This window comes from Henckelia pumila, chromosome 1 (genome assembly GCF_033568475.1).
Source record: "Henckelia pumila isolate YLH828 chromosome 1, ASM3356847v2, whole genome shotgun sequence".
NCBI classification, from domain to species: Eukaryota; Viridiplantae; Streptophyta; class Magnoliopsida; order Lamiales; family Gesneriaceae; genus Henckelia; species Henckelia pumila.
The window spans coordinates 78,931,783-79,075,961 of record NC_133120.1 but is presented as its reverse complement, the minus strand read 5'-3'; the positions used below and the strand labels follow the sequence as shown (position 1 = coordinate 79,075,961).

Sequence of the window (144,179 nt, the reverse complement as noted above, 5' to 3'; positions counted from 1 at the left end):
GTAAGGATAGAACGTGTTGAGCCTCTAGGCTCACTATTGTGAAAATTCTCGCAAGCGTACGAGTGTCAAGTTTTAATATAGTGATTTAAATCAGATATCGATCCCACAGGGAGTAAAATAAAAATATTTAGTGCTTGTAATTAAAATAGTTTAAACTTTATCTAAAAAATCAAACTTTCAGAAATTTTGCAGAAAAATAAAATAGCAATGAAGTTTTGATAAGCACGCACACAACTTTCAGAAAAATCAATCAGAGAAAGATGTTCTAGAGGTATAGATTTCACCTGGTTTCAACAACAGTCAATCCTAATTAATTTAGTTTCATGAATTTCAATCAATTAATAGTCAAGAACACTTAAGTTTATTATTTCCCTCTCTCGAGCAACAAATAATTTTTATCAACTACAATTCAATTCCAATATCCCTATTAAGAATTTATCGCAGTGATCTATCACCAAACAATGTTCTCTTCAAAAGCTCTGTTAAAATTATACACTCTCTCGAGCTGTATAAATAATTAATAGTGTATTTTCTAATGTCCTATTCAAAATCCCCTCTCCCGAGCAATGATTTCAAATAAATATAACAAATCAATTATTGATCAGATAATTGAAAAGAGAATCAATTCTAGAAAAAACAATTAATCTAGAAAAAATTTAATTCAATAAAATCAAAAATTCATGAAAGCGTCTACACCAGGTTCCATCCGACCTCTAGACTCTAAAAATTAGTTCATAATAAAATTATGAATAAAACAATAATTCATAAATCCAAACATATTCAGAATAAAATAAAATATAGAAAACAAATCCGTCGTCGACGCCGTGTCCGGTCTATCGATCTCCGTCTTCGTTCTTCAATTAAGCTCCAGAAATCTTCACGATCAAAATCACAAATCTCTGATATGTACGTGAGTGTGATTGTGGCGGCTCCTCTCTTCTGATGGAATTAAATTCCCTTTTATATCGTGTGAAAAAGCCCATCCAAAAAGTCCATAAAATACTTGTCCGAAATAATTAAAATATTCCAATCCAGCAACGGGGCGGGCGCGCTAGGAACGACGCGGGCGCGCCTTCAATTCGTTTTCAATCTTCAGAAAAGTAGCGCGATAACTCTTCTCTCAACGCTAAAGTTTAGCGCTAACAAAGGCCCATTTACAAAAGCCCATTAACTCTCTTCTTTTCTTCTTTTCTGATCGTTTCTTTTCCCTTTAATTTTCTCTTCTATTCTCTTATTCTTTTCTTTTCTCCACAATAATTTTTCTTTTCCACAAATTTTCCAAAATTCCCTACAATCACAAAAACAACAAAACACCCACATAAATCTGCTCGAAACAAACAATTAACAATTAAAATTATATATAAATTAAGTGTATAAATTACACTTATCAAATACCCCCAAACTTAGAATTTTGCTAGTCCCGAGCAAAACTATTAAAAACTAAATTCTAAAACTCATTCTCATCAACAACTCACAAGAATAGTCAAGAAATATTATGGAGCAATAGCCTCAGCAATGATTTCAAAGAATTTTCAAATCCAATCATATCACACCCAACTAACACTTGAAAATTTCAGCCAATAACAAAATAACCGCATAAACTCACAATCTCCGCAACTCACGTTCAAAACACCCTTATCCAAGTTCAATTCACACATTCATAGATCATGAGGACTTTTCAAGATAGCATATGATCAAATTATAGGATATTGAATCAAAAACACTCACAATAAGGTAAATGCCAAGAAATAAGAGTGTGTGCGTGTTTCGATCAAAATTCATAATCATTAAAAGTATCAATCAACAATCCATAGGCTAAATTCTCGCAACTCTTCTCCACTAGTATATTGGGCAACTGAGACTTGGTCAATAGGACTTAATCAGCTTATAATGTAAGGCCTGGCTTATGGCTACAAATGAAGGATAAGAATTCAAATTAAGGAGTAAATCATATTTATGCTTAAACTCTAATTTCAACTCCTTTCATTCACAATTTCACACTTATTTCTCAATTCACTTCATTGATTTTTTTTCAACTTTTCACACTTTCTTTCACAACTTTTTCAACCACATTTTTTTTTTCATCTTTTCTACTACCTTTTTCTTTTCAATTCATCTACTACACCATTCCATTTTCACAAATAAAACTAGGAGCATATAACATTTTAGCATTCAAATTACTCCCTTAAAGGTAGGAATTAGTGTTTAGGCTAATTAGGTAGTCAATGTAGGATCTTGAAAAAATGACGAATAGGGGTTTAATCACACGTTTACACGCATGCCATTCGATTTTTAATAAGGCTCAAGCAAGGTACTAGGGATAACATAGATTAATAAGTAGCTTGAAAGGCTCAAACGAATTCAGAAAAATCGCCTAAATCATTCCTAATCACAGTTTTGCCCGTATTTCGCCTCGAAGAGTGTTCGAACTAGTTCTAGACAAGTATCAATCCACAATTAAATCATACAAATCTCAATCAGTGCAGAAAAGAATACTCATCAGCAGTTAACGATGATTTTCAACAAATTTCAGATTTTCTCGTACCTCATTGTACTAATAAACATGTAGGCTCAAATATGCAACTAAAGATAAATTTTCAATAAAAATCAGGCCCAAAAAATCCAAACAATACCTCAATCATATCTATGTCTGTATGTTTTAAAACTCAGATTCAAGTATTAATCACAGAGTATATAGGAAATTTTTCATCTAATTTGTTCCATTTTTTTCAAAAATAATTTTCAAATAGGTAGACAATCATGGATTTCAGTTATAGAACAAAATTTATTTCATCATTGGCCATGCATTCCATTTCTTTCTTGACTTCTTTTCAACTCAACTAACAACAACATTTTAATCTATGAGGCACACAGTAATCAACTAAACAACTTTCAACCTTATCAACAAAATCACAAACTAATTCACCCCCCAAACTTAATGTAATCATTGTCCCTAATGATTAAAAACAATAAAAAGAACAAGGGACACGGGACGCGTACCTTCGACACCGAGCATCAGTACTCGGCGTAACCATCATGGTGATGAAAAATAATTTCCAGCCGCAACCGCAACGTAGAAGAGGTGGATAAGCGCAACATGAACATCCAATTTAACCTTCGAAGAAAACATGCACATGATTAAAACACAAAAATTGAAACCCAAAGCAATCGATCAAGGCCATATTGTGAGAAGCAACACGAATGCAAGGACGAGTTGTGCCCGTAGGAGCTTGATAATTCATGGAAGTGAGCAAGTCATATGCACGTGAGCGCATAGAATTGAGTTGATGTGATGACCGTTAATGCATGGAATTTCTGCTGAACAAGATAGTTCGTGCATGGTGTATGAGATTGTTGGTTGCTGATGCAATCACGCATGGATGAGTGCAGATGGTATGCTTAATGGCGCAAGGAATAGGGCTGTAGATTTGCGCATCTGTGCATAGTTGATGCTCTGGTGGTATTTTTTCGCATGGAGAGGAAACAGCTGGTAGCTCGAGTATGTTGTGTTCAGTAGGGCGATTGCACATGGAGAGGAAACAACTAGGAGCGCGATAGCGCTTAGAGACGCGCAGATTAGGAATCCTCGGTGCCTGGGTGATGCGCGATTGCGTTGAGAGTAGCGCGATTAGGGAGCGCCTTTGCTCTTGGTGATGCGCGCTTGGAGAGTGCGATAGCGCATGAGGCCGCGCTAATGGAAAGAAATTGGTAGCGCGATAGCGCTTAGGTAGCAGCTCTTGGGCTTGCGCGGATATGATGCGCGATAGCGCTTGTTGTTGCGCTGTTCGTAAATCAGTGAAACGAAGGGTAAGCACGGGCGCTCGAATGGAGTGGCGCAGGGGCGCCTATTGCTCGCAAATTTCTTCAGGGTATGGTGCGGGCGCTCCGATAAATGGGGCGGGCGCGCCCTCTCCTCGACTTGAGATTTCTGGAGCCTGAAAATTTTTGAAAATTAAGAAAAAAATAAGCTCGAAAATTTAAAATAAAAATACTTGAAATAAGCTCCGATAAATGGGGCGGGCGCGCCCTCTCCTCTCCTCCCAAGTAGCGCTTGGTTTAGAGTCGTCAGCCCGACTTTCACTGGTGTTAGATTTTCCCTTTCTCTTTAACTCGCCAAATCAATTCCAAGAACCGCCTTTTAAATTTTGCTTTCTTCTTCTTCGCGATTTTTTTCGTCGATAAATTTGGCGCTTTACTCTTTGATTCAACCTCAACATTATCTCTTGGACAGCTCTCCAACTTCACAACCGGTTCAATTAAGCACAATTCTTCAATGGGTGGAGTGGGTGCTTTCGTGAATAAGTTGAAAACTACTCGTTTGTACTCCACGCCCATCGATAATTCACCCTTCTTGACATCTATTTTGGCATCAGCAGTAGCCAAAAACGGGCATCCAAAAATCAGCGGAGCACCATGATCCGCTTCAATATCCAAGATCAAGAAATCCGCTAGAAATATAAATTTATCCACCTTGACTAGAACATCTTCAACAATTCCTAGTGGATATGTAATGCTCCGATCCACCAATTGCAATGAAATCTTAGTCGATTTCATGTCTCCCAACTCCAAGGCCCTGTAAATAGATAATGGCATTAAGTTAATACTGACCCCTAAATCACAAAGTGCATTATTAAAATGAGAACCACCAAAAGAACAAGGAATAGTAAAACTCCCTGGATCCTTAAGCTTTTGTGGCATCTTCTTTTGAAGCACCGCACTGCACTCTTCATTCAAATTCACCACCTCGTTCTCTAGCAGTCTCCTTTTTTTGGACATCATCTCCTTGATGAATTTTGCATAATTTGGCATTTGCTCCAAAGCATCAGCAAAGGGGATGTTGATGTGAATTTTCTTGAAAATCTCCAAAAATTTGGAGAACTGCTCATCCAATGCTTTTTTCTTGAACCTCTGCGGGTAGGGAAGTGGAGGCTTGTACATCGGTTTTGGATCATGTGGGGCCTCGGGTTGCTAATCTCAAATCTTAAGGGGCAATTAATGAATAAGCATCATTAATCTAGTAAGGAAAGAATAAAGATCAAGATTTTTTTTTTTCAAAAGGGGGGTGGGCTCGGGCGGTCAAAAACTACCGCCCGGGCGCCCCTGATTTTTTCTAAAACAGAAGGCTCGCGCTCGGGCTGCTAAAAACTGCAGCTCTGGCGCTTCCTGGGCAGAATTTCACCCTGTTTTTCAGCAGCCATTCTTGATCCTTTTCATCCATTCCAAGCTATCAAATTCAAGTCTAAAACATGTATATAAGGTCCAAATCATGCATATAAACATAAACAAGGTCTCAAACATCTATACATGTATTTGTTACATCGAACAAGTCGCTAAATAACGATAAACGACATAAACTATCTCAAGTTTCATACATGCATTCCAAAACCAACAAGTTCTAAGGTTTGATGCTTTTAGATCTCAAGACTTCATCTACAACCCGAGTCCTCACGTTCTAGACTCTCTCCCAGCTGTCAATAACGTCGATGACCACCTTCTGCCCCATCTGTTGTCGTGCACACATACAAAACAAGACAACAGCCGGATAAACTCCGGTGAGAAATCAATCTCAATATAACCAACATATAGAAAGCGTTAAATAAATCATATCGACTCTATTTAAACTCGACTCAACAAATAGAGTAAATTAACGCTTCGCATAAGAACTGATTCATATAACTTCGAGGCCATCAAGATTCATAAATGATCTTGACATGGATATCCATCTAACGAGTTCGTAAACGACTCGCAAATAAGGCTAACAGCAACCTTGGCATAGAATCAATTCAATATATCATCATATCAACTCAAATTTAAATATCCACTACCTGAGATGGATCGACAACATCACAATCAAGTCAAAAACATAAACAAGTATGTGGTTTTTGCGGGCCAACTCAAGATTAGTCGTTCTTGAGTTTCAAAGTCCCTACTTCGCGATGTCGTCATTATACCTTCGTTTATCTCGATTCTGAACTCTTCAAATCTGAAAGATACAATCATAACACATATATCAAACTTCATTTCAATCTATTGTATCAAAAACAAGTCGAAAACATCATAAGATCGTCAATCAATCGCATTTCAAACCTCAATCGACTTTCTTCGGTTCAAAGTCGTTGTCTCGAGTTGTTGGCCTTACAAACTCAACTGAAACTGAAGAATAAAATTCTATAATATTCACATCATGAAGATAAGTGTTTCAGCTTAGCTATCGAATATCAAAACAGTCCAAAAACTCGATTAAACGGCGTAGCGATTGAAAATCGATAACCGACGTAATCCCGACTTCGAAACTTGTAACTCAAATTCATATATCAGCATATATCTTATAAAACTCAGTAACATAACATCATATCAGCAGCTAAACTCATCTATATACATGCTAGAAGTTATAACCAATCCATTCCATAATCCAACGTTGATCCGGTTTCGAAAATGGAAGCGATACAAATGCAAGAACATAATCAATAACTCAAAATCTGATATCTGCTCCATACTGATTTCGAAAGCCAAATAATACAACATAAAACTTACACGAAATCGAATCCCTCGTTGTAAGGATTTCAGAACAATTTACGGAATCGAAATCGGACAACCGGTTCAAAAGTTACGGCAAATTGAATCTCAACGTTTCAAAGGAAAATGAAGAAGAACGGCTCTCTGCTTCAAAACTTCTGAAATGTCTAAGGCATGTACACGTATCATGCTGATAATAGAATTAACATCAGATAACTGTCAATCAAAATTGCACTTTAGTCCCTCAATTCTTTAATATTTGCAATTTGGTCCTCGGCCCTTATTTTAATTCAATTTCAATCCTAAATAATTTAAGAATATTAGAATTTAAATCGAAACTCTAAATATTCTCAAATTAAATATACTCGGATTAAAATTAAATAAATTCGGATTGATATTAATTAATCCCGGGCCTTACATTTCTCCCCCACTAAGACATGAGTTCGTCCTCGAATTCATAAACAGTATAGATATGCAATCTGCATGCTCATAAGAATAAAGAATAACTGAAAACTGAATAAGAACTCATATCAGTGAAATAGATAAGGAAATCGTTGCTTCATATCTTCTTCGACTTCCCACGTTGCTTCTTCAACTCCGTGTCTACTCCATTGAATCTTCACCAATGGAATTGTCTTCGTTCGGAGTTGCTTTGTCTTCCTATCAAGAATCTGAATAGGTTGCTCGAAATAGCTAAGAGTATCATCCAACTCAGCTTCATCGGAGCGAATCACATGAGATGCATCAGATATGTACTTTCTCAACATCGATACATGAAAGACGTCATGTATTCCAGATAAATACATAGGAAGAGCGAGTCGATAAACAAGATTGCCTATCTTCTTGAGAATCTCATACGGCCCAATATACCTCGGAGATAATTTTCCTCGTTTGCCAAATCGAACGGTGCCTCTGAACGATGAAATCTTCAGAAACACTCTATCTCCCTGATCAAAAGATAACGGCCGTCGTCGTACATTTGCATATCTGGTCTGTCTGTGCTGTTCTCATTCTTTGATGTATAAGTTTCACCTTCTCAGTCATCTGTCTGATCATATCTGGCCCTAACTCAGGTACCTCAGAAACATCATCCCAATATAAAGGTGATCGACACTTCTTCCCATATAATGCTTCGAATGGTGCCATCTCTATACTCGTCTGATAACTGTTGTTATAAGAAAATTCCACAAGTGGTATAGAATTTTTCCATATAACACCAAAATCAAGTACTACAGCTCTAAGCATATCCTCAAGCATCTGAATAGTTTGTTCAGATTGACCGTCAGTTTGAGGATGATAAGCGGTACTCAAATGTAAACGCGTACCTAGAGCTTCCTGTAGACTATGCCAAAAGTGCGAAGTAAACCTCGGATCTCAGTCAGATACTATCGACTTTGGCACACCGTGTAGTCTTACCACTTCTCGAATATAGAGATCCGCCATTTGATCATGACGATAAGTCATTCGATAAGGAATAAAGCACGCAGATTTCGTCAATCTGTCGATGATCACCCAAACAGCATCGCATCCTCGAGATGATCGTGGCAACTTCGTTACAAAGTCCATGGAAATGTGGTCCCATTTCCATTCAGGAATCGATAAACTCTGTAATAAGCCACCTGGTTTCTTTCTTTCAGCTTTCACCTATTGGCAATTCAAACATTTAGATACAAATTCAGTCACATCAGACTTTATTTGTTTCCACCAGTACTGACTCTTCAAGTCGTTGTACATCTTTCTGCCTTCAGGGTGAACACTATAGCGACTGCAATGGGCTTCTTTCAAAATATTCTGTCTCAAGTCTGCAATATTGGGAACAACTATTCGGTCATTCACATACAAGATATCATTGTCACTAACCTTGTACTCAGACTGATGTCCTGATCGGATCATTTCAATCGATTTCTGTACATTCTGATCAGCTTTCTGTGCTCCTTTGATACGAATTAGCAATTCTGGCTCAGCACTGATTGCATATACTCTCATCGGCCTTCTATCTGTCTCAAATACATACCCAGAACTACAACAATCTTCAATCAAATTAGATACACCTACCGTAGACAAGGATAAAGCACATACCTTTCTACTCAGGGCATCCGCTGCTGCATTAGATTTTTCCGGATAGTATTTGATTTCACAATCAAAATCCTTCAACAAATCAAGCCATCGTCGTTGTCTCATATTCAATTCAGATTGTGAGAACAAATACTTTAGACTTTTGTGATCAGAAAAGATTTCAAACTTCTCGCCGTATAAGTAATGTCTCCAGATCTTTAATGCAAAGACGATTGCAGCCAATTCAAGATCATGAATCGGATACCTGACTTCATGTGGTTTTAGTTGTAGAGAAGCATAAGCGACAACATGTTCTTTCTGCATTAAAATACATCCCAAACCCTGGTGAGAAGCATCACAATAAACAACAAAATCACCAGTACCTGTAGGGATTTTCAAAACCGGCGCTGTAGTCAATCTCTTCTTTAGTTCGATAAAACTCCTTTCACACGCTTCAGACCAAATAAATGATGCATTCTTCTGTGTAAGCTGTGTAATAGGCTTCGCTATCGATGAAAAATCTCGAATGAATCGACGGTAATAACCAGCTAAGCCCATAAAACTTCAAATTTCTGGCACAGATGTCGGTCTCTGCCAACTGATCACAGCTTCAGCCTTACTCGAATCCACTGAAATGCCATCTCCTGAAATTACATGACCAAGAAAAACAACTCGCTGCAACCAAAACTCACATTTGGATAACTTGGCATACAATTTCTCTTCTCTTAATATTCTCAATACAGTGTGGAGATGATCAGCATGTTCACACAGATTCTTAGAGTATATCAAAATATCATCGATAAAGATAAACACAAAATCATCTAAATATCTTTGAAATACTCTATTCATCAATCCCATAAAAACTGACGGTGCATTCGTTAGACCAAAAGGCATGACTATGAATTCATAATGGCCATACCTGGTTCTAAATGCAGTATTAGGAATGTCTTCGTCTCTAACCCTCAGTTGATGATAACCAGATCGTAGATCAATCTTCGAATATACCGACGATCCCTATAATTGATCAAATAAATCATCGATACGAGGTAAAGTATAGCGATTCTTTACCGTTGCTTTGTTCAATTGCCGGTAGTCAATACATAGCCTCATCGATCCGTCCTTCTTTCTAACAAATAATACCGGAGCACCCCATGGGGATACACTCGGTCTGATATATCCTTTGGCCAACAAATCTTCAAGTTGGTCCTTCAATTCTTTCAGTTCGATCGGTGCCATACGATAAGGTGCTTTCGATATCGGTTGTGTACCTGAAATTAATTCAATACCGAAATCTACCTCTCTGTACGGTGGCAATCCTGGAATCTCATCAGGGAATACATCTGCAAACTCATTCACCACCGGTATATCCGTCAATGTCGGACTAGTCTTTAGTATATCAACTGCATAAATAAGGAATCCTTCCGCCCCTTTCTGTAACAAGTCAGTCATAGAAAGAACATATATCAAAGGAATTTCGGCTCGTGATCCCTTACCATAGAATTTCCATTCATCAGTCATATCAGGTTTGAACTTCACAATCTTCTGAAAATAGTCCACTGTTGCTCTGTACTTGGTTAGCATATCGATACCGATTATGCAATTAAAATCAGATAAATCAAGAACGATACAGTCAAGCTCAACTTCATTACCTTCATACTGTAGTACACAATTTCGTACAGACTTCACTGATACTATACCTTTTCCCAACGGTGAAGATATAGACACTACAGTAGCTAATGACTCAACAGGCAATGAATACAACGTAACAAATTGTTCAGATATGAAGGTATACGACGCACCAGTATCAAATAAGACATAAGCAGGATAACCATAAAGAGAACAGTTACCTGCAATCACATCGTCCGGTGCTGCTTGTGCTTGCTCTTCTGTTAATGCAAACACTCGTGCTTGTTGTCTGGGAGGTTGATTCACTGTCTGACCTCCTCCTCTACTCGGTGCTGCAGGCTGTGGTTGAAAAGAGTGAACAAAAGATGTAGATTGACCTACCGATCTCGATGATCCCGCACCCTGTGCACCTTCAGAACCTCGTTGTGGACACACTCGTGCAAAATGTCCCATCTTGTTGCAAATGTGGCAGCTTCCAAATACACCTCGGCATTGTTCATTGGTATGGCGTCCACCATACTTGGTGCAATACACATCAGACTTCTGTCCAGCCCTAGAATGTCGGGAACTACCTGAACTCGAAGAGTTACTACCACCAGATCTCTTGAACTGTTTACTCTTGCCCTTGAAGGAGTTCTTCTTTCCACTACTGCTACCTCCAGCTTCAAATCGAGGTGGCGGTGGAATCTGTGACTGTTCTTGGGACTGTCTCACTAACTGTGGCACAAACTATGCTCCTCGTTGTTTCAATATCCCTGCTTCCGCACCCTTTGCTCGATTCAGAGCATCAGCAAAGGTATTCGGTCTTCCCGAATTCACAAGTGTAAATACATCAGGATTCAAGCCATTGATGAATTGATCGGCTTGAGCTTCATCACTAACAGCAATATGTGGAGCAAACTTCAATAAGCTAGTGAACTTTGCAACATATTCCTCGATATTTAACTGTCCATGTTTTAGACTTGCAAACTCTGCTCCTTTGTCCTTGCGATAAGACACAGGAAAGAAACGCTGATAGAAAGCGGTTTGAAATACAGACCAGGTAATAACAGTACCTTGGTTTTCCAATGCTCTCTTCGTTGCTATCCACCAACTCTTGGCAAGACCATGTAGTTGATGAATCACAAGTCTGACACGACGATCATCTATATAGTCGAGGGACTCGAATAACTGCTCAATATCTTCCAACAAATTTTCACATTCCATAGCATTCTCAGTTCCTTGCAACTTCGGTGGTTTGAATGATTGAAATCGTTTCAGAAGTTTCTCCATCGGATTAGCATCACTGAACTCATCAGTAGAAGTACTACCCTGTCCATGTTCAGACACTATCACTGGGACCTATGCAGCATTTGTCTGTTCAGGCTGATTTGTAGCCAACGTCTGTCTAACTCTCGGTGCTGGTCGGGGAGGCATATCTGATAATCAAACAGATTAGTGTACAATTCAATCTCAATTACAACAAGTCTGTTGCAGTCCACATTGCCTTCATAAAAGATCAAGTTTTGATTCATCCTCATAATACATGCTAGTACTTCAATCAAATAACCAGATAGCATGTAATTCAAACCATTGTATAGCATATTCTTCGCAAATTATCACAGCATCATGTGAAAATTTAATATCTATAATCAATCAATCATATACCATACAATTATGAAAGCAATAAATAAATCAGAATAGAAGACTCGATCTACCCCGCTCATCTAATCTCAGTCCAAGAAACTTATGCTCTGATACCACCTGTTGTGGGGCCTCGGGTTGCTAATCTCAAATTTTAAGGGGCAATTAATGAATAAGCATCATTAATCTAGTAAGGAAAGAATAAAGATCAAGAAATTTTTTTTTTTTTTCAAAAGGGGGGTGGGCTCGGGCGGTCAAAAACTACCGCCCGGGCGCCCCTGATTTTTCCTAAAACAGAAGGCTCGCGCTCGGGCTGCTAAAAACTGCAGCTCTGGCGCTTCCTGGGCAGAATTTCACCCTGTTTTTCAGCAGCCATTCTTGATCCTTTCCATCCATTCCAAGCTATCAAATTCAAGTTTAAAACATGTATATAAGGTCCAAATCATGCATATAAACATAAACAAGGTCTCAAACATCTATACATGTATTTGTTACATCGAACAAGTCACTAAATAACGATAAACGACATAAACTATCTCAAGTTTCATACATGCATTCCAAAACCAACAAGTTCTAAGGTTTGATGCTTTTAGATCTCAAAACTTCATCTACAACCCGAGTCCTCACGTGCTAGACTCTCTCCCAGCTGTCAATAACGTCGATGACCAGCTTTTACCCCATCTGTTGTCGTGCACACATACAAAACAAGATAACAGCCGGATAAACTCCGGTGAGAAATCAATCTCAGTATAACCAACATATAGAAAGCGTTAAATAAATCATATCGACTCTATTTAAACTCGACTCAACAAATAGAGTAAATTAACGCTTCGCATAAGAACTGATTCATATAACTTCGAGGCCATCAAGATTCATAAATGATCTTGACATGGATATCCGTCTAACGAGTTCGTAAACGACTCGCAAATAAGGTTAACAGCAACCTTGGCATAGAATCAATTCAATATATCATCATATCAACTCAAATTTAAAGATCCACTACCTGAGATGGATCGACAACATCACAATCAAGTCAAAAACATAAACAAGTATGTGGTTTTTGCGGGCCAACTCAAGATTAGTCGTTCTTGAGTTTCAAAGTCCCTACTTCGCGATGTCGTCATTATACCTTTCATTTATCTCGATTCTGAACTCTTCAAATCTGAAAGATACAATCATAACACATATATCAAACTTCATTTCAATCTATTGTATCAAAAACAAGTCGAAAACATCATAAGATCGTCAATCAATCGCATTTCAAACCTCAATCAACTTTCTTCGGTTCAAATTCGTTGTCTCGAGTCGTTGGCCTTCCAAACTAAACTGAAACTGAAGAATAAAATTCTATAATATTCACATCATGAAGATAAGTGTTTCAGCTTAGCTATCGAATATCAAAACAGTCCAAAAACTCGATTAAACGGCGTAACGATTGAAAATCGGTAACCGACGTAATCCCGACTTCGAAACTTGTAACTCAAATTCATATATCAGCATATATCTTATAAAACTCAGTAACATAACATCATATCAGCAGCTAAACTCATCGATATACATGCTAGAAGTTATAACCAATCCATTCCATAATCCAACGTTGATCCGGTTTTGAAAATGGAAGCGATACAAATGAAAGAACATAATCAATAACTCAAAATCTGATATCTGCTCCATACTGATTTCGAAATCCAAATAATACAACATAAAACTTACACGAAATTGAAGCCCTCGTTGTAAGGATTCCAAAACAATTTACGGAATCGAAATCGGACAACCGGTTCAAAAGTTACGGCAAATTGAATCTCAACGTTTCAAAGGAAAATGAAGAAGAACGGCTCTCTGCTTCAAAACTTCTGAAATGTCTAAGGCATGTACACGTATCATGCTGATAATAGAATTAACATCAGATAACTTTCAATCAAAATTGCACTTTAGTCTCTCAATTCTTCAATATTTGCAATTTGGTCCTCGGCCCTTATTTTAATTCAATTTCAATCCTAAATAATTTAAGAATATTAGAATTTAAATCGAAACTCTAAATATTCTCAAATTAAATATACTCGGATTAAAATTAAATAAATTCGGATTGATATTAATTAATCCCAGGCCTTACAGCTCAGTTTTAAGCTCCTTCTCTTCGACTTTCTTCTCAAATTTCTCCTCTTCAATAGCAGGTTCTTGGACTCCAACTTCTTTTCCACTCCTCAACTCTATGACATTGCACTGCTCCTTGGGATTTACCTCAGTGTTGCTTGGAAACTGGCCTCTGTTATTATCCTTTAGTGCGTTTGCCAATTGCCCTATGCCAGTTTCCATAGATTGAAGTACAACACCCATGTTGGCCATGTGCATCTCCAAACTGTCAAGACGAGTCTCAGTCCTCGCCATCCTCTTACCAGATTCCTGCACAAAGGTACTAACCACATCCTTCAAAGACGGCTTACCCTCATCCTTGTTTGTATTGAACCCCGAAGGATTCAACACATTTTTGTTGTTAGCATAAGAAAAATTTTCATGATTTCGCAAGCTAGGTGTATTAGGGACAGAGTTACCTCTGTAAGCTCCATAACCTCGGTAGCCATTAGGAGTGATATAATTAACTTCCTCTAGGGCGTGTGATCCTTCAACTCCAGTTGAATCTGCAACATTAATCTTATTCAAAGAAGCTACCTGTGTAGTCAGTGCAGATAATTGAGCGGTGATGGATGTGAGAGGATCCACTGCATACACTCCAGCTGGCTTCTTGACTCCCATACGCTCAGATGGCCATTGAAAACTGTTGATCGTCATCTGTTCCAGCATATCATAGGCCTGTACATGATCCTTTGCAAATATAGTACCTCCAGCCGCAGAATCCACATTCATCCTCATAGGCGCATTCAGTCCGTTGTAAAACCACTCGATCTGTTCCCAATCTGCCAAATTGTGGTTAGGACAACGTCTAAGTAATTCTTTGTACCTTTCCCACGCCTCGTATAGCTGTTCAGTGTCCATCTGCCGGAAGGTGCTGATCTCTATCTTCAACTGGGTGGACTTGGCAGGTGGAAAATATTTAGCAAGAAATTTTTCTGTCATCCCCTCCCAAATAGTGATGCTTTCAAACGACAGTGATTGCAACCAAGTCCTTGCTTGATTCCTGAGAGAAAAAGGAAACAAGCGTAAACGAATAATATCCTCAGATACACCATAAATTTTTACCGTATCGGTTATCTCCAAAAAAGTGCGTAGGTGTAGGTGAGGATCAGCAGTGGTGCTCCCATTAAATTGGTTCTGTTGAACCATATTGATCAAGGCCGACTTCAGCTCAAAATTGTTTGCGTTGATAGTTCCACGAGCTATTCCAGAATAGTGAGCCTGGATTACTGGCCTGAAGTGATCTCTAATTGGCACCAGGGGAGCTTGTTATGATTTTTGTTCAGCCATTCTCTCAATTTCTTCTCTTCTAGCTCTTCTTAAAGCACGTGCAGTGCCCTTGATCTCCGGATCAAACAGTAGAGAATTAGCACTTTGAGATCGTCGCATAGACTGCAATTAAAAATAAGAAGAAATCAATTAGTAACTTAAAATAAAATAAAAAAAAACTCTAAATTAAAATCTAGACTAATTGGTAACAAGACTAAAAAATAATCAAAAAAATACTCCCCGGCAACGGCGCCAAAAACTTGTTGTGAAAATTCTCGCAAGCGTACGAGTGTCAAGTTTTAATATAGTGATTTAAATCAGATATCGATCCCACAGGGAGTAAAATGAAAATATTTAGTGCTTGTAATTAAAATAGTCTAAACTTTATCTAGAAAATCAAACTTTCAGAAATTTTGCAGAAAAATAAAATAGCAATGAAGTTTTGATAAGCACGCACACAACTTTTAGAAAAATCAATCAGAGAAAGATTTTCTAGAGGTATAGATTTCACCTGGTTTCAACAACAGTCAATCCTAATTAATTTAGTTTCATGAATTCCAATCAATTAATAGCCAAGAACACTTAAGTTTTTATTTCCATCTCCCGAGCAACAAATAATTTTTATCAACTACAATTCAATTCCAATATCCCTATTAAGAATTTATCGCAGTGATCTATCACCAAACAATGTTCTCTTTAAAAGCTCTGTTAAAATTATACACTCTCCCAAGCTATATAAATAATTAACATTGTATTTTCTAATGTCCTATTCAAAATCCCCTCTCCCGAGCAATTATTTCAAATAAATATAACAAATCAATTATTGATCAGATAATTGAAAAGACAATCAATTCTAGAAAAAAACAATTAATCTAGAAGAAATTCAATTCAATAAAATCAAAAATTCATGAAAGCGTCTACACCAGGTTCCATCCGACCTCTAGACTCTAAAAATTAGTTCATAATAAAATTCTGAATAAAACAATAATTCATAAATCCAAACATATTCAGAATAAAATAAAAGATAGAAAACAAATCTGTCGTCGACGCCGTGTCCGGTTTATCGATCTCCGTCTTCGTTCTTCAATTAAGCTCCAGAAACCTTCACGATCAAAATCACAAATATCTGATATGTACGTGAGTGTGATTGTGGCGGCTCCTCTCTTCTGATGGAATTAAATTCTCTTTTATATCGTGTGAAAAAGCCCATCCAAAAAGCCCATAAAATACTTGCCCGAAATAATTAAAACATTCCAATCCAGCAACGGGGCGGGCGCGCTTTCAATTCGTTTTCAATCTTCAGAAAAGTATCGCGATAGCTCTTCTCTCAACGCTAAAGTTTAGCGCTAACAAAGGTCCATTTACAAAAGCCCATTAACTCTCTTCTCTTCTTCTTTTCTGATCGTTTCTTTTCCCTTTAATTTTCTCTTCTATTCTCTTATTCTTTTCTTTTTTCCACAATAATTTTTCTTTTTCACAAATTTTCCAAAATTCCCTACAATCACAAAAATAACAAAACACCCACATAAATCTGCTCGAAACAAACAATTAACAATTAAAATCATATATAAATTAAGTGTATAATTTACACTTATCACTCACTAGATTTAAATGATGCAGATGAGCAAAATGTCAATAAGGATAATGTGTTCCCGACTGGCGATGAGGGCGTATGAGTATCCAGACGGCTAGAACCCCTGACCATTGCTCTAAGATGAATTTTATGTTGAGACTAGAATATTTATTTCCGCATATATTTTATTATTATAGATTTTCAGTATATGCATGGATTTTAGATTTAAGTATTTATTTTCTAAGTTTTCATGAATTTTTGTGAAAGAAATATTATTTAGGAATTTTATTATGGCATTCTTATAAATTATTATTTAGTAATTAATTTTAAGTATTTAATTGCATGCGTGTACTTTTATTGTATTTTTTGTGTATTTGTATTTTAAATTAAGTAAAATTATTTTTAAGTATGATATATATATGTATGGGCATATATATATTTATATTCATTATTTTATTATCAGAGAGTTTTTTTTTAAAAAAAATTCCAGTAGAAGTTTTAGGATGTTTCAGTAAACATCTCCGCCAGCCGCCGCTTCCTTCTCTTATTGTTAGAGTACAATCGCTCCACGTTGCGATCACCATCATCCCTCACATCCGTACCACTGCTCCGAACACCACTGCATCACCTTCAAATCGCCGCTGCTACATCATCATCCTCATAGGAAATCATCATCAGCGCTTGTCATCTCCACGCCGGACACCGTCTGTTTTTCAACCAGCTGTCCGAACAATCACCAGGCACCGTGTTCTTCTCCTTCACGACAGCGCATGCTCCGCATCATCATCACCGAACAACAGGGACGCTGCTGCTGTTCTTATCTTTCACGGCCGCGACTCCTCAAGATCATCGTCGTCTGTGCGTCTCTCCACCACCATTCACTTTGCATCACTCCGCCTCAATCCGACGGTTTTCACCATCACAGACCGCCGACGCCATCTCCCGCCACCATTTACTGATTTCACTTGGAGTCTGGTGATATCTCTCTAATCTTAGATCATTATTGATTGATTGTTATTTTTGGTTTGGGTGTGAAATATGTGATCATTAGTTCGCCAAGCTCTTATTTCGTGCTAGTTGCTACTGTGATTTTGGTGGGTGATTGTTGAAATATTTTGTGTGGTGTTGTTTGATTTAAATGATATTTACTAACACACAGGGTTTGAGCATACTGTCCTTACGCTTTTATTGTTTTATTTGACCATATATTTATGTCATTTAGGACAATGCCAGATTTAGGTGTGGGAGGGTTTAAGTTGTTTGTGTTATTTTTATAGGTGGATAATTATTGATGTTGTTTTTCATTCTTTTAATTCCATTTTTTGAGTTTCTGTCCATGAGATATTTAGTTCATGTTAATTGTTTCTCTCTTCTGAGTCCTGGATACTTCCGACACTGGTCCCTTCAAAAAAAAAATTTCTTTTTGTATTCTCTTGGCTGCATTGTGGGTAGTTGCTCTTGATAATTGGCTGAAAGGACAAATGTATGGGTCTAACACACATAGCCATTTTTTTTGGTGAGATTTGAGCCAATGAGCAGTCACTATATCATGCTCTGTTTTTTTGATTGTGTGTTTGTCATGTACTGTTGATTTTTTTAGAACTTGCATTGTTATACATGTTCTCATTAACCCCTTTGGTGGATTGAATGCATTTGATGCCCCTAAAAAATATACGAGTCTAATCCGATCCAAGCCCAATAATCCATATTTTTGGAAATATGCTTTGAGGCTCATCTAGTCTTATTTTATGAGAAGCTCAGTCTGGGATGGCCCTATTAGGGAGTGGACTCATGATTATAAATTCATGGGCTTAGGCCCTAACTGGTATGGTTGGAGCCCGACCCGAGCCCAGCACGGGCCCGATATCTAAAACCTTCAATTATTCTCGGATATATGAAGATCTGTAAGAGATAAGGATAATATTCAACGAATCCAAGATTTTTTATGATCTATGAGTTGATGTTAGAATCCTACTTGGTTAAGGCTTCTACCTAAGTAGAGTCCTACTCTAACACATGTTCTACCTTGACAAGGTAACCTACCCCTCCAAGCCCCTATAAATACAGGTATGGTTCATGGTTTATTGATTCATCTCTTCTATTCGCCTCTTGTTCATACACTCACACACGCATATTCTCTTGTTCTTACTTTTAGTCAAGCTCTTTTACTTTTGAGCATTGACTTAGGCATCGGAGGGGTCACGCCGAAACACCTTCGGCGCCCCCTAATTTAGCTTCTATCTGTGCAGAGCTCCGTCGTGCCCGACCCGACCCGGTTTATTGAAGATTTGGACATCCGATCTACCAGACCGAACCCGGAGGAAAAAATCAACATCATCAATTGGCGCCGTCTGTGGAAAACGATTTATAATCCCATGAATCTACTTGGTTAAGTTTAAGACCCATGGAAGCATGAATATACGTACGGTCTCAAAAGTCTTGATCGTATTTCATCTTCTCATCAAAAAGTTTGGAATTTCAAAGCCTTAAACATCCTTGTTCCCAAAATATTTACACGGACCCATCAATTTGAAAAATTTACCGTGGATCCAACTCCAACATTGTAGCCCAAAACAGTAGGTAAACCTCCACCCAAGACTTAGTGATCACCTGCCATGGTGATCATTTTGGTCGCAACCCCAAGGGTTCCACCGTCTGCCAACCGACACCAAGATCAAACACACCGCCCGTGTCGAACTCGCTCAGTTGTAAGTTCCCTGTCTCACCGAAAGCCGCAGGTCACTGTTCTTTAGGCCATCCTCCATTGATTGTGTTCCTCACCAAGGGCTACTCCATGGAGGACACCACCATCTCCGCACATAGAAATCGGTTCGTATAAAAGCCGAGAGACTAAGGTAGTAACGACCTTCACAATTGCGGAACAAAGATAAGTCTAGACGCTTTATTACAATTTATCATACTATTATTCATTATTCAACTTCTCTACTAATTATACATCGTCACATCTCTTTATCTTGGGAATTTTCTGTAATCCTTTTCTTGTTCAATCATGCTTGGGGCGGGATCCTTATATTATATGTGCGAATTTTTGGTTCCTATTTAGTTGTCAACTTGGTTTGTATGTCTTGATCAGGCATCGTTTCCTTGCTCTGTACATCTTCGTTTACAGTCCTGCTGCACTTTAAGTGTTTGATGAATTGCTTGAGTTAGTTTCAGTCATTAGAAAGGGGAAGAAATAAACTAAATCCCAGCCTCTCAACACTCCTATCCTCCTCACATGCTACTCGACCGAGCACCTATCTTGCTCCACCCATACTTCAAATTGGATAGAACTATATTTGCTTTGTGCTTCTATAATAAATTAATGGGAGCCATAGAACATTCAATGGGCCATGCGTAATTTAAATCTAGATAAATGTGTCTTTGTTTATTCGTTTCATGTTTTGTGTAAAATAGCATCTTTGTGGTGCATGCTTGAAGCGATCGACCGAGTTGGCATTAGATAATGTGTTTATGGAAATTACTACTTATAGTTAATTGAAATTTGCAGGGGGGATTTATTTATATCATGATGCCATCGAGGTTTCTTGATCTTTAAGCAAAATAGAGTTTTATTAACTCAACTGTCTGGTTTATATTTGGGTAGTGAAAAAGTTATTCACAAATTCATTAAGCATGTATCATTTTCTTGTTCTTTTCAGTTTGTTTCCATCTCGTGCTTTGTAATTTTAATCAATAATTTTTTGAGTAAAATATATATATTTATTTATTTATTTATTTGGAGACTACAATTTTATTTATATAAGTTTTTATAAACTTCGAAACGATAAAAGTGTTTTGTCTAAAATAAGGGACTAATACCTTATCAAGGAACATTTTCCTCATACTGTTTCTATGAAAGTTTTAGCTTTGATATCTTGATATAAAATTTGCTATAATTTATTTAACTGAACAAATGACGTTTTGTTGGTTTTTCTCATCGAATCTTTTCATCTAAATCTCCAAACTCTAGATATTTTACTTGTTATATCTCATATCGACTATGGTAAGGTTCTATGTGCTCAAAATCTCAAGTGTTGTATCTCGCTTTCATATAAAAATTTCATGCACACGAGATTTTATCATTAGCTCAAAGAGGATTTTTAATTATTCTTATACATAGTTTATTAAAAAAATTATACATTATTATTTTAGATTTCTTATGCCATGGTTTCGTGTTTTGGTGCAGCACGCAAAACATATTATATTTGGCTACATGAACATTTCTTGGACTTGGCCCATGCCACTTTTACTATCAAGCATCTTAGCTTTGCACCTTGTGACAACCTAATCAAGCCTATTTGGCGACTCGAGAAATAAAGAGATATTCGGGCATGCTATCTCGCTATAAGGCTCAATTATATCACATCGGGCATGCTATTTCGCTATAAGGCCCAATTATATCACATCGGGCATGCGATCTAGCACTAAGGCCTACTCTACGACTTGACACTTTATAAGCCCAACACAACTTGGCAAACTACAAAAGCCCGATCAGTTCGGCACTCACCACGCCATTCGTGGTCAAATCAAAGCCCGATCCGTTCGGCACTCACCACGCCATTCGTGGTCAAATTAAAGCCCGACCAACTCGGCACACACCACGCCATTCGTGGTCAGAATTCAAGCCCGACCAGCTCGGCACACACCACGCCATTCGTGGTCAGAATCCAAGCCCGATCAATTCGGCACACACCACGCCATTCGTGGTCAGAATCCAAGCCCGATCAATTCGGCACACACCACGCCATTCGTGGTCAGAATCCAAGCCCGATCAATTCGGCACACACCACGCCATTCGTGGTCAGAATCCAAGCCCGATCAATTCGGCACACACCATGCCATTCGTGGTGAGAATCCAAGCTTGATCAATTCGGCACACACCACGCCATTCGTGGTCAGAATCCAAGCCCGATCAATTCGGCACACACCACGCCATTCGTGGTCAGAATCCAAGCTCGATCAATTCGGCACACACCACGTCATTCGTGGTCAGAATCCAAGCCCGATCAATTTGGCACACACCACGCCATTCGTGGTCAGAATCCAAGCCCGACCAGCTCAGCACGCACCACGCCACTCGTGGTTATCTCAAAAGCCCGACTAGCTCGGCAATATGTAAACCAACGCCACTCGTGGTTATCTCAAAAGCCCGACTAGCTCGGCAATATGTAAACCAACGCCACTCGTGGTTATCTCAAAAGCCCGACTAGCTCGGCAATATGTAAACCAATGCCACTTGTGGTTATCTCAAAAGCCCGACCAATTCGGCAATATGTAAACCCACGCCACTCGTGGTTATCTGAAAAGCCCGACCAATTCGGCAATATGTAAACCCACGCCACTCGTGGTTATCTCAAAAGCCCGACCAGCTCGGCACCTACCACGCCACTCGTGGCCTTCATCAAAAGCCCATCCTATTGGGAAATGTTACTTGTACTTGGTTAATATAAGAGTTCTTACATGGGCTCGGGATCCGATCAGACCACATGGTCTAAAATTCATACTTCTTTTAGACCATTAGGGGGAGGTACTATTGATGCCCCTAAAAAATATACGAGTCTAATCCGACCCGAGCCCAATAATCCATATTTTTGGAAATATGCTTTGAGGCTCATCTAGTCTTATTTTATGAGAAGCTCAGTCTGGGATGGCCCTATTAGGGAGTGGACTCATGATTATAAATTCATGGGCTTAGGCCCTAACTGGTATGGTTGGAGCCCGACCCGAGCCCAGCACGGGCCCGGTATCTAAAACCTTCAATTATTCTCGGATATATGAAGATCTGTAAGAGATAAGGATAATATTCAACGAATCCAAGATTTGTTATGATCTATGAGTTGATGTTAGAATCCTACTTGGTTAAGGCTTCTACCTAAGTAGAGTCCTACTCTAACACATGTTCTACCTTGACAAGGTAACCTACCCCTCCAAGCCCCTATAAATACAGGTATGGTTCATGGTTTATTGATTCATCTCTTCTATTCACCTCTTGTTCATACACTCACACACGCATATTCTCTTGTTCTTACTTTTAGTCAAGCTCTTTTACTTTTGAGCACTGACTTAGGCATCGGAGGGGTCACGCTGAAACACCTTCGGCGCCCCCTAATTTAGCTTCTGTCTGTGTAGAGCTCCGTCGTGCCCGACCCGACCCGGTTTATTGAAGATTTGGAGATCCGATCTACCAGACCGAACCCGGAGGAAAAAATCGACATCATCAGCATTGTTCAAAAATTAAGGGCCCTAGGTTAAAACCAATTTTTTTTCATATGCCCCTGATTTGAGCCTACCGTTTTTATGCATATACCCTTAGTGGGCCAATTTTAAGCATGATCCTTTTCTTTGAAAAATACCCACACTACAAGCCATGAAAATCCTTTCTTTATTGATTATCCCATTTTTGAACCTTGAATTGAAAAATCATGTAAATTTTTCACATAGGACACTATTTGAAGCAAAAGCTGTGAAAAAGTGTGGAGACTTAGTTACTCATGCTCTGAGTCTTATAATTTTCTTTTCTACATTTCAAATTCCCGAAAAAAGAAAAAAAAAAGTGAAAATATGGGAAAGGAAAAAAAAAGAGTCAAAAGGAAAAGAGAAGAGAATGAAAAAAAAATGAAGAGTCATGAATGATTTTATTGGATGTTAAGATTTTAATGGACTGCAGATGAATAATTGTGTGGATTGGTGTTTGTGGAAGGTTTTATATGATTATTTCAATTCTATTAGCCATTTTATCCTTTTATCCTACCTTTCCCCTAGCCCCGTTACAACCATCTTTAAGCCCTTTGATCGTGCATTTTAATTCATTCATTTGGTGGGAAAGACGTGATATATTTGCAAGCTTATGGTTAAAATCTTCTATGTTCTGAAATGAGCGTTTTCTTTGATATATATATATACACCAAAAATTTTTTTGTTGAGTGCAATGAGTGAATCCCGTGAGGAGTTGTAGGACCTTATGAATTTTAATTTCAATACAATTGATTGAGTTGATTTTCTCTGATGTTGGTGTGAGAATTTCTTCTTTTGGCTTGTTGTGATTCATGAGATGCATGAATATTTGTTTGGGATTGGTTGAGGAAGAGAAAGGAGGATGATGAGTTGGGATGATAGATTGAAATATTATATGCTTGAGGACAAGCATGGTTTAGGTGTGAGAGATTTTGATAAGTTCATAATATTTATATTTTTAATATCATATCTCTCGTGTTTTTTTATCTTTTGCATATGTTAATTGGCGCATTTTTGTCGTGTTTTGTAGTTGGCGATATTTTGATGATCTTGGACAAAATTTGGGCTAAAAGGTTGAATTCTATTACATTTGGAGTTTTCAAGAGAAATTTTTGAGAAATTGAGCAAACTAGAAGAGGTCGTGAAGCAAGGCGTGGGAGCGCTGTGTTACTACGCTTTTACTGTCTGGTGGAAATTGAAGATTTCAGAATTTGAGAAGAAAATACCATATTTTAGGAATTCTAAATATGGTATTTAATTTATGGAATAATTTTGAAGAGAAGATTTTTTTTTTGGATAAATATTGTTGGAGATTTGTTTTTATTTAAACAATCATCAAGATTATCTTCTAGATAATCTTATCTTCTTTCTAGATTTTATTTATTTTCCTTTTCTCTTAGGTTTTTTAGACGTTTAGTTTGAGATTTTTGGAGAGACAAATTTCTGCATCTTATTCTGAACGTTTCAGACGGCCAGAGAGAAACTTTTTCTCTCTTTTCTTCTTCATAATTTTTAGGTTTGATCTTTTAGATTTTTAGGGAATTATGAAGCCAACCATGCTTGGCTAAGTTTTTAATTCTGATTCAAGGATATTTTCCGGTATTTCGATTATCACTGTGAGGTTATGTGTTTAAATTGATGTTCTTGTCTGTTTCTAGTATTTGTTAATTTATGATTTATTTCATGAAAGTTGTGGGTCGATTAATCTGACAAATTAATTTGATTTATGATTTTCTATTGCTAACCATGATTTCAGTGATCCGTAATTATCGTGAATGATTTGTACTTGAGTAGCGATAGATTAGGTGTATTGTGCTATCATAGCATGTTTGATCTAAATAAATCAACGAAACTAGATTTAACAATTGCATCTTTCTCGATTGTTAGATTTTAGGATTAACTGTTTTCACAAATCGAAAGGCTATTTTTAATCAATATGGAACGCTATCGTGCCCAGTTGGTTATTGATAAGTTTTGACTGGATGCTGGGTTTGGTCAATTAAAATAGGAGAACACAAAAATCTTAGTGGCTATCCCTATGATTTTAAGGTTAATTGCTAGAAACTGCATGAATAAATTATTTGTTAGCCGATAACCAGTGATATAATTGAAATACGGAAATTCCTTGAATCAGAGTTTGGTAAATATTTGAATTTTCTCTTTTAATTATTTGTTCATCTCATTTAGTTAATTCTTGCATTAGTCTTATTTTTTTATTTTATTTCTGAAAACCAAAAACCCCCCTTTTAGTTACATTTACTTGAAAGAAATAAATATATGTTCCCTGTGGATTCGACCCTGCTCACTACTACACTCATTTTTGTTAAGGAGTATGTATTTTAAGTTTGTTGGCTGACGACAAGCCTACCAGTTACCATGATATCCTGGCGAAATATTTCGGGATATCACCAAACCCGAGTGGTTTTTGAGAGCCCAGGTGTGGAGTGGTTCTTGGGTTGATGGACAAGAAAAGATCAGGGAAAAGAAGTAGGGCCCGGGCGGAAATGAGGAAGGGAACCTTGGTGATTGGGTCCCGGGCCTGAGCAGCCTCCCCGTCTAGAGCACCCTTCCCGGGCCTGAGCACCCTTCCTGTCTAGAGGACCCTTCCCGTGCTTGAGCACCCTTCCCGTCTAGAGGACCCTTCCCGTGCTTGAGCACCCTTCCCATCTAGAGGACCCACCCTTCCCGAGCCTGAGCACCTTTTCCCGTCCTGAGGACCCTTCCCAGGCCAAATCGGAACATGGGCCCCACAACATGTGCATCATCTGGGAGTGACAAAATAATAATGAATAGGTATGGACACTGCCCAGAAATTGCGGTAAACATTTTGTCACATTGAATACTGTCAGAAATCACATGTCATGCAATCATTAGGGTCTCTCCAGAATTTATATAAATATCAGGCTCCCGGGCCTGGCCAAGGTACGTTTTTACATCTTCATATTCACGCTCATATTTATACACACTCAATTTCTCTGATTCTTAAACCCACTCTATACATCTTAATCTTACTTTATTAAGCATCGAAGTACGACGCCGGAGGACCCTTCGGCTCCTCACTGACGAGTTTTCTTGTTTCTTGGTGTATAGGATATGATAGCAGAAGCAAGAAGACAACGTTTTAATTTCCCGGGCGATTACCCACACGCCTTCACGAGAACCCATTTTTATGATAATCGCATCACCATAAATTAATTTAATATTCATTTGATACTCGTTAATTACGAAAATATTATATTTTTTGGTGAATATTTATATATAAAAATGTTATTTTTGTATTTTTTTTATTTCATCATTTATTTTTTTATTTTTTTTAAAAAAAATGAACTATATAAACACGCAACGCGTGCATCTGAGTACTAGTATATATAATTCTTACCCAAATTTTAAAATTTTTACCTACTATGATTACATGCTTAACTGTCTGGATCCAAAAAACAATATTTTTTTTTATTTCAATAGCTTTTATATTCAAATTTTAGGCTCAAATTTTTACAAGCTTCTATGCGGTGTTTTCCTCACAAATCACATACATTGTACACTTTGATTAAAAATCCTTTCAATTCCTATTCCTTACAGTTTCATCTTTCATTTTTTTAAAAAGGGTTGACTCCGAAGGGAATCCCATCCCAAATGAGTCAAAGGTCGTCTAATGCGGGAGTTAAATCGAGGGATGTGCACGAGCGGTAGGGACCTGAGGGAGGGATCAACAACATGGTCAACCCCCAGAGCATACCCCCATAATATTTCAGCATGGAATATGCTCCATACGAGGATCGAACCCGCAATACTGGGGAATTTCTTTCCACGTCACCTTAGGTCTTACCAACTCGCCTATGCCCATGTGGGCCAGTTTCATCTTTCATATTGTCAATAAATCCAAATTTTTACCAAAATTTAGTTTTGTTTTTTTGTTTTTCATTCTCAGTCAATCATTGAATTGTTTTAAAATTTGTGTCCTTTTTTCAATTAGAAATGAATTCATGCATATTTTTCGAATGTAGATTTTATATTTTTTGTATCAAAATTTTTTTATTGCGAATTATGTACGTCGATGTTCTTCGTCATCTTTTTGGTATTTTAACATCAATTAACATGTGTTACTGGTTATGTGTAGATAGCGTTCGAACATTAAGAAATATTATTTTCGAATATCGATTAATCGGTGCTTTTTTTGTTTTATTTTATTAATTATAGTATATTATTTTCTACACTGAATAAAAATCTTAGCTCCGTCCCTGCTGACGTGATGCCATATTGGCGCGAGCATAGTCTCGTATGAAGTGGCTAGTGCCACATGAGCAACACTGGCATGAAAAAATGACTAAGTTTGCAAAAAATTGAAAGATATAAGATTAAAACTGAAATTGATATAGATAATCAAAATCACAAAGAGACAAAATACAGTGCTAACATTTTCATTTTCCCTGTATTAATTATTATGCATAAGTGAATAATGCATGCCTTCTGGTATTGATCATAAAAAAAAATTAATATATGTATAGTTATGATGTTTTTTGTTTATGAATATGGAAGTTGTGTGTCACGAACATTTTCATTTGTATGCTTTAAATGTGTAAAAAAACACTTGGAGTATTGTTGAAATGTCAAATGCTTTGCATAAAAGAAGAAGGCACACCACCAAATTTCCCGGATGATTTCACTGTTTCATGGGTATCTATGGCGTGGGAGTGTCCAATTTTTACAGGGCACAATTTTCTGATCCTCACTTTATTGGAAGTATCACTATTGCCCTTTTTTCCCTCTTTTTTTTTTAATTGTCTTAGATTTATAAAATTTATTTATTTATAAATTAAAACTCCTTATTTTCATGGAAGAAACAAAAAAAAAGTTCAATTTTCTTTTATTACTGGCAAAAGGAAGATACGAGTCAAAAGTGGTCATCTTTCTTTTCCTGCAATATATTTTAAATTTTTTTGCATATAGAAAATTAAAGAAATGTATAACATTTCTATCCTCTATGTTTATCGTTTCACTTCCGAGTGACAAGGTTTTTCCTTAACATGTATTTTGGAGATAAAAGGTTCTATCTTTAAGACTTTAATTAACGTGTGTTTGGATGTCGTCTCTCTTGTAGGAAAATAATTGTCACTGAGAAGTAGCTAGCCATCTATTAAGATTATATATGGAGTTGAGTTTAACTCCTTCCAAACAATTAGCTCAAGAGGAGGATTTTCAAGGAGTATTAATATATCTACATATAGAATTTCCAAAAACTTAATTCAGCCGACGTGAAACATCTAATACATCAGCCGAACCCAACCTTCAGGAATGAAAAACTGGAGCGTGACATGACTTTGGTGCGTGACTCATAGTGCAGCCCAACACAAAATGGTGGGCCTAAGCTCTGATCTCATATTAAAATCAATGACTTTGGCCTTGACAGAAGTCAGAAGTACAATTTTCTCTACCAACACCTTTTTGGAATAGCCTGTTACACAAGCTCACTTGCCTAGTGTGGTTTATCTGACTAGTTTGCAGGTTATTTGCATTAGTCCGAAGGTTTACCCAGTGCGCATCGAAATATAGAGGCTGCTGCGGATTCTCACGTCATAAAAAAAATAAATAAATAAAAAAGGAAAGATTGTCCAAGTCTACGATGTGAGACATCTAACACAAATTGGGTACTTGGGCAATGATGATGAATGCATGTATATGACATTTTAACCAAAAATTTCGTATTTATGATGGAATTAAAGTCTTATAATTCATTATATGCCGTGGAAATCTACGTTAAGGGCTTGGCCACGGAACTTGATAAAGTTCTTTTGGTCGGACTAAACTTTGCAATAAGACTGTATCTCTCATTATATACATATCTCCACTGCATGCGTGAACTTTAAGGAATCGAAAAGCCTAGCTATATGCATTTCGATATTGATTCTTATATTTTGATTGAAAACTTTTTATCTTCCAGAAATTTTTAATCTTGAAACTAAGGCAGAGATATGTGGGACTACGTAACTAGATAAATCAATATATAAGTACATCATACATTAATAATTTATAAGAAAAAAAGTCTAAATAATTGAAAAATCAGCAAGGTACGTAAGTTCGTAACACAAATAATTTCATTAGTTTCTACATGTAATTATGATTTCATTATCTTATCACCAAAGGAACTTGAGGCAGTACGAACAGATTTATTAGTATAAATGAGCCAGCATAATGGATTCTCCTAGCAATTTTAATTTATCAATTTCTCCAAAGTCACAAATTAATTAAACATATATATCAGTTGTCATTGATGTTCACTGTACTCAGTCGCATGTACGGACCAATAATGCTATGTTAACATAATGTATTTGTTTCAATTCAAATAATTTCTGGCTCGAAATAATTACTGATACATGAATCAGCTCGACTCATCTAGCATCACACCCTAGCTAATCCATGCATAGAGTAGCAAGTGAGGCAATATTTATAGAAACGAATGGTCACAATTAGGCAAAGAAGGATGACCCTAGTGTAGGGATTTCATGGCCTTATAGATGGGGAAAGCATATATTCGCCCACTTCAATGCCTTGTCTTCTTCTCAAACACCTTTAAGTCCTGCAAACTTTAGACCAACTTTTTAGGGTTTTTGCCAAATTTTATGCCACTTTATACTTTAATTTATAATTCAATCATGCCTTCAAATAGTACGATATAGGAGTATTAAATTAGTTGAGGAGTCCAAAGCAAATGTGAAACATCAATCTTTTAGTGGAGGATTAATCCCCCTTAATTTGCGTGAGAGAAAACATATATATAAAATTAAATGCCCTTTGAATGCTATCCAAGAAGCCCTTTTATTTTTGGCAAAAACTCCTATGAGATAGTCTCAAGGGTCATTTTTATGAGACGGATATCTTATATGGGTTATTCATTAAAAAGTATTATATTTTATATCAAAAGTATTACTTATTATTATAAATATGGGTAGGGTTGACCCGTCTCACGAATGAAACCGTCTCACATGAGTGTTACTCTTTATTTTTACCTGAAAAAAGATTTGTTTTTCACCAAAACGGAAATCATGAAATTGTCTTTACTTATTCAAGTTGCAACATAAAAATCATGCATACAAGTAATTATGCAAGTTGTTTTCAATCGAAAGAAGTCCAATTCACTAGCTTGAAACAAGGTATCAAACTGATCGAATGCCGTGAATATAGGCGGAGAGCGACCCCTTAATGCATCCGATTTATTTTGATTAGAGATTATCAATCAACCTCCCGATTTTGATTAAAAATCATGAGACCGATTAATATTATACGTCGAAAATATATATTATTTTAGGAATATCTCATGAAATCTAGCTTGCGGATCGATCGAAACTAAAGGTACTTTAAAATAATTAAAATAAATTGAACTTTTATCAATATTTTATATTCATTGGAATAATACGCGAGGGAGATAAGGAATTAAAGAGTGTGCGAAAAAGAGAGAGCGAGGTTTAAACAAAGTGCAACACACCTCCGTGGAGTTTTCAATTTTGACTTCGTAGTTGACTGATTATGACTTGTGAAGACAGAAACTGATTTCCGTCGATCAATATTATTTCCTTAAAATCATAATTACGATTTGCTTTTGAGAGTTATTATCTTTTTCCCTTAATAAGATAACATGCTTTTTTGTGACATATTTCTGTTTGTCCTATTTATTCATTTTATGCATAATTTAATAGTAAATATTCCTAAGTTTATTTGTTTTAGACTAAGTTACGTTGTAACTTGTACGTGCACAATGTTCTTCTTAATTTATCATATTGGTGACATGGTACCTTATGGCTTATGCTGGTGGCATAACAACGAATATAATATCAGCACTCTGATGAAATAAGAGTTAAAAAGCAACAAAATAATTGTTCTAAGAAGGCCAATTTTGACAAAGTACATAAAAAAAAATTGAATTAATTATTTTTTAGAAAATTTTCATTCCCTGATATTTTCTTCTGTTTTCTCGGATAGTTCGACAAATTTTTGAATAGCTAGATAAAGAAAACTCAAAATAAGATAATTAGATGACTCCATTATGCCAACCAATTATTTTTTAAAAAAAAATGTCAATTCCAAATAATTTCTAATGTTTTCTTGGATAGTTCAACAACTTTTGCAAACTCTTAAAACTTAATTGAATTAATATTTAGAACTATGGCTATGTAGATTAATCCTGAAACTTATCAACATATATAAATTATTTGAACGAATTTATCATTACGAAATAGAACAACTGAACTGCGAAATTTTTTTAAGTTAATTGTTGTTTTTATCTTATTTTATTTTATTTTATTTTATCAACATTAATAGTTTTGAACTCACGCATCTATAAAATAAAAAAAAATCTTGAAAGTGAATATAAGTTATATAACATGAGCACGTCCTTCCATCAAAGCTTTAGGGGGGTGTATTTGCAGATATTTTTATTCATTAAAAAATAGCATTTAGATCATCAATCATGGAAGATTTTCAGACAAAATCATTATATATATAAAAATCAAACTGACATTTTTATAATTATAAATAATGAAAAGCTCCGTTCGGGAACCAAAAAACTAAGGAAATTAACGTTTCTGGTCCACCAATTTTCATATCTTTGTTTTGGTGCACTGAGTTTTTAAATTTTGCTTCTGTAAACTGACTTAATTGTCTTTTTTTGGTTATCACTTATCAGTTATAACTTTTCGAAATATTGATATGACACGGTTGACACCGTAAATGCTAATATAATATTGAAAAATACTGACGTAACATTGAAAATTACACAATGTCTGATGTTACATCATCAATTAAGTCAAAATATTTGAAAATTAAAGTTAGTTTACTAATAAAACCAAAATTTGAACATTAATAGACCATAACCCAAAATTAGACTGGTTAATGAATAAAAAAATTATTTTCCCAAAATATATTTTATTTTCTTGATTAAATTAACAAATGTTAGCGTCTAGAACACACGAGATGGATCTGCACTATTTTGAGATATTCCTTTGTGTGAATTGTGATTTGAACTTTGGATCGTGACAATGAACGTACCACCATTTTTTGAATGAATTAAATAAGACTAAAACATAGAGTTTCATATGCGACACTTTATAAATATAATACTAATGTGTCCATCTCACAAAATTGAGTAACCTAAATTATTATGAAAATCTATAGTGTAAACATAAATTTTTTTTTTTTTGAAGTAATATAATATTTATTAAATAGAATGATTTGAGATATATAAACTTAAAATATTGCACTAAAAATATTAAATAATCCCGCCAATCACCATATAAAATGGTTGAAAATTCTTCTAATACCACGGAATTGGAGTCGATAGAAATATATAACAAATTGTTGGTATTATGAAGCACGCAGGTGCGAGGGTGAGAACTGAAAAGGGGCCAAAAAGCAAAGACAAAGCTTGCCCATACTCTGAAGCTCACATTATCCCATACCTTTTTCGTTTGATTTTGAAATTGTGGGGGCGGCTAATCAAATTAAATCAAATTATTAAGTTTTTTTAATCAAACGACAGCTTAATTCATAACAAATTGTATGCTTTAATAAAATCATATTAGAAAATTTTATATATAAGGCGCGCGCCTTCACTAAATTTTATGTCAAATTACTATAATATTATTGATTGTCGATACGCGTTGATTTAATTTAGTGTCGCATGAATTCGTCACTTCGACTTTGTTTTAAGATAACCATCACATGCTAGATATTTGTTTGCTTCATGAGATGAGATAATAAAAAAAATGTATATATATATAATGATCATGATAATAATATGATCGATATTAACATATACATATATATAATTATTTTTAACTCCAGGTGATAAAACATGGACTTGGTTTATTATCCTTGGCATCCAAATGATGATGAGAATCTATTATATATAATCAAGAAAGGTGACAGGTACTTATCACAGAAATAGCTCAAAGATTATTTTCAAGGAGGCTGGGTTTAAATAATTTCCTGTTTGATTTTCTTCTTATAAAAGACTCAAATTTCCGACATAACCACATGCAATATTGCCCTACCAACGAACTAAATTCTGCTTTTTCATTAAGGGGTTCATATAATATATATTTCACCTCATTATTATTTCTCATTGTCTTTCTTTGAATTGTATTTGAAAATATGTTTACAAGTCCTCGTTTTACCCTAATAATTGTATCGAAATAGTGATAAATATATGCACGCATCACGTGCAAAAGACGTTAATATATGTGTATATGTATATTTATAATTTGCTTCTTACAAACGCTATAGCTATCACTACATTAATTGCTTTCAATACTAATACAATTTTATGGACTATTATAATACCAATTTCATGGAGCAGTAAATTAATTTATACACGAGCATAATTAAGTTTTGTTCAAGAATATATTCTTGGAAGGGTCTAACTGAAAGAAGCCAAAAAATAAATCCACGAGTAGTATCTAGGAAACGAAAATAAAAATGATGAAGATGATGATGTCATGGAAATGTCAATTTGACATCATTGTGATTACCATCCCATTAGGGTGTCGTTACATGGCATGGCAAGCTCGCTTGTCGTTTCGAAAATTTTCAAAGATCTAATTTATGTCTCCACTGTGAAATTATATATATACATATATTTATGGTCTCTTAGATTTTTCATCATTTATTTTTTGTAAATTTATTCTATTTTTTTGCATTCATAGCAATTTCTAGCTCTAACGTTGTTTTCATAGGTTTCATCAATGTCAGAATGAATTTAGAACTATCTCGTCACGCTTTGAAAATGACAGGGAGAATATATATATACTTTAAATATATAATTTCAAAAAATATTTGAAACATATGCATGGAAAAATAACTTATTAATTTGCTGTGGCACATCAAACAAGTCTTATCTAGATAGTACATAGCTTTTTTCTGATTTACTCTATGTCGCACCGAGATGTTCACTCCATGTGTAATCATCATTCTTGGATCGTATGACCTTAAGATACAACATAGAATAAAATATATATGTACATTGTTTGAGTCTATGATAAATTTGGAATCTCATGCATCACTCAGGCATATATATTCAATTAAACATGTTGTATTGAAATATAATAGAAAGTTATATATTTCGAGTGTAGCATAGATCGATCCATGTATATCATTGTTAATGTACACGATATATATATATATATATGACGAGACGAGTTTCTTTTACATATTAATGTGTATGACAATTCCTTACACGTACATAATTAGTTAAAATGTCAATTTGTGTATATGGAATCGGTCTATTCTAGTTACACTTACGTAACATACATGACATGCATCTGGATCTGAGACAATTGTACAATGAATGACATCCACTACGTACCATGGGGTTTTGAATAGGGGACGACACATTCACTAGTAATTTGAAATGTGACACTCGAATCCACAAGTATCTTGATTTTAAACATATATATAGCTCATATTTATTCGGAAGATGGTTTTGATGTATGCTTTTTTCATGTCCCGGAACAATTAGTACATAGGGTTCTCCAATATCACATGCAACTATCAAACCTCAAGCTCAAAGAGCAAATGGAAGGACCACTTTGTACCTTTGTAACTAATTCATATACATTATCATTTTACGAAAATTTGTGAATTTGGTTCTATATATTTGTCTTTTCTTTTCTTTTTTTTTGTGGTTTTTTTTATTTTATACTTAAATTTCAGTCTTGGACATTTATCTTTGTTTTTGTTGCAATTTTGGTTCCGGACTTGACATCCACATGTGTGTAGTACACATGATCAACACTCCCAGTAAATATCTAGTATCTTCCAAAATTTGTTTCTGACTTTTCGAGAGCATTGACAATGGTTGATTAGCTTCAGGTTCAGGGCATGGCAAATTGTGATTGTGTATATATATATATATATATATATATATATATATATATATTAAAATCAATTAACTTTTCACAATTTGATTTCCATCCTTTTTTTTCTTATGACGTGGAACCCGCAACCGCTATTTTTCGTTGCGCACCGGATAAATCATCAGACTAACCAATAGCCTACAAACCACGCTAGTCAGTTAAATCGTACTGGACAAGCTCTGTGCGATAGGTTATTCTGGTAGGGGGAATCAAACATTTTACCACTATCCAAGTGCTTACCTAGCTACTCCACCAATTCGGACATCTCTTGAGGTCAATTTTCATCTATTCTTATATATATGGTGCGGGGGTTCATGATCTTACACACATATATATCATGTAGAGAAGCTTAATGAGTTCATTTATAAAAATGATCAAAATCCACCAGTAAAAAAATTGGTATATTCACTTGAGACTGAAAAAGTTTTATCCAGCATGCAATTTTACTTATTATGCAATAATGTATAGCATTGAAATTAAAGTAAGATACACTATATATATATATATATATATATATATATATAAGTATAGAATAGGACCACAATAATTCATTGAGTAGAAGAATATATACACTGTACAGAAGAGCTATACAGATAGACCACACCATTCTTTGGCTTCTCTTCCCACTTGATATTATATTCCAATTTCATGATTATAAAATATATGTAAAGTCTGCAAACATGTGGGTATTTCGCAGAGCGAGCTATCATTTCTTTGCTCAGGCTTTAAATTGTTGAAAGCCTTGGGATTGAAGGCTTCGATATATATATATATATATAATATATATAATCATGATCGGAATCTCATAGTATATACAGTATTCCCATGATTTGTTTAAGATATATGTTAGAAAGTTTTGCCAGCAAATTAAGAAGATCGAATTTAAAGGGTTCAATTCATTATGTATACTGATTCGTTTGATGCTGTATTTAATTTCTTTCCTTTGTTTTAAAGTTTGCTTTATGATTAGACGTTGAAAGAGTAAAGGGAGGGGACTATGAAAAAAGGTGGTAAAAGCAAAGGAAAGGGTGTGCGTGTCGCCTGAATCACTGTATCTTCGAGTGGGGAGAGGGAGAGGGAGAGGGAGAGGGAGAGGGAGATTCCTGCTCAAGATTTTAGCTTTCATCTGTTGTATTACAATTATATATAAACTTTTTTTTTATTTTAATCTTGGGATTTTCAAGATTCTTAAAAAAAAAATTATAACCTCATTATGGAGTCTGCAAATATCCATCATCATCAGCTACATGAAGATCACCTTCTTGGCTCTTCTTCTTCTTCTTCATCTTCTCCTTCTTCTTCTTCTGTAGCTAGTCTCCCTTCTTCTTATGGATTCGGAAACAATACTCATCTTGCTTGGATACATCCTGCTTCTCACATGTAAGTCTCTGAAAACGCGAGTTTATACTTTATACATATAACTTCAAAAAAAAAAAAAATCATATGTCGGTTACATGAAATCTTACAACATATATGATTATGGTTTAATTTGTTTGTGTGTGTTTTTCACCTTGATCTCATTTTGAACTAGGGTTTGGAAATTGAAACCCTTCATTTTCTTGTATTTGTTTATCAGAAAAATATATGATCTTATAATAATATTTCATTATATTTGATCTTACAGGAGCACAAATGGTTTCAATTCAGACCCTTTGAATCCAAGAGAATCAAGGCAGCAAGAAAACACTACAGTATTCTCTCCACAATATAGTTCCATGTCTCCAGATTTTGGATTCCATTGGGCTAATGTTACGGATTCTTCGCAAGATTTAAATCTTTCAAGAATTAAAGATGAAATCTCTGGCAATTATTATCTTAAGTACACTGATTTATTAAGCAGCCTCCCTCCATCAAGCAATGATTATTCAACCTTCAAGATTGAGCCAAGAAACCAGCAGGATTCAAACGATATCGGAAAGCGACTCTTGCTCAAATCTTTGCCGACCCATGGAGACTTTTACTCCGATTCTCAGAGTAATTATGGAGCTGTAAATTGTGGGAGGGGGTTCAGTCAAATTTTTCCTAGCACAAACGTTTCGAATCCGAATTTAACGGGGTTGACGAATCCGGGATCTTTGGACATGAACCTGCAGGCATTGGATCTCCTCAACTCTTCTAGATTTAGTGGGAATTTTAACCTATCTTTTCCGAATCAAATCGGGTTGTTGAGAGATGGTTTTTGTTATGGGATAGATTATTTGCAGCAATCACATCAAGCGCCAATATTGTATAACTCCAACAAGGTTGGTATATACACACACTTATCCTTAGTTTCACTGTTAATTTCTTACATAATATTCGAAAAGTCGAGATTCCAACATGGAACTCTTCTATATTTTCTCATAAATCTATAGACGAATAGTTTTTCTTGAACTTCTTTTCGACATGACATTAAGTCGAGGCCTATCTAATTTGATGAAGTAACATTATTTCTTTTGTTGCATGTTTACTTTTTTAGCTCTCTCTTTTGTGTTTATGTATTCCAGCTGGTAATATATTATTATCTGATCCCGTTTTGATGTATTGGATTATCTGTGTTTAATGAATGATTATATCTATATACCGAACAACTAACTAATGATCATCATATATAACATACAAAGTGATGCATTATAAATTCGATACAATTTTTATATTTTTATCAGAAAATATATATATTTGAAAAAAGTTTGAGGGAAAGCTAAAAATTCTCTTTTAGAATACGTTGCCACCTTTCTCCATTTAAAGGGCAGCTTCAGCTTTATGCATTATACGTGCACCTTTACATTTTTTGAGAAATTCAATCTTTTGTTGATGGATTTTGACTGGAGGGGCCATTCCTTGTTATTATTATTATTATTATTATTATTATTCTGCTGAAGTTTTAAAATAATTATTGACTTTTTAAAACTTTTTTAAAGAACATATCGGGTTCAATTAGCAACGGAGCAGCCGCAGAAACAAAGCGTAACGGCAATAAAATGGAGGCAAAAGCAGTTCAAAATGCACCCAAAAAATTACGAAGCGAAGCTCGCGCTTCGTGCCCGCCCTTTAAGGTACATTCATGTCATCTCTAGATTTATGAAGATGAAATTTTATTAGTGATTTTTATTAAATGATCAGGTGAGAAAAGAGAAACTGGGAGATAGAATTTCTGCACTGCAACAACTAGTTGCACCTTTTGGAAAGGTAGTCTCATTCTACTTCAAAATGTGATTGGCATCATCATTTATATATATTGAAACTATAAAAAAAAAAAATAGATCTACTAAATTTATTAACATATCCATTTTGCATGCTTGGGATTTTTATTTTATTTAAGAATGAAAGACTGACTACATTCTGCTGATGAGTAAATTAATAAGCATTTCATATAATATATTGCATGCATGTGTGGATGGAGAATATTGCAGACAGACACAGCGTCCGTACTAATGGAGGCCATAGGTTACATCAAATTCCTTCAAAGCCAGGTCGAGGTAATTAATGAATATTGTATATTTAAACTAGCTAAACGATATTCTTCTTAATTTGTGTGTCTAATCTTATTCTAAAGACATAAAATACAACATTTTCCTATCACAATTTTGTCTGTGTGTGTTATGTTTAATTAATTAAAGAGGGCAGCATTAGGATATGGGCGAGGATACGCATGCATAATGCATTAATATATCGAACTACTCCACAAGGAATCTAGCTAGGGTTTTATTATATATTTTATTTAATTATTTAGCTAATTGGTTTCTTGTCAAAATTACATTTTGGTTATACTTTACATGTTTTTTTTATTTTTCATTATGTGGTCGGTCAATAATACCGCGGTTTAGTCCACTAATTTTTACTTCTTTTCAAATTTTAATTTTTTTTATCGGATTGACGTAACATCAAAAATAATAATGTATCACTGGAAAATGCTGACATGACAATGGACGTTGTTGACGTGTCTCATACTACATCAGCACTAAGGTGGAAAGGGGCTAAAATTTAAAGAAAAAAAAAAGTGTAATAAGTTAGTATCTTAAGACCGTTGATTGATAGCATGACTAAAACTGAAAAACGTGCAAGTTATATGACCAAAAATATAATTATTTTCTCATATATAGTACCATCTGCAATTTGTTAATTAATCTTCCATTTTATTCGATTTAATTGATCATTGACTGCGTAGAATATGATGTTAACAAAAAAAAAAAGGAATTATTTTATTAAAAAAAATTGTAACTTTGATCATGTGCTTTTGCAAATTGTCACTTTGTGATTTTGATCTCATATGTTAAAATTCGATCAAATTTCAGTTTAATTAGTTAGTATATTTCAATTTTTGGTAATTTTAATTTTATTTCTTAATAAGTGTCGATGTGGTACTGTATGAGTCAACTCCAGGTAGTCGTGATGTCCTTGTGCAGTTTGTTTCACATTAATAAAGATGACTAAAATTGCAAAAAATAACAAAGATAGTGGACTAAGATAAAATTTGATATTGTAGATATGCAAATATATATAACCAAACGTGCAGTTTCCTGTTGCTTTACTAATATTAAACATATTTAATTATCATCAAAATCAAATTAATTGAAAGATTAACAAATTGATGATGGTGTGTTTATATATATATAGTATACGTTTAGAAAATGCACCTTAAATATTACATGTACGATTACTTTTGAAATTACAAAACTATATCTCAAATGCACTGTTTTAGATTTTTTTTCAATTAAAGTGCATTTAGGTTATAAGTTTGTAATTTTAAATGTAATATATAACTAGAACTATGTGTGTAACATTCATTGTGCATACATATTATATATAGGCTATAGCACAACTAGTATTTTATTTTTGAATACAAAATATAACATATAATATATTTTTATGCCTGATATATATTACAGACTCTAAGCGTCCCTTACATGAAGTGTGCATCCCGGAACAAGAAAAGCAAAGTACTGAAAGGGGTACGACTCTCAATTACTCCATAAAAATCTTCCTTGACTTTTACGTTACATTCCTATCTATGATTCACCACTTAATTAATATAAAAGTATTAAGATATATCAAAGGTAATTAATTAAATTCTGATTAATAATCTTCGATTGCTTTTTTTTTAACTTCATAATTGCATTGTTATTCTGTCATCTTAAGTGTTATCCGGAGTTGACAAATTAAATTAAATAACCCCTCAAATACGTAGGCTGCGGCATTATTTAAAACTAGCAAATTTCATGCACGCAATCCAAGCATGCACTAAATTAAATTTTTGTGTGAGGCATATTGTGGCTAAAATAATATTTTAGTTAATATTTGAGGTTTTATTTTGTTGAATTGTATTCTGTTTCATTCAAATAAATAATACAATTGTGGGAAATTAGTATTTAATTTGGGGGGAAAAAATTTGGTGTGCCATGGGAGACGAACTAAGATATGCTCATACCTTTACTGCATGTACTATAGATATATTAGATTAGCAATGCACAATTTTAGATTTTGTTTCTTGCTAGAAGTAATTAGAAAATATCAGTGGAAAACTCCAGAATCTTTAGCAAAGGAGGGAAAAGAAGAAAGAAAAGGAATAGGAAAAGTACGAGCAAAAGAAAAGTGAGAAAGTGAATGCGAATTAATTGGTAGAGAAAAAGACAATTTTGGATCTATATATTATTTCTTTTGCTTTTGTCATGTAAATTGTCCAAGTTTATTAATTTTTCTCGTGAAACAGTGAAATGATATTTGGAATTGCTAATATAATGTCAGATATTGCTAATGAGTTAGACACTATCTCACGATATGTCCGAAAAGATACTAAATTTTTTTTTTAAAAAAAAGATAAATTCATCGGATCAAGACTAACTAAACAGCTTACAAACTAAAAATGAACATTAATAACCAAATTACATGACTTAGAATTGTAATTTTCTCTAATATGTACGAATGAATATATGTGTGATGCTTGCTAAATAGGTGAAAATATTGCAGGGAGCTGTAGGGAACGAAAATGAAGAGTCGAAGAGAGACCTTAAAACCCGAGGGCTATGTTTGGTGCCTCTATCCTTGTTGTCCTACATAACCGGCAACGGCGGGGCACCGGTTTGGCCGCCACCTCACTTTGGCGGCGCCACCGGATAACTAAGAACCCTAGAAATCTTTCGTTTCTGTTATCTTAATGACCCTTGTGATTTTTATTTAATTTGATGGAGCAAACTTGGTCACCCCAATAAGATGATTATATATGATTATGGAGTGGACCAAGTTTGATCCATTATCGATTAGTGGGTCAGTTATGATTTCCTAGCTAATTTATTGCTTAGCGCTTAGTTCCATTTGTTTGTGTAAACTAACGAAATTGTATCGCTGTATGATTAATCAATTCTTGTCATGAATCCTTAAATAGAGTTTTGCGGTAGTTAATGCAACTTGATTTTGATACATTGTGAAGGAAAAATAGCTTTTTTCTATAAGTTCATTTGTCCTGCATGTTTTTGGTTTTGATGCATTAATTTATCAAAGTTTGGTTTGATACACTAATTTTTAGTTTTCGTCTAATTTGGTCCAAGTGCAGGTATGACATCGGAAAATAATGACGTGATAACAAAAATACTTACATGTCAAACTGTCATGTCAACAATTGGATTCAAATAACATAAAATCAAAATTTAGTGTACCAAAATAAAAATGTGAAAAGTTAATGGACGAAAATAAAAAAAATGGATAATTTAATGGGGAAAAAAATCATTTTCCCAATAGTGAAAGTTCTATTAATGATCTCTAGAATTTAGTGTCTTGATGGGAATATATATATATATATATATATATATATATATATTTCTTTAATTCATTAGCTTGTCCTATTTGGATTTTGATCCACTTTTACTCAAATTTTGGTTTTTTGTGATTTTTCTTGTTTTTATTCCTATTTAGTTGGAGTGTTGTCGTTGCCATGACAAAAAAAATAATAATAATGGGACTTAGGAAAATAATAGTGTCAGGTCAGAAATTGATAACTTATCCGGTGTCAAGTTGACAATTAGTAAGAAATTAAAATTTAGTATACCAAGAATAAATTATTTTAACAAATTAATGGACTAAAACAAAAATATAACAAGTTACTTGAAAAAAAAAATTGCACTTCATTGTTCATCTCTGAAAATTTCGAAGTTAAATTTTCAGAAATATCGAATGTGCGAACTCAAAATGATCAAAAACCAATCTGCCTACGACTCTTCTAATCCACACTAATGGCACCTGTTGAAAGGGTTTTGTGCATGCTGCCCATGGGATAGTACCTCATGGGCAACATAACCCTTCATGATTGGCCCAAATTAGTGGGCTCCACATAAAATATGTGGAGCCCACTGATTTGGGCCAATCAAATCCCTCCACGCTACCCATGGTTAGCATCGAAGCTTTCTGTTGGAAGATGCCTGCAGAATAACGACATTGTCTTGTTTTGGAGTCGAAAATGATAAAGGCTTAAATTAGCTTAAATAGCATTTATCCCCCCTGCGAAAACCCAAAAGCACATAACCCCGATATAAAGTATTATTTGATAGAGTTTATAGGAAGCATTTCTCGGTTTTTTCTTAACCAAATTTTAATACAAACACATGGTTTGAAAATAATTTTAATTTTAAATATGGGGTTTTATGCTTTTTCGATATTTTAGAATAGTGATAATAAATGTAATTTTCCTGCTTAAATTTAGAAATATTCAAGGATATTTTTTTAAAAAAATTAAAGAAACTTAAAGAAAGTGAAACATTAAACTAAAATGTAATGTGTTGTTCCGATTTTTTTTTTAATTTTTTTAAATAGAAATTTCATTTAAAATCTGATGATTGGTAAGAAATTTGGGCTTTAAAAAAGTCCATTTGACTTGCAATTTCGTAATTTTAAATTTTTAATGGCATTTTAACTACGGCCCCATGGTACAATAAATTATGGATAAAGGACTTGAAAATTATGGGCTTATCTAAAGCTAATTAAGTCCAATGTTGGCTAAAGAAAATTATAACAATTTAAAGCCCAAAATGTATTGCTAAAATATAAACCGGGTTCGCTTCACACGATACTGCCGACGCTTACACGAACCGAACAGTTAGCGCACACAGGTGAAAGATGGCAGAAGTGCAAAGAAGACCTGGACGGCCTGGCCCTCCGCCGGGTAGGGGCCCTCCGCCGCCTCCTTTTGTCAAGCCCTCCGCCCCTCGATCTGAACCTGTAGATCGCGAGAAGGTCTCTTTCTGCCCCTCTTATGTATTTTTTATGATATATTTATTTAGGGTTTTAGAGGTACTGTGGGTGTTTCCCTCTTAATTCTAGCATTTATCTGAGGGATTTCTGGTTAGGAGCTTATTGCTAACCCGGGACAGTCACGTAGCTAGAGAATCAGGTTGCGTTCTAGTTTGTGTGTCCTTACATTTTTGTGCGATTTTTTTGGAAGCTCTGTTTAAGCTAGCAATGATAGAATGAAGGGTTGAGGAAAATATCAATGGTAATCGCAGAGTTCTGAACGTACTTCTAATTTTTTTCTACCGGAATCAGTTAACTGATAAATGTATATTTTGTTTATTATGAGTTTAGCAAGAAAATGTATGACTTGAAAATTGTGGGATACTTTTTGTTGAGAAATAATCAGTGTTATTTAGTTAGAGGGGTCATTAAAATTTACTTTTTCATGGGATTATAGCTTTTATTTATTTGACTTTTTTTTTTGTCTTAATACTTTTACAGACTTGTCCGTTGTTGCTTCGTGTTTTCACAAAGGTATGCTTGTCATTCGTGAACAGCAGCTTTCAATTTATGAAACAGAATTTCCTATACCTTTGGGTTTTTCTTTGTTTTGTTTAAACAAATGGCAGGTTGGAGGCCATCATGCTGATGGAGATTTTGCTGTGAGAGGCAAGGAACCAAAAGATGAGGTTCAGATTTATACATGGATGGATGCAACTTTGCGGGAATTAACTGATCTGGTTAGAGATCTGAGAATTTTTCGCAAAGATTCACCTTCAGTGTTCAAAGTTTTATCTGTGTTCAGTAACGGGGCTTTTGTTTTTTGTGCATGTTAGTGTTTTTGCGTTTGTTTTCTTTGCTTGCCATGTGTGGTGTAGATTATAAATATCGTTCTCCTCTAGTTGCTGCGATGCGCATTCTTGATTTTAGTGGCATAATTCTTGTCAGTCTCAGAGGTTTTAAGTGGTTGTGAGTTGTGACAACTGACAAATTGTGTTGGAGTGCATTTATTTATTTTTATTTTGTGCCATACATCAGTTGGATCTGCATGCAAAAGCAAGAGTAGTGTTTTCCTTAAATAGGGGGAAAAAAAGAGCAAGTAGCTTAGCTCCTCACGTTTTCTTTGTTTTGATATTTGTATCCCGTTTTTGGAAGAAAAACTCGTATTTATTTCAGTTTGTGGTTAACCATTTTGTTTGCTTTTCAGGTAAAAGAAGTAGCTCCCGAAGCAAGAAGAAGAGATGCTATTCTGTCTTTTGCTTTTGTCTATCCTGATAAACGTGGTCGGTTTGTGGTTAGAGAGGTAAATACTCCATGTGTTTGTTTGGTGACTTTTATTATTTTCCCACGATATTGATTTCAATTTTGCATATAGGCATAAATACTTCATGTGCTTGTTTGCTGACTTTATCATTTTCCCATATATTGATTTCATTTTTGCACATGGGCATCCTAACTGCCAATTCTGTTCTCATGTTAGCCATCGTAGATTGTTCTTCTCCTTATATTGATCATTGATAATGGTGGAAGGATGGTTAGACAGGAATATGTAATAAACCCATTGAAAAATCGATTCGCCGAGTCTTTTTATTTTATAAATTTTGCAATATTTGTAACGAGAAGCATAAAACTCGATCAATCTCGGTTTCTTTTTCATATTCAAGGTTGGGAGAACATTTTCTTACACTAATGGAAGACGGCCTGACAGTGGAAGCAAAGCCTTGGGGGAACTCAGCTTCCAGGTAAACATTCGATCCCACGTGCAGCAACATAACAGGGGTTTTCACTAATTGTTTTTGACTCGTTGAATACTAATGCAGATAGGTGATTACTTGGATGTCGCGATCCTGACCCAGTAATCCATGCCGGTTTCCTTTGCCCCGACGTTCATGTGTCTTCTGCAGCCCACATTTGACGAGGCTTTCTCACTCCAAAAAGATAGATCTGTAGGTGTGAAGTAATTGCGAACCAATGCGTAATGCACGTCTTTTCAATCAATGTTTGGTACTTAGATGAGGAAAAAGATTTACTGCTCGTTTATGCTATTGAGAATTAAGAACATATTTTTTTGGTATGGGTTCGCCTATGTCTAAACTTTCATCTGACTCGTGACTCCTAAATTAAACAATTATGTCATATAAGTAGGTATTTGGGGACGTGGCTTTTAGCCAACATAAATCTTCTATTTTCTGTGTGGAGGCCTCAAAAAATAATATTAGTGAAAAAAAATCGATTCAATCCATGTTGAAGTAAAAATTAATATTTGAAGTAAAAAAATAATATTTTTTCATGATGTGGTGTGGTCGGAGATATCTCTTATAAATCTGATCGGTTATATTGTCTCATATGAATTTTTGTGATTTTTTCTATGTTTCTTGTGATATTGTTTCACTTATTTATCTTGGAAAGACGGATCGATTTGATATGACCCAAAAAAAAATCACTTTTGACTTAAAACAATTAATTTAACTTGGAGTCTCTGAATCTATATTTGCGAACTTGAGAAAGTAATTTAAAGTTTGCTCTCATTTCCATCTCCCTGGAGTAGCCATTTCCTTTAAAAATAATAATTTTTCTTTATTCTGGTATAGTACTAGTAGGATATCAACTCAAAAATTGAATCGGGAAAGTGTCGTAAGTGTTTTTTGTTTTTGATACACAGGATCACAATTTACAAAATAAATCATTCTACCTTTTTCTGTTTTGTGTTACTGCTACTTTTGTTCTAGGCAATTCGTTATTTTATTTTTAAAAAAAATTCTATTGCCCAATTACCAAAAAAATCATCAATTTTAAATTATGTATTTAATATTTAATTATAAGAATATTAAAGATTCAACCAGTCGATGGGGACCCAACGAATATTTGGATCAGTTAGTGATAAGATGGAATAGAAAACAGATGCATGGTTGAATCTAAAAATGAATAATTCAAGAAAAAAAAAAAGAAAAGAAAAAAATAAAGCGATTTTCCAGAAATAACCTTCAATTTCATTATATTTACAATGCAAGGACTTGTTTCTTATCCACAATGTCTCGGTGAGATAGATGCACACGTGTCGTCCAACAGATATTTCTTCATGTCAATTCCTATATGACGTCATCTACCGAGCTCAGTGTGTGAAAAGTCATAAATACCCCCTCAGATAATACATTTAATGAGCATCATCTAGAACGCGTGGACCCAATCATTAAAAATATCTAATTTTGACTGGACTAACTTTACTTATCTCTTTTTTTATATATATATAATATAACTAAATATGTTTGGTTGTTGAGATAAATAATATATAGATAAGTAATGTATTGTAATAAAAAAAAAATAAGAAATGATAGTGGATAAAATATTTGATTTAATTGATAGATTATAGTTGATTTGATTTGATTGATTAAATTTTATATAAAAATTATAAATTATTATTTTATCCTTTTAAAAAATAAATAAAATATAAATAATAATATTTATAGGGGGTAATATAGTAATTTAAATTAATGATTTGATTGATGTATGATAAATAATTAATGATTTAATTGATGTAAAATTATAATTAATAGATGGATAAATAATATGATGAGAAGAATGTAGGATTAGAAAGGATAAATTTGTACAAGGATTATTAATAATGCTACCAAACATAGCTTTACATTTTATATTATTTTCTTAATCAAATAAAGTATTAATTTAAAAGGCAGATATCTTATTAGAGAATTTCGTCAATTTTATTCATGAGATAAGTCAATTCTATTTATATTTATAATAAAAATTAATATTTATATAATAAAAAATAATATTTTTTCATGTATAAATTTAATAAAATATCCGTATCACAAAATTAACGGTGCGACCCTAGAGTTTTTGCCTAATTTAAAACTGTTAAATTAAATATTTTAAAATCTTAAAAAAAATTATAAAACCTACCAATGTATTGTTTTTTGACACAAAACTTAAAAGTTTTTTTCATGAATTGAAACGAATCGAGAATATGTCTTACAAAATTGTTTATTATTATATTGGAGTAAAGTTCAAATGTGAATAATAATGGAGAAAAATTATTAACAATAAAAAATATATATATAAAAAGTTTTAGTTATCCAAAAAAAATGGAAGAAATGAAGAAGAAAATGGTACACAGCTACCAAAAATAATACAATTTATGCTTTCACCAATCCATGTCTTGAAGAAGAATCTATCATCCTGTTCTCTCTCTCTCTCTCTCTCTCTCTCTCACGCCATTGTTTCCCTTCCTTTATCCACTCTTCACTTGTCGGTCGTTAATTATCCATCCACAGACTCTCTCCACTCCTGATCTCATTTTTCTTTCTTCTGTTTTCTCCGTGTGCGTGCGCGCGTACCAGGTCAGTTATCCTCTTGTTTTCCAGAAATTTTGGTGATTCTTCATCTTTTTCCTCAAGTTAATCTTCAGCTTTTTGTGGGTTTTGATCTGGAGTAAGATCAGGTTTCTTATAGAGGTGAGCGTGATGTTAACATCCATGAACAGGGATTTCGTTTTGTTTTGTCAAACTTGCGTCTTGAAAAATAGAAGTGGGGTTAAAATTTGAGATTTTTGGGGAGACGGTGAGTTTTCTTGGGAATTTTTTTGGCTTGGATGAGGTTAGCTTGTAGAATCGGATAAGTATTCGGTTTGATTGACTTTTGACGTTTCTTTGAGATTATTATTTGTGTACTGAATATGTTAAATTTAAAGATTTGAACTTTGTTTAGTCTCTGTGCAGCGTATCGTGTGATGGGTTAATCATACTTTTCTTGGGGGGGAAACAAACTAAATTCTGAGTTTGACGATTATGATGATTTGTTCTGAGGTAGAAGACAAAATAATTTGATTTTTTAAAAAAATAAATAAATAAAAAATCTTCGTGCTATAATACACTGTCGGGGTGGAGTTTTCGCTTTGGAATTTTCAAGAAAACAAATTTCTAAATGGCCACAGCTGAAAATGATTATCAAGGTGTATATAATATTTAAAAATAATAATCTGCCGGCTAACTTTAATTTATGACTATAAAATACATTGATTTTATGATACTCGTGAGTCTTTTTCGTTGGCGACATTTCTTTGCTTGTGAGATGTTGTGATGTTTACTGATTATATACGTTTAATGCAGCTGAAAAGATTTCAGGATGGCTTCTCTGCAAGGCCCTGTTGTTTGCCCTGTGATCAGATCAAAACAAACGGGAGTCTACTCTGTGCCTTTTGGTTCTCTCTTTCTGAAAGATAAATTAATTAGAAACGGCTTTTTGGGGCTCAAAGGGCCGAAAAATGGCAGCACTAATACAGTTCTTCTGCAAAATTTAAAGAAATGCAACATGATTAGGTGTAGTTTCAGTTCATCATCGAATGGTAATGGAAGAATGGCTGAAAATTCCAACGAAAATGATGCTGATTATGTTGATTCTAGCGTGATAGAAGCTGGTACGTGGAGGAGTTGCACTAGTTTTCCCAGAATTTAATTTTGCTGTGATTCATCTTATCGAACCTATATTTTCGGGATAATAATCTTTGTGGTGTTTGGAATTTGATTAAATATATATATATATATATAATAGTTATTCAAATGTGTGAAGACTACGATTGATATTTGATGGTGTCGATTGATTGTTTTTAATAGTTGAGGTGAAAAGTGGCTCGGATGGTTTCATGATCAAGATGCGAGATGGTAAGCATTTGAGATGTATCCATAACAATCCTCAGGGAAGTCATTTCGCGGATTATGCACCGCATCCTGCAATTGTGTTGAAGATGGAAGACGGAACTGGACTTCTCCTCCCAATTATAGTTTGTAAGTGCACAATGCTACAGTTATTCGAAACATATATTGAAATCTGTTTTTTAAAAAAATATTATTATATCTGGAGTCTCTTCTGGTTTATGTTACAGTGGAAATGCCAAGCGTGCTACTCATGGCAGCTGTGCGCAATGTTCAAATTGTACGGATGGTTCTGTTTCAGTTATCAAACTCAAAACCAAATAATCTTGGTTCTAAACTTTGTAGCTCTTGTAGATTTAATTTTTCGACAAAACTTTCAGGCTAGGCCTACGATGTATCAAGTAGTGAAGGACATGATTGAGAAGATGGGCTATACGGTTGGTTTTTAATTTGTTCTACTTCATTATATTTCGTTGTGCAGGAATTCCTGCACAGACTTATCTTAGGTAGTGCCTTTGATATGTTTGTTGGCCTCTGTTTTCAGGTTAAACTTGTGCGTGTCACCAAAAGGGTACACGAGGCATACTTTGCTGAGCTGCATCTTGTAAAGGTAAGTTAATCTACATTGTTTTCGTTAGTGGTTGATGAAAATATGTAGTCCCGTGTGATCAAGTCAGGCTTAATTTATAGTTAGTGGTGTTCTTGATCTAGTAACAATTTTTTTTTATCCTTCTTGAAGTTGGATAATGAAGCCGAGAGTGTCAGATTTGATCTGCGGCCCTCAGATGCAATTAACATTGCAGTGAGATGCAAGGTAAAAGAATTTTGCTTTAACTTCATTTACCCTTTATCTTTTTCTGATAAATTCGATAACAAAAAAAACTGTTCCTGAAGAAAAGATTTGGACCGTGTTGATTCAGCATGTACCGAAGAATTAAATTAAATTATGTGATTCATTTAAGAATGTAAGAAATCAAACGGATCAACTCATAGTAATGATTTCATAAACACCATCTTGAATTTACAATGCGATCTGTATAGGTGCCGATACAAGTGAACAAGTTCTTGGCGTATAATGATGGAATGAGGGTCGTTGAATCTGCAAAGGTGTCTGTGCAGAGCTCTTTGTTGGATGGCCAATTTTTCACCGAGCTAGACAGGTAAATTTATTGTCCTAAAGGACCTAATTTCGGTAGGCGTTTACAGTTTCTGAAAGATAAGGTGAAGGGAAGATATTTTACTCTCAGTTGTCATTGCAGGCCTACTGGGCAACCATGTATCGATACAAAGGAGTTTGATCTAGTACGTAACATGCTAATTGCTGTGGTCGAGGAACGTTACAGAGATGCAGGTATATGATCCAAATTGGCTCACGTAGAGGCAGTTCCGGTAGAAGACGATTACCCAAACCCCAACCCCAAACAAACAAACTAATTTTTTTTAAAATTTAACCTATGTTTATTCCACCGAATTCCGTTTATACGCTTGCATCTGTGTCACCTGTATCCATATGAATTATTTGGTTCATCACCGGTGATGTTCACGCATTTCTTAATTCTTGCCGTCTGCTGCAGCTTCATGGAGGGATAAATTGACTCAGCTCCGCTCGAAGAAGAACTGGGTGTAGCGTATCAGATCCTGTCGATGGACTGTGGGATGTATGATGATGCCTTGTGTACATATTAATCATTGGTCCTGTGTGTACATGTATAGATTAAACTATGAACAGGCCTCTGCCAAAGTCCTGGACAATTCTATTCTCCAGTGATATACAACCAGGCAAAATTGTTGGTATTCTTGCACTTTCATTACAGAAAAGAGTCTTTGAAGAATTAAACTAATCTTTAATGGGAAAAAGTGATCAAGGGAAAGTGTTTATAAAAAATTATACTGCAGAATCTTTAATTAAGTGAATTCGGATGTGATTTTTCGTTGAAAAAATGATATTTCCCGTTGGCACTATTACAAGTTTCTCGTTCTTGCAAACATTCTCCTGATCTTGCTGAGCTTTCTCGACTGTTCTACAATAACACCATCTGTAGAAGGGCTTTCGTAGAATACGACCTCGTATCCATCCCGAAGATTATCCAAACCTTTGGTTAGAAGTTGCCAGAACAAGCCGGCGGCGGCGGCTCCACCACCTGAGGCAGACGAATAAATAGCAGAGTAAACTACAGTCAACAGTTCATCTCTCTTATTCGTGACGTATCCTCGGTCTCTCGAAGACTTGCCAAACTCCGCTAATATTAGGGGCTTCCGCAGAATATTCTGCGCATCTTGAATGTGGTTTTCGAGCCAATTTCTCAAGAACGAGAGCTGTGCCTCGTCACTTTCGTTGGCAAACCTGTTTATGTAGAAGGATGATGATCATCAGAACATGGGGCGAGCAAAATTTCGGTTAAACTGAAGTAACTGGTTGAAGCTGTGATGTATTACCATTGGTCTGGATACGCGTGGACCGTCGCGAAATCGACGTGGGGAATCTGGTTGTTTGATATGAAATCTGTTCCAACTTGAAAATATGGGATGTTGTGCTGCTTGCGTGCGTCTGATGGCCCGTAGAAGCCTTCGAGCCCGGCTTCCAGGAGATGCTTAGTGTCTATAGATTTCAAGTAGGAAGCCATTTCTGAAATCCATGCCTGTGGAGTACAATTTGTTTTGATCCAGGGAATCAAACTCTTGTGTCACTGTTCCGCAAATCAAGAAAAAGATTCAAAGGCAAATGAAACCTGCATGGTCCTCCCAGACTTATCAGTGGCGCATCTTGGCTCATTCATAAGCTCCCAAGCCATGATTGTGGGGTCATCCCTGTAAGCAACTCCCGTGATGCTGTTTCGTCTTGTGAGAACAACCTAGTATATATCACCATCACATGACCAAATACAATTCATGACAAAATTCACAGGCATTTGATTGTTTGTAGTAACCATGCACCCTTACTTTAATATGGTTTCTGTAGTAACTTTTTACGAGTGGATTTGTGAAGAAAACGTCTTCTGATGATATCTTTTGTCCCTTCTTTCTTGCCCACTCTACATACTGTTTCTTCCCTCCAAAATCAGCATAGTTGTTCACCAAGCTTAGAATCAGCTTCATTCCGTGTCTTCCAGCTTCAGCGATCGCAAAATCCAGTCCCTGTATTTGCCATTTCTTTGTTATGTCTCTTCATGACTAAGATCTTCACCCGAATATAAAATCTACGGTGCATTTTAACCGTCGAACGATTCTTTAAAATATACTGATGTGTATTTCCAAGTAATGAAAATGTGACAAAAAATGAGAATGAAAACTGGCCTGAAACATCTGCTCATTGTACGAGCCTGGAGAATACTGGAGAGGGGAATAGCCTCCGTCCGCGAAGGCCCATGTTCTTGCGATGGTGAGGCCATGTTTTGCAGCTTCTTCAAATGCAGAAGAGACTTTGTATCTCTGAGATTTATCGGAGGCCACAAGCATTAGCCAGTAAGCATTGAATCCATTAGCATAAAAAGGGGTTCCATGAAGCATGAAATGGACACCTTCTGTGGAGACAAATCCAGCTTCTGCTGCCGAGGCTTTGAAGTGAATTTTACGTTCATATATCAAGAAAATTACCAAGAAAATGTAACTCCACAACAACTTCATTTTCCTCTTGGTGTGTTTGTGTGTGTGAAGCAGGGTGGAAAATATGGAGATGAAAAGGTATTAGTAGTGATGAAAAGTTCCAAGTTATTATAGGTTGATTTCAGTTTTTAATGCTATTTATTAGTGTAATCTGCCCAATATTAACTCTCTTTAATTAACTATTTCCAAAATTATTCTATATTAATCTCAATTATATTGGCCAGTTTTTTGCTTCAAATATATTGATTTGTACTATATTTAGCACGATTTTTTCTAATTTTTTTCCTAATATTATGTCTCAAAAAACGTGTAACCGTTTTTAAATAAATTAGATAGGAATAAAATATTTCAATCATATATATTTATTAATCCATAGAAAAAACAAGCTTATATGATCGTGATGGAATGAGTATTTAAAAATAAACCAACAATTTTTTTAAAATATAAGATTATTTCAACTTCTTCTTGATACCATAAAAAAATTATTTAAATAACCAGTATAACAATTCTACTTTTCATATCGTTTTTTTCTCTATCCCGCTCATTTGATTTTTTTTTTTTCACTCTCAATGTTTTCCTTGATAGCATAGTTTTTGGACTATATATATATATTTAAAAATAATGATAATGTAATTAATTTGGTTCCATAATATTTTTGAGTTGGATATCATATCATGACACTAGAGTTGTTACCGTTAATTTGTAGGTAGGGGGATCGGACGAGTAGGTGAAAACAAGGTGGCATTACATGCATATCATATGTTGAAATTAGTGCAATAATTAATGTAAATGAACTAAACTCCTTTTGCTTTTTTTTAACAAACTTATGTTTTTAGCTTAAAAAAAACAAAATTATGTTTTGAATATATTTTGAAAATGCTCATTTTTTCAAAATTAAACTCCAAGACAAAGTTGAATCATACCCTTAAACTTTTGAAGTTTTTAATATGTGATTAGATTGTTCTTTGTCAAAATTTGTACAGCTTCTTTTGACATCATTTTCAAATAACTCTAAGAAGATGCTATTAAGAGGTTAAAAATACTAAGTGTCATAATCTCGATCGAGTTTAAGCTAATATAAATATGGTATCATAATGTTAAATTATGCTAATATAATAGTCCAAAATTGATTTTAAAATGTGAATTCGATAAAATATATATATATATATATATATCTACCCAGCCTATATTACTCAAATTATATTTGAATCAATAGATGTAATATGAAGATATTATCTTTATATTAACATTTAATTAACTCATAATCAGATAATTGAGATTCACTCAACAAAATAAGGGATAGTCATTTAATGTGACACGACTCACGAGTAGGTAAAGTGTTGGATTTATCAATATATAAGTGGGAAATTTCATCATATCTTAAGGGTAAGGATGTCGAGGTGAATATTTATTTAATAATAAATGCATGTGAAGTCTAGGAAAAAAATTTAATGAATTTCACATGAATTGGTAAATTTTCTTATAACTTCAACATCTCAAAAAATTCAGCTTATTGGAAATTTTAAATAAGCCTCATTATACACATAACATTTTTCTTTGAACTAAGATTGGCGCATTAATTTCATTTTACAGAAAAACAAATTCTCAATTATAGTCAATTATATATTCATCAATTTTTTTTCAATTATCTCAAATATATTGTCTAGCATGGACGGATCCAACTAAGGCTCAGTGTGGACTGCTGTCCACACTGAGTCGGAAAAATATATATGTATATATATACACGCACACATTAGCAAATTTTAATACAATTTGTGCAAAAATAAAATTTTTGCGTGAAATTTATTGAGGTTTAAGTATCTTTGAAGTTAATATAATTTGATTTTTTGGTATTCCACTAACATGACTTTACTTAGTATATAGTATGTGTGTATGTTTATATTATGTATAATTTGTAGATTCAATTTTTTAATTTTTCATATGCAATTATTTACATGTTTAGTTGTTCACACTAAATCCAAAAATACCACGAGTCATGAGTCGTGCATTTTGAATTTTGATTAACAACCATTTCAAATTTATATTACTTGTTTCATATTTCAAATTATTTACAAGACCCACAAATATTTCCCCAAATTTTAGATCTATTTTTTTCCTTCAATGTTCGTCAATGATTAAATTATTTTTAGATTTTGTGCCTTTTTTCAACCAGGAGTGAATATAATTCATGTTTAATTTTTAAATCTAGAGTTTACATTTTCAACCAAATTTACTTTTGATTACGGATTCTGTACACAATGTTCTTTGTCATTTTTTTAGCGTTTTACATCAAGTAAATGTGCTTTAATTTGACCGTGTGTAGTTTGTGTTTGAATCTAAGACACATTATTTCTAGTTCTCGATTAACATGTGATTTTTTTTTTGCGTTATAATTATAATATATTGTTGTCTACACTCAATCAAAATTCTAGCTCTGCCCCTGAAAATTGCTACATTTATAGCATTTTTTTCTTTTTAACTAATATATCTCTATTGGCTAAGGCCCCGTTTGGTTTCAAAAGCTAGGCCAAAAAAGCACTTTTTTAAGTGCTTTTCAGTTAACAAGGTGTTTGGTTGACCAAAAAAGTGCTTAAATAAACACTTTTTTAAGTCAAAATTAGAGCTTTTTTAAAAGCCAAAAATTGTAGTTTTTAAAAGCACTTATTTTAAAAAATCTCTACAAAATCCAAACGGGCTCTAAATCTTGAAAAATGTGTAATCATATTTTGAATGAATTAAATAAAAACAATGGAATAATTTTTTTCGAAAGAAAACAATGGAAGAATTTTGTTTGTAACTTTTATTTTTTCAATAATTTTTGTGTGGGAAAAAAATGAATATATTTAAAATGTAGCCTTTGCTCCTTTCAAAAAAATGTGGGCTTTAACACTAAACCATTAGTTTTGGAAGCAAGGCGGATTATCATGGGCTTAGGCCCACAATATGAGGGCCCAAGATGCCGAAACTCATAGCTTGAGGAAAAAGAAAGGCAAATCGAAGAAAACCCGGTCGATCGATCTTCACTCCTCCGCTCTGCTGCAAAGTCGCCAGTGAGAGGGAAAGAGATACATACAGTTCGCTGCCTGCAACTGCCCGACGACGCCGTATCGAAGATGTTCAGAAACCAGTACGACACTGACGTCACCACATGGGCGCCGGCGGGGAGGCTTTTCCAAGTTGAGTATGCCATGGAGGCTGTCAAGCAAGGGTCGGCGGCGATAGGGCTGAGATCCAAGACCCACGTCGTGTTGGCTTGCGTCAACAAGGCCAGCTCCGAGCTGTCCTCTCACCAGAAGAAGATTTTCAAGGCCGACGATCACATCGGTGTCGCCATTGCCGGCCTTACCGCCGACGGCCGTGTTCTCTGTAGGTACATGCGCAACGAGTGCATTAATTATTCCTATACCTATGAATCGCAGCTCCCCGTCGGCCGTCTCGTTGTTCAGCTGGCAGACAAGGCTCAGGTTTTTAATGTTCATTATCGTTATGTTTTACCTTTTCGGTTTCCCCTTTGATTTTGATGTTCATTTCTCGCGAGATTTGATGATTTATGGCGCAAATGGTGCTAAGATAGTGTAGTTTAGAGTTTGAATTACATTTGGGAATCATTTGGCTGGGCAGTTTGCTAATTTATTTCTAGGAAATGAAAAACTTTGAGCAAATTTTGTTCCTTTTCGTGTTATACGAACTATGAAGGTTGGTGCATATTTCTATTCATATATTGTTGACTTCTTCGTGTCATTTTTAATACAGTACCCACTAGTATCTGAATAGAAAGCGTGGACTGATTTTTTGTTGCATATTGTAATTATGGAAATAATGTGGTTCAAACAGAGTTTTTTCTGGTTCTGCTGATAATTGAATGCCTTTTTTTCTGAGTTTACCTATGTATGTTGATTCCCAACTTTTCTGGTTGGGGTGGGAGTTCTTCTGAATGAAGTTTGACATGTTAGTTAGCTTTTGCCTAGTTGGTTTGGAAAATATGCAATTCATTTAGGTCGCGCTTGCATAGAAGGATTTTGATCCATTGATTTCAACTAAAATGAAACAATAAATTAAATCTTAAATCCATATGTTACTTGTTTTACAAGTTAGTTATATAAAATAGAATGAATTTCAAATAACGTCATTTTTTGCTGGACCTGAAATTCATCCTATTTATAATTAAATACTATATAAACATGAAATAAGTGAATTTGAAGTTTACGATGTTATTTCTCTAAACAACAAAAATACATTTAAATATGTTTGAAATCCATGGATTTGAAGCACAACCTTGGTATATTTCCATATCTGAAGCTTGTCCAACACAGAATGTGCATTTCAAATATGATGATTTCTTCTGATTGTGAAGTATTTCTATTCATGAAAGAAGCAATTTCTTCAAGTTCGCATCTGTATAATCCTGAATCTGCAGAAGTATTGAGAAACTAACGATGTCTGTATTTTCTATCTGGTCATTGGTGTAGCGTAGAAGTAGCACATATGGGGGCTTCTCCGTAGGGGGAATCAGATTGCATATCCATTCTCAATGGAAAAGATAAACTATTATATAGTTGTTTCTCTCTTTCTTGATGAATTGATGCTTTATCTTGTATGTTGCATGTCCCTGCTCATGAGTTTCCCAATAAATGTTCATACTCATTTTTTAGCTGCAGTTGCATTTCACATACTGGATGACGTCCATTTCAAGCTCTTTATTTCTCCTTGCCTTCATTTCAGTCCATAATTGCAGAACCATTCGTTTTTGCTTTTAAGGTTTCTTTCACTGCATTTTCATTGTCTTAATTCTTAACATAGGTCTGTACACAACGGTCGTGGAAGCGGCCCTATGGTGTTGGTCTGCTGGTTGGTGGTCTGGATGAATCTGGAGCTCACCTATATTACAACTGTCCCAGCGGCAACTACTTCGAATACCAAGCATTTGCCATCGGATCTCGGTCACAGGCTGCAAAAACGTACTTAGAGAGGAAGTTTGAGAGTTTCATGGAATCTTCACGGGATGATCTGGTCAAGGATGCACTTTTTGCATTGAGAGAGACCTTACAAGGAGAGAAACTGACGAGCTCAATATGCACAATATCCGTTCTAGGAGTAGGGGAGGCATTTCATATATTGGAACAAGAAACCGTTCAAGCACTGATCAATGAATTTGAGATTGTGGGCGAAGAGCGCCCTGCTGACCCTGCTGAGGATACTGCTGCTCCAGATGCATCAAGTGGTGCTGGTGCTGGTGATCAGGGAACCCCTGCTGACCAAGGTGTTGCTCCTATGGATATCTGATGATCTCGTTTCATGTGGCTGCCAATTGTGGTGTGACGAATTATTTTCTTGCCCCCAAACGCCCCTTTCCCCTAAAAAACTGTTTGTGGATACGAATATTTTATCTTGTTGAGCAGCATTTGCCCCGTGCTTTTGAGCCATCCTCGTGTGCCTTGCCTCATATTCAAATTAGATGTTGAATAAAATATAATACAGAACTGTTTTCGTTTCTCAGACATTCTAAAGATATACACATTCTGAAGTTGACACAGAAATTTAAATGGTAAGTTATTAGAATTAATAAATTTTAAAAATTAGTTGAGTAGTTACAGCGCATCATAGAAAGTTTCAAATAAAAGTTTTGGTTATGGAAATGACGATATACCAACGATCTCAGTTAGTTTTTCAAGAAGTCAACCGTGGGGCGTTAGTCATGCTATTTAGATGTTGTTTGGGATTGCTTTTAAAAAAACATTTTTAAGTGCTTTTCATAAACAATCTCAACTATTTTTAGTATCGTTCAGAGACTCAAATGCTGAATCAGAAGACTCAGATTTCCATATAATAACTAAAATTATTGAATCAGTTAACAAATTGTCTGCAGCAGTTAAAAGACATCAATTGCAGGCATGAATAAAACCAGCGCCCTAAACTGCAACTCCTAATAATCATGGAGAATAACAATCATAAAGACAACAGCAATCTCGACTTCATATGACAAAATTGTTTGGCTCAGGGACTGGTAGTCCTGTCGTCTGCATTTGTTTGTACATCCATTGCCAGTTCTCTTGAGTTACCTCACCACCAAGAGAACGTATGACAGAACCCCCGCTGCAAGAGCCAATCCGACAGCATTCTTCCAACGACAACCCCTTCACTAATCCATACAAAAAACCGCTCGCAAAAAGATCACCAGCACCAGTGGCATCAATAGCCTTTGCCTCTCCAATTGCAGGAACACGGACAACCTTAAATGAAATCCACTTTGTGTCATCAAATGAAGCGTAAGAATCACAAAATAATGTAAAATACCGAACCTGGAGGCATTGTTTCAGAAAATGATGCCCCAGGACTAAACACGGATGTACTATTTGTCTACTAGTATAACCTGTTGAAAATCAAAATATTTTTAACCCACAGTTAACTAGAGCCAACAAGACATGGACATGGATTCAATTAAAAGCGAGACTCGGTCATCGCATCCAGACACCATTCAAGGCTCGACCTTCAACATACAGTGTATCGTGACCTTGAAGCTCGCGTCTTGATGCACCTTAAAGTCTCAAGGAACCCATTAATGATGCCTCAAGAGTAGGAATTATGAACTTGAAACGAAATATAGAGTAAGAATGATTGATTTTTTTCTGATAAACTAATATTTGATTTATTTTTATTTAATAATAAAATATCCATTAGATAATAAGTGACAATTTTCTTCCATTTTCTTTTTTATAAATTCTAGGACATTAGGACTTAATGTGCCTTGTTTCAATAAGATGTGTGCCTTTCCTCGCACTTGCACTTATGATACATACGAGCCTTAGTCTGCCCTGAGCCATGAAGGTAGTGTTTAGGATCACAAAACAACAAATCAAGGATGTACCAAACTACACAAACCTCTTTTCCGTGTCTTGCTATGCAGCCCTTAGAGCCTAATGTCACCACAGAGTATTGGCAGTGTTTGGCCAAAAATTCAAGTGCCAACTCAGGATCCACATTGTTTTCACTCCTGGAAATTGTTTAGAGTAAAGATAACAGAAGATTCTCTCTTTAAAACACTGGCAGACATAAGAAGCAACAGCCCATCACCTTAGAAGTTCAGCTGCTTCATCCTCATTGGCAAAGCAAAGGTCTATGCTCCCCGACTCCAGTAACTGTAGAAGTGGCAACTTAAACTTCCGCACCATCTGCCATAGTAAGGCAACCACATGTCAGACAACTGCATTCCTAGTACACTAGGGGTGAAAGCTACCAAGTGTCATGTCTTGTTCTCAACAAGTATTCTATTACCGCTCCATCGAAAACATTTTACGGTTGACAAGCTGTTACCTCAAAACTTGCCAGGTCAAGTGAAACGGAGACACCCTCTTGCTTGGCAATCTTGATGGCTGCCTGAATAACTTCTATATTGAATATTGCATATCTCAGCAAGAGCCACTGCATAAATATATAAGGAATAGATGTGTGAACAAATCAATAAAAACAAGTAAATAACTTGATGCGACCAAGCATTTAGAGGTATAATTTCTGATAATTTGTAAAGCAAGGAATCAAGTGAAAATCATGATATGCATCAAATAGAGCTATCTTTGAACTGTAAAGAACAATACAACCTCTTTCTAAGACCTGGCAAAAAATTTAAAGAGATGAAAGGGATGGTCAAAAGAGAAAATATCATGTTGTGATTTTGTCAGTGATTCCTCACCTTGGAACCTTTCAAATCTGCTGTGGTCAATTCATCTGCCTGGTAAAGGAAAAGATATGAGATGTATAAGCAAATATTGACCAACAAGCCCAAGATATTCTTGAAAATCATAAACTCAAATATCAGACTAGATTCGAGTCTTAACATGTACCTTCACTTTTACCGCCGTAGAGAGACATGGACGCATTGTTCGATTGCCTAACTCGTCAACCAAGCAAACACACTGAATCATGAATTTCAAAAGTCAAGTCTCAGTACCGATCAGCAACTATTCTAAGATTCTTACGTTTAAGGAATCTGATTTGCAGAGGCAAAAGCTAACCTGTCCAGTAGGTCCATTTTTCAGCCTCAATCTTGAGAGATCAACCTTGGAAGAGGTCATATTGTTAATGAACAAGCTTCCTTGATCATCATCCCCACAAGCCCCAATTATACCACAAGTGACCCCAAACCCACAAGCCAGGCCTCTGATAGTGTTGGCGACACTTCCTCCTGCGATGGTTATCAAGGGAGATGTAGTTTCAGGAGCAGCCGTAATCTGAGTATTAACCTCACTCAACACGAACTTCAACTCTTCAGCTGCAACCTAGGACAGTAAAAAATGTAACTTAAAAAAGTTAAAGAGTGTTGTGACACATCGAAAACCCACTTAATTCTTGGTGAAAAACCAAGAAAGGCCAGTCTAGGCAAATCTTCACTTTATTGACGTATTCTTGTTGGCAAGATCATGTAATTTGATGACCAGGTATATGACAATGGTCAAAACATATAAACCTCTTCTTATATTAATAACACTAATCAATAGACAAATAAAGAAATATACCTAGAGCAAAAAATCTCGATAAAATTAGATTCAAACATGTTAAAAATTCTTAAATTTTCACAATCTGAAGCACAAGAAACGCAAAAAATATGAGGATCAAAATTAGAGTTTAGCCATAACAATTTGCTCCAGATTTGAGTACGTTCAACAGTATTCGCTTCCAAATTGAAATGGGCATCCATAAAACTCTGAAACAATGAAAAAGATTCCAAATTTATCATAACAGGAAGCACAATGAACAAAGAAATCAATCAATCATCAACAATCTACACATTGATTTGAGTTCAGCAAACAACATTCACTTCCAAATTCCAGATGGGGCGTCCATGAACATCATATAGAAACCCAAAGATTCAGCAAAAATTAAAAAATAAAAAAAAGAACCAACCACCACCAAAAGAACAAACAGAGGAACAGATTACGTACAGGAAACGAGCCACCGCGCTCGCCGGGAATTCGGGAGAGGAGGGACCAATCAACCCTGGCCACGTGGTCCACCAGGGCGGAGGGCTGGAGTCCCAGTATCAGAGGTGCAGGTGCAGCAGCAGCAACATCATCATCATGATTATAATCATTTTCATTCCTGATTTTTTGTTGAATTTCAACACCCATTACTTCAGAGGAATTTCCGTAATTTGGGGGGAGGAAACTAGGGTTTCGAAACAGGAATCTCCCTTGTTAATTTCCCTGGGTTTTCTGCTCTGCTGCCCTCACCATGTCCTCCCCTCTCTGTTTGCTCTTTTGCTTTGTATTTATAGAGCCTCTACCCATGCCCTCAATATTTTTTGTTCCATTTTCATTTTCTTTTTGGGCCACATATGCAAAATTATAAGAAAAGAGCCACATATGCAAAATTATAAGGGCAAATATATATATATATATATATATATATATATAAATTTTTAGCTGGCCAACCATGTTTTCTCATTTGGTTCGCGATGAGTTTTAGTGATGCAAAAAAAACAAAAGCAAAAACCACTAAAACCCACTACGTGGACCAAGTGGGGAAACATAGTTGGCAGCTGAGCATTCCTATATATATATATATATATATATATATATAATGGCATTATATTTTTTAACTGAAAACATTTTAGTAAATTTCCCAAGGCACCATTTATTTTTGTTCAGTTTAATAATCATGGCTGGAGCAGCATTATAATGTACTAGTGTTTTGGATCACTTTGAATGAGAATAAAGGAGATGGAATGTTATTGAATCGAAGGATTTGTGGATTATTAAATGTGTGAACAAATTAAGGATATTTTCGGAGTATTACAAAAGGTTTGCCAAAAAATGTTTCGATTGAATATTATCATTCGATATATGATATAGATATGTAGAAAATTGTTGGCTCGCATTCGCGTCACGGTGGTTGACGACGGCGAAAGAGAGCTCTGCCGTGAAGTAGAGACCGACGGGCTCGACCAAGGTCGAAATATTTCTATACAAAATTATTACTAAAACATATATAATGACGAGAGTTTCGAAACCCATGGTTGTTTTTGAATTTGCAATGCATGGCAGTGAATCGAACGGTCAAAGTGGTGGCAATGGTTTTGACGCGATCACGAATATTCACATTAGATGTACAATATAATAATTTTCCGGCGGATGTATATATGTAAGGATCGGGGGCACATATTATGAATGTTGTTTAAGGTTTCAAATGTTTACCATGAGCTCGTTTTCCAACAAAATTAAACTAATACCAACACATGTTTGGTAGGGTGATTGATAAGAAGCTCAAGAATACATGAGTAGGGAATAAAGTTTGAATTTTACAAGCTTAAATGTAGGTGTGAATAGAGTTTTCTTGACGCATGTGAATAATCCCAAAAATATCGAGAAGTTGTACTCTCCGAATTAAATGCAGTAATTGTTTAAGTAAATTTAAATGGCAATATATATACATTAACGCATTGATGTTTTAATTAACGTGTGAGTTACTATTTTGTGAAGTAAATTAGTTTTTCAGATTAAAAAAATAGGTAATATTTTGATTTTTTTTAATGTGAAGTTCAAAGTTATGAGTTGAAGATATATAAGTTCTATAATTGGTGCAAAAATTGAACTATTTTAAAATTACTTTTACTTAAAAAAATAAAGCAATTGAGTCCGAGATGAGACTAAGAACATCCCCAAAAGCTCTCATTTTAGGGATGTGGCAAAATGAAAGAGCTTCTAACATAAGTGAGAGGAGCTATTTTCATGGGATCAATTCGGTAAGTATTCGAATAGGGATTCAGTGGCTTTTTTTTTTTTTTTTGCGCACCGCATGCGAAAAAAGGGAGCCGTCAAATCTAGCATATATGCACTGTCCATGAGTTAGCATAAATAGAACCACTTTCACAATAAAAAGGTGTAGTGTGTGTGTGTGTTTTTTTTTAATGTTGGCTCCCGGGAGGCCTACATTTTTTAAAAATAAAAATAAAAGCACACACTTAGACCCCAATCTACTAATGCCCCCTCTTTCCTTTCGCTCCTTTTTTTTTCTTTTTTTTTTAAAAAATAATTTAATCTCACATCATTTCTCTTTTTTTAAAAAACAATATTTTATTTTTTAAAAATAATTATTTTAGTTTTTAAAAATAATTTTATTTTAGTTATCCAATATTAACTATAGTTCTGTATGTCTTATTATAAATAAATCATTGTATAATCGAATTTTTAATTATTAATGTTATTCATGTTCAATGATAAAATTAAACCTTTTAAGCTAACAGTTTGAATGTTATAACCATTTGAAACAAGTTGTTTTAACTATCTCATATTTTTTGAACAATATTTTTTTAAAAAATATATATATAATTTTCGATTAATAGAAATTGTATGTATTATTTTTATTAGAAATAAGTAATGTATGCAAAACATATATTATATATAAATTAATTAAGTATATATATGTAAATATATGAAATTTATATATTGATAATGAAATTTAGACCGTGGGACTCGTTAAATTGTGGTGGAAAATTTTGAATTGCGTGTAAGATTCGTGAAAAAATCGTTTGAGATTTTATTTTATACTTGAAAGTTAAGTACTCAAGTTGAACGATGTTATTGTTATTGTTATTGTTATTGTTATTATTATTATTATTATTATTATTATTATTAGACAAATGGGTTTTTACCATATATATAAATTTGTACGTCCACCTTTGATCATCGTGTAATCCAGTCAGCAACTGAAAAGAGTTCGTGGAATATGTTTATATAAATCCAAAATCCATAATCTCATTATCATAGCTTGCGCAGTAACAGCACATTGATAGGTCCCTGTTCGAACCAAAAGTTACAATACCGCTCCACGCATGCCAATCGATCGTCTTTATTTAACCTATAAATTGATTTGGTCCATTAATTTATCATTTAATCTTAAAAAATTTAACGATGTTTTTTGGTTAATTAAAGTTCGAAAAAGTTTCAAAAACTGTAAAAAAAAAAAATAAATAAAAATTGATCAACAATCTAGATAATCAAAATTCAGAAATTAGCTCGGGAAAGAAAATGGGAAGAGAGATAAGAGGAACAAGTAAAATATATTTCATGTTAGTGGGGTTGTTAGTAGGGCTGTTACTGCTGTAGTTAATAGGTTAGTACGTGTTGAAGAATTTCGTAAATTTAGAAAGGATTTAATGATGAACTCCAAGGCATGTTTTAAACGCTATCTTTTAAGAGATGTTTTTAAGATATCTCTCAGGATACAATGGAGATAATAATCTAATTCAAGACATTTGAATCTGATGATGCACCTTTATTTATAGAGAATGAAAAGACGTATCTGAACGAGTGTAACTCTTAGTCAAACAATGTATCCGTTCATGAACCAAAGCATCCACTCGCGAACAGTCGTGATGTTTTCGAAGAGCTTTCGGGGGCGTTGCCCCCGAGCCCCCGCGATCCCCGTAATTTTCGCAGCGAAAATCTTTATTCGTTATCGGCAACAAAATTTCTGAAAATATTCTGAAAAAATATTCTAACAGTACGTAGGTTCTGACTCGGGGAACCAAAGTTTAAAAGGACACAAACAATGCAGAATCATGATCTCTAACAATTATCAACAACACATCATCAACAAAACAGAGCAAATATTTGCAACCTATGTTTGTGATGTAGCCAAAAATAACTTGTATATGACACGTTGTTTCCGCAAAGTCCGGAGTATCAACGGATCCTTGTATGTTCCCGGCGGAGATCTTCAGTGGGTTGTTTCTACGTCACAAAACAAAGTCAAAAGAGCCGGGAGGGTTCCCGGCGAAGGCACTCCGACGCTCAAGTTAGCGATTACTCAAGGAATAATAATCAAGAGTAGAGCGTTATAGTGCTAAAGAAAGTGTGTACCTTAATAATGAGGTGACTTGAGCTATTTATAGATATTCAGAGAGTTTCATGGGTTTGAGCCTTTTATGGGCTTGTGTAGAATTCAGGGCCTACTTGAATTAAATATATATAATATTTAAATAAGCTTGGGCCTCAAAACTATTTGGAGTTGACCTTCATGATCGGGCTCAGACCCAGTTGAACTTTTAGATGTAACCTATCAGTTTGAATCTTCAAATTTATAGTTCAATCATTTTAGTTCAGCATTTAATCTAGTTTCTCCAACTTTCAGATTTCATAGTTCGACTTTTCTTCATTGTGTTACTTTCAATTCTTAGTGCGTGTGTTCATATCATATTCATATCATTTGAAAATTTTATTTTCCATGTTCTTTAATTATATTAGTTAAATTTCGATTAGTTGCATTCAAATCCGAGGAGGTTATAATGGACGGTCAAATTAATCAAACTCACAATGACCGATTAGAAGTTATATTTTTAATTTTCATAACATTTTAGCACGATTTGTGTCTGACACATTCACATGCAAAAATTCAAGACAAACAATCTCATATGTTCAGACTTATATGTATTTTTATATCGATTAAAAAGTTATTAAAAGAAACTCTCGATATACATAATCTGACTTTTTTTTCTTAAGTTTGGAGAAAGATATTATTTCAATTAGGTATTCAACCCAAGATATGGTTCCAAATTTAAAATTTTTCGTATTGGATAACCTACAAACTATCACAAATCAATATTACTTTTGTACTAATTCAGTTGCATATTGGGACAAAGAAGATAGATTCAGCAGCAAAAGAAGAATCCAAGAAAATATAGGAAATGAATAGGTACTAATCATTTGGATAGCGGCATGATTGGGGGGAATGCTCTTTTTTTTTTCTTTTTTTTTTTGTCTTTTTTTAAATCAACGGAGATAGCAGATTTCAAGGGAAAGTGGAGCTCTTCGGCTTTTCAAATTCCAACCAGCCGATCATGCTTTGTTTTTTTTGAAGATTCCCCTAACAATAATTCATGAAAACTATATTATACTTTATATAGCCTACAAACAATATAATATTCAATTTATTTTTTATAGTTTGTCTTTTTTTTTTGAAAATAAAAGTTTTTGATGACCTCAATAATTTATGCACATGGAGCAGGTGTGCCGGGAACAAGTTGCAGAAATATCTTGCAATTTTAAAATTGGTAGGGAGGAAACTGGGTTTCAAACTCGACATCTCATCCTTAAATTCATAAATAAACAGACCATGGTTCATTAGAATGGCCTCAAGTGAAATATGTCGTTGCAAATTCATATATGTATTACAAATACAAAGAATTATTATGCATATAGCTGCGAGCATGGTTCCAAACATCAACCATTCATCGAAGAGATCGTCCCAAAACATGTCCTAATTTATTCATAAGAACACGAATGGACTTGGTTACACAGGTCTGCAAAGGTGGCTTCACCAAGAAACGTTGCAAGTGCATAACACTCGAGACAAACTAAATGAGTTTGCAAAAAGTATTATACGACTGCCTTTTGGGATTTATCTGGTAAGATGTTATCGGGAAGAACAAGTTCTGGTGGTGTTTCACGGACGACACCGAGCATTGAATCATACTCTTCATCGCGACGTGCGTATTTTTTGCGCAGCATTTTTTCAAACTCGATTTCGTCGAAGGGCTTGGCGTTTTCAGCTGCATGGACCTTTGCAAGATTCGTGTAATTTGTGGCAGATTGGGAGATGAAAGTGATCTCCTCAGGCGTGAGCTTTCTCAGGAATCTGGCAGGATTCCCACCCCACACCTGTGGTGACAAAACAACCAGAACAATACAAGTTATGGATACAGAGTTCTCTTAGTTTCAAAATGATAGAATACAGTATCCGTTAGGAAACAAAAATAAAGCAGGTAAAAAATTCTTTAAAAAAATTGAAATCCAAAAAAAATAAAAATTATACACTGCTACATTCTAACATAAAACCGCCTCTACTTTTCTTGAAAAAACATCTAGCTGAACACGTCTGCATCCAAACTAGCATTGTGACGGAAGAAGCGAATAATGTCAATGTACACAAGCATTGGAATGTCTTTGCAATTTAAAGTAAGGAAATTCATATTCATTCACTTGTTTTTTTGGTCTGGGAGGCGATTCAAAACATACCTCTCCATAAGGGACCCTAGTATTCTGTCTCACAAGAGCTCCTGCAGCAACCATGGCATGCTTTTCCACGACCACGCCGTCAAGCAATGTAGCTCCCATACCAACAAATGCCTCGTCCTCAATCGTGCAGCCATGTACAACAGCACTGTGACCTACGAATCCACCAAATCTCAAGTTACTGTCACTGGGAATTTGGATGAAGCTCAAATGCAGTCCTTATGTGACGATCATTATGTTGAATTTTTTTTTGTTTTTCGAAAAAAATAATTGCAATAAACCCCAGACATGGACACTTTTAGAACTAACAAGGGGGAGGAAGTAAAGCAAGAGATGGCTCACCAATTGTGACATTATCTCCAATGATAGTTGGCAAAACCTTCCCGCTTAGGTTAGACTTTGCAACGTGCACAAGGGAGTTGTCTTGTATATTGGTCCCAGACCCAACAGTGATGTTATTCACATCACCTGCATTCAGGAAAAAAGTCAAAGTGATCAAATCATGCAACAACTTAAAAACACAATGATCAAATTTCTCTTAACAGGTGAGAAAGTAAAAGTAACTCCCAATTTTCATTTTTGGAAGTCCTAATAAGATTTCTGATATTTTTAGTGCCGTCGGGAAAAGTAAAACTGAAACAGGAGCAACAGAAGGTAGAAATTGGAAACCCGTTTGCTGGCCAATCTCAGGATGATTAATACTAGTCATACCAATAGAAATGAGGAAAGTGGCATTCATCTCGCAAATAGTGGAAGCAGGATGAGGGACATCTGACTCTCAAAGGTAAGCGGTTATTTTGCTTGTGACATGGAGTAAGGCAGTTTGGCATAACTTAACTACTCAAAACATCAAATTTGTGCAATTAATTTCTCATATCAGTACACAGAAACCATTATTGTTCGAAGCAGATCCTGAAATTTTCTGGCCTATGCAGGATTGCTGATCTCATTAAATCTTCTATTTTTTCCTCATGTCCCTGATAGATGATGAGATTGAATAGTGAATGATAAATCTCAATGCACACCTGATATGGTTAATCTTCAAGCCATTTCAAGGCTATCAGCTACGATTGTGGAAAATAGGAATCAAAAGATAACCTAGAATGACGACTGTTTTGTCATCCTACGCATGTCTTATTGGGACAAAAGTATTACCCAAAACTTTCAGTCATTCGGTACACAAACATAATGAGGCACTAAATTTTTAATACAAGTTTCTCATACAATTTCTTCAGATGGCTCTAGCATGGGTAACATAGTATTTATTTCACCATCCCTCTCAACAATCCCATAATTAGGTGTATAAATTTGGCGATTGTTTCAAAAGCAAGCGAAATTAGAGTGCACTACTAGCCAACTCAGTAAGTCAATTTGCATTCTTTTCTACAAATGAAAATTAAGAAATTACGTAACTTCAAATGAAGAACCTTGGCTAAGTTAAATATCAATATGGTAGACAATATTCAACAACATAAAATCAAGACTGAATATTTTATTAAGGGCTTACCTCGAAGTACGCATCCATACCATATGGAGGATCCTTGACCCACCCGAACATCCCCAATGACCGAGGCACTCGGAGCAACAAAAGCATCCTTATCAACCACAGGAAATTTATCAAAGACGTTCATCAGAGTCCGGTGCCTAGACACTGAAAACAAAAACCTATGAGATAGAAATGGAATGTTTAAGGTGTTCAAAAGAAAATCATTTGAACGACTTCACATAAATGAACACGAGTGCAGGAAAAGAAATGTACATCTGCAATGTTGTCATTATTTCGGAAAACCGATCGTTGGTGTGTTTGGGATAAAAAAATTTAAAAATGAACTATATTATGAATTTGAAGCAATCCTAAATAAAAGAAAACAGAGAAAAAGGAAGGTAAAGGTAAAACAGGGTATTATATGCCTCAGAATATTTCGGACCACCAGATTCTACACAACACTGTTCTACTAATTCTATCCGGTTCTCTTCCGAGAAATTATACATTTGCACTCTCAAACAGTCCAATTGTGTACATTGATTTGCACTCTGAGTCTCTAATATATTTGCCTAGACACTGAAAACAAAAACCTATGAGATAGAAATGGAATGTTTAAGGTGTTAAAAAAAAAAATCATTTGAACGACTGCACATAAATGAACACGAGTGCAGGAAAAGAAATGTACATACTTCTGCAATGTTGTCATTATTTCGGAAAACCGATCGTTGGTGTGTTTGGGATAACAAAATTTAAAAATGAACTATATTATGAATTTGAAGCAATCCTAAATAGAAGAGAAAACAGAGAAAAAGGAAGGTAAAGGTAAAACAGGGCATTATATGCCCCAGAATATTTCGGACCACCAGATTCTACACAACACTGTTCTACTAATTCTATCCGGTTCTCTTCCGAGAAATTATACATTTGCAGTCTCAAACAGTCCAATTGTGTACATTGATTTGCACTCTGAGTCTCTAATATATTTTACTTAAATCAATTCTACGAGAATATTTCTTTCAGCCTAATGTTTTACAAGAAGAAAATAATACAGGATCTTCTACAAGCTCTTTTACAAGACTATTAGCTTGGTATATAGCAATTAAAATATCATGGACAACAAACACCTAGTCACTACAGCAAAGAACTCCAGAAACACAGCCAATTTATCACTGTCGTTAGACAAGCCTCAATAGTCAATTCTAAACTATTTGAAAATTGAGATTAGCTATCGCCTATCAATCACTCTTCTTCATCTAGCTCTATTTAATATTAAGTGACCCAAGTCATTTAAGTCATATTTTTATTAATTTTGTATCAAGTTAATTTTGGCACTCCCCTCTTTCATAACCTGCTACTCATATCCCCTCTCACTTTATCAAAGATGCTTCCATCTGTCGTATATAAAATATCCAAACCATTTTATACATCCAATTCTGATCATATATTTTCAATTACCTTCAATTCTAATTTGATGCACTTCTGTTGAAATGCTCATTCACCTTTGCATTAGAATATATAAATGATATGACCATTAAATACTGTCAGTACCCATGTTATGTTAGTATAGACAATATTTCCTATTTACTTTCAGTTCAAGTGAATTGATATGAATAAGCTGTGATATCATGATCCCTTTACTCACAAGAGTCACAACCCAAATCTGAGTGCAATATATATGATCCGCCCACTCGCAACCCAAATCTTCAAAATGATGTCCTAAGATTTCGTTTTTATATTCATGGAAACCATTTTAACCACATGATCTTATTATAAGACGATACCCAAAGGCATACGAATGCCAAATTATGTATGCTCTTGATTTACCATTTCTTGTTTGACCCCCAAAATTCAAGAAAAAAGGTAAGACGCCTCATCTAATTCTTTCAATCCATAAAGTCTCCCTCTTTCCACAAAACTTCCATGTATAATTTAGCTAATTCCAAAATCTAAAAACATGAAAATCAGACAATTTCATAAAGAACCAAAGGAAATACGGCCTGCACATCCCAAACAGCATATAAAATCAAAACAAATTATTTTTTTAAACAAAAAAAACCGCGACAGAAACTTAAAGAAATAAAAAAGTGGGTAGCATTGTATCCAAAAATAAAAGCTTGAAATAGAAAAGAACATACGTTGTTCTTGGAAATAGTAATTTCCTTGGAGGCGGCAGCCCAGGCGATCCATGGCTTGACCAGTTTCTCTGATCCAGTTTCCCAGCGAATACACCACCCTTCCCAAGGTCCCCATACCCTTCTGCCTGTAGATTGCTCCGTCGATCGTCGAATGTGGGGAAATTCTTGATTTTGTCCGACTGGTGAAGAGTTCACGCGACTTCTTTTCGGGTGTTCGAGGGCTACAGTGAAATTGGGGCAGTGCCACGCCAAGCCTTGGCTTCGATTTACAGGGGTAAATTTGGGATTTCATTTCTATTTGTAGGCCTTGTTAGTCTAAAATACAGATACCATGTCGGCACCTGCTATTCGAAACTCAATTCCATAAAAGCGCATTTGAGTTTATATAATAAGATTCGTTAAAAAAAATGAATCAAGTTCAATTTTTACAATATTTCGCTCGTTAGTTTGTGAACAAATATATTAGTAGATTCGTGAGTCAGCTCTTAGATATATTTGATTTATAGATTTTTATCCTTTTATTTATGAAAGATATATAAAATTTATTAAATTTTTTATGAGAATAAAATTACAAATTTTAGTAAAAATATTTGGTCTCTAAATATAACATTTATTTTTGTAATGAATTTAATAGATATTTAAATTTATAATTTATATTTTTTAACGCATTTAGGCTCGATAAAAACTCGAATAAATTCTTGAGTCTTGAATATATTCCTTAAATAAAGCTCGAGCTCGACTCAACTATAAACGAATTGAATTAAAACATTCAAAAATTCAGCTCGACTCGATCACCTCCCTAGCCACGCACACTGACATAATTCACTGACATATGAATTTAGGTAGTGACAATGAATGCGGGTAGAATAGATATCCGATTCGACACAATTTGTGTGATTGTTCATGGATATGGTTCGAGTAATGAGTTTTAACTTTTTATTTGTGCTACAATTATAAGCCAGTTTTATTTATTTAATTTTTTTGGAAAAAAGCTAGTTTTACGATAAAACAAAATGTTCATAATATTTGATTGCGACCCAACCATGCATCATTAGTAGGATATGCTGGAATACATTAATGAGAATATAATAAAGTGATTATTTATTATTTTTCTTAAAAAAAATACTAAAATTCCTTTTTTTTTTTTTTCTGTTTAGCTATGTGAGTGATTTATTACAATTGAGTTTTAAAGCGAATTTATTTAACTAAATAACCTCCGTTTGACCATGATTTAGAAATATAATCTTCTCAATTTTTTCCTTTGTTTTTTTTTTTTTTACATTTTCTTTGTATTTGAAGGTTATTTTGCAAAGTTTTTTTGAAAGAAGATCATAAATTAAAAAATTTGGTTGACTAAGATCATTTTTCAAACTCTACCATTTTAAAGCTCTCAGCATCCAAACTAGAGATTAGGGGTTAGCATTCATTATCTGCCGAACCGAATTAACAAAACCGAAGTAACTAAATTATTTTAACCGAATTTCTTATTATTAAAACCGAATTAAGAGTAGCAATGCATTTCATGTAAATGAAAACACATGATCTCAAACAAACTGATCGAGGTACTCATCCACGGTGGTATATCTAACGTCCGGATAGAGCTCCGACGCCTCAACTCCGAACGACGGTTCGATCTCAAAGTAAGTTTGATCTCCCTTCACAAATATCGAGTGGTTTAAGGACAATATGAGTTTGGCGTCCATAGGAGAATCTGAAACATCGAAAAAACACAACAATCAAAACACAACATCTCATACGTATCAGCTAATCAATTATTTCACATGTGATGATATCCAATGGCACAAGTGAATGTTACCTTGGATCTGTTTCAAGATCTGTTCCTCTGCCACATACTCCTTCTCCAACGTCTTCCCAATCTTCTTCTCCCACAAAGCAACAAGTTCATTGAACGAATATACATTGTTAGGTGGACTGATGAAGAGAATCTTGTTCAGTGTTCTCGGATCATCCACCGCCTTGATCGTATATATGCCTATATCTCGTTCATCGTTGAATACAGCTGCAGACGTGGGGTAGCCGAAGATCATTGCATGCATGAAACTAGCTATTTTAGTGAACAAATTAATGGATTGTTTAAACCTTTTAACAATTAACAGAGAAATCGATGAAACACCATGATTGAGAAAGAAACTGATCTTTTGATATTATTGAAGAATATTCTAGAGAGCCAAATACAATATAGGTGTGGTCCTATTTATACAAGAAATATGTTTGACTAGACTATTGACTACACGTAAGCAATACAAACTATTTTTGATTTTCTAATACTCCCCCGCAAGATGAGAAATGGATATTATGCATTCCCATCTTGGACAAAAGCAAATTGAAACGTGATGGTAACAAAGGTTTAGTGAACAAATCTGCTAGCTGAAATTCAGAAGAAACATGCATCAACTTGACAATCTCGGCCTAGACCTTCTCTCGGACAAGGTGGCAATCAATGTCGATGATATCGTCATAGCTACAAACAATGAGAGTGAAGCATCTGAATTGAAAGAATTTCTTAATAATCGATTCAAGCTAAAGGATTTAGGACATTTGAAGTATTTTCTGGGTATCGAGGTGGCTCGATCTTCGACTGGTATTTCCATTTGCCAAAGAAATTATGCACTGAAATTGCTATCTGAAGCAGGATTATTGGGATGTAAACCACGAAGCACTCCCATGGATGTTAATCTTAAACTTACACAGGAAGATGGAGAATTGGTTTTTGATCCATCTTCATATAGACGAATGATTGGCAGATTGCAATATCTTACTATCACTCGCCCTGATTTAGCCTTTGCTGTCAATAAACTCAGTCAATATGTTTCAGCGCCTCGAGTTTCTCATATGGAAGTAGCTCTTAATGTACTTAAGTATGTGAAGAGCACAGTTGGTAAAGAGCTGTTGTACAAATCAGATTCTGATTTGCAACTCAAATTTTTCTCAGATGCAGATTGGGGTGCTTGCATAGATACTCGTCTGTCTATTACTGGTTTCTATGTATTTTTGGGCGAGGTTATGATATCTTGGCATGCAAAGAAACAACAGACAGTGTCCAGATCCTCTGAACCAACAAAGCCAAAAAAACAGTGCCACGAACTCTTAAAAACAGAGAGTTATCAGCATGAGATTGAATAAAACCAACACTTAATAAGGTTGAAGAGAATTTTGCAAACCATTGTCAAGACGCTTGTTTGAGACCATAAAGCGACTTATGAAGTTTGCAAACAGCATTTACAGGTAATGACTCCCCCTTGCTACAATAACCAGGTGGTAGTGACATATAAACTTCCTTCACCAAATCACCATGCAAGAAAGCATTGTTGACATCAAGTTGGACGAGAGACCAACCACAAGAAGCAGCAAGAGCAAGTAAAACCTTAACAATAACTAACTTGGCTACTGGAGAAAAAGTTTCAAGATAGCCAAGGCCTTCTTGTTGAGTGTAGCCCTTAGCTACCAAGCGAGCCTTATGTCTTTGCAAAGTGCCATCAGAACCAAATTTTGCTTTATACACCCCCATCGACAACCAACTGCAGTCTTCCCGGAGGTAGGGAAACAATAGACCAAGTCCTATTGATTTCTAATATCTTAAGCTCGTCAGCCATGGCTTGTTTCCATTCAGGAAGTGCATCGGCTTGAGAATAGGTTTCAGGTTCAAGAACAGAAGATATATTATTGATGAATGCTTTGTAGGATAAGGAAAGTTTAGAAGAATCAACAACAGAACATAGAGGATGAGCTGTTGAAGATTCAAAAGGAGATTTGTCCATATAGCAGTAGTAATCTTTTAGATGAGAAGGTTTATGTAAATTAAAGTACGTTTAGAATGAATGCTTTGAGATGGATCAGACATGAGTGGGGAAGAAGATTCAGGAGAAGAAGATGAAGGCATGTGATTAGGTAAAACATTATCTGGGAAAAGCTCAAAAGGAATGAAAGAAGAATTTTCCTTGAACGGAAAAACATCTTCCTGAAAAGAAACATCACGAGATATAAAAACATCATTTGTGTCCAGATTTAGCAGTTTATATCCTTTATAACCCGGAGGATAACCAAGAAAGACACATTTAATAGCTCGGGGTAACAATTTTTGTCGTGTAGACAGTAAAGTAGAAGCATAGCAAAGACATCCAAATACCCTTAAATGAGAATACAGAGGACGTTTGTTGTACAACAATTCAAAATGAGTTTTATTATCAAGAAGTGGAGAAGGTGTGCGATTGATCAAGTAGACAGATGTAAGAATGCAGTCACCCCAATAAACTAAAGGAAGGTTGGACTGAAACAAAAGTGCCCTTGCTACATTTAGAATATGTTGGTGTTTCCTCTCAACAACAGAATTTTGTTGAGGTCTCTACACACAAGAATAATAATGAATGATTTCTTCTTTATTAAAGAAATCAACAAAACCAAGTTCGGGGGCATTGTCACTCCTCACTGATTTGACACAAGTGCTAAACCGAGTTTTAACCATTGTACAGAAAACTGGAAAAATATGTGAAGCATCCGATTTGTTCTTCAACATATATACCCATGTGAATCTAGTGTGATCATCAACAATGGTAAGGAAATATCGATAGCCTTCAACAGAAATTGGAGTGAAAGGACCCCATATATCAATATGTACGAGTTCAAAAAAAATTGCATTGATTTTATTATGTGATACAAAAGACAAACGCTTTTGTTTTGACAAGTGACAAACAGAACAATGTTTAGTATCTGAAGAATCATGGCTGTATTGCAAAATTTCACCTATGACAGCAATTCTAGTGAAAGATGAATGTCCCATACGACAATGCCACAACTGATTTTGAAAAACAGAAACATTACAGATCTTGGAAGAGGACATATATGATTTTGTAAGCACATATAAGTTCCCAACTCTTTTACCCGTCCCAATCACCTTAGTCTCTTTGAGATCCTGAATATGACAGAAATCAGATACAAAAGAGACAGAACATGTGAGGACTTGAGTAAGAGAGCTGATTGATAATAGATTGAATTGAAAATTAGGAACATAAAGCACATCATTAAGGATGAGATCCTTGGATAGTCGAACAGATCCTAAAAGAGTTACTGGGATTGTTAAGCTATTTGGTAATGTTATTGTGGATTTGACTGGCATATAATAATGGAACTGAGATATGGAACAACATATATGGTGAGTCGCCCCTGTATCCATTACCCAATCCATTCTTGAGATGGAAGAGAGTGAAGAACATATACCAGTGAGACAAGATATAGCAGGCTCTTGCTTTTGCACTTCCATGTTGAAACCATCCCTAGCTTGAAGCTTAGTGCTCAGAAAATCAATAAGCTGCCTACACTGGTTTTGAGTCAAATTATCCATCGAAGCATTTGAAGAAGCATTACTAGATACTTGATGAGCTTGACCTTGGTGAGCTTGACCTTTATGTCGATATTGCGACTGATTGTACCTAGGATGTCCAGGTGGATATCCATGCAATTTGAAACATTTGTCAATTGTATGGTTCGTGAAATGACAATAAGAACACATCATTTTATCCACCATTCCTCCCTTTGGTTTCTGAAAATGCTTCGTAGATGCAACAATAGCAGTAACTGGAGAATTCACATTAGCAGCATTAATACTGATTGATTGATCGACATTCAACTTCGAAACCCCCAAATTAATGGACCGTTGTCTTTCTTCTTGTATTACTAGTGAGAAAACCTTCGTAATAGCAGGAAAATGTTCGATCATCAAAATTTGTGCACGAACGTGCACATATGACTCATTTAACCCCATCAGAAATTGCATCACACATTCCTGACTTTGATAGCTCAGCCATTCCTTTGTTGTTCCACAATTACAGACTGGAGTAGGTTGATAATCTCGCAGCTCGTCCCATAGTGTTCGCAATTTTGTATAATACGAGCTAACATCCAGAGATCCTTGTTGTAATTCATTGAGTAACTTCTTAATTTTATATATTCTCGGAGCATTACTTTCATGAAATCTGTCTCATAGATCCGCCCAGATTTCACTAGCAACTGACAGATACATGAGACTATCTGCAATTTCTCGGGTCATAGAATTCAAAAGCCAAGAGATCACCATGCTATTACACCTCACCCACGATCCATAGAGCAAATCATCAGAGCGTGGACGTTGAATTGAAGAATCCACAAATGCAAGTTCATTTTTCGTTGTTAATGCTACAATCATAGCACGACTCCAAGAGTTGTAGTTCGATCCTACAAGAGGATGAGATACAAGATTCATACCAGGATGATCTCCATTTTGAAGAAAATACGGACTTCCTGAATCTTCCGGAATTGAACGAAGCAGCGGATTCAGATTTTGATTGGGTTCACATTCTGATTTTCTCCTCCTCCTCTTGCCATTTTTGAACAAAACGATGATTTAGATCAATTTTGAAAGAAATCAGAGATCCCCCGCTTTGATACCATAACAGAGAAATCGATGAACACCATGATTGAGAAAGAAACTGATCTTTTGATATTATTGAAGAATATTCTAGAGAGCCAAATACAATATAGGTGTGGTCCTATTTATACAAGAAATATGTTTGACTAGACTCTTGACTACACATAAGAAATACAAACTATTTTTGATTTTCTAATAACAATGATAAATGTAACACACATGATATCTATGTACCTTTGGCATTTCCATCACCTAAGATGATCACTTTATCTTTGGGAGGCGCGGAGGAGCCCGGTTGCACCAGTGTGGGAAGGGAGAAGCCCGCAAAATAGTTGGAGCAGACATGGGTGTAGGGAATGCCTTGTGCCTCAATAGCTCTCCGGATTCGGGCCTTGCTTTCGTGCACAGATTTCGCGGGTTCTACGGCACGAGCACGATCTGCGTCGTATCCGAAATCTGATGGGAAGAATCTCTGCACATAGGAAACTAATGAGTGTAAGAAAGATTTGAACTTTGACAAATCATATTATGACACATATCAAAACAAAAGGAGAGATAATCGAGTCGACAACGGTGATGACCGATATTATGACATTTTGGATGGAAAATGCATGTGTTGTTTCTATTTTAGACTTTTGAGAAAATGTATGTGTTGTCTCTACTTTAAACTTTTGAGAAAATGCATGTGTTGTCTCTACTTAGACTTTTGAGACGCGCATGCACCATTCTTTTTTAAGTACTCTCGTGCTCCCGAACAACTATAGTATAAGGAACATCTATAAATAGCTAGGTCTGAGGTCCCTAAGCATACATCTCATAAAGAACACAAATACACCATCTGCTAAAGGGTTGAAGTGCTTAGAAGACTTCAAACCAGGAGGAAAACAGAATACTTACAATTCATTTAATGGCCGGAGTGTTCATTAATGTATAGAAACATGATTTATTTAGAAAAACTCTAACATTTGATATCAGAAACTTGGTACTTCTGCCTTAAACATACATGTTCTTCACTTTTCTGAAATCTTGGGATCGTGAAATCTTCGGAAATGTGATTCTCCAATTTTGATGTAAAATGATAGAATTTTGAAAGCTTGAAATAATGTCTTTGACTGGGTGGAAGAACTTTGTTAAAGATGAGTTCACGGTTGATATATTGAGTCTGATGAGCAGAATACATTATGTCATTTAATACCATTAATGCTTATGCCATCACGTTGGCATCTGAATTTTTTTTGAAACAAATGGCCAAATGTTTTATATTATTTTATTATAAAAATGGTTGAAGACATACGTGAAGTCTCCAAAATATAGTCAACTTGCAACTAATAATAATGACCAAAACCTTCATGAAATGACGACCATAATTGATTTTGCTTTGAAGAAGTCCATTAAAAATTGCGTATTTTGGTACTGGACGATAGTTTGGGATTAAATTATTTCGATTTAATTTGAAAAATAATTTTCGAATTATTAATTTTTATTAGAGGAAATAGGCTCTCAAATTTCAGGTTTGATATTTTCCAATACATGTTTAACAGTTAATTTGGCATGTTATATATTATGTCAAATATTATGTATGTTTATTTATTTGATTGACGTGCAAATTTAATTTATGTTTGGCATTTATATTCTTGAAGTTTTAAAATGCAATTAATATATTGGAGAATATTTGATCATTTTAATATTTAAAATATGTTCATATTAAATTATTATTATGTTATTTATAATTTATATAAACAATTTATGTTAAGATGTGAATAACAAAAGTATATTTCATGAAAAGTTTTGACTTATAAAGATTCACATTGAGAATAATGGAGTTGAATAATAATTATGAAGACATTATAAAAACATGATCTAAGAGAGTTTTTCACATACCGATTTAAACTATCTAGACTTGCGACTCGTCTCCCTGGGAAACGTTGCTCTGTCTAGGAGATAGGTTTTTAAAGAAGTTTTTGCCCTACCTACCTTTCCTGGAAGCACTCTTGGAAAGTGTTATTGTATTAGTAAGTGATTATTATAAAACATTAAGTAAAGACAAAATTTTTGTCGGGCCAGTTAACCGTATAATTTTAAGTAATTAAGTTTGAGCCTCAGCGCCCTTAATTATGCAAAATTATGCATTGAGTTACTTTGGATCATATAATGGACATCAATTGTAATTAATTGCATGAACATAATAAATTTCAACCCACATGGATATTTATTATATTTATATGATTAATTAAAATAAAATATCAAAATTGTATGTTTCTTGATTTACCTACAGGAGTTAAATAAAATTATTTTTTGATAGTTTTTTTAAAAAGTTGCAGAAAAATTTTATTGAATTAAAATTTTAGCCCACAGGCAAGTTTTATGTCACCATATTTTTATGACATGCTTTTAAAACATGATATTTTCCTCAAAATTTTTAAAGTTATAAGCATATATATTTTTTATGCAATTATGAAACCTGCAAGTTTTTCTGATATGAAATGTGACATTTCCGAACTTAAGGGTCATAACTATAAAATATGGAAGGAGAGAATTCTTCTTCAATTGGAGTGGATGTATATTGATTATGCCATTTGGAAAGACAAACCACCTGCTATTACTGAAAACAGCGTTACGAACGATGTTAATCTTTATGAAAAGTAGGAGCGATCTAATCGACTCTGCGTAATAATATAAAGACCAAGATCTTTGCTGGTATGCATGGTTCGGTCGATCAGTATAATAATGTCAAAAAATCACTGAAAGCTACTGATGAACAATTCCAGTCTTCAGATAAGGCACTTACTAGCACCCTAATTATGGAATTCACTTCATTACGGCTCACTAATGTGAGAGGTGTGCGAGAGCACATCATGAAAATGCGGGATATAATGGCTCAACTCAAGACACTTGAGGTAGATATGTCTGAAACTTTCCTGGTGCATTATATTTTGAATATCCTTCCTCAACAATACAATCTTTTCAAAATATCTTATAACACACATAAAGATAAATGGTCAATTAATGAACTTATGACCATGTGTGTTCAAGAAGAATGAAGGTTGTTAATGGAATCGAGTGAGACTGCACTATTGAAGATAAAAAAAAAAAAAAGAATCAGAATCAGGCCAATAGAAAGGGAAAGGTAAAATACCGCCCCAATGAGAAATCAAGAAGGAATCCAAGTGTTTTTTCTGTAAACAGAAAGGGCACATGAGGACGGATTGCTCTAAATTCTAAAAATGGCTTGAAACAAAATATATTATAATATCATTTGTCTGTTATGAATCTAATATGATTTATATAATTTATAACACATAGTGGATTAATTCTGGTTCTACAATCCATGTTACAAATATCTTACAGGGTATACAAAACCTAAGGAAGCCTTTGGGAAATGAGCTGAACATCTATTTAGGAAACAAAATGTCTTATCTTATAGAGGCTATTAGGACTTGCTGCCTAGTTTTGGATATTGGTTATATCTTAAAATCAGAAAAAACATTTTATGTTCCTGATTTTTCTAGGAATTTAATTTCAATTTCAAGACTTGTAATATTTGGTTATTCCTTCCAGTTTTTGGATAAATCAATAAATTTATTTTATAAATCCAATTTTGTTGGAATTGCATAATTATTGATAGTCTTTTTTTTTTTCTTTACAAAATAATTTCAATACAACTATGCATGTTCAAGTAGGTATTAAAACATGTGTTATAAATGAAGATTTCTCTATATTGTGGCAACGGAGATTGGGACATATCTCCATAGAGAGAATAAAAATATTAGTAAAAGATGGAGTACTTAGTACTTTAGATTTTGCTGATTTTGAATCTTGTGTGGACTGCATTAGAGAAAAGCAGACCAACAAGTTTAAAAAGGTGCCAAGGAAGTACAGAAATATTAGAAATCATACATTTAGATATATGCTGTCCAGACATGGACATGCAAAATCCGAAATATTTCATCTCTTTCATTGATGATTATTCATGATATATGTATATCTACTTGCTTCATAACAAAAACGAAGCACTTGGTGCCTTTAAGGTTTTCAATGTTGAACTGGAGAAGCAACATGTGCAAAACAAATTAATATTGTGAGGACTGATAGAGATGGAGAATATTATGGTAGATACACCGAGAATGGACAGGCACCTGGTCCGTTTGCGAAGTTTCTACAAGAACATGTGATTGTTGCCCAATATACTATGTCTTGTAGTGACCTTTACCGAGATCACCTACTAATTAAAAACTTAGGCATGCAATTAACTTAATTAAACAGTAAACCATAAATAAACTGCGGAAGCAATAAATATTATACAATCCCAAGAAAAAGAATCTGTAAATACCCAAATAGTTATTCAACCAAATAGAAATATTGTATCAACCCAATACAATAAAATCCTAGGCGAAGCTCCAGCTGGCCATCCATTGCCTAACCCCTCTTGGATCCACCCGCCTCATCCAATCGCAAACCTGCCCCATGAAATAGGGTGTCCAGATACACAAAGTACGAAACGTGAGCATAAAACGCTTAACACGAGAGTAAGTGTACCTCCTACTGACTAGAGGCCAAGAATCAGATAACAAAGACAGACTGGGCCCTGGTATGTAGCACGATGTGCCGTCGCTTCAGGAGGTGGCTCACATACCGAAAATCAGTGGATACTCCGGACCCAAATCGATGAAAGTCCATCCACTAACAGGATAGGGTAAAACCCTACGAACAGACATCTCAAAAGAGATAGCTCAATATGCAAATGTATGCAGCATATAATCATGTCATATAAATCATGCAGTCACATAATACATGCACACTTAGTCAGGATATCTCGAACAGTACTTTCGTACCTCAATTACTAGGCAAGCTCTACCAGCTCTAGATTCACGCCTATAATCCTCACTACACTGCCAAATGATACTAATATCATTATAGTGCTCTAAAAGCCTTAACTAAGCTATTGCATACTCCTAAATATTTTAAGGAAGCAAAAGCTATACCTGCGTCCGTCGTCAGCCCGTTGTTGTCGCTTGCCTCAAAACTAAACCACAGCTCCGCTACAACGCCTGGGTCGCTACGCCACTTCCGGATTCCCAATGGGACGCCTAGAATTCCCTAGATCTAAGCTAGAAAAGTAAGGAATCGAGAGAAGATAGGTGATTGGTGCGTCTGAAAATGAATCTCGGCACCTCTATTTATAGACATCGAACGAAACGTTCGTTCCTCCATCGTTGCGTCCGTTCGCCATCGTTGTGTCCGTACGACGAACGTTGCGTCCGTTGGTCACTTTATGTGCATAAGCAGTGACGCATTCTTGCTGGCATGAACGTTGCGTCCGATCCTAGGACGTTGCGTCGGTTCCACTTGACCCTCCGGACCATTTCTGATCATTTTGGATCTATTTCCGAACTCCGTTAATCCATTAAGAGTTCCTTTAATCACGTTTAACTTAAACTAACATGATTTATTGGATTGATTAACACTTAATCACCAATTTCGGGTACGGGCTACTACATTTTCCCCCGCTTAAGGTATTTCGTCATCAAAATCAGATCTTAAGTACTGAATGTAAAACAACATGCATAAACATTCTTTATTCAAATTAAACGTTTACAACCGAATACAATAGGGAAATAAAGTCAAAATAACTCAGGATGTTACGAATGCATCCTGCTCTCGAGTTCTCAAGTGGCTTCTTTACTGCCTCGGCGCTGCCACTGAACTAAAACCACAGGAACGACTTTATTCAGCAAGACCTTATCTTTACGATCCAGGATATGAATAGGTCTCTCTACATAAGTCAAATCCGTATCCACCTGAACTTCAGACGGCTGCAGAATAGGAGACTGATCCGCCACATACCGTCGCAACAGAGATACGTAGAACACGTCGTGAATACTGGACAAATATGGTGGCAAGGCTAGACGATAAGCTAGATCGCCAATGCTCTCCAAGATCTCAAACGGACCGATAAATCTGAGAGACAACTTGCCCTTGAGGCCAAATTTGAGAATCCTGCGGAAAGGTGAAACTCTCAAAAACACTTTCTCCCCAACATCAAACTGCAAAGGCCTACGCTTAGTATTAGCATAGCTGGCCTGAAGATCTTGTGCAGTCTTAATCCGTTTCTTGATCTGATCAACAATATCTGCTGCCCGCTGGACTAACTCTGGTCCCTCAGCCTGTATCTCCCCCACTTCTTCCCAGAAGAGTTACGACAACGTCGCCAGTACAATGCCTCAAAAGGTGTTATCCCAATGCTACTATGATAGCTGTTGTTGTACGCGAACTCAATCAATGGCAAATGATCCTGCCAGGCTGAACCAAAATCCATAGTGCACGCTCTAAGCATATCCTCCAAAGTACGGATAGTGAGCTCTGTCTGACTCCAGATGATAGGTAGTACTCAAACTGAGAGTAGTGCCCATCGCACGCTGAACACTCCCCCAAAACCTAAAAGTAAACCTGGGGTCTCGATCGCTGGCAATACTCACAGGCACTCCATGAAGTCAAACGATCTCCTGAATGTACAACCTAGCCATACGATCTACACAGTACTCTCGGCTATAGGCAATGAAATGCGCTGACTTGGTGAGTCGGTCCACAACCCAGATAGCGTCACAATTCATCGAAGATACCGGCAAATGGGTCACAAAGTCCATTGTGATAAACTCTCATTTCCACTCCAGAATAGGCAGACTGTGAAGCAATCCTCCAGGTCGTCAGTACTCTGCCTTGACCTGCTGACAAACCAAGCATTTCGAAACATACTGATACAAACTGCGTTTCATCCCCTTCCACCAAAACCGAGTACGTAGATCCTTGTACATCTTGTTACTCTCCGGATGAATACTCAACTTAGTGCGATGTGCCTGAGACAAGATCTCTTCTCGCAACACTTCGTCCTCCAGAATCACAAGCCTACCAGAAAAACAAAAAAATCCATCTGACTGATAGTGAAATCCAGATGTACTGCCCTCGTTCGCTAGACGAGCCAAACGCTGGGTCTTCGAATCAGACATCTGAGCATCCCGAATCTGCAAAGCTGGCTCAGATAATATCGTAAACATCTGGATACTCTGCATACATTTCTTGTGCTTGAAGGTAAACCTTGAAGAACAACACTCCCCGATCGCACTAGACATCAAACAAGTCTGAAGTGCGGATAGTCGCACCTTGTGACTCAATGCATCAGCGGTGATATTAGCAGCTCCCGGATGATATTTAATCTCGCAATCATAGCCCTTAAGCAAGTTCATCCAACGTCTCTGCCTCATGTTCAACTCCGCCTGAGTGAACAAATAATTGAGACTCTTGTGGTCAGTGAAAATCTCAAATTTCTCGCCATACAGATAATGACGCCAGATCTTCAAAGCGAACACAATAGCTGTCAACTCCAAATCATGAACTGGATAATTGTCTTCGTGCAACTTCAACTGTCTAGAAGTGTATGCGATCACATGCCCATTCTGAGTCAGAACACAACCTAACCCCTGAAGAGAAGCATCCGTGTAAACCACATACCCTCCAGATCCTGACGGTAATGCCAACACTGGCGCAGAAGTCAACCGCCGTCGAAGCTCACAAAAATTTTCCCCACACTCTGAGGACCACTCGAAATAAACACCCTTGCGAGTAAGCTGCGTCAATGGTCGAGCTAACTCTGAGAAGTTCAGAATGCAGCGACGATAATATCCTGCTAGACCAGAAAACTACGGATTTCAGCAAACCGTCGTCGGATACGACCAATTAAGCACTGCCTCGATCTTGCTCGGATCAACAGAAATCCCCTCCCTGGATATGATGTAGCCAAGAAAGACCACTCGATCCATCCAGAACTCACACTTACTCAATTTGGCGTACAACTGCTCATCCCAAAGAGTCTGCAGTACCAACAGCAAGTGAGAAACATGCTCGCCTGCATCACGCGAATATACCAGAATGTCGTCAATGAAAACCACGACAAACTTATCCAAGAATTCCATGAAGACACGGTTCATCAGATCCATAAATATAGCGGGCGCATTAGTCAAACCGAAAGACATCACTAAAAACTCGTAATGCCCATAGCGAGTATGGAATGCAGTCTTGGCTATGTCCTGATCTCGGACTTTCGTCTAATGATACCCAGATCTCAAGTCAATCTTGGAGTAAACCGAAGTACCCTGCAGCTGATCTAAAAAGTCATCAATACGAGGCAAAGGATACTTGTTCTTCACAGTAACTCGGTTCAGCTGTCGATAGTCAATGCATAGCCGCATCGACCCATCCTTCTTTTTCACAAAAAGAACAGGAGCTCCCCAAGGAGATACACTAGGACGAATGTACCCCTTGTCCAAAAGATTATTTAACTGATTCTTCAACTCTCGCATCTCTGACGGTGCCAGACAATACGGTGCTCGAGAAATAGACGAAGTACCCGACATCAACTCTATGTCAAACTCGACTTTCCTAGCAGGAGGAAAACATGAAATCTCATCTGGAAATACATCTGTGAATTCATTCACAATCGGAATACTCTCTATCTCAATGCTCTCAGCGGACAAATCAAGTGCATAGATGAGGTAACCTTCCCGCCAGACTCTAGAGCTCGACAGGCTCTCAAAGCTGATACTAATGGCATCGGGGGTCTCGCTCCCTCACCATAAAAAAACTAGCTATCACTCCCATCCGGATGAAAGTGTACTAATCTCTAATAACAGTCCACTGAAGCTCGATAGGTAGTCAACATGTCTATCCCCAGAATACAATCGAAGTCATTCATCGCAAGAACCATGAGATTCGCTATCAGAATGTTCCCTTCGAACTCTAAAGGGCAACTCATCACTAGACGCTTAGCCAAAGAAGATTGGCCCGTCGGAGTAGAAACAGAAACCACTACGTCTAGTGCAATGCATGGTAACTTATGCCTCTTAACAAAACGTGCAGAAATGAAGGAATAAGATGCACCAGTGACAATGAGTACAAGAGCAGGTATACCATATAACAGAAATGTACCTGCGATAACATTCTCATTCTCATTCTCCTCCACTGCCTAATCGTGCCTCAAGGCAAACACCTGGTCATAAGTCTGCGGCTTCAAATGAGAACTCCCAGCAGACTGTCCCTACGACCTCTGCTGAACGGTAGCCTGAGAACCCGATCCTGAACCAGAACCTGAACCACCTCCCCAAGCTAATGGACAATCCCTCCGGAGATGACCAACCTCTCCACATCGAAAACATGCCCCCAGAGGCTTTACAGCATTTTTGTGTCAGATGGTTCTTCCCGCAATGGTCGTACCCTCCTTCTTCCCAAAACGAACACCACCACCGGAATCAGAGGAAGAAGAAGTAGATCCGGACTTCTTAAAAGACTGAGAACGGGGACCCAAAGAACTCGCAGACCTAGACTGAGAGAAATACCTGTTACGCCGAATGTTATCCTCCGCCTAGTGACAACGGCTCACCAAGCCCTCATAAGTCATATCGTCACCAACCGCCACTCGGTCATGAATCTCTGGGTTAAGACCCTGAAGAAACAAATTGTACTTCATCTCAGAGCTGTCAGCAATCTCAGGGCAATAGGATAACAGATCGAAGAACTTCTGCTGATACTCGTCAATCGTCATAGATCCCTGACGCAAACTCAGTAACTCACCCACCTTCGCCTGACGGAGTGCAGGAGGAAAGTACAGCTTTTGAAAAGTAGTGCGGAACTCGACCCAAGTAGCAACTCCTCTCGCCGCAACGAATGGTGCAGAAGTGAATCTCCACCACTTACGGGCTCGCCCATCCAGAAGATAACCAAGAGTCACCATCTTCTGCTCCTCAGTACAGTGAAATGTTTGAAAACAAGTCTCATGCGATCTAGCCAGTTCTCCGCATCCTCCGGAATCTCGCCTCCAACGAAGGGCTTAGGACCCATCTGTAAGAATCGGCGCACACTGAAACGGTTCCCATCATGACGACGATGATGGCGTTCTTGATGACGCTCCCGATTGTCATCGCCCCAACGTCCACCTATACTGCCATGGCTACTCTGATCATCGTGATCCGCCATCTACAAAATTACCTCACAGTTATCTTAAGCAGAATCTAAATCCCAAGAATACTATGCATGCTCTGATACCATAAATGTAGTGACCCTTACCGAGATCACCTACTAATCAGAAACTTAGACATGCAATTAACTAACAGTAAACCAGAAATAAACTGCGGAAGCAATAAATATTATACAATCCCAAGAAAAGGAATCTGTAAATACTCAAATAGTTATTCAACCAAATCGAAATACTGTATCAACCCAATACAATAAAATCCTAGGCGAAGCTCCAGCTAGCCATCCACTGCCTAGCCAATCGCAAACCTGCCCCATGGAATAGGGTGTTCAGATACACAAAGTACGAGACGTGAGCATAAAATGCTCAGCACGAGAGTATGAGTATACATGCATGCAAGTTTACCTCCTACTGACTAGAGGCCAAGAATCAGATAACAAAGACAGATCGGGCCCTGGTATGTAGCACGTTGTGCCGTCGCTTCAGGAGGTGGCTCACATACCCAAAACCAGTGGATACTCCGGACCCAAATCGATGGAAGTCCATCCACTAACAGGATAGAACCCTACTACCAGACATCTCTAAAGAGATAGCTCAATATGCAAATGTATGCAACATATAGGCGTGGATCTAGAGCTGGTAGAGCTTGCCTAGTAATTGAGGTACGAAAGTATTGTTCGATATATCCTGACTGAGTATGCATGTATTATGTGACTGCATGATTTATATGACATAGCTCTGGTTCAGGTTCTAGTTCAGGATCGGGTTCTCAGGCTACCATTCAGCAGAGGTCGCATGGACAGTCTGCTGGGAGTTCTCATTTGAAGCCGCGGACTTCTGGCCAGGTGTTTGCCTTGAGGCACGATCAGGCAGTGGAGGAGAATGAGAAGGTCATCGTAGGTACATTTCTGTTATATGGTATACATGCTCTTGTACTTATTGACACTGGTGCATCTCATTCCTTCATTTCTGCACGTTTTTTTAAGAGGCATAAGTTATCATGCATTGCACTAGACGTAGTAGTTTCTATTTCTACTCCGACGGGCCAATATGCTTTGGCTAAGCGTCTAGTGATGGATTGCCCTTTAGAGTTCGAAGAAAACATTCTAATAGCGAATCTCATGGTTCGTGCGATGATGAATTCAATTGTATTATGGAGATAGACATGTTGACTACCTATCGAGCATCAGTGGACTGCTATCAGAGATTAGTACGCTTTCATCCGGATGAGAGTGATAGCTGATTTTTCTATGGTGAGGGAGCGTGACCCATGATGTCGTTGGTATCAGCTTTGAGAGCCCGTCGAGCTCTAGAGTCTGGCGGGGAAGGCTACCTCATCTATGCAGTTGATTTGTTCGCTGAGAGCGTTAGGATAGAGAATATTCCAGTTGTAAATGAATTCCCAGATGTATTTCCTGATGAGATTCCGGGTTTTCCGTCAACTAGATAAGTCAAGTTTGGCATAGAGTTGATGTCGGTTACATTGCCTATTTCTCGAGCACCGTATCGTCTGGCTCCGTCAGAGATGCGATATTTGAAGAATCAGTTACATGATCTTTTGGACAAGGGGTACATTCGTCCTAGTGTATCTTCTTGGGGAGCTTCTGTTCTCTTTGTGAAGAAGAAAGATGGGTCTATGCGGCTATGCATTGACTATCGGTAGCTGAATCGGGTTACTGTGAAAAACAAGTATCCTTTGCCTCGTATTGATGACTTGTTTGATCAGTTGCAGGATACTTCAGTTTACTCCAAGATTGACTTGAGATCTGAGTATCATCAGATGAGAGTCCGAGATCAGGACATAGCCAAGACTGTATTCCGTACTCGCTATTGGCATTACGAGTTTCTAGTGATGTCTTTCGGTTTGACTAATGTGCCGGCTATATTTATGGATCTGATGAACCGCGTCTTAAGGGAGTTTTTAGATAAGTTTGTCGTGGTTTTCATTGACGACATTCTGGTATATTCGCGTGATGCAGATGAGCATGTTTCTCACTTGGGGTTGGTATTGCAGACTCTTCAGGATGAGCAGTTGTACGACAAATTGAGTAAGTGTGAGTTTTGGATGGATCGAGTGATCTTTCTTGGCCATATCATATCCAGGGAGGGGATTTTTGTTGATCCGAGCAAGATCAAGGCGATGCTTAATTGGTCGCGTCCGACGACGGTTGCTGAGATCCGTAGTTTTCTGGGTCTAGAAGGATATTATCGTCGCTTCATTCTGAACTTCTCACAGCTAGCTCGACCATTGACGCAGCTTACTCGCAAGGGTGTTGATTTCGAGTGGTCCTCGGAGTGTGAGGAGAATTTTTGTGAGCTTCGATGGCGGTAGACTTATGCGCCGATATTGGCATTACCGTCGGGATCTGGAGGGTATGTGGTGTACACAGATGCTTTTCTTCAAGGGTTAGGTTGTGTTCTGACTCAAAATGGGCATGTGATCGCATACGCTTCTAGACAGTTGAAGTTACACGAAGACAATTATCCAGTTCATGATTTGGAGTTGGCACCTATTGTGTTCGCTTTGAAGATCTGGCGTCATTATTTGTATGACGAAAAATTTGAGATCTTCACCGACCACAAGAGTCTCAAGTATTTGTTCACTCAGGCGAAGTTGAACATGAGGCAGAGACGTTGGATGGAATTACTTAAGGACTATGATTGCGAGATTAAGTACCATCCGGGAGCTGCTAATCTCACTGCTGATGCCTTGAGTCGCAAGGTGCGAGTATCCGCACTTCAGATTTGTTCGATCTCTCGTGCGATCGAGGACAGTTGTTCTTCAGGATATACCTTCAAGCACAAGAAGGGTATGCATTGCGATATTATCTAAGCCAGCTTTGTATTCGCGGATTCGGGATGCTCAGATGTCTGATTCGAAGACCCAGCGTTTTGCTCGTCTAGCCAACGAGGGTAGCACGTCTGGATTTCACTATCAGTCAGATGGGTTTCTGTGTTTGTCTGGTAGGCTTGTGATTCTGGAGGATGAAGAGTTGCGAGAAGAGATCTTGTCTCAGGCACATCGCACCAAGTTGAGTATTCATCCGGGGAGCAACAAGATGTATAAGGATCTGCGTACTCGGTTTTGGTGGAAAGGGATGAAACGCAGCGTGTATCAGTATGTTTCGAAATGCTTGGTCTGTCAGCAGGTCAAGGAAGAGCACCGACGACCTGGAGGTTTGATTCACAGTATGCCTATTTCTGAGTGGAAATGAGAGTTTATCACGATAGATTTTTTGACCCATTTGCCGGTATCCTCGAGGAATTGTGATACTATCTGGGTTGTGGTGGACCGACTCACCAAGTCAGCGAATTTCATTGCCTATAACCGATAGTACTCTGTAGATCGTATGGCTCGGTTTTACATTCAGGAGATCGTTCGACTTCATGGAGTGCCTGTGAGCATTGTCAGTGATCGAGACACCAAGTTTACTTCTAGATTCTGGGGGAGTGTTCAGCGTGCAATGGACACTACTCTCAGTTTGAGTACTTCCTATCACCCAGAGACTGATGGGCAGTCAGAGCGTACAATCCGTACTTTGGAGGATATGCTTCGAGCGTGCGCTATAGATTTTGGTTCAGCCTGGCAGGATCATTTGCCATTGATTGAGTTCGCGTACAACAACAGCTATCATAGTAGCATTGGGATGGCATCTTTTTGAGGCTTTGTATGGGCGACGTTGTCGTACTCCACTTTTCTGGGAAGAAGTGGGGGAGAGACAGTCTGAGGGACCGGAGTTAATCCAGTAGGCAGCCGATATTGTTGGTCAGATCAAGAAACAGATTATGACTGCACAGGATCGTCAGGCCAGCTATGCTAATACCAAGCGTAGACCTCTGCAGTTTGATGTTGGGGAGAAAGTGTTTTTGAGAGTTTCACCTTTCCGCTGGATTCTCAGATTTGGCCTCAAGGGCAAGTTGTCTCCCAGATTTATCGGTCCGTTTGAGATCTTGGAGAGCATCGGCGATCTGGCATATCGTATGGCCTTGCCACCGTATCTGTCCAGTATTCCAGTATTCACGACGTGTTCCACGTATCTCTGTTGCGATGGTATGTGGCAGATCAGTCTCATATTCTGCAGCCGTATGAAGTTCAGGTGGATACGGATTTGAATTATGTAGAGAGACCTATTCGTATCCTGGATCGTAAGGATAAGGTCTTGCGGAATAAAGTTATTCCTCTGGTTTTAGTTCAGTGGAAGCACTGAGGCACTGAAGAAGCCACTTGGGAGCTTGAGAGTAGGATGCGTTCAGAACATCCTGAGTTATTTTGATTTTATTATCGTGTTGTATTCAGTTGTGAACTCTGAAAATATTTCATTTGAATAAAAAGATGTTTCTTCATGTTTTTTCACTTTCAGTACTTAAGATCTGATTTCGAGGATGAAATATCTTAAGTGGGGGAGAATGTAGTAGCCCGTAACCAAATGAGGTAATTAAGAGAAATAATCGCAATTAAGAATCCAAAGCTCGGACGATCCAAATTCAGGATCGGAGGCTCCGAACGTGTTCGGACGCACCGTCGGCAGGTTCGGACGGTCCGATCGAGATCAGACATTACGTCATTGATTACGTAAGCAAAGTGACGTCATGACTGAAGTTCGGATGGGACGATGCTCCGATCATGTTCGGACGCTCTGAAGGCGGTTCGGACGACCCGAACTCCATCTATAAATAGGGGTGACGAGTCTCACTTTTGCGTGCACCAATCACCTCTCTTCTCTCGATTCTTTAGTCTTACAGCTTAGATCTAGGTTGTTCTAGGCGTTCCATTGGGAATCCGGAAGTGGCGTAGCGATCCAGGCGTCGTAGTGGAGCTGTGGCCTAGTTTTGAGGCAAGCAACAACAACGGGCTGACGACGGACGCAGGTATAGCTTTTGCTTCCTAAAAATATTTAGGAGTATTCAAGGCTTTTAGACCACTATAATGATATTAGTATCATTTGGCAGTATAGTGCGGATTATAGGCGTGTATCTATAGCTGGTAGAGCCTGCCTAGTAATTGAGGTACGAAAGTACTGTTCGAGATATCCTGACTGAGTATGCATGTATTATGTGACTGCATGATTTATATGACATGATTATATGCTGCATACATTTGCATATTGAGCTATATCTTTTGAGATGTCTAGTGATAGGGTTTTACCCTATCCTGTTAGTGGATGGACTTCCATCGACTTGGGTCCGGAGTATCCACTGGTTTTCGGTATGTGAGCCACCTCCTGAAGCGACGGCGGGCTCGGGTTGTCTTTGTTATCTGATTCTTGGCCTCTAGTCAGTAGGAGGTACACTTGCATTCATGTATACTCATACTCTCGTGCTGAGCATTTTATGCTCACGTCTCGTACTTTGTGTATTTGGACACCCTATTTCATGGGGCAGGTTTGCGATTTGATGAGGCGGGTGGATCCAAGAGGGGCTAGGCAGTGATTGGCCAGCTGGAGCTTCGCCTAGGATTTTATTGTATTAGGTTGATACAGTATTTCGATTTGGTTGTATAATTATTTGGGTAATTACAGATTCCTTTTCTTGGGATTACATATTGTTATTGCTTCCGTAGTTTAATTCTAGCTTATTGTTTTAATTAAGTTGATTGCATGTCTAAGTTTTTGATTAGTAGGTGATCTCGGTAAGGGTCACTACATTGGTTGTTGTTCACACCCCTCAAGCACAAACGGGTGTTAGATAACCGATCATTGAAGTTCTACAAACCGCTGATGAAAATCCAACATATCAAGTTGTTAATGAGGAACGACAAGAAATTGTTGATCAACCAGTTTCTCAAAATAACAACATAAGGAGATCTACTAGAATAAGAAGATCAGCGATATCTAGTGATTATATTGTATATTTACAAGAATCGTATTTTAAAATCGGAGTCGAAAATGATCCTGAAACATTTTCACAAGCCATGAGTTGTAATGAGTCAAAATTATGGTATGATGCTATGAAGGAAGATATAAATTTTATGTCATTTAATGGAGTATGGGATCTTATTCAGTTGGCCGATGGTGTAAAAGTCATTGGATGTAAATGGGTCTTCAAAACAAAGAATGACTCATTGGTCAACATTGTTAGATATAAAGCAAGACTCTTCGCTAAATGATTCACTAAAAGGGAAGGAATCGACTGCAAGAATCATTTCGGTACAGACTTTTGAGACACGCATGCGCCATTCTTTTTTTACTCTCGTGCTCCCGAACAACTTATTGATGGTATGAGGAACGCCTATAAATAACGAGGTTTGAGGTCCCGAAGCACTCACCCCATAAAGAATACAAATACATTATCTGCTAAAGGGTTGAAGTGTTTAAAAGGCTTCATATCATGAGGAAAGCAGAATACTTACAAATCATTCAATGATCGGAGGTAATGCTAGCTCGATCTTCTTTCGCATTTTGTTTATCATGTTCAATAATGTATAAAAACATGATTCTTGAGAAAAACTCTAACATTTGGTATCAAAATCTTGATACCTCTGGATTACGTATGACCCTGCTTTCAGATTTTCCAAATTTTTGAAGAAATAAGAAAATGAAATTTTCATGAAGAATGATTCTGAAAATTTTGACATGAATATGTATGCATATATGATTCTCGGTTTCTGAAATGTTGAAGAAGATAATGGTTATCTTCAACTTGAAGTGTATATATTTTCATTTAACAAAATTAAAAGAAATCACGTGAAGCATCAGGATCATTTATTGAGATGCAACATTGCATCATTCCATCTTCTCGAAATTTAATACTTTGAAAGTAAGATTGTCTATAAATTTGATGAAATCCACAAGTTTCATCTCACATTTATATTATTATAAAATGTAATGGGAAAAGACAAATTCATGTCACCTTTGAATTTTGAAAGCCACGTGTTTTGGCCATTTTGTTCAAAGATTCTGGCATAAGCAAACCAACGTGAATTACACTGAAATATCACAATTTTGTTGAGCGTATTTTTGTCTATATTTATCTTCGGTATCAATTTTGGTCATTAAGTATGCGGCTAATTAAGTTTTAATTTTTTGTTTAATTTGAGAATAATTTTCAAATAATAAATTTTGATGTGGGAGTTAGGCTCTCAAGTTTTAGTTATGACATTTTCTAATATACATGTTTAGAAGTTAATTTTTGCATGTTATGTCAAATATTATGAATATTTATTTTTTTTGATTAACATGCAAATTCAACATTATGTTTTGCATTTAGTTTTGAAGTTTTTTAAATGCATTTATATTGAAAAATATTTGATCATCTTAATATTCTCATTATGTTCATATTAAATTATTATTATGTTATTTATAATTTATATGAACAATTTATGCTAAAATGTGAATAATAAAAGTATTTCATGAAAAATTTTGGATTATAAAGATTATATTGTGAATAATAGAGTTAAATAATAATTATGAGGTGACATTATAAAAACATGATCTAAGGGAGTTTTTCACGGTCCGTTTAAACTGTCTTGACTTGTACGTAACAGGTCTCCCTGGAGAACGTTGTTCCGTCTAGGAGATATGTTTTAAAGAGGCCTTAGCCCTACTTATCTTTCCTGAGAGCACTCTTGGAAAGTGTTGATTGTGTAACTAAGTGATTATTATAAAACATTAAGTAAAGCCAAAATTTTGTCCAGCGAACCATATAATTTGAAATAATAAAAGTTTAGTCTTAGCACCCTTAATTTCGCAAAATAATGCTTTAAGTTTATTTAGATCACATAATGGACATAAATTATAATTAATTGCATGAAAATAATGAATTTAACCCCCACAAAGATATTTATTATATTTATGTGATTAATTAGAATAAAATATCAAAATTTTATTTTTCTTTATTTACCTACAGAAATTAAGAAAAATTATTTTTTGATAGTTTTATTATAAATTAACAGAAAAATCTTATTGAATTAAAACTTTAGCCCTGACATGTTTTTTAAACATGATATTTGCCTAAATTTTTTTTAAAGATATAAGCATATATATTTTTTATGCAGTTGTGCAACCTGCGAGTTTTTCTTATATGAAACATGGCATTCCCAAACTAAAGGGCGATAACTATAAAATATGGAAGGATATAATTCTTCTTCAATTGGGGTGGATGGATATTGATTATGCTATTCGTAAAGATGAACTACCTGTTATTACTGAAAAAAGCATTCCGAACGATGTTGATCTTTATGAAAAGTGGGAGCGATCTAATCGACTCTGCGTAATGTTCATAAAGACCAAGATCTCTGCTGGTATGCGAGGTCTTATCGATCAGCATAATAATGTCAAAGAATTAATGAAGGCTATTGATGAACAATTCCAGTCTTCAGATAAGGCACTTGCCAGCACCCTAATTATGGAATTCTCTTCATTAAAGCTCACTAGTGTGAGAGGTGTGCGAGAGTACATCATGACAATGCGAGATATAACGGCTCGACTCAAGACACTTGAGGTGGATATGTATGATACTTTCCTGGTCCATTACATTTTGATTATTCTTCCTCAACAACACGGTCCTTTCAAAATATCTTATAACACACATAAAGATAAATTGTCAATTAATGAACTTATGACCATGAGTGTTCAAGAATAAGGGAGGTTGTTAATGGAATTGGGTGAGAGTACTCCACTTCTGACGATAAAAGGAAGAATTGGAATCAGTCCAATAAGAAAGGAAAAGGAAAAATACCGCCTCAGGGAGGAATCAAGAAGGAATCCAAGTGTTTTTTTTTGTAAAAAGAAAGGGCACATGAGGAAGGATTGCTCTAAATTCCAAAAATAGCTTGAGACAAAAGATATTGCAATCTCATTTGTCTGTTATGAATATAATATGCTTGATATGATTTATAAGACATGGTGGATTGATTCTGGTTTTACAATCCATGTTAAAAATATCTTCCACGTTATGCAAAACCTAAGGAAAACTCTGGGAAATGAATGGAACATCTATTCAGAAAACAAGATGTCTTCGCTTGTTGAGGCTATTGAGACTTGCTGCCTAGTTTAAGATAGTGGTTATATTTTTAAAATCGGAAAAGACTTTTTATGTTTCTGATTTTTTTGGTAATTTAATTTCAGTTTAAAGACTTGTATCATTTGGTTATTCCTTTCAGTTTTTAAATAACTCGATAAATTTATTTTATAAATTCAATCTCGTTAGAAATGATACATTTATTGATGGTCTTTTTTCTCTTTCTTTACAAAGGAGAAACCGAACATTATTGGAAATGGTGCAGAGCATGTTTAATAGCTCCAAACTTCCTAAATCCTTGTGAACTGAAGCTCTTAAGACAACTGCATATACATTAAACCGTGTTCCAACTAAGGTTGTTCCAACAACGCCATTTGAATTATTTAAAGGTTGGAAATCGAGTTTGCAACATATACACGTTTGGGGTTGTCCTTCTGAAGTAAGAGTTTACAAGCCACAAGAAAAGAAGTTCGACCCAAGAACAATAAGTGGATATATGTTTTTGAAACAACCTTAGTTGGAACACAATTTAATATATAAACAGCTGTCTTAAGTGTTTCATTCCACAAGGATTTAGGAAGTTTGGAGCTACTAAACATGCTCTGCACTATGTCCAATAATGTTCGATTTCTCCTTTCCGCTACACCATTTTGGTCTGGAGAACCAAGAATAGTATATTGAGCAACAATCTCATGTTCTTGGAGAAACTTCGCAAAAGGACCAGGTGCTTGTCCATTCTCGGTGTATCTACCATAATTTTCTCCACTTCTATCATTCCTCACAATCTTAATTTGTTTTCCACATTGCTTCTTTTGGCACCTTTTTTAGACTTGTTGGTCTGCTTTCCTTTAATGCAGTCCACACAAGTTTCAAAATCAGCAAAATCTAAAGTACTAATTGCTCTATATTTTACTAATCTTTTTATTATCTCTATGGAGATATGTCTCAATCTTCGATGCCAAAAAAAAGAGGAATCTTCATTTATAACACATCTTTTAATACCTCCTTGAACATGCATAGTGGTAACTGAAATTATTTTGTAAAGAAAGAGAGAAAAGACCATCAATAATTGTATCATTTTCAACAAGATTGGATTTATAAAATAAATTTATTGAGTTATCCAAAAACTGAAATGAATAACCAAATGGTACAGGTCTTGAAACTGAAATTAAATTCCTAGAAAAACCAGGAACATAAAAGGTCTTTTCCAATTTTAAAATATAACAACTATCCAAAACTAGGCACCAAGTCCCAATCGCCTCAACAAGCGAACACATCTTGTTTCCTGAATAGATGTTTCGCTCATTTCCCAGAGGTTTCCTTAGGTTTTGCATACCCTATAAGATATTTGTAACATGGATTGTAGAACCAGAATCAATCCACCAGGTGTTATAAATCATATTAACCATATTAGATTCATAACAGACAAATGAGATTGGAATATATTTTGTCTCAAGCTATTTTTGAAATTTAGAGCAATCCTTTCTCACGTGCCCTTTCTTTTTATAGAAAAAACACTTGGATTCCTTCTTGATTCCTCCTTGGGGCGGTATTTTACCTTTCTCTTTCTTATTGGTCTGATTCTGATTCTTTTCTTTTATCGTTAGAAGTGCACTCTCACCCGATTCCATTAACAACCTTCATTTTTTCTTGAACACACATGGTCATAAGTTCATTAATTGATTATTTATCTTTATGTGTGTTATAAGATATTTGAAAAGATCATATTGTTGAGGAAGGGTAATCAAAATGTAATATACCAGGAAAGTTTCAGACATATCCACCTCAAGTGTATTGATTCGAGCCGTTATATCCCGCATTTTCATGATGTGCTATCGCACACCTCTCACACTGGTGAGCCTTAATGAAGAGAATTCCTTAATTAGGGTGCTGGCAAGTGCCTTATATGAAGACTGGAATTGTTCATCAATAGCTTCCATTAATTCTTTGACATTATTATGTTGATCGACATAACCTTGCATACAAGCAGAGATCTTGGTCTTTATGAACATTACGTAGATTCGATTAGATCGATCCCACTTTTCATAAAGATCAACATCGTCTGGAATGTTGTTTTCAGTAATAGCAGGTAATTCTTCTTTCCAAATAGCATAATCAATATTCATCCACCCCAATTGAAGAAGAATTCTCTCCTTCCATATTTTACACTTATCGTCATTTAGTTCGAGAATGTCACATTTCATATCACAAAGACTCGCAGGTTGCATAACTACATAAAAAATTTATATGCTTATAACTTTAAAATTTTTTGAGGCAAATATCATGTTTAAAAAACATGTCATAAAAATCTAGCGACATAAAATTTGTTTGTGGGCTAAAGTTTTAATTCAATAAGATTTTTCTGTAATTTTATAATAAAACTATCAAAAAATAATTTTTCTTAATTCCTCTTGGTAAATCAAGAAAAATAAAATTTAGATATTTTATTCTAATTACTCACATAAATATAATAAATATCCTTGTGGGATTAAAATCATTATGTTCATGCAATTCACTATAATTTATGTCCATTATGTGATCCAAATCAATTTAAAGCATAATTTTTGCCATAATTAAGGGTGCTAAGACTAAACTTTTATTACTTCAAATTATACAGTTCACTTGACAAAATTTTGACTTTACTTAATATTTTATAATAATCTTTTAGTAACACAATCAACACTTTCCAAGGCGGTTTAAACCGGTCTGTAAAGAACTTCATAATTAGATCATGTTTTTATAATGTCACCTCATAATTATTATTCAACTCCCTTATTCACAATGTAAATCTTTATAAGCCAAAACTTTTCATGACATACTTTTATTATTCATATTTTAACATAAATTGTTCATATAAATTATAAATAACATAATAATAATTTAATATGAACATAATGTGAATATTAAGATGACCAAATATTTTTCAATATTATAATTGCATTTAAAAAACTTCAAAACTAAATGCATAGCATAATGTTGAATTTGCATGTTAATCAAAGAAATAAATATCATAATATTTGACTTACCATGAAAAAATTAACTTTTAAACATGTATATTAGAAAATATCAAAACTAAAACTTGAGAACTTCCCAAATCAAAATTTATTATTTGAAAATTATTTAAATTAAACAAAAAATTAAAACTTAATTGAAGAGCCATATACTTAATGACCATAATTGATACTGAAGAAAAATATATATGGACAAAAATACGCTCAACAAAATCGTGATATTCCAGCCTAATTCACGTCGGTTTGCTTATGCCGACATCTTTGGACAAAATGGCAAAACACGCGGCTTTCCAAATTTAAAGGTAACATGAATTTGTCTTTTCCCATTATATTTTATAATAATATATCGATTTGAGATGCAACTTGTGGATTTCATCAAATTAACGGACAATCCTACTGCCAAAGTATTAAATTTCGAGAATGTGGAATGATGCAATGTTGCATCTCAATAAATGATCCTGATGCTTCACATGATTTCTTTTAATTTTGTCAAATGAAAATATATCAATTCAAGTTGAAGAATGAAGACAACCATTATCGATATCTTTTTCAACATTTCATAAACCGAGAATAATATATGCAAACATAATAATCTCAAAACTTTCAAAATCATTCTTCATAAAAATTTCACTTTCTTATTTCTTTAAAAATTTTGAAAAAACTGAAAACAGGGTAATACGTAACCCAATCAACAATCTAAGACAGAGGTATCAAGGCTCTGATACCAAATGTTAGAGTTTTTCTCAAGAATCATGTTTCTATATATTAATGAACATGATAAACAAAATGCGAAAAAAGATCGAGCATTACCTCCGACCATTGAATGATTTGTAAGTATCCTGCTTTTCTTCTGGTTTGAAGTCTTCTTAGCACTTCAACTATTTAGCAGATGGTGTATTTGTTTTCTTTATGAGATGTGTGCTTAGGGACCTCAGACATCGCTATTTATAGGCGTTTTTCGTACCATCACTGAGTTGTTCCGGAGCACGAGAGTCAAAAAACGCGCCTCAAAAGTCTAAGGTAGAGACAAAGTATGCATCTTCGGTCCAAAGATGTCATACTACGGTCGTCACCGTTGTTGACTTAGTTATCTCTCTTTCTGTTTTGATACGTTCAATAATATGATTTGTCAAAGCAAGATTCGTCGCTAAGGATTCACTCAAAGGAATGAATCGGCTACGGTGGGAATCAAAGGTTTTATTTATGTTCATAGATTCGGTGACACAATTTTACTGATCAGATTAAGCCATTACTATAACTTTCACCAAATCTTCATAGATCATTTCCCTACAGAGTCACTCGCAGAACTTTTGATAAACCAAACTTTTGGGAATAGTTAATTTCAACTGGTAAAAGTGAGGCAGAAACAGTTAATAGAAGAACCTTAACATTCCCAGCTTCTTTAATAGCGGCAACGATGTTCACTTGATCAGCCAACTGAGCTATACCCACTGTGGAAATAACCACATCCACTATCCTTATTGCATTCAATAAGCTCTCATGATCATGCAAATCACCCTGGAAATACATTTCCAAAGAAGAACACGAGTCATATGATCGATTTGGCAAGAATAAAAACCCAAATAATAAATTCAAATATACTAAGCCAATTGGAGTCAAATTCTTTTACAGCAAAAATAAGGAACTTACAGTAAGAATAGTGACACCAGAATTCTTGAAGTCTTGGATGAGTTTGGCCTTGTTCGGATCAGAAATTGTGCGCTCTCTGCACAAAGCAAAAGTGGGGTGCCCAGATTTTGCACTTGCTTCCACTACATATTTTCCGATGTACCCTGTTCCTCCGATCACCAAAATCTTGCTTTTCTCAGACATTTTTTGGTCTTAAAATCCGATATATTATGTGTGGACGACAATGAAGGAGATATGGTGGTACAAAAATATCTTCTTGTTAATGAATATATGGGTTAATTGTCAATCACTCTACATAAATAAAACTTACTTTTAACTTTCTCGAGAGAGAAACTTTTGTTTCTAAATACCAATTTTACCCTTATCTCTAAAAAAAATGAGAGAATGGATAATAAAAACAAAACTAATCCAAATAATATATATATAAAAATTCAAATTAAAATCAAAGAACATAAACCATATCATATACATGCTTATGTTGATACAGGAGCAAGTATGTGTTTAGGAAGCAAGCATATACTTTCAAATCATTATTGGAAGAAATATGATAAAGGATTAAAAGTTCGAATAGGAGATGGATCAATAATCATGCTTAATACAGTAGCAGAAAAATTAAAAATAAAAATAAAAGAAACAAAATTTGTAATACCCATTATATATCAAATAGAATCAGGAATGGACATTATAATAGGAAATAACTTTTTAAGAGAATATCTTCCCTTTACACAATTTGAAGATCACATAACTTTAAACAAAGGATCATCAATGATTTACATTTCCAAAATACGAACAGCATTTCGCGTAGGAAATGAAGGATTTACAAAGAATTTTCATAAACGAAATACAAATCCAATAGAACTAAAAATAGAAAATATTTTAACGATTAATCCTGAAAAAAAAAATCATGAGGAAATTTCATGATATATGTTGAAAATCCTCAGGACAAAATTAAGAAAAGAAAACAATTCATTGCTTCAATAAAACTCAAAGACCCTAATATCACAATCCGTGAAGCACCAAGAAGATGTAACATGGATGATGCAAAAAAATTTGAAAAAGAAGTTCAAGAATTATTAAAACTTAAGATAATCATCCCTAGTAAAAGTCCACACTTTTCACCAGCCTTTTATGTCAGTAAGAAAGATACTAATAAGAAAAGAATGGTAATTGATTATCGAAAGATGAATAAAGCAACAATTATGGATGGATATTATATCCCAAATAAGAATGATTTACTATTTTATATAGGAGAAATGAAATATTTTTCCAGTTTAGATTGTAAATCAAGATTCTGGCAAATTCAACTAGAACCACAAACACAATTACTTACAGCATTCAGTTGTCCAAAAGGACAGTATCAATGGACTGTATTACCTTTCGGACTTAAACAAGCACGTATCTTTCAAAGATATATGGATGAATCTTTTAAATCATATATAGATTTTTGTTGCGTTTATATAGATGACATATTAATTTATTCAAAAACACTAGATCAACATTATAAAGATCTCATGACAGTTTTAGATATTTGTCATAAAGATGGAATTATACTTTTTGAAAAGAAAGCACAATTATTCAAAACAAAAATAAATTATTTAGGATTACAAATAGAAGATGGAAAACATTGTTTACAACCGCATATACTTAAGAAAATTCATGATTTTTCTAGTGAAATCAAGGATAAAGATCAATTAAGAATATTTTTAGGATTATTAACTTATTCTGGAAATTACATTAAGAAACTTGCAGAAAATCAGAAAACCTCTTAAGGTAAAACTTAAACAGGACTATAAGTGGAAATGGTCGAAAGAAGATACTAATTACATAGACACTATTAAAAAGAAAATAATTAGTAATCTTTCTGAATTATATTTTCCTTCAAATAAAGATATAATAATAATTGAAACAGACGCTTCAGATGAATACTGGGGAGCATGTTTAAAAGCTTATACTGGAGAAAGAAATTTAGAAGAACTTACTAAAACAGCTACTAGAAATAATGAAGAATTATGCAACTATACATCAGGAACTTTTCAAGATGTACAATTAAATTATCATTCGAATGAAAAAGAATTATTAGCTTTAATATTCACAATAAGAACTTATGAAATTTATCTTATTTCTAAACCGTTTTTAGTAAAAACAGATAATATGAATTTAACATATTTCAAAACAAGGAAAATATCAAGAAATGCAGGGAGAAATGCGGCAAGACTAATTAGATGGCAATTTGAATTGAACCATTATCAGTTCGAGATCCAACATGTCAAAGAAACGGATAATTCATTACCCGACGCATTAACCAGAGAACTTCATCCAAACTATACTATCCGTAGTAACGGAATAATAAAGGAGATCCTAAGTGATCCAGAAAATGACTGTGAGTCATCCGAACATGCCTCAGAAAGCATGGGGAATATAAATTGATGAAATGAGATTTATATTCAGAAACATGAATTATTTTATGACTTTCAGTCATCCGAACATGCCTCAGAAAGCATGGGGAATATAAATTGAAGAAATGAGATTTATATTCAGAAACATAAATTACTCTTTGAGTAAAATAATCAATTTAAGATTGATTCAATTCTTGCAAAAGAATTTATAAATGCAATGATACGCATAATAAAACTATCTGAATTACTCACGAAAAGAGTTATTTTACTAACCATTATATATATAAATATGTTTTCTTGTGCAGAGTATAATCAAGATGGAGCAACTAAGTCAATTAAAAGAACAATTGATTGAATTGTAGGAAGAAATTCAAATTCTTCAACTAAAAGAAAGGAATTTGAGTAGAAAAATTCAAAGGACAGAAGAAAAGATGATAACTTCATCATCATCATCCTCACCAAGAACACCAATCAAAATGGCAACTCCATTTGACAAAATAATGGAGATAAAAGAGAAACAGTCAGTGGTCACAGCCAACACTGACAAAGAAAAAGAAAAGAAAAAAGAACCGGTGGACACAGCCAGCACCGAGAAAAATAAAAATGAAGAAAGGACGTTTAAAAGTGCCCTTGAAAAGAAAGAAAGAAAGATGGTCAATCTGCGACCACAAATACCAATTTTTGAGAAAACAAATTTTTCAGAAAAACTCAAGACTGAATTCTTTGAAACACTAAACTATTTGAGAATAGCCAAACCATCTGCAGAATCTTGGCTACAAACTTGTGACACACAGAGCATATCAAGAGCAAGAACACTGCAAGGTGCTCCAGCGCATGAAGTCGCAAGATTCTTTTCAAATGGATTATTAAGTGGATTGGAAGTCAGTCCCAACAATCAAGAAATAGAACTATTTCCATATCAGTTGAGAAATAGTATCATCCAGTTCAAGAAAGCAGTCTTTAAGGACGATCCAGTATTAACATTGAGTATTCACTCAACCCTTCCAGATTGGGATGATAACAAATTCTATCAACCAATGGTATATATTCAATGTCGAAAACAAAAAGACAAGTTCTTATTCGAAGGATCAAATGAAGAGAAACGAGTAATGGATATCTCAACACTTCCTGAGATAAGAATAAAAACATTGATTGATATGATCTCAAAGACAGGAAAGATTGATGGAAACTCAAAGGTTAAAATAAATTTTGCAACCAGTAAAATTTTATTAACCACTGGACACAAGGAGACAATCCAAAAGAAAGAACAAGCCATGTTAGCTCAATTCGAAGCTCCAATCTATGAAGCAAGAGTTGACATGACCCGAGAAACCCAACAAATGTTATGTCAAAAACTAAGAACAATGATATCCACTCACAAATGTGGACATTGCCAACCCATTCAGACAGAAGAAGCAGATGTCAAAGAGGACAAACCAGCTGTCAAAGAAGACAAACCAATAAAGAAATGGTCTGAATGCACCAGTGATTCAGAGAGTAACACAATGTAAAAACAAATGAAATCGTGGACCACACCACATGTTAAAGGCATCCACTCAGATGTAAAATGAGCTGTTTCCATTATGTAGTGTCGGGTGGTCCCCCTCTTTTCTTTTATTTTTAATTATGTATGCGTTTCTCCACGCCTATAAAAGGAGATGTTTTGTGCTGTAAAAAAAAGGTGTAAGTGAAGTTTGAGTATCTCTCTCTTCTTAAAGTTTCTTATAATCTGGTTCATACAAGACGTATGAAAACTATCAGAAACTAAGAAACATAAAATCAGAAACAAAATAAGTCTTATGGCTAATAACTAAACAAGCAGGGCGTAAGGAGGATAAGGTTGAAAACCAATCATTGAATATTCATGGTTAAGAGTAAACCTGGAGATCCATAGAGCAAGTACCAGTTGATCAAGTGATCGTTAAGGGAAAGCAAGGATTTGGCCTCTGCTCAAAACCAAGATTCATTCAAACAAGGTAACCTTCCTAAACCTCCTACAGCCCTTAATTCAAAGAAATAGTCAAAATACATTAATCATGTCATCATCCTTTATAAGAAATGGAAGATTAATAATAAAAAACTGGTTCGAAATAGAAGATGATCATGAATATGATACATTTCGTGAATATCGTTTAAATACTTCTGATTTAACCATATTTGAATCAATTTATCAACTAAAATTTGTATTAATAATCCATGAATGGAGCCAAACTAATATGAAAATATTTATCTGTTATAAATGAATCAGATCTGAAAATCCATGAATCAGATCTATAAATCCATGAATAAGAAAATTCATAAGAATTTGAAGAATTCCGCAACCTGGTATTAGAGCTTAAATAAAGCAAATTATTAATGCCTGGATTAACTTTAGATATTGAGATTAAAAATTTATTTGATAAAATAATCTTACTAAAAGATTTACGTCAAATAGATCAATTATGGAATAAAAATAAAAGATCTCCAAACCTTTTATTTCAAAAATCATAAAAAAGAACATTTTTCAAGCAACTGGAAAATGATAATTCAAATTTCTGAAAACGATGAAATTGAAGACATAACAATATGTTATGAATAAGAACAAACTTTGTTATCGAAATCCGATCAACAAAAAATAAAATAATAAAAGTAACAATTTTTACTAAATGGAAAATGTATGAAAATACAAAAATGAATATCTTTAATTTATATTCTCAAAATATAAATTTTGATATAGAAAATTGTGAAAACAATTTGAAACATCTTAAAAATTGTCAATCTTCAATTGATAGTTTCGAAGATTTTCAGAATTTATTAGAACAGATAGATTCGACAAAAAGGCTTTTAATAGCCTTAAGAAAATTAAGAAGTTCTATCATCTGTTAAAATGACATAAGTAACAATTCCAAATCAAAACAACCTGGTCGATGAATCTGAAGAATCTGAAGAAAACCAAGAGTATAATTTGAATATTATATTCAATCAAAGCAAGTTTGCTGAAATACAGAAAACAGGGTTTTTTAATTCAAAAACAAATCTAATAGACCAACCAGGAATACTAAGTAAGATTTCAAATTTTATTAATCCCTGAAAAAATTTAATTTATTATTCGATTCGTACAAAAGAACGATCATGTAAAATAAATAACGAATCAAGGTCTAATACTCTGAAGTTATTAACAACTCAAGATATTAATACCATCATGGCAAAAGCCAGTGAAAAAGAACGATCTGAACTGAAATATGTTCATATCGGAGGAATTGAAATAATAATATCAGCTCACTACCGAGAAGGAATAGATACACCAATTGAAATAACAGTTCGTGACAAAAGAATACGTAATTTCGAGGATTCTATCCTTGGAAAAATTGAAGGAAATTTATGTTACAAAAAGATGAAATTTTGTATTTATCCACAATACAATATATCTCTTTTTGATAAAAACATAAGTGACGTTTTAACATTAGATTATTACTTTTATAGAAATAATCTTATGTTAACAGGAAACCATCCGATCAATATAAACTATGTTGTCGGTTTAGCAATAAGTAATAATTCTCAAACAGGAATAATTTCAACAAAACCAACTATTTCTGTTGAAAGAATGTTTGAAAATATTACAAGAATTGAACACCCTCGAAAAGCATTTATTGAAGAAATAAATCCCTATAAAATATGGAGTTCAGATGACCTCCAAATCACAAAACAGTCTGTACCAAGAAGATCGTTATCATTTGCTAGAAATGATGAAGATATTCTTGATAAGATTGGAACTATGAATCAAAATATTCTTAAAATTAAACAAGCTATTGTTAATGAGTCAACCTCATCGCAATGACGTCCTTAATAAAATTAGAAAAAGATCTAGGAGATTTAGAAAATAATATTAATAAGATCAATCTATCAATACAAGAATTAGAGAAGAATTTCAAAGAATATATTGATTTAGTAACGACTAGATTAATAATTGAACAAGAAAAACATAGTAATGAAATATTAAACTATCTTAAGGAAGTTCTTCCAATAGATAAAGGAAAAAGAAAAATGGAAGAATAACCACCATTCAAAATTGAATCATGATATAGAAATTCCCTTAGTTATGGCAAACATAAGTATGGAGATGTTTAGTGAAACCGACTCATCTGATTTTGAATAAATAGGAGTAAATACAGAAGAATTATATCATTCAGAATTATATCATTCACATCAGGACTCAAAACAATACAGAGATATGGATATTTCAGAATCAGAATCTGAAGATGATTCTAGACCACGATTAAATCTACGAACGAATGTAGAAGGTAGTGGTGGAAGAGATGATGAAGAATTTAAATATAACAGAGACCAATACTCTGGATCTTATAAAGATGTTAGAGATATTCTTAGAGAATAAAAAACATCAGGATTTGTGAAACAAAATATCTTAGATTTACGATGTTCAACAGCCAAAGAAAGAAAATCAAAGATAGATCATTGGGCAAATGAACTATCAGTACAAATTCAATTAACACCATTATTAGAAAAAAGTGAGAATATTCAAGTTTTAACTCATGGGATGATAAAAATGACACTGGATAGGAGCAGTAAGAACTTGGACTGAAAACCTAGTAATTACTAATCTACCACAAGGAATGACAGGACATCGATATTTCGAACTATTTGTTGATGCCTTGTACCAAGAATTTTTAGGAGTTTCTAATAATGATGCTAATTTGGTAGCTAAGAATATAGAACAAAATAGAGCAATCTTTATATTAGATAATATTAAATTATGCAATTTATGTTACTTAGAAGAATTTATTTGTGATTATGAAACAAATTATTATCAATTAATAGATGCTGATAAAAAGGAACATTATAAACTAAGTATCTTTAATAAGATACCTAATATACCTATACATAATAAAAATGAATTCTTAACTAGTCCTTATGCTAAAACTTTAGGAGGAGCTATTAAATTCATCAAAGACATAATAACAAAGAAATGTCATGAAGTAACACTAAATAAAAGAATCTCTAAATCCTACAAACAAAACAATAAACTTTGTTGTGATAAAATGAAATTCACAGTAAAAGAATACGGTTGCAAAACAAAAATTTCACACAAATATTTAAAACGACAGAAACAGAATAAATTTAATAAACCTTATAAATCTTTTAATAAGAAATTTATTCCCTATAAGAAAAAGAAATTTAAAAAGAATTTCTTCAGAAAACCTTATAAAAGAAAATTTTATAAAAAGTTTGATAACAAAAAACCACCTTGCCCAAAGGGTAAAGGAAAGAATTGCACATGTTGGTTGTGCAACGAAGAAAGACATTATGCGAATGAATGTCCAAAACGAAACGAAAAGAAAAATAAAATTAAACTTCTTCAAGAAATATATACTATTGGATTCTATCCCGTAGAAACAATTGAATTTTCATACGATGATGAAAATATTTATTATCTTGATGAATCAAGTAAATCAGATTTTGAATCCGATTCCACATTTGATAATTCAAGAAATAATAATGATTAAAATAACGACAAGGGCATTTTCGGAATGACAAATATAGAAAGTAAATTGAAAGTTATGTTTGATTTAGGGAGTTATCTACAAGTTGCCCATATTTTTACTTGGTATTTTTTTAATAATTGAAAATTACCCTGCTGAAAGTTATGAAGACAATTATTAGTCAAGTGCATGGGAGCATGGGACAGATGTCGTGACCGATCCCTAAAAGAAAAAGTCTAACAACAATTTTTTAATCTTTGGTTTTTTGAGCGTCTCCTTTGTCAACACAGCTTCTAATTCTAAAACAATGGGTTTTTTTTTTTTGTCTTTGAACGTGTTTTTTTTTAACAACAGGACCTTCAATCATAATTTTAAATTATCTACAAAAACGGTGAAAAATCGTTTATCTTTTTTCAGATAAAAAACCAAAAAAATTTAAAATTTAGTACATAATTTTTCAGTATTATAAATCATTTAAAATACAAAATTCGAAAATAAATTTAATGTACAATTTTCCAACATTCAAAAATAGATTTACAATATTCGGAAAAATTTCATAAACAACCAATAAAATTTTATAACAAATAACGACATTAATAAAACAAAAGTAAAATGAAGCACACATAATTAGAGCTAGCCAGTTTGAGCGTAATGGGTCGAATTCGCTAACTTCAGGCAAAGCTGTTCAAGCTCATACATATCAAGCTACCATCATCGTCCATGTAATTACACAAGATGTTTTAAAAATAAAAAATATTGGCGACGGTTCTATATTTTATGTTTTTATATAAGATGTTCATGTTCCATGTAATTACACAAGTTGTTTTAAAAATAAAAAATATTGGCGACCCCTATATTTTATGTTTTTATATAAGATGTTCACATGAACATCTTATATTAATATAACCCTCGATATGACATTGCCAAAACCTATTGATCAAGAAAGACCCTGCAGATTTAAGTTTAAGGAAACTGGAGAGAATATGCTATGCAGGCATCATTCATAAAATCTTCAATCCTAGCAAACCGCGGCCGCTATGAAAAAATATTTGAAAGTAGATTTGGATGCAGATTTTGGATCCTTCATATAGTTTGGATGGATGGATCGAGTCTCAACTCAACTCATTGCGACCGCATGAAACATCTTAGAAGGAATGTGAGGTTTAAAACAAAATGGCTATTTTAAGAAGAACTCGTTCGGACCAAATGTGTGGGCAAGACTCTTGCCCAGCAGACTCTTGCCCAATTCTTTTAATATACTTAGCCCATATATATGTAGGTTTAATTTTTGTCAAAATACACAAGCAGCTCAAGTTGCAAGTATTCATGGATCATAATATATTTAGCCCATAGATAGTCATGACCCATAAATTTCAATTGTGTTCATCAATGTATCAATGTATACAAAAGGATATTACCTCTACATAGACATGATATAGCAAAAACGGAAATCAATCGTCTCCCAAAAAAAGAAAAATTATCTCACATTAATTAAAACAAAAGAAAATGCCTACAAAACCATCAAATATAAAACAAAACCGAATAAATACACCTATTTACAACTCCTATTTTATTCATTATTATTATTATTATTATTATTATTATTATTATTATTGTTGTTATATTATTATTATTTTATATCAAACACGACGTTTAACATATGATTAATTATTGCGATTCGATTGGGAAAAACATCAAGCTGGACTGATCTGGGTTTGGTCTGGATCCCGAGCCGACTCGGTCATATTAGCAACATGGAAATGTGACGCATACGTTTTGTTAGAGCTCTCCATTGCAATAACCGGCGGCTCATTTAAAAAAGCCGAATTGCTGCTTATCCACCTAAAAAATGGATCCACATATCATTAATCGTAACAAAATTTAATTTACTAAATAATAATAATAACTCAACAAAATCAAGTCTAATTTTATGGTTACAAAAATTGAAGCAAATTACCAGCCATTTTTCTGTATTAATTTATCTAGATTTGACGCATTTTCCATCATGTCCAAGAGCTCCTTCCCGGCCTCATTACTTGCAGCTTCCTCGAACAAAATATCCTATTCGAGTCACGTTATTACACATTTAATACTTATATATATATTTGTTGACAAGTTACATATAAAAAAAAAAGACATTTTAAACCCTTAAGTTTATTAAGGCACCCAAAATTCTTGCTAGCTACTTTAATCACATAAATCAATCCCTTTTTGGGTTTGAATTCTAACCTCTCCACGAAATTATGCTACTACTCTACATGCATGGTCGCAAGTCTGTTTTTAATTCGTTTCAAATTTTCACGAGTTCCACACTAACATATGTAGCTTCTCGTGTATATGTATTTAATCAGTAGGTCTGACTATTGTGAAAGAATCACACTAATTTTATGAGATGAGTCGATCTGTTTCATATATTCAATAAAAAATAATATTAATTTTTTCATAAGTTCGGTCGAGTCAAAAACTTCTCTAATAAAACTTCACGTGAGAAGACGTCGGAGTTTTTGTGTTATATATCATGATTAATTTGTGTAACGGACGGTAAAACAAATTATATATAAAAATAAAACATTTGTGACAAATTGATTTAAGAGATTTGAGGTAGGAAAAAGAAACCCGAGTTCTTGGAGACAGAAGAGAAATATCTCTGAGGTGTTCCTCTTCTTTCCGCTTCTTGCTATTCCAAAAGGCTTCTATCCCTTCTTTTGTTAGTGACTTGTTCCTTCTCAACTTCACTGCAAAAATCAAAAAAAAAAAAAGAAAAAAAAAAAGAAAAAAAGTTCAACTTATATTTTACAAAAATAATCATACATAAAAATTTTGAGTCATGAGAATCAGAGTCAGACAACATGATAAATTGAATTAAAAATAACATAACTATTTTTTACTCGAATCATTAGCACCGAAGGGTTAATCAATTAATTCAAGTAATTGATCTAAAGATTGTACAAAGTACTAAAAAAGATCAATTAAATTCACAAATTAAGCATCCATTTAATTTGAGAATTATTAGACCACCAAAAAAAAGGGCATGCATATATATAGAAATTTACTAATTACCAGAATTAGGGTCTGATGCAGGAGAATCCCAACCTGCCATGAGAGAACCCATAATTGCATGCAAGTTTAAATTTTATTTCTAGCAGAGTGCCACTGAAATTTTCAAGAGTAGTCACAAATTAATCTCATCAACTTTTGCAATGTCTTTAATACAAAGATAATGCTAGAAAATTGGTGGGGTCTAATCAAAATCTGTTTTCGATCTTATCCAACATATAATGTCTTATAATTTATTATATATGGTGTACTGTAAAACAAAAGACTTGTGACATTTGGAAGCCAGTTTTGTGTATTTTAGTTTATATTTTCATTTTTTCGTCTGGTACGAATACTGTTTTTGAATAAATTACAATTTTCAGGGTTTGTTGTGAGAAGAGCCCATAGATTTCCATGAAAATATAAAATATTTAATTATTCGCATGTATATCCACTTTCAAAGTGGCATGTCATATCATCGTAATTCCCAAAGTCTTTGCCTTGCTCCTGATAACGATGGCATAACTTATATATATATATATATATAATAATATATATATATTATTAGCATTGGTGCATAATTTGGTGGGGATCCGGTAGATGTTTCCAGAATCGTTTTGCGATATTGAAATTTAAAGATTTTTTTATATTATGAGTTATATGATTAATTAGGAAAATTTGTTCCAATATTATGCTAAAGATAAGATGTAAATTTACTACTTAAACGGGTTTCATGATAATCTGTATTAAATAAAAATAAACTCAAGAAAAGAGGTTTTGTATTATAAAAAAAAAGACTAGTAACGTCTGCACACGCGTTGCGTGTGTAATTAAAATATAAATATTATTTATTGTGTGTATATATATGTAATGTATTTTTGTTTCAAATTAATTTAAATTTAAAAATAAAATCAAGGCACACAAATAGAGAAAATCATGGACAAATGAAGTTTAAAATATAAATAGAGATTGAGATTGAGATTGAGATTGAAATAGAGATAGAGATTTTGTTTTTTTAAAGGTATTTTAGATATTTCATATTGGGTTTCACCAAATTAATTTTAATTCGGTTAATAAGTGGTGCTCTTCTTTATAAATATAGTATTATGACACCAAATTTAGTTATTCTAGGTGTTTAACATAATGAAGATAGTCATTGTTAAATATGCATTTTGTTGCGTTTTTATATAATTGTTTTTTTTAAAATTGTTTTAATATAATTGTTATACATATATATAACATGTTTCGAGTGAAATTGAGTAATATATGTTTTTAATTTAAAATATTTCTTGCTCTGTATCTTCAATATTATTTATTTCGGAAATTTCATTATGGAACACGTTGAAAGACATTTTTGTGAGTACTTATACAACACAAATTCGAATGATTGAAATATAAAATGATGCAATAATTTGATCATTACGATTCCGTTTGGTCATATACTTATAAATTTTTTTATAAAAGTGTTTTTTAAATTTTTTTTATAAAATGTTTTTAAAGTTATTTTAATAATAAAAACTGTTCTATAAAAGCATTTTAACATTTCAAAAGTTATGTTGTTCACCTGTATCTTCCATGGGTACATGCTAAAAACATCACAAAATATTTTTAAAGTGTTCTTTAAAAACTATACTTGGAGAGCATTTTTTAAAAATAGTTTTCAAAACGTTTTACAAAACTTTTATCCAAACACATACTTTAATTTTTTTAAACTTGTAAAATACTAAAAACGTTTTTAAAGTAAATGTCCAATTTTTTGAGCTTTTGTTAGAGCATTAACGATAAGAAAAAATAACTAATTAATTTACAAAACAATATTTTGTTCAATAATTATAAAATTATGAGGACTGTTTTTTAAGCGGTTGTTCAAGGTAAAATAAAATCATAAAATATAAAAGAATATGATAGAGATATTTTTGGATTAATTTCAAATAGTTACATCAAGACACCATAAAACGGTTATTCTAAGTGCATATAAAATCATATTATTTATTAAATAGTATAGTATGGTATAGATAAAGAATAAGATACTGTTGATATATATACATTACATGACTAGTATTCGACATCCAAATTGAGAAAATTTGCTATCAATTATATATAAAATGTGATTAATTTGTTGGATTTGAAAATTAGTGTGCCCAACATAATTGAGTTGCCCGATGGAGTAAATATCATTTTGATATTAAATTGTTGACTGATTAAAGGGTACATTTGATGCATTATTAAAAGTAGGATGGTTTAACGTGTTAATATGCTGAGCCGACTTTTAATTTCCGCAACCCTCCATTAAGAGGGATGAGACGGGTCACAATTAATATTATTAATCAAAATTGTCTCTTTTATGTAGCGGGATTTCGAACCGTCCAACAGACTTTGCTAATATTGTATTGAATTTGGCATGAGTCGAGATTTTGCCAATCCAATTCATCTGTTTTTTGTAAATTGTAAGTAAATAAAATATCACATGCTGACATGCATGTGTGAAAAGGAAACTTAATAAATTAAATTTACCCTTCTGCTCAATTTTTCCCGTAATTTAATAAGTCTGCTAAAAGTACTATATATGAACTTTTATTCCATTAAAAAATACTTTGAAATCATGAAAACTTGTCAGATATAATATTGTCACGAGTTAATTGAAATTTTTATTCTCTATATTAGTCTATTGGCGATTTTGATGTCTTATTTTCAATCTTAGTTAATTATATTCATTTTTTTTTTACAATTTTGATCATTTTATATGGAGCTAATGTGGCGCAAACGTTGTGTTAAATTAATGTCGATATGATACATGCAACGTCACATCAGTAATCTAGATGAAAAAGAATAAACTTGCCAAAACAAAATGACAATTTTAATTTTCCTTTTAAATTATGATATTTTACCTATTTTATACCTAACACTGTTTTAAAAAAAAATGAATGAATGTTTTATCAAAAATATTTATTCAATATTATAATTCAAAAGGAATGCGTGGTATGATTTGACATGTCAGTATTATTGTGACATTCGGAGCCAAAAAGTCCTAGGGCGGTACATGGTCCGCAATATGGGTGGTTAATACCTGAAAGATGAAAACCCCACCAAAGAATGGGCGACGGGTGACATGAATGAACCGATCCCACACCGGAATGAGAGGTACAAAAAATTTGATATGTACAACTCATATCAAGAAGGTGCATCTTCTTTTCGGAAGCTCATCACATAAGAACTCCAAAGTTAAGCGTGCTTGACTTGGGACAATTATAGGATGGGTGACCCCCTGGGAAGTTTTTCATGGTGCGTGTGAGTGAGGAAATAAGCACGCTGAAAAGACCCGTCTTGATACAGTGGGGCGTTACAAATGGTATCAGAGCCTGGCCTCTCCCAGTACGGTGTGGTTCGGGGACGAACCAAGCGGAAGCTGGTGGACATGTGACACCCGGAGCCAAAAAGTCCTAGGGCGGTACATGGTCCGCAATATGGGTGGTTAATACCTGAAAGATGGAAACCCCACCAAAGAATGGGCGACGGGTGACATGAATGAACCGATCCCACACCGGAATGAGAGGTACAAAAGATTTGATATGTACAACTCATATCAAGAAGGTGCATCTTTTTTTCGGAAGCTCATCACATAAGAACTCCAAAGTTAAGCGTGCTTGACTTGGGGCAATTATAGGATGGGTGACCATTTGGGAAGTTTTCTAGGGTGCGTGTGAGTGAGGACATAAGCACGCTGAAAATACCCGTCTTGATACAGTGGGGCGTTACAAATATAATATTAATTATACATATGTTTTGAGATATAGACTCTTAGATTTCAAAAGGTAGGAAAATAGGGGGCGGCCCTGACCTCCCTATCCTAGGGTCCCAGACCTCACAATTGGTGGGGCCCCGGGCCCCAAATTTATTTAAAAAATTTATTATATATATTATAAATATTATTTATTATGTTGTTCAATTAATTATTATTATTATATTATATTAGTTATTAAAAAATCGAATAATATTTATGCATCGTCAACAACAAAGCTATTATCTAAATTGATATGTCAATCTTCGCTTTGTTCATCACCTCTCAGTTTGGCGTTGTTTTTCGTCGGCACTTTTCATTGCCTCTCCTTGATCATCGAATTTCTTAGCCTTGAGTTTTATAGCTTGATGTTTGATCAATTTTTTCTCGGCCTATGTGCGCGTTAAAATTTGATTTATGACTCGTTTAATTTAATTTTGATTTAATGTTAGATTTTAATATTTATAAATTAATTTCATGTCGTGGTTAAAAATTTATGGATTGAAAGTACGAATTTCAAAACTTAATTTTGAAATTTGGAAATTTTATTTAATTTATAGTTGATTGCCTAAATTAACTGCTTTTAAATTAAATTATCACTTAAATTGTGAGTTTTGGTGATTCAATGTGATTTTTTTTGGTATAATTTCATAATTATATTCACAAAATATGAAGATAATTTCATATAGCTCGATTATATTTGATTTTTTAAATGAGAGTTGATATTTACACTTTATTTGTGATACCTACACTTCACTTCATATGTAGAATGCAGTGCAAATTTATTCACAAATAAAATGTAAATAACAAGATCGTAAATATCAACATTTTTTTAAATTAATGTACGAAACTCGAGCTTTTTTTTCTTTTGGTCCCATTACGCCTACTCTATAAATTATTTATTTATTTTAATAGAATTGAGTTACGTTGCATCGAAACATTTACGATTTTGGCCTGTGATGTTCATATGGTTTGGTTGTGTATTTGCGTGAACGGTGAGCCCAAGCAAATGTGGATTGGACCTCTCAACTTGAGCTTTTCATACTGATATTATATATGGGCTTTATCGATAACCTCTTAGTCGGGCCTCCTTTTCTATCTCCCCCATTTTAGAATAATTAATGTTATTATATTTGTATAATCCGTATGTTTGTTTTTTTTGAGTGATCATGGAAGAATTTGTTACGTGGATTCGAGTATAATTTTGTACATTTGGGGTTATATAACTCAAGTTAGATTTTAGATGGATACAAGCATATATCCGTTGTACAGTGAATCAGACAATTTGATATGTGTTCAATTATCTAAATAGGCCAAACACTTAATTTTTGAAGATAATATGTAGTGGTGGGTGTCTCATGACATGACAACCACTCAATCTTGCACATCTACAAACCGAAAGTTTAAAATTAAATTATTATTATGTTTGAACGAATTGAATTTTTGTTAATTTTTTTTGAATCGCTAATATTTTATACAAATTTTATTTACAAAGTTCCACTATCCCATATCATTATTTATTCACATTTCATATATTTCTTGTACAATTATATCTTGCAGCTCTCAAACAATTTCATTTTCACTGCTGAATAACTAATTCTGCAGAAAGTAAATTAGGGCAATGGGGTTAAAAGTGTAAAATTTTTATTCATTATTTTTAAGAATGTTTTTGTTATCGAGTATTTACTGACACATTATGAACCGGAAAATTAATTCTATTAAAAATTGCGACTCAACTTAAAAAAATATTATTGATTTAAAAATATTTTAAGAAATCTCACCAATTTTTAAGATATTATTCAAAAAACAAAATAATCCTATTTTTTTTAAAAAAAGGAAACTTTATTAGATGGAGTGAAAGGGGAAAAAATATCAAGAAGAATTTCTTATCTATCATTTATCACAAAAACATTTTAAATTAATTTTTTAAATTTAAATATTAAAATACTCGAATATATTTAATTATTTTAGCGCTTGTCCTATATAAATTGGATATATATGCATACACGTTGTGAATGTTCCTCTCAACAACCAAGATTGATACATCTAACACTCCTGGTGGATCGATTTGGATCTGGATCGGAAGTGGATGGCCATCTTCTTCGAAACGAAAAATTTTAAATTTCTGCTCACAAATTTTTTTCTTCTCCTAGATGTATTAATTCGTCGTCACGTCCCAAATCTTAGGTTCATCCCTACTAACATGGGACTTGTCCAAAAATTAATTTTTGAAATATACAGTGGATAACATATAAATTTTATTGGTTTTCATGTTTCAATCGCATAAAATTGTGGGCTCATTGCACTTAATTGGTTCCAATAGCAAGAACACAAATAATAAATGGCGAGGCAAAGTGTTGGGGTTCCACATTGAGTCATGTCTTTGTTTTTAGCATCTCACCTAATCTCTTCAAATTAACTCTTCTACTTTAGACTTTAGTGGCTAGTGGTTTTGAATTTCTTAATAATGTACTGAAAAATATATGCCACTCCTTTTCTTTTTCTTTTTTCTTTTATCCAAAATTAAATTTGACGATAATAATAATAGTTTGGATCTTCTTCTAAAGTATATAATAACTTGATTTGTTATATTTCAATGGTTCGCACACTTAATGTTGTTGTGTTTTTAACAATACTAGTAATCTGATGTAATTAGCGCGAAGCTTCTCCATTGAAGCAACGAAAGAAATTTGTTCGATATAAAAAAGAAAAGGGGACGACAGATCTAGAGAAGATTTTAAGTTAATTAGAAGTAATTTTCAAATAATGTATATGAGATGAAAAGAATTCCAAGTAAAAGTTAAAAGTGTAAAACTAAAGTAATATTTAGTTCATCAAAATGTGTAACCATCATTTTTTTTAATTTATATAATTTTGAGAATTGAGAAAATATTAATGAAGAAGTCATGAGGATACATGTTAAAATGATCGAGTAATATAATCATCATCGCCTAAAAGTAAAGAAAAAAAAAAACTACAATTTGTACTTAAAATTTAGATAATAATATTTCCTTAAAAAAAATTCGTGACACAATTTTTCGATAAATTTTATGAGACGGATATTATTTTTTTATTATAAATATGAGTAGAGTTGATATGAGTCTCACGGTCTCACAAAAGAGTTACTATTATCTTTATTAATTATAGGGAGAATTGCAAATTTTGTCCTATATGTTAGTCACTTTGCGATTTTGATCCTCTATGTTTTCACATTTCAGTTTTAGTCCTGCATGTTTTGATTTTTGGCAATTTCGGTCCTTTTTATTAAAAAATGCTTACGTGGCACTGTACACGTCAGCTCCACATCAGCACTGAATTGGTGTCACGTTAGCGCCACGTCGGAAAAAATGACTAAAATTGCCAAAAAAATAAAGATAGCGGACTAAAACTGAAATCTGAAAATATAAATGATTGAAATCGCAAAATGACAAACATAAAGGACAAAAAAGCAATTTTTTCTTAATTATAATAATTATTAAAATAAAGTGTAGTTTTTTTTTATAAAAAAAAATCACCGATGATATATTTTTAAAAATATTACAGATAATATATATTTCTCACATTTATTAACGTAGCCCAGATCTCCAGCGCACACAAGTAGTAACAAAGTCGCAATCACCTGACCGTTAATTTAGCGGAAAACATGAAAAGGACAGTTGAATTTCCATTAAAAAAAAAAAAAAGAAAACGCAACAATTTCAAGATACGTAAAAAGCTTTCGGGGAATCCCAAGAATCGCTAGCGGCCACCGTGATCTCGGTATACGCGGTGGCGGTGGGGTGGCTGTGGCGCTTGGGCTCGTGTCTTGTGGAGATCCCCGCTGTTCCGTTTCTCATTTTTCAAGATAACAATAAAACCCCATTTCTTTACGAACATTTTATTTTAAAAATGAATAGGATTCAATTTGTTACGAGAGAAATAGAAGTGGGGGACATGGTGGGATGTTTGAAGTATTAGATGGGCTCTTTTCTGATTCATCGATTTGTTTGTCTTTGATTTTTCTTCAGACATTGGGACCCTTTTTAGGTGTAGAAGCTATACAAAATACATAAATATATCCATACGCGTGTTTCCATTATTATGTGGAAAGGAGACACTGAAACGTGAGAAAGCTTCGTAAAGATTCGATTTTGGATCTCGATAAGCATTGGGCGTGAGGTAAGCATGAATAATTCTCCTTCATTTTCATATATTTTACTTATTTCAGTTTCAACAGTTTTTGGATATGGATTCTGAAATATATTTCACTGGGTTCCAAGAAAATGCAGACTTTGTTTTCTCTCTGTGGGAAGGTGTAGATTTGGATACTCATGGATTTTGAGATCAAGTCTTGAATAATTGGTGGAGGGTTTTGCCATAGATTCTAAAGTTTTGTCCTTGTATAATTTAATTTCTTGCTCTATTCCAAGAAAAATGCCATTCAAGTGCACTTTCAAAGAGTGCCTCACTGGAGAAAATGGCAGAGATGAAAAGGGAAAGCAACAAACTGAGCAAAAGAGGCCGATAGGCATTAGAAATCACCATGTTGCACCCGAGGAATCATCGTCTTCTTATCCATTTGTACAACAAAGCCCATGGGCAAACATGCCCCCCGAGTTGCTTCAAGATATCATCGGCAGAGTAGACGCCAATGAGACCGCTTGGCCGGCTCGAAGGGCCGTGGTTTCTTGCGCAGCAGTCTGTAAATCATGGAGGGAAATAACTAGGGAGGCCATTAGGACTCCGGAGGAGTGTGGTTTACTCACCTTTCCCATGTCACTCAAGCAGGTAGGTAGTTTGAATTATTTGAATCAATCGAGGGTGATTTATGGTCACTAATAGTTTCTTGAATTTATGTATTAGCCTGGACCGAGAGATTCTCCGATCCAATGCTTTATCAGAAGGGAACGGTCGACTTCAACATACCGATTGTACCTTGGTTTGAGTCCCGGTGAGATCCACTGTACTAAATCTTGATTTTCTATTTTATTCAGTAACAAGTAGTTCAGATTCATATTTTGGGAAGATTCTTGTTTACTGACTTTTTTGAGATTCATATTCAGCTCTTTCAGGGGAGGCAAGTAAATTTTTGTTGGGTGCAAAAAGGATCCGGAAGGCAACAAAAACAGATTTCCCAATATCCATGTCCGCAGATGATTTTTCTAGGAGCAGTAATAGCTATTTAGGAAAACTGAGGTTCCTTTTGATTCTTGTTCTTATTCATGTCAGGCGAATTGTTGCGTTTCTTAAAACATACTGCTTATTGCAACAGGTCCAACTTTTTTGGTTCCAAGTTTTTTATTCACGACTGCCAAACTCCATCCGACTCCGAAATCCCCTCAAATGGTCGGTCTCGAAAGCGAATTTCAACAAAGAAAGTATCGCCAAGGCTACCTCTTTGCAACTATAAAGTGGCTACTATATCATACGAGCTCAACGTGCTTCGTACGAGAGGGCCAAGACGAATGAATTGCAGGATGCACACGATTCCCGTTCCAGAGATTTCTACTTCCACGAGCTTTCATAAGCCAAAGAAATCAATTGGTGAAGCTACGGAACCACTGGTTTTAAGAAACAAAGCTCCGAGATGGCACGAGCAACTGCAATGCTGGTGCTTGAACTTCAGAGGGCGTGTAACCGTGGCTTCTGTCAAGAACTTTCAGCTTGTTGCTGCTGCTGAATCTTCGCAGAATGTTCCGGTTTCCGAACAAGAGAAAGTGATCTTGCAATTTGGCAAGATAGGGAAAGATATATTTACAATGGATTATCGATATCCCCTTTCGGCCTTTCAGGCCTTTGCAATCTGTTTAAGCAGCTTTGATACAAAACCAGCATGCGAGTAGCTACTATGTGTTGAAACCATGGAGTGTAATGATGTGTTTTTTTTTTTCCCTTTTGGAATGAGTTATTTGTACATATTCTCTTTCCTTTCTCTCTCTTTTTCTTTCCCTTTGATATAAAATGAAAGAAAGCAAGTGATTGGTCTTTGCTTGAAAGCTACTTTTGAACTGAAACGAATTATTTATGAGTACCTTCAAGATTTGCCACGCCTGTATTCCATCACTTCTCTGTTTCAAGATCTAATTTAGAAGGGCCGTGAAATGTTAGATTCTTGTTCCACCCACGCTTAGCCTCTGAGATGATCAAGATTCAGGTTATCCGAGGAGACGTCGACGCAAGTCGTGACTCATGATGAGGTTGGGATGGGTAAAACATTACAGGGTGGGTGATAATTGAGATGCCCACACCCCACGCTATCTCCATCTTTGTGTTTGTGTTTGTATTGCATAATTTCTTCTATAAAGATTAGAATATTTTTCCAAACAAACATCCATTTTACAAACAATCCATTACTTAGCCTTCTGGTGGAAGAATATCTGATAAAGAACTTAGGAACAAAGTGAAGGCAATGAATCTTTTCCATTAAATTTTCCGATATCATTCTGAACATGACCAAGATTTAAGAACACAAACGAAAAATTCGACAAGAAGTCTATCTCTGAAATCAGCATGAGACATCTAATTTGTGCCGTTAGATCTTGCTGTGAATCTGCTAAAATTTTGAAAACAAAAACTCTGCATACCGGGAACACACCCGAGCTGATAAATGTTTTATCACAACGTGGGCTCATCGCGTCCTCTCAGTCGTCTCCCCCGAAGAAGAATGATAAATGTTTTAATAGGGTAATGTTGGCAAAATCCCACACCATACCAGAGAAAGGGTTACAGAATACAACAGTAGCTGAAGTACTAATGACCAAGGGAGAAGGAAAGGCTGAATCTTGGCTGTGGTGTCGCGCAGATGACACCGTGTATGATGCTGTGAAGCAAGTGAGTTTCTAAAACTTGAAAACTACCACAGAGCATAGGCTTCATGTTTCGTTTTTACTACATATGAAAGATATGACACTTTTTTTAATACCTTCAGATGGCGAAAAATAATGTAGGATCTTTGGTTGTTCTGAAGCCCGGAGAACAACAGATGATTGCGGGGATTTTGACAGAAAGAGGTACTCTATCTACAGATTCTTCATACACGTTTGTTATTACAATAAATGGAGCCTTCAGTTAAAGAGATTCGGTGATGGATGGATCATTTGAAGATTCTGTGGATACCATAAAATACTTTTATTCACTGAAAAGCTTGATTTCTTGAATTAGCCCACCAAAAGTTCTGTCTTGAACAAAAACCTGATGCAAGGTTGTCAAACAGATTACTTGCGGAAGATGATTGTACAGGACAGGTCCTCTAAACATACACAAGTCAAAGAAATCATGACTAATCGGGTCGGTGTTCTCTTCGAGTACCTAAAAAACGACATCCTGCTATCTCTTTTAGCTAATACTTTCTTGGTTTTCATTCCCTCAATAGGACAAGCTTATATCAGTTACATCAGACACAGGCATTCTCAATGCGATGCAGGTCATGACAGGCAAGTGCTAAGTTAGAAAAAAAAACACAAACACGTGAACTGGTTACTGCACACTTTGTACTACAGTCTGTTTTGCAATAAAAATGTGGGATCTTTGTGTTGTTAGAGAACCATATACGGCACATCCCGGTGATAGATGGGAAGCTGGTAGGCATGATCTCGATTGTGGACGTCGTTCGCGCAGTGGTGGAGCAGCAGGGAGGCGAGGTGAGGCGATTGAACGAGTTCATTCGGGGAGAATACTATTAACTAGAGTTTGATGAACATTTGAGTCATTGAGAACTGATCTATTGCAAGTTGTAACATCATAAAAATGCTTAAATGATTGCCATTGCATACAATTTGACCATGGATGATGAAAAGGATGGAACATACACCAAAATCAATCCAAAGAATGTGTGGATACATAATTCGTCGCAATTATTAAGTAGAGGTCGAATCTGCAGAGCATATGTCTCTTGCAACTTATGTGTCTTATCTGCTATCTCCTTATCTTTCGGAACATTTCATCTCTATGTGGAAATCATTTGCACAAGGCCGAAGTTTATTTTACCTTTTTATTCAAAGATTCTGCCCAATCCTGGTCCTGTTCAAGCTTTACTTTGCTTCCTCATGATTGAGCCCTCCACTACTCCAAAGTCCAAAGGGAATGGATCAGATTATTGGTCCCGATCTCGAATGTGGGGAGCCCAGATAGTATTATGAAAAATGAAGTTCAAATTAATCACCATAATCTTGCATGAAAATCCTGTGTTTTAAGGTAAAGAGTAAAGACGTTGAGCAAGATGTACAAGATTCGTTATGATATTTTTGTTTGTTACCAATCTCTCAATGAGTTTGTTTGCAATCATAAAAAAAAAATGGTTAGATTTTGGCTTTAAAAAATTAGTTTTGTGTTTTAAACTCAAATTATGTGTTAACTTATGTTTAACTTAATTAAAATTCTAGTTTAAAAAAAAACTTAATTGAAATTCAAAAGCTAGTCATATGGTGGTTATGATTCTTCAAAAGTGATTCTAATAAAAATGTCAATGTTAAAATCACTCTAATCACTTATTTATCAAACCTACTCAACTTTGATTTTTAAATTCTTACATTTATTTCCCAAGACTACCAACTTTTCATTTTTCTAAATTTTTTTATAATATATAAATTTAAAATTTTTGCCCGCTGCAAAAGGAATCACGTAATATTTTTATTTGAAAGGGTAACTCATAAACATAATTGCCCTGCTTGACTTGCGGAGAAATTCTAACTGCTGGAAATAATGATTCTTGAAGAAAAAAAATAAAAAATAAAAATAAAAATAATAATAATAATAATAATAATAATAATAATAATAATAATTTCCGAGGGGGAAAGGGCGGCAGCCTATTTGTGAAACTTTTCATGGAAAGGGATAGACATTAGATGATAAAGATTCTAAAACATCAAAACGGGCTTCCCTGTTTTGGTATAGATTCTTTTGAAACAGTTAACCCAAATGAATTTTTTTCAAACCCGCTACCTTGTCTCATCATACTTTGATGTCGGATTAGAGCGGTCAGATGGACCAATTCATGACGGAACGGGTCAGTCCATCAAAAATCTATCGTTTGGCGAATTGAAAGCGCCAGCCCACCATCTCGACGGGCCGAAAATCCTCAACCCAATCCAACCCAACCTAATTCAAGGTAGATCGTGGGTTAGGCGGACAGGCCCGTGGGTTGGCTCACTACAAATAAAATAAATAAAAATAATTAAAATTAATTAAAATTTTCATTTCATCTCATTAATATTAATAAAAATATATTAATAAAATTTTAATTATTGATTTCATACGTGTAAATTTTATATAAAATAATTAATACAATAAAATTCACAATTTTCATTAAAAAATACATATATCACAATAAAAATATAAATAAATAAAATCTCCAACCGACGGGCTCGGGTCGGGCTGACCCGCCTAGGCATGCGACCGGCGCAGTTTGGCACACCTAGGTCTATCTTTAGTTGGATTGAAAAAAATTCAACCCAACCCACTTAAATTATGCGTAGAGCGGGCCGACACGACAGACCTAACCCAAATTGACGTTAATGAAAAAACGTGTTAAAATTAAGCGGTACTAAGTTAAGATGTTCAATTTATTAAGTACTATGTTAAAAATTATTTTGCTAACACGGGACGTTTTGATTGTTTTGAGATAAAAATCAAACCTTTTTCTTTTCTTTTTTTTTTTTGATGCAGTTATTTTTTTATAAATTTTATGTTTTCCAAAGAAAACTTGAGGTAGAAACACCAAAAGTACCAAACTGGAACTCATTAAAGCTAATAATGCCAGTTTTTTTATAAGGGAATTTTTTCTTGGAAAACTATTATTCTAAAACACACCAATCAAAGCTTTTCTTGATTATTATTATTATTTTTTAATGAAAAACAACATGATTCCTAAGTTTAAAAGACAGAATGGTCAAAACTCAAGAACCAGGAAGTGGGAATCAATCTGGCCATGTAGTAAAAGTAATGCTGATGAAATTAGAAGATTTGGTATGATAAGGAATCAAATTCCAATCCAATGGAAGGACTCTAAAAATAGTTAGGCATAAAGATTTAGGTAAATTTGATTCCAAGGATGTGGAATAGTTATTTTCAAAATCTTTTATTTGTCCAGCTATTTTCGGATCACAGAACCCTATCTTCATTTTTGGCCACCAATTGTGAAATAATACATATCTCCAGTACACTGCCCACTCTGAGTTGGTACGAAAATTTGATTTTTAACTTGTCCCCTTTTTCCAATTTATATTTGAGTTGAACTTGTTATTTTATTCAAGCTCAAAAAAACATTAATTTTGGGCTGGGATTGAGGTCCCCAACACGAAATTTGTATATCTATTTTCCATATTTGATGTCACTTGGTCCAAAAACAATGTTCGAAAAAACGTGAAACGTGATGAAACATGACGATCAAGCTTCAATTTTTATAGGCTCAAGCGAGTTTAGTACAAATCTAATGTGAAAGGTGTTTTTAGTTTTTATTATAATTTTAATTAATAAAAAGTAATTAAGAGATCAAATAATTCATAAACGTATTTTTTAAAGAATAAATGCATAAAATTTCAAGTTATCAAACACACAAGTCTCAAAATCATAAATTGTATGGTGTAAAACTTTGACGATCGTTGTTGAATCAAGTGTCATCCCTTAGACGTCAAGAAAAGAAGAGTTCCAGATAAATTTATTTCAATGTAAATTAGCCTTTTTTTGTTTAAAAGCGTTATAGTGTAATATTTTTTTTTAAAAATAAACTTTTAATTTTAAATTTTGTTCAAAAATTCAACTTAAAAATTTTATTTTAAATTAAAAGAATTGCAAGTTCCATGGTTTTTCACACTTTTTTCACACTTAATAAAAAGTTAATTTTTTTCATCTTTTTCCCCAACACGAAATTTTTCCTCGTACTTCACGTTTAATCCATGTTTTTTAGTACACAGACGAAAACTCAAGCTCAAAGTTGATGGTGCCTTCGAGGTGCTCTTATTAGTTATTACTATTTTAAAAAGGGTTGACATCGAAGGGGACTTCATCCCACATAAGTCAAAGGTTTATTGGCTCATTCGAAGGTTAAATCGAGGAATGTGCACGAGCGACAGAGACCTGAGGGAGCTAGAGAGCAACATGGCCAACCCACAGAGCATACCCCCATAATATTTCAGTAGAGAATATGTTTCACACGAGGATCGAACCCGCAACACTGGAAAATTTATTCTCACTCTCAGGCCTTACCAACTCGTCTATGCCCCGTGGGCTCTTATTTGTTATTACTACTTTAATTTCCTCTAGCTTGTTTCTAATTCTCATTAATTTAAATACTTTAATATTAACAATATAACATTTAAAGTGAATTTTGATCATGTGTAGCTTAACTTTTAATTTTTTTTTTCTTTTTTGGGTAATTAGTAACGACCCCATATATGTAAATTAAGGGCATCTAACCGAACAAGTAGGGCTTGAGATTGGGGGATCTAATCCCACCACCTATCGAAAATTCCATTTGGTAATCCACTTGTTCATGATGCTACCATTTTTCATTTTATATTATATACTATATTATCATCAAATGGATAAAAAGACAATGAAAATGACGTCTCAAGAAATTGAAATTCACCAAAATACATACCTTCAAATTGTGACCCTCTAAATTCACTATTGAATCACATCTTGCCCCTAGCCCCTCCAAAAGTCAACAACTTGTATTCTTGTGCCCCTCCACCACCTTTTCCTCCCTATATAAGCACTCCCCTACTCAACAAATCTTCGAACCAACCAACCAACACACATCATTTGCATCAGTCATTCCGGTTATTAGAAGACGGTCGGAAACCGTTCCCGATTCATGGCATCGAGCTCAATGACCTCTTCGCGATCATGCTCGACATGGACGACGAGACAAAACAAGCAATTCGAGGACGCTTTAGCCAAGTACGACAAAGACACACCCGATCGATGGCACAACATCGCGAGGGCCGTCGCCGGGAAATCCGCCGAGGAAGTGAAGAGGCATTACGAAGCTCTAGTGAAAGACATCATGCACATTGAAACCGATCAAGTCCCTATTCCCAACTACAGGCCTATTTCGAGCAATCCCAGAGGATATGGCCATGAGCATAGGTAATGTCACTTTGTAATTAATTAGCAGTCACTTTTAAAAAAAACTTAAAATTTCAAATTTTCAATTAATTAATGCATAGTTTTCGTAAAAAGTACATTAATTTAGTTAACTCTCAATCAAACATTTGAGTCCACTCCTCGTGATAATGAGTGTATTAATTTAAGATTGATTGCATTAATGTTCCATTTCTTCTGCTTGAAGTGATCAAGAAAAGATGGAAGAACATAACAAGATAAAATATGATATCCACGTCCAATTTATAACAAACTCCTGACGTCATGTTTTTTTTTTCATAAAATAAATTAATTATAAATTAATGAGAGGTTATCATGCATGAATCAGTTTCATAATGGTAAAAGAAATAAATCCGACATTAAAAAAAATGTAGTTATAGTACTTGTTTTAGATCGTAGCACATGGTCTTTCTTGGTCCTAATTAACCTAGCTTATTATAGCAAAAATCTTGTAGATAGGGATAGATAATCACATGCTACAACTATTTTCTAAAATCATATAGTAATTGGATTTATACCTACCATGTAATTACAAAAAGTTTTATAAACGTGAGACGGATCTCCGATCCGACCAATTCATAAAATTAGAAATATCATTTTTCACCACAAATTTGGATTGAGTCGTCTCGTCTCACAAATGTATATTGTAATTCATTACACAAACGCCTAACCCATAATTACTCTCTCGATTCTGATAGGTTTTTGAAGAATCTCAAGCTTCAGTGAAACCAATATACTTGATGATTTAACATGCATTAGGGAATTACCAAAGCAGATGCATGCACTTCAGAATCTGAAGTCGACCTTCAAATCGAAGAGATGCATGTCTCCATATAATCCGAGAAAAAAAAAATGTTATACGTATTTCTATCGACTATGATCTGTTTCCTTAGCTTCAAGAAAAATAGAAAAGGAAAGAAAAATATTAATGATCGACCACGTATCATATTGTATCGAACCCCTCGTGCGAGTATCATATTTATAAACGTGCCTTAATAATTAATGTGTTTCTAATCCTAATTTTCACTTAATATTTGCATGTTGTATATTAATCGTTTAATAGCATTACGAATTGAAATTATCTGAAGTCACCCCATATAATTTTCTTGTAGTGGCCAAAATTAATTATTACGCTTATAACCTTTTAATTTCTTTATTTTTAGCTTCACTAAGCACTTAATATATATTTAAATTTAAAATTGTAAAACTTATCATATGATGTAGAATTTAATAACATGCGATAGCCTTTATGACAAACTTTCTTGGTCATTTAACATCAATAAAGTCTACAATTTAGTCAATATGGCGTAGAAATGCATTCAATTGCATGTTTTAATAAATTGATTCTACACTAAGGGTATAATACCCAAACCATGCATCTAATAGTTCATATCTCTACACATAGATGTAATTAATGATATATTGTTACGTGACAAATCATAAGACATTAGATCTATTATTAGGATAATATCATAAGGTAGGTTGAACTCTACCAACTTAATGATTGTCAGAAAATAATAAATTTGTCCACAAATTCTTTTGATGTGGCCTTGTATGAAAATTAAACCTCCATTAATTCTTTAAACGAAAAGGATTATGCGTAAAAACGTTAATTCATCGATTAATTAAGTTGATATCTTTAAATTAAATTAAAATAAATTTAGATGACCCTAATTCTAGGATTCTGTAGAAGTTATATAATAATTTTTTTAAAAATAAAACGGAAAAGAAAGAAAGAAGAAAATGGAAGAGGATCGTTCGCAGTGAGTTAAAGTAGAATGTGCACAGGCTTTTGAACCCAACTTACTAGTGCGTGGCCCTTTTATGAATGGCCCATTTAGAGGTCAAACCAACCTTTTTCTCCCTGCTTATAGTTATACTAGCAACAATGCACGTGCGTTGCACGTGGAAAACACTTGTTGAAGTAATATAATTCAAAATAAAATTAGACAACTCTACAAAATTTTTTTGACAGTAGTATTGAAACTTTTGACAATTCATGCTAAATAATTACTCTCAAATCGATTTTGAAATAAACATATTTTTTAAAATTATTTTTAAAAAATGGATTAAATTTTGTAATGTTTTTTTTTATCGTATAATTTTCTTTTGTTTGTCTTATTATGGATTTAATTACATTTTTTTGGTCTTTTGTTATATGTATTATTCTTCAATATATTTTTTTGGGCAATCAATGATACATACTATAATATTCCAGATCCGACGACTATCCCCACTATATCAACAAGGATCTTTCCAGCATGCTTATGTTCGTTCTCACTCGCACACATCCTCTGAAACTTCTCAAGGGTCGTCCATCCTATAATTGTCTCAAGTCAAGCATGCTTAACTTTGAAATTCTCATATATACGATGAGATCTCAAAAAAAAGATATTCATCTTGATGATATGAGTAGTTCCTATCAAAATTTTCAAGCCCAAACCGTTCAGTCACATACCTATGTAGTCTGAGACCTATCTCATTTCAGTATAAAATCGGTTCATTCAAATTCTTCTTCTCCTAAAAGCCTGTCAAGAGCCGCTTAATTCTTTTAACTTCTTGACACCGACGATTATTCTCTACCCTCTTGTCAGTCTCGAACATCATAAGTATAGTCTATGAACTTTTGACTTTTTGCAATGATGCAACATAACCACTTAAGGTGAGTGAACTCTTAATTTACACTAAAAAAGATACTTGTATATTTGAGTTTTATACAACTTAACCCATTTAATATTTTCAATAGTTCACGTTGTGTTGCATATTTTAATCCACTAACTTTGTAGTGAATCATTGTAGCTCAATCAAATGTTAGTTTTTAATTTTTTTTAACTAAATAAAAGCCTCTCACTTTCCCCAATTTTGAGAATTCAATATTAGTAAGCTATAGGTAATAGACAATTATTTAGTTTTTACTTGTGTTACTTTTTGTTTAATTGTGTAGTTTTTTTATATACATTGTCTAGTTCACGTTTTATGGGTTTTTTTTAACTCTTATATTAATGATTATATATGTATTGCATGCATACTATATACATCTACAATTTATATTCCAAATATTAATATTTATGCGTCAAAATAAATTTATTGAATCATAATTTAATAACTATTTACAAACTAAAATATACATCATAATTAAGATTCAAGATTAACATGCTGACATAGAATTATGATAAAAATCTGAAGAATAAATGGTGTTAGTTCAAAGACAAAATATGATAATTATAAATGACGTTAGATTAATTAATTAGAAAATTTTAATATCTGTGTTTAATTAATTAAAAAGTTTTCGATACAGTATGTATTTTCCACCTTAAGTTCTAATAATAGTTTCTTGTGAGTTAAATTTCCAAATGAAATAAATTATCAAAACAAAAACTAATTATACAATTCAAAAATTCGGTTTATTCGATCAGTGACATAATTAGTTTGCTAATTTAATATATTTTGAACTCATATTCGATGAGTTTGACAAGAAAAATAACGTAGAATAACAAAATTTAAGTAAAATTATTTGATTGTATTTGTAGCTAGCGCAATATTTATATTTCATATATGTTTGAATTATTTCATTTATTTATTTTTAATATCCATATATTATTATGTAATATTAGTAGATAAACAATGTGTAAAAAACATAAAAATTTGAGTATGTAGTACATTATACTATTTTTTATTTAAATATTCATATAATATATTGTAAAATTTATAGAAAAATAGTGTATGAAAAATAAGAATATTTAATTAAACTCATAATTAGAACTCAAACAGTGATTTAAAAAAGGATATATAAATTGATTATATTTTGTAATAGTAATTAATATATAATTGATAATAACTAATATATTAACAGAAAAAATAATGTGTAAAAAATAAATTACATTGTGTACATTTTTATATTTTAATTATATATGCATATATTATTATTATTATTATTATTATTATTATTATTATTATTATCTTGTAATATTAATAGAAAAATAATTTGCATTAAATAATATAAATATATTTATAGGACTATGTAACATTAATTTATTTTAAGTACTCATATACTATCTTGTAAGATTAATTGAAAAATAGTGTGGATTAAATAAATTAAATATAGTTTGAAAGAAAAACTTAAATAAGAAAAAAGAAGCAAATAATAAATAGTATATACACAAAATATGAAAGTGGAAAAAATAAAATAGCGTGTAAAAAAATATTTAAGTTAATTCATAATTTTTATTTATATATTTATAATAGTAATAAAATAAACCATCGAAATATTAATAGAAAAAATAAATTATACGATGTAAATTTTCTATTTTAAGTATTCATAAAATATCTTGTAAGATCTAGAAAAATAGTGTGAATTAAATAAGTTAAATAAATTTTGTAGGAAAAACTCAAATAAGAAAATGAGCAAATAATAAATAGTAGATGTATAAAATATAAAAGTGAACTTCAGAAAATTAGTGTGTAAAAAAATATTTAAGTTAATCGTAATTCTTACTCTCCTATACTCATAATAGTAATAGAATAGATAAAAGATAGATTAATATGAAAAATAAAGTACGATATGGATTTTTTTATTTAAGTATACATATACTATCTTGTAAGATACCAAAATGTATTATTATTATTAGTATTCCATGTGTTGGTTCATCTGTGAAGTAAATAATCGAATACGATAAATTATAAATCAAAGTAAAAAATTGTTTTAAAAATTTTATTTGAAAGAGTACATAGTATAATTTTTAAACAAATAATTTAATTGAAGATTCAAATGAATAAATAATTGAGAAAAAAACATTCATTATGTAATAAGAAAAACGATAGTCACGTAAATTCACAATGAACGAATAAATAAATGAAGAAAAAACACATTAATCTTATATAATAATAATGAAAGGGTAACAATGTAAATTCACAATGAAACTCACATATGTAATAAAAAAACGGTAGTCACGTAAATTCAGAATGAAAATCACATATTCATAGTAAAAAAATATTTTAAAAATATTAATTGCATTTTAATTTTTTATTCGAAAGAGTTTATAGCATAATGCTTAAATAAATAGTTTAATTGAAGAGTCAAGTGTTAAACTCACATATTAATATATATATTTAAAAATACTAACAATATTTTTTTTTTAAAGAGTTCATAGTATACGAATAAATAAATGAAAAAAAACACATTAATCTTATATAATAATAATGAACGGGTAACCATGTAAATTCACAATAAAACTCACATATTTATAATAGTAATAGATAATAGATAATAGATTTATTTGAAAGAGTTTATAGCATAATGCTTAAATAAATAGTTTAATTGAAGAGTCAAGTGTTAACCTCACATATTTATATAGATATTTAAAAATACTAATAGTATTTTTTTTTTTTGAAAGAGTTCATAGTATACGAATAAATAAATGAAGAAAAAACACATTAATTTTATATAATAATAATGAAAGGGTAACTATGTAAATTCACAATGAAACTCACATATTTATAATAGTAATAGATTAAAAATACTAATAGTATTTTTTTTTTGAAAGAGTTCATAGTATACGAATAAATAAATGAAGAAAAAACACATTAATTTTATATAATAATAATGAAAGTGTAACTATGTAAATTCACAATGAAACTCACATATTTATAATAGTAATAGATAATAGATTATATATCACTCGCTCTTTCGTCAAATTTTAAAAATAGCCTTTGTAGTCCTCAATTTTTAATCTTAAACATTATCCCGTTGCATGGGTTGTGTGCTTATATAATTAAATATTTATGTAAACATGATATGTTTTGTATTTTTAAATTAATGAATTTTCCATGTTTTTTTTATTAAGAATGATGAACTATCTAAAAATTTAAAATATGGCTAAAGATATTCTTGAATTTTAAAACAAAAAAACTATTATGAGAATGTCTTGCGATCCGACCATGAAAAAATATTACTTTTTTTTGTCAAAAGTATTAATTTTTGCTTCAGGTATGGATCGAATCAACACATCGTATGAATACTCATTTTAAAATACAGATAAATGTGAAGATTTTTAAGAAAATAAAAAACATTAAAAAGGGTATAATTTTCAGCTTTAGTTAGGTAGTGTTTGCAACCTCTAAAAATAAGTTATTATGGATATTTTCTTAACAAATAATATAATCTTAATCTTTTAAATTGTACAATAACTTAAATGTAATTTTTCGATCTCACCCACAATACGGTGATGTTGCTTCATTTTTATTAACATCTCCATTGCACTCTTTGCAAATCCATAATAATCGAAAACGTAACACTGGATCTTATACGAATTATATGATTAAACAATTGTTGTTTTACTAAAATTATAATCGGCCGTGATGATAGTTTCAAAAAATAAAATAAAATAAAATCCGGTGATAATAATCCAATTCCAAAATTTTAAATCGTAACCAAAAAATCACGTTTTAATTGTTGTTCATAATTATTGCTTCCCAAAAATATTTAACAACTTTAAAAATTGAATTCCTATAAATCATTACTGTATTATTACCTGTATAAATTTACCTTAAAATTAAATATTTCAAACTCGAAGCCATATATATAAAGCGCTAGCAACTCTACCATGGTATAAAAAAGTATAAAAATATATATTTTCTAACATTCTTTTTTAATTTAAAAATTTTATCTCCATGACATATGTTTTTAATACGCCAATAACGCCATTGACTCGTCAAGTGTATCAGATCATGAACCATCATTAAGAAAGACGTGATTATACATAATAATTGTTAGGTGTATATTGATTGTACTTGAGATCGAGGATTAAATACCAATCAATTAAAGAAATTTGAACCGAATTAAAGAAACTCATATTTACAAAATATAATGTAGAATATATCTCCATGCACAATTCAAACAAAAATCCTATAACACATATCGATCCCACTTTTCAAAATACATACATTAAATTAAATTACATGCATCAAGGTAATTAGCCAAATAAATAAAATCTTCCCAAAAATATAATATATAATAATAATCTCTAAATGTGGCATGCAATAATAATAATAATAAAAATTCATAGAATATTATTATTATTGAATCAAATATCTTGGGAAATTTTCAATTTGGATGAATTGATCTTGTTATTATGCATCCAAACTTTGAAAACCTGTCTCTGAACCCCAACTTCACCACAAAACCTCTGCATTTCACTGTCATCTTCTCTCGGAATCCTCCACCCCACCTTCTCCGCAAACTCCATCATCTTCTCCTTCTGCTCCGCCGTGAACTTCGTCCGGAACCGCTTCCTGCTCACAAAATGCTGCTTCGGCGGAGGCGCCGGAGCCACCTGCAAAGAGTTGAAGTTCAGCTCCTCGCTGGACGAATCAGTACCGACACTAGTTCCTCCTCCGCCGCCGCCGCCGCCGCCGGCCATTTTCACAGTCTGCACCATCGGACTCCAGTGACTGGACCCCACTCGGTGATGGCTCATCAAGGGGGAAAGAAGCGGCGGCGGGAGATGGAGGGCCGGGTACTGCACCATCCCCGCGGCCCCCACGCCGTGCTCTTTCCGGTGGAAATTGCGGTGGCAACTGCAGGCGGCGCACATGAGCGCTTCCAGGGTTCCTTCCCCGCCGTTGGGCATGAACTCTCCGCACCCATCGGTGACGTTCCCTCCCATGTTGGCCGCGTGGTTCCTGAGACACTCGCGGTAGCTTATCCTCGGGCTCGTGAGCAGCTTGGATTTGGATCCACCGCCGCCACTCGGCTCCACGATTCTTGTTCTCTCTTGCTCCGGCGGCGACTCATCGAAGCCTAAAGAAGAGCTTTGTATCCTCATATCCTTATCATCTTTTCCACCACCACCATTCAATGCCATTTACTAATACATATACAAACAAATAAACCCTAAGTAAAAAAGTTGAGATTTTATGTGCTAATTAATCTCACAAACCCACAAAATTTTTTTTTGTTTTTGAAATATATATTATGACCTAAAAAGTGAAAAGATTGAAGGGTGGATCTCTGATGGATGGAGGATTTTGTATGGGGACAATTACAAATATGTATATATCACATAAAAAGGGATTCAGAAATAGTAGTGAAGGGTGTGTTGCTGTGGTTCCAACAGCCAACTAAGTATCCAACAAAGGACAGGTTGGTTTCTTATGATGAAGCTGAGGAAAGAGAAGAGATAAGTGGGAAACAACCTCACTGATAGAGATTTTTATTAAATTCATTCTATCTGATTCACTATCAAATTATTGTACATATCTTGCTCTATATCACATGGAATCATTGCAATTAATTACTTATACCAATTCATGTTCTTTATTTTTTATAATAAAAAAAAATGGGGGAAGGGGATTGATGTTACCATTAGTAATGTTTCATAGATATATATCGTTTCAAAAATTAAGATATATATTGATATCAGGATTAAATAAGATGAACTATAAGTCACCAACATGTTTGTTTTAATTTGTCCGACTCTATTTGATATTTTTAGAGCTCTTTGATTCAAACAAAATTAAATTAAATTAAATTAACTCCCTCGTATAAATTTAAATTAATTAACTCCAACAGTAATTCCTAATTACCTTTTATATATCTATTTTTATTTTTAATAAATAAGTAAGGTATTTTGGATTTTATAATTATAAGTTACTCAGATTGAATAGCATGCCACAAAATAACTTTGTATGAGGTATGTATCATGGTGGCTAGAAAAGTGAAAGAAAAAGAAAAGACAGAGACAGTGTCATGTTCTACCTCTCCCACGCCCTGCCACTCGGCCCCATTTCACCCTTCATTATTGCAATTTGCACTCCCCCCTTTATTTTCTTTTGACTTTCATTTTCTTTTATGTATATTAAACATGCAATATCTTACGTAATTTTGAACTAATATTCGTATCTGCATTATTAGGAGTATGAATAATAATAATAATAATAATAATAATAATAATGCAAAATTGTGATTTTTTTTTATGTATAGGTTTATTTTTTTGTGATTTTTCATGTTGTCAAATTTCATTTTTAATATTATATATTTTATTTTTTTTGTCAATTTTAATTATTAATGTTCATCTAGAGTTCTGATTTGTCTGCATACGTCAATCATGCATTTGTATTATAAGGGTTCGTTTGAAGTTCAAGATAAGATAAATAATATAGAAATAAGTAATATATAGTAATAAAAAATAAATAAGAAATGATAGTTAATATATGATTTGATTTGATTGATAGATTATAGTTTGTTTGATTTGATTGATTATATATTATATGAAAATAGTAAATTACTATTTTATCATTTTAATAATTAATAAAAATATGAATAATATTATTTATAAAGGGTAATATAGTAATTTAAATTCAATGATTTGATTGACGTAAGATAAATAATTTATGATTTGATTGATGTGAGATAAATAATTGAAAAATAGATAAATAATATGACAAAAAAACGTGAGATAGATAAGATAATTTATATGTTGATTAGTTATACATAACTTCAAACACACCCTAAAAAGACTAATATTATAACAACAACAATATAATAAATTAATAATATCAATATTTGACCAAAAAAAGTAGAATTTTTAGTATTTCAAGTGATCTCCTAAAGAAATTAAATTTGCGGGAAAACAAATCCAATTAATTTACGAAAGTATAGCTTACATGAATTATCTGGCTGACATTATATTCATGATGTGCAACTATCGCTTTTAGTATTTCAAACTAGTTGTAAATATTTTTTATAATCATAATAAAAGATTATGATCATCGAAATGATATAAGTTTAATTTAATACATGTTCCTCTATGCTATTCATCTGCTGATAGGAATCGTTTGTGCGTACCAGATGTCATGAGAACTTTTTATTTTCTCAACAATGTTTTTAAAGCGGATCTCGAATTTTATCTTGTCCACTCAATCAATTTTGGGATATCCTTTCTATGCATATGTGTTCTTAATTTCTCCTGGTTTACTTTAATTATTTTACTGGATAAATATAGACATTCTTAATTAATTCTCTTGTGGTTTACTTTGATTTTACAGAGTAAGTGTTAGGAATGTGCATGAACATAATTTTATAATCAGGCTATATAATTATTGTTTCAACGTCGGATGAATTAAACCACATCTTGATCTATGATATACAAATTTAGATGACTAATTAGGGTGTTATATTCCATGATATAAATCATGCAATGTTCCGGATGGTAGGTATGCATGCATGCCCAAAAAAAATTTATTTACTCTATTAAACCGATTTTGGATTGTGGAATAATGGAACCAAATCAATTTTGCAGTATACTGCAATGGAACGATTTCGTATTTATCGGATCGAGAGAATAACTAATCCCAAACCCCAACCGAATTGAACCGATTGGAGCCGAACTTGAAGCAAAGTGGAATTTATTATTATTTTTTAAAAAGAAGATCAACCAATTTGTACGTAACGAAGCTATTTACCAAACAAATTAAAGTAATTGTAACTTGTTGGGTTATAACTTATAAGTAGTTGAATTTAATTATTTATTCAACTCCGCGCCTACAAAAGGCGAAGTCCGCTATATATATACTTTTAAAAATTTTATAAATAGAGGAGCAATATTTTTACTATTCAAGATACGTTCTTATTTTTCTTGCTTAAGCTCTCTAATTTTCAGAGAATATCTTTTAATAGTCTTCTTACTTACTTGAGTGTCAAAAACTAGTTCAAGAGAAGAGGTTTGCCCAAACTTATATATTAAACTCCCAACCTATTTACCCAACCGATGTGGGATAAACTAAACACAAACACACCCCTCGCCCGTCCATAAATGAAATGACTGGAACGTGGAGATCAAATTAATGGGTGGCCCAATTATGGGATGGGTGAGACCAACTATGAGCCGTCCAACACATAACGGTGGAACCCGAACTCTAATACCATGTTAGAAATTCATTTGGACCTAACTCACCTCAAACGTCGGAGTCTCTATGTCGATAGAGGTGTGCAACAGTCGGTTTTATTTGTTTTACATAATTACAGTTCGGTTTTCGGTCTACGATTTTTAAAATATATAATTTGATAACCAAATCGTTTAATTACGATCGAGTTATATTTTACAGTACTAGATCTGGATTTTTCGATGGTTTTTGCCATTTTAGAAATAACTTCAATCCATCAATTATGTATCAGGTTATGAGGTGCAAATTGGTAATTTAAATTCAGTTTTATATAATTTGTCATTAGGTTTTTACGAGTTTATAACAATAATAAAATTTGATAATTGAATTTCCATAATCCGGTTTAATTTTTTTTTAGTAAAGTTAAGTTGTTTAAAATTTGATTTTATAGCTTTTCTAATTATGAGAATTATAAATTAAATTATTTAAAATTATACAAACATTTTTTAATATACCTTTTAGTACATCTATCTATATATAAAAGAGTTTATTGCACCAAACCCCTGTAAAATATTGAAAATGCACACTTCTTTCATGTGAAATTTTAATAGGAATTACAGCTCTTAACCTTTTGTAATATTGGCTGAGGCCTCCTCCTGGGTCCTTCAAGCTCAATGTGGATGGGAGCTCGAGAGGTAACCCGGGTGAATCGTCTATGGGAGGGGTTGTCCGGGATTCTTCTGGTAGGGTCTTGGCATTTTTTAGTGAGTTCATTGGTTTGGGGTCCAATGTCCGTGCAGAACTTTGGGCGGTTTGGAGGGGTATTCTTCTCTGTTCTGACCTTAGCCTTTTTCCTCTTTGGATTGAGACCGATTCCCAGATTGCCATTCAGATTCTTAGATCTCGGAGATGTCGTTGGGATTTGGATCATATTGTTTCGAGGACGCGTGTTCTGGTGCGAAATAGGCCGGTTCGTTTCTCGCATATCTATCGGGAAGGGAATTCGGTTGCGGATGCGTTGGCGCGGCATGCTCATGATCATAGGCAGTGTTTGTTGGAGATTGGTGTTCCTTTAACCACTCCCATCGCTGCTTTGGCCCGTTCTGATTTATCCGGGCTCCCCTACCTTAGATCTAGGTTTACCTAGAGCTTTTTGCTTCCTTTTCGCCGCTTCTCTTGGGCTTCTTTTTATTCCACCTTCTTTTCCTCTAGGCTCGCCTAGAGTTATTTATATATGTAGCTATATATATTTTTCTTTGCAGGTACAGCTCTCCGGCCCTTTTCCGGAGTTTTTTGGAGTTAGGTTGTTTCCCTGTCGCTCGCTTTGCTTCTTCAGGGAGATGGATTTGTCAGGCGTTCACTATGGTTCCCCTTGCCTGGTTCTTGCTGCTAGATGGTTGTTTTGTGGGCGGCCTCTCGCGCCCCTTGTTTTTTTGGATTTCCAGTATTCTTGGGCTTTTGGATATGGCTTGAGTTTCCTTCGTCATTTTCCTGATATTTTGCTCCGGATCTGCTGGTTTGCGGTCGCTCCTCCTTTTTCCTGGCGGCCTCTGATGTATAGTGACTTCCCAGCTGATCGTGACTTTTGGACATATTTCTAGCGTAGCTTTGATCTTTTGTTCAGCTCTGGATGGTGCCAGCCACTTTTCGCGCGTTAGTGTCGGATTTTGATTTTGCTGGCCTCGAGTTGTGGATCTCTACTAGCTTTTTACTGCACAGGTCGACTGTTGATGACTTGGTTAGCTGTCATTGATTTTGTCTGTATTTACTTATTTCCTAGGGATGTTCTGGTTGTATTTTTTCCAATACCCTAGCTGTTTTGATGTTACTATTACTTTTGTATAGCCTTTTGGGGAGGTCTTGGCCTAGTCCTCCTCCTCCGTTAGGTTTTATTTGTACCACTTTTTTATGTTTATATATACAGGTAGGGGTCTGCCTAACTCCCCCGCTTCCGGCGGTGTTAAACCTTTTGTAATAGTTGCACGTTTAACCCTTGTCACATCGATTTTGTTGAACATGCGCTGCTTTTTGCGCCAAAATAACCATTTTTTAATAATATTAAGATTAAGATACGAAAATGACCTTTTATTATTGTAATAATTTTCATATCTACTCACATACATCATCCACATAAAAATAAATAATTTTTATTCACAAATACGCGTAATGTATATGAGTAAATATGAAAAATACAATAAAAGAAGGACATTAATTTCATACTATAGACCTAATATTGTACCTAGACCTAATATTATCAAAACAATTATTGATTAGACGATGTAATGATGCGTGCTCAATAACTCATTGAGGCAAGTGTTAAATGTGAAAATATTACAAAAGGTTAAGGTTTAGGGTGTCTATTAAAATTTCACATGAAAGAATTGTGTATTTTCAATATTTCATAGGGTGTTTTCTGCAAAAAAAACTCATATATAAAACCAAGAAACTTTTCTAAAAATAGAAAGTATCATTTTTTTCGCTCAAAATTACTTTAAAAATATAGTAGATACATCCACATTAAATTTAAAAATACAAATAAATATATAGTTGAATTTAAAATTATAGATAAAGATAATATTAAAAATTAAAAAAAAAGATGGTATTATGAGTGATAGACTATTTAATCTAAAAATTTTAAAATATAGATAAAAATACGATTGAATTTAAACATAGCAATTCCGGTTCTAAGTTATAAAACCAAAATAAGAAATTCGAATCATGGTTCGATTCGGTTTTCGGTTTGAATTTTTGGTTTAGATCATATTATGCACACACCCTATATGCCGAGAAACCCCCAACATCCCTGGCGTTTGTTTGTGCCGTACATGACAACCCACAAAATTTGTTGTTTATCGACTACTTAGACTTTTTTATGAGTCAATTGGATATTCCTACTCTGGTCTAAGACTACGTGGACTCGTTTATGAGCTAGTCGGATCTTTCTACTCTGGGATACGACTGCCTGAACTAACTCATTTACGAGTTAGTCGTATCCCCTTACTCCGATCTACATAATTCGAACAATTATCTTTTTGGCTATATCAGTACTCATATATTAATATTAAAAAGAAAAAATTACAATTTTGATCTGGTATGTTTGTCACTTTGCGATTTCAGTAATCTATATTTTTAGTTTTCAGTTTTAGTCCTGCATGTTTCGATTTTTGGTAATTTTAGTCATTTTTCTTCGAAAATACTAAAGTGACACCATACACGTCAGCTCCATATCAGCGCTGCATTTATGCCACATCAGCGTCACATCGTAAAAATGACTAAAATCGCCAAAAAAATGAAGATAACAGAGTAAAACTGAAATCTGAAAATACAGAGAACCGAAATCGTAAAGTGACAAACATACCGAACTAAAAAAAAAATTTCCCTATTAAAATTTAACGATTGAATTTATAGGTAATTGGAGGTGATGAGAAATAATTAAGGAAAACAAACTAGATACAGTTAAAAGAGAATCAAGAAAAGTAACATCGAAAGCTTCAAAGGGGTCCAAGTTGATCGAGTAGGTAAATATTTGGCCAGTAATCAGGTGTTCGATTTTTTCTACCAACACTTTCTTGGATAAGTCTGTTGCACAGGGTTTGCCCAGTGCAGTTTATCTGACTGGCGTGGTTTGCATGATATTGTGTTAGTACGGGGTTTACCCAGTGCACACAAAAAGATAGTGGCCGAGCGTTCTTATGTCATTAATTTTTTTTAAAAAATGTAACAGCGAGAGAACTATAATTTGAATCTGGTTCAATACATATTTGTAGAAGAATCACAAACTAGGCCCTAATTAGGATTCTGGTATATTTTTGTTGGACATCTTTAATAAATTTTATTTTCATTCTCAAAGTTAAGATGATATATCACATATTTCGTGCTGACCAAATCATTCCGATGCACAAGTCAAAGATGTGGAACACAAAAAACGTAGTGTAAGTGATATATATCACTTCTAATTTATGCAAGCTATTAATAGACATTACCTTGTGTTAACATTTGGAATATATTCAACATTTGCTAAAAAAACAATGTGACATGAGTGAAATTATTCGAGGAAAAAATTACTAGATATTTGACAGATTGAATTTTACTAAGAAATAGCATTTAAAGAGTACAAAGTTTTCGTTTGAGATTATTACCCCATAATATGGCCATTGCCCAAGTTTCATATGCTCGGGAAATCACATAATCGTGACATTATGTTGTAAGTGATCATATTGATTCAAATCATTATTATATTAGTTTTTTCGAAGTAAAACATACATTTGTACCAAACACAAATGCATCACACATAATCACAACACACACATGCATAGATATAGAACATGTACAACTTGCAAATTCCTACATAGCAGAGAGCAAAGAAACATGGTTTCTGTAAGTTTTAGTTGCAAGCATGATCCCTTCTCCACCTTCCACCATAACTTTCTCCTCTCTGCCTTCTTTTTCCCTTGTTATTCTCTCAAACAATAAAGAACTATTACCATAGCCCTCAAACTCCATTTTCATTACAACCTTAAATCCACCCTCTACCAACTTATTCTTAACTGCCCATCTTTGAATTTTCCCAGAAGTTGTCTTGGGAAGACTCCCACCCTTGACAAGAACCACCGATCCGAGTTCCACGTTCTCCTTATTCTTCACTTCTTTTCTGATCGTTTCACTCATTTTCTTGAAAACAAGTGACTCCCCTTCACTTATTTGCACCTCTGCCACAAGGACTATTTGTCTTGCAACCTCAAATGCTGCAACACAACCTCCTCGAATGAGATTCAGGCAGCTGTTATATGCCGCGGTCTCTATGTAATGAGGGTGAATTTCTTGACCATTTTCGAGTTTGATGATGTCTGAACATCGTCCAGTGACGAATAGATACCTCTCTTTTCCTATCACAATTCCTCTGTCCCCTGTTCTTACGAAGCATCCAGCCGTGTTAATGTTTTTGAGCCTAGCGTTGAACGCTTCGCGTGTTAAGGAGGGGTGATCGAGGTATCCGGAGGCATTGCTTGGAGAAGAAATCCAAATCTCTCCTTCAATCCCATCATTAACTAGCTCTTGTGTTTCCTCATTCACTACTATGATTTGGATTTCTTCTTCTGCTTCTTCTACAGAAAAAGTCAGTCTGGCACTAGGCAAGAGGCTTTTGTACACTGGTAACTTTTCATCATCTCCACTTCTCCAAGCCGTTGAAACAAAAGTACAGTTCTCTGCTAAGCCATAGGATGGAGAAATACAGGAGGGTTTCAGCCCAAAAGGGCCAAAAGCGTCCACGAATTCGTCAACCAAAGCCTTGTATACGGGCTCATTGATGATGATCAAATTCTTCATGCTCTCTAGACTTATACAAGAACTCCCTCTTCCCACACCTCCACGTTTCAAAACTAGAGGCAAAGTGAACGACGGTACCGGTGTGCAAGTCGCCTTGTACTCGGAAATCAAC

At 34.3% G+C, this 144,179-nt stretch overlaps 14 protein-coding genes across 21 annotated transcripts in view; 7 read left to right on the top strand and 7 right to left on the bottom strand.

Moving 5' to 3' along the window:
- Positions 1-35,515: 35,515 nt before the first annotated feature.
- LOC140890369 (transcription factor bHLH110) lies at positions 35,516-41,332 on the top strand. Of its 2 annotated transcripts, none has more exons than XM_073298131.1 (7): positions 35,516-36,315; positions 36,560-37,178; positions 37,836-37,970; positions 38,038-38,103; positions 38,328-38,393; positions 39,804-39,866; positions 40,915-41,332. In XM_073298131.1, the coding sequence occupies exons 1-7, from the start codon at positions 36,149-36,151 to the stop codon at positions 41,029-41,031; spliced, it is 1,233 nt and encodes a 410-aa protein (XP_073154232.1). In that variant the 5' UTR covers positions 35,516-36,148; the 3' UTR covers positions 41,032-41,332. The 2 variants fall into 2 exon arrangements, with proteins under 2 accessions (XP_073154232.1, XP_073154228.1); XM_073298127.1 differs by having other exon boundaries at positions 40,882-41,332.
- A 1,635-nt stretch (positions 41,333-42,967) lies between these two features.
- On the top strand, positions 42,968-45,424 carry LOC140875144 (histone deacetylase complex subunit SAP18). The gene is made up of 6 exons (XM_073278704.1): positions 42,968-43,137; positions 43,636-43,668; positions 43,764-43,874; positions 44,342-44,437; positions 44,799-44,876; positions 44,955-45,424. The coding sequence occupies exons 1-6, from the start codon at positions 43,021-43,023 to the stop codon at positions 44,991-44,993; spliced, it is 474 nt and encodes a 157-aa protein (XP_073134805.1). The 5' UTR covers positions 42,968-43,020; the 3' UTR covers positions 44,994-45,424.
- A 1,824-nt stretch (positions 45,425-47,248) lies between these two features.
- LOC140874903 (bifunctional nuclease 1) lies at positions 47,249-50,594 on the top strand. 3 transcript variants are annotated; one of them, XM_073278396.1, is made up of 11 exons: positions 47,249-47,489; positions 47,868-47,954; positions 48,258-48,565; positions 48,762-48,932; positions 49,031-49,080; positions 49,181-49,237; positions 49,345-49,410; positions 49,540-49,614; positions 49,842-49,960; positions 50,060-50,151; positions 50,375-50,594. In XM_073278396.1, exons 3-11 carry the CDS (start codon positions 48,274-48,276, stop codon positions 50,425-50,427), a joined length of 975 nt encoding a protein of 324 aa, XP_073134497.1. In that variant the 5' UTR covers positions 47,249-47,489; positions 47,868-47,954; positions 48,258-48,273; the 3' UTR covers positions 50,428-50,594. The 3 variants fall into 3 exon arrangements, with proteins under 3 accessions (XP_073134497.1, XP_073134505.1, XP_073134488.1); XM_073278404.1 differs by lacking the exon at positions 47,868-47,954 and adding an exon at positions 47,591-47,603; XM_073278387.1 differs by lacking the exon at positions 47,868-47,954 and having other exon boundaries at positions 47,250-47,489.
- LOC140874897 (mannan endo-1,4-beta-mannosidase 7-like) lies at positions 50,387-52,530 on the bottom strand. Its single transcript, XM_073278376.1, has 5 exons — positions 52,095-52,530; positions 51,741-51,935; positions 51,530-51,652; positions 51,237-51,439; positions 50,387-51,144 (listed from the first exon to the last, which is right to left on the bottom strand). The coding sequence occupies exons 1-5, from the start codon at positions 52,422-52,424 to the stop codon at positions 50,763-50,765; spliced, it is 1,233 nt and encodes a 410-aa protein (XP_073134477.1). The 5' UTR covers positions 52,425-52,530; the 3' UTR covers positions 50,387-50,762.
- A 2,866-nt stretch (positions 52,531-55,396) lies between these two features.
- LOC140874875 (proteasome subunit alpha type-1-B-like) lies at positions 55,397-57,826 on the top strand. Its single transcript, XM_073278338.1, has 2 exons — positions 55,397-55,867; positions 57,204-57,826. Exons 1-2 carry the CDS (start codon positions 55,517-55,519, stop codon positions 57,684-57,686), a joined length of 834 nt encoding a protein of 277 aa, XP_073134439.1. The 5' UTR covers positions 55,397-55,516; the 3' UTR covers positions 57,687-57,826.
- A 375-nt stretch (positions 57,827-58,201) lies between these two features.
- On the bottom strand, positions 58,202-61,646 carry LOC140893652 (uncharacterized). The gene is made up of 8 exons (XM_073302728.1): positions 61,340-61,646; positions 60,413-60,676; positions 60,242-60,313; positions 60,091-60,129; positions 59,715-59,822; positions 59,475-59,572; positions 59,283-59,394; positions 58,202-58,633 (listed from the first exon to the last, which is right to left on the bottom strand). Exons 1-8 carry the CDS (start codon positions 61,523-61,525, stop codon positions 58,376-58,378), a joined length of 1,137 nt encoding a protein of 378 aa, XP_073158829.1. The 5' UTR covers positions 61,526-61,646; the 3' UTR covers positions 58,202-58,375.
- A 4,820-nt stretch (positions 61,647-66,466) lies between these two features.
- LOC140888306 (gamma carbonic anhydrase 1, mitochondrial) lies at positions 66,467-71,276 on the bottom strand. Its single transcript, XM_073295992.1, has 5 exons — positions 71,030-71,276; positions 68,916-69,059; positions 67,751-67,876; positions 67,412-67,563; positions 66,467-67,054 (listed from the first exon to the last, which is right to left on the bottom strand). The coding sequence occupies exons 1-5, from the start codon at positions 71,142-71,144 to the stop codon at positions 66,773-66,775; spliced, it is 819 nt and encodes a 272-aa protein (XP_073152093.1). The 5' UTR covers positions 71,145-71,276; the 3' UTR covers positions 66,467-66,772.
- Positions 71,277-72,457: 1,181 nt separating this feature from the next.
- LOC140876404 (isoflavone reductase-like protein) lies at positions 72,458-101,324 on the bottom strand. Of its 3 annotated transcripts, XM_073280352.1 has the most exons (5): positions 101,091-101,324; positions 100,824-100,958; positions 77,685-77,922; positions 72,846-73,049; positions 72,475-72,740 (listed from the first exon to the last, which is right to left on the bottom strand). In XM_073280352.1, the coding sequence occupies exons 1-5, from the start codon at positions 101,271-101,273 to the stop codon at positions 72,574-72,576; spliced, it is 927 nt and encodes a 308-aa protein (XP_073136453.1). In that variant the 5' UTR covers positions 101,274-101,324; the 3' UTR covers positions 72,475-72,573. The 3 variants fall into 3 exon arrangements, with proteins under 3 accessions (XP_073136455.1, XP_073136454.1, XP_073136453.1); XM_073280354.1 differs by lacking the exons at positions 100,824-100,958; positions 101,091-101,324 and adding an exon at positions 76,265-77,397 and having other exon boundaries at positions 72,458-72,740; positions 77,685-77,808; XM_073280353.1 differs by lacking the exons at positions 77,685-77,922; positions 100,824-100,958; positions 101,091-101,324 and adding an exon at positions 76,265-77,672 and having other exon boundaries at positions 72,458-72,740.
- Positions 101,325-110,374: 9,050 nt separating this feature from the next.
- LOC140875898 (uncharacterized) lies at positions 110,375-112,181 on the bottom strand. Its single transcript, XM_073279728.1, has 4 exons — positions 112,024-112,181; positions 111,580-111,698; positions 110,921-111,024; positions 110,375-110,805 (listed from the first exon to the last, which is right to left on the bottom strand). The coding sequence occupies exons 1-4, from the start codon at positions 112,073-112,075 to the stop codon at positions 110,658-110,660; spliced, it is 423 nt and encodes a 140-aa protein (XP_073135829.1). The 5' UTR covers positions 112,076-112,181; the 3' UTR covers positions 110,375-110,657.
- A 7,276-nt stretch (positions 112,182-119,457) lies between these two features.
- On the top strand, positions 119,458-121,763 carry LOC140880753 (tubby-like F-box protein 5). Of its 3 annotated transcripts, none has more exons than XM_073285497.1 (5): positions 119,458-119,935; positions 120,187-120,544; positions 120,620-120,707; positions 120,820-120,952; positions 121,029-121,763. In XM_073285497.1, exons 2-5 carry the CDS (start codon positions 120,191-120,193, stop codon positions 121,597-121,599), a joined length of 1,146 nt encoding a protein of 381 aa, XP_073141598.1. In that variant the 5' UTR covers positions 119,458-119,935; positions 120,187-120,190; the 3' UTR covers positions 121,600-121,763. The 3 variants fall into 3 exon arrangements, with proteins under 3 accessions (XP_073141598.1, XP_073141589.1, XP_073141578.1); XM_073285488.1 differs by having other exon boundaries at positions 119,459-119,935; positions 120,046-120,544; XM_073285477.1 differs by having other exon boundaries at positions 119,459-119,935; positions 120,037-120,544.
- Positions 121,764-122,237: 474 nt separating this feature from the next.
- On the top strand, positions 122,238-123,778 carry LOC140875873 (CBS domain-containing protein CBSX3, mitochondrial). The gene is made up of 5 exons (XM_073279695.1): positions 122,238-122,587; positions 122,685-122,766; positions 122,970-123,043; positions 123,129-123,189; positions 123,296-123,778. Exons 1-5 carry the CDS (start codon positions 122,267-122,269, stop codon positions 123,436-123,438), a joined length of 681 nt encoding a protein of 226 aa, XP_073135796.1. The 5' UTR covers positions 122,238-122,266; the 3' UTR covers positions 123,439-123,778.
- Positions 123,779-127,520: 3,742 nt separating this feature from the next.
- Positions 127,521-128,811, top strand: LOC140874729 (protein RADIALIS-like 4). Its single transcript, XM_073278093.1, has 2 exons — positions 127,521-127,843; positions 128,557-128,811. The coding sequence occupies exons 1-2, from the start codon at positions 127,569-127,571 to the stop codon at positions 128,582-128,584; spliced, it is 303 nt and encodes a 100-aa protein (XP_073134194.1). The 5' UTR covers positions 127,521-127,568; the 3' UTR covers positions 128,585-128,811.
- Positions 128,812-134,833: 6,022 nt separating this feature from the next.
- Positions 134,834-135,945, bottom strand: LOC140875975 (zinc-finger homeodomain protein 2-like). Its single transcript, XM_073279809.1, has one exon. It carries the CDS (start codon positions 135,718-135,720, stop codon positions 134,941-134,943), a length of 780 nt encoding a protein of 259 aa, XP_073135910.1. The 5' UTR covers positions 135,721-135,945; the 3' UTR covers positions 134,834-134,940.
- A 7,138-nt stretch (positions 135,946-143,083) lies between these two features.
- The window catches only part of LOC140865935 (uncharacterized), a 1,926-nt gene continuing 830 nt past the window's right edge, over positions 143,084-144,179 (bottom strand). The window contains exon 1 of the mRNA XM_073270779.1: positions 143,084-144,179. This exon is cut by the window's right edge and continues 830 nt beyond it. Coding sequence (XP_073126880.1) covers positions 143,084-144,179 — 1,096 coding nt within the window.

Bases quoted from the DNA above. Each gene is read 5' to 3' on its own strand.
- LOC140875898 (XM_073279728.1), bottom strand. From the start codon at position 112,075: ATGGGTTCTCTCATGGCAGGTTGGGATTCTCCTGCATCAGACCCTAAT. The intron at 111,699-112,023 runs GTAATTAGTAAA...TGATTTTTGCAG, and splicing joins TGCATCAGACCCTAATTCTG to TGAAGTTGAGAAGGAACAAG. The intron at 111,025-111,579 runs GTTTCTTTTTCC...TGACTCGAATAG, and splicing joins TTCTGTCTCCAAGAACTCGG to GATATTTTGTTCGAGGAAGC.
- LOC140876404 (XM_073280352.1), bottom strand. From the start codon at position 101,273: ATGTCTGAGAAAAGCAAGATTTTGGTGATCGGAGGAACAGGGTACATC. The intron at 77,923-100,823 runs GTTCTTCTATTA...TCCTATGTGCAG, and splicing joins AAGAAGCTGGGAATGTTAAG to AGATTCTTCCCATCAGATTT. The intron at 72,741-72,845 runs GTAACATTCACT...TCGATGTTTCAG, and splicing joins GATCTTGAAACAGATCCAAG to ATTCTCCTATGGACGCCAAA.
- LOC140874903 (XM_073278396.1), top strand. From the start codon at position 48,274: ATGGCTTCTCTGCAAGGCCCTGTTGTTTGCCCTGTGATCAGATCAAAA. The intron at 49,615-49,841 runs GTAAAAGAATTT...CGATCTGTATAG, and splicing joins ACATTGCAGTGAGATGCAAG to GTGCCGATACAAGTGAACAA. The intron at 50,152-50,374 runs GTATATGATCCA...CGTCTGCTGCAG, and splicing joins GGAACGTTACAGAGATGCAG to CTTCATGGAGGGATAAATTG.
- LOC140875144 (XM_073278704.1), top strand. From the start codon at position 43,021: ATGGCAGAAGTGCAAAGAAGACCTGGACGGCCTGGCCCTCCGCCGGGT. The intron at 43,875-44,341 runs GTTAGAGATCTG...TTTGCTTTTCAG, and splicing joins TGCGGGAATTAACTGATCTG to GTAAAAGAAGTAGCTCCCGA. The intron at 44,877-44,954 runs GTAAACATTCGA...ATACTAATGCAG, and splicing joins TGGGGGAACTCAGCTTCCAG to ATAGGTGATTACTTGGATGT.
- LOC140874875 (XM_073278338.1), top strand. From the start codon at position 55,517: ATGTTCAGAAACCAGTACGACACTGACGTCACCACATGGGCGCCGGCG. The intron at 55,868-57,203 runs GTTTTTAATGTT...TTCTTAACATAG, and splicing joins AGCTGGCAGACAAGGCTCAG to GTCTGTACACAACGGTCGTG.
- LOC140890369 (XM_073298127.1), top strand. From the start codon at position 36,149: ATGGAGTCTGCAAATATCCATCATCATCAGCTACATGAAGATCACCTT. The intron at 37,179-37,835 runs GTTGGTATATAC...ACTTTTTTAAAG, and splicing joins TATTGTATAACTCCAACAAG to AACATATCGGGTTCAATTAG. The intron at 38,394-39,803 runs GTAATTAATGAA...TATATATTACAG, and splicing joins TCCTTCAAAGCCAGGTCGAG to ACTCTAAGCGTCCCTTACAT.
- LOC140888306 (XM_073295992.1), bottom strand. From the start codon at position 71,144: ATGGGGACCTTGGGAAGGGTGGTGTATTCGCTGGGAAACTGGATCAGA. The intron at 67,564-67,750 runs GTGAGCCATCTC...GTGGATTCGTAG, and splicing joins TGGAGATAATGTCACAATTG to GTCACAGTGCTGTTGTACAT. The intron at 67,055-67,411 runs GTATGTTTTGAA...TTGTCACCACAG, and splicing joins CTAGGGTCCCTTATGGAGAG to GTGTGGGGTGGGAATCCTGC.
- LOC140874729 (XM_073278093.1), top strand. From the start codon at position 127,569: ATGGCATCGAGCTCAATGACCTCTTCGCGATCATGCTCGACATGGACG. The intron at 127,844-128,556 runs GTAATGTCACTT...CGATTCTGATAG, and splicing joins GGATATGGCCATGAGCATAG to GTTTTTGAAGAATCTCAAGC.
- LOC140875873 (XM_073279695.1), top strand. From the start codon at position 122,267: ATGAGACATCTAATTTGTGCCGTTAGATCTTGCTGTGAATCTGCTAAA. The intron at 122,588-122,684 runs GTGAGTTTCTAA...TAATACCTTCAG, and splicing joins TGTATGATGCTGTGAAGCAA to ATGGCGAAAAATAATGTAGG. The intron at 123,044-123,128 runs GTCGGTGTTCTC...TTCCCTCAATAG, and splicing joins AAGAAATCATGACTAATCGG to GACAAGCTTATATCAGTTAC.
- LOC140880753 (XM_073285497.1), top strand. From the start codon at position 120,191: ATGCCATTCAAGTGCACTTTCAAAGAGTGCCTCACTGGAGAAAATGGC. The intron at 120,708-120,819 runs GTGAGATCCACT...ATTCATATTCAG, and splicing joins GTACCTTGGTTTGAGTCCCG to CTCTTTCAGGGGAGGCAAGT. The intron at 120,953-121,028 runs GTTCCTTTTGAT...TTATTGCAACAG, and splicing joins AGCTATTTAGGAAAACTGAG to GTCCAACTTTTTTGGTTCCA.
- LOC140875975 (XM_073279809.1), bottom strand. From the start codon at position 135,720: ATGGCATTGAATGGTGGTGGTGGAAAAGATGATAAGGATATGAGGATA.
- LOC140874897 (XM_073278376.1), bottom strand. From the start codon at position 52,424: ATGAAGTTGTTGTGGAGTTACATTTTCTTGGTAATTTTCTTGATATAT. The intron at 51,653-51,740 runs GTAAGGGTGCAT...GATATATACTAG, and splicing joins ACTACAGAAACCATATTAAA to GTTGTTCTCACAAGACGAAA. The intron at 51,440-51,529 runs GTTTCATTTGCC...TGTACTCCACAG, and splicing joins AGTCTGGGAGGACCATGCAG to GCATGGATTTCAGAAATGGC.
- LOC140893652 (XM_073302728.1), bottom strand. From the start codon at position 61,525: ATGGGTGTTGAAATTCAACAAAAAATCAGGAATGAAAATGATTATAAT. The intron at 60,314-60,412 runs GTTAGCTTTTGC...TTCATGATTCAG, and splicing joins AAAATGGACCTACTGGACAG to TGTGTTTGCTTGGTTGACGA. The intron at 60,130-60,241 runs GTACATGTTAAG...TTCCTTTACCAG, and splicing joins CTACGGCGGTAAAAGTGAAG to GCAGATGAATTGACCACAGC.